This window comes from Leptodactylus fuscus, chromosome 7, assembly GCF_031893055.1.
Source record: "Leptodactylus fuscus isolate aLepFus1 chromosome 7, aLepFus1.hap2, whole genome shotgun sequence".
NCBI classification, from domain to species: Eukaryota; Metazoa; Chordata; class Amphibia; order Anura; family Leptodactylidae; genus Leptodactylus; species Leptodactylus fuscus.
In genome coordinates this window covers 70,905,505-71,049,683 of record NC_134271.1, presented here as the reverse complement: position 1 = coordinate 71,049,683, position 144,179 = coordinate 70,905,505, and the positions used below count along the sequence as shown (strand labels likewise).

The 144,179-nt window shown below is 41.6% G+C and overlaps 1 protein-coding gene across 1 annotated transcript; it reads left to right on the top strand.

Moving 5' to 3' along the window:
* The first annotated feature begins 37,411 nt into the window (after nt 1–37,411).
* On the top strand, nt 37,412–143,258 carry LOC142213672 (neural-cadherin-like). Its single transcript, XM_075282081.1, has 33 exons — nt 37,412–38,573; nt 71,054–71,251; nt 81,258–81,483; nt 84,117–84,321; nt 87,583–87,694; nt 91,207–91,456; nt 99,288–99,430; nt 99,722–99,894; nt 100,049–100,217; nt 101,670–101,840; nt 102,209–102,381; nt 103,340–103,507; nt 104,936–105,185; nt 105,273–105,400; nt 105,795–105,981; nt 113,979–114,122; nt 115,168–115,451; nt 115,667–117,278; nt 126,462–126,555; nt 127,593–127,777; nt 128,555–128,787; nt 130,511–130,788; nt 133,856–134,070; nt 135,463–135,590; nt 136,131–136,258; nt 137,226–137,340; nt 137,833–137,983; nt 138,187–138,353; nt 139,543–139,801; nt 140,060–140,240; nt 140,354–140,592; nt 140,740–140,894; nt 141,941–143,258. Exons 1-33 carry the CDS (start codon nt 37,493–37,495, stop codon nt 142,358–142,360), a joined length of 8,622 nt encoding a protein of 2,873 aa, XP_075138182.1. The 5' UTR covers nt 37,412–37,492; the 3' UTR covers nt 142,361–143,258.
* The last annotated feature ends 921 nt before the right edge of the window (nt 143,259–144,179 follow it).

Here is a 144,179-nt window from a genome sequence, read left to right as displayed (position 1 = left end):
CCAGCCTTCGGCCAATCAGCGCTGGCTCTGCCGGAGGAGGCGGAGTCTAAGGTCGGACCTGAATGGAGACTGGTGTGGAGCGATCTTAGGCTCCGCCTCCTCCAGCAGAGCCAGCGCTGATTGGTCGAGTTCCGTACTCTGGCCAATCAGCACTGGCCAATGCATTTCTATGGGGAAAAGTTAGCTTGCGAAAATTGCAAACTGACAGGGATTTCCATGAAATAAAGTGACTTTTATGCCCCCAGACATGCTTCCCCTGCTGTCCCAGTGTCATTCCAGGGTGTTGGTATCATTTCCTGGGGTGTCATAGTGGACTTGGTGACCCTCCAGACACAAATTTGGGTTTCCCCCTTAACGAGTTTATGTTCCCCATAGACTATAATGGGGTTCGAAACCCATTCGAACACTCGAACAGTGAGCGGCTGTTCGAATCGAATTTCGAACCTCGAACATTTTAGTGTTCGCTCATCTCTAATGATCAACGACTTCTGGTAGCCCGATGAAAACTGGAGCACTGGCCATATAGTCACACAAGTATTTGTTCACATGGAGCACCAAAGGAACTTTTGAACTTCCCTAACCCTTTTTACTAGGAGTCCAAGCAGTCAGACCCCCAGCGACATGACACTTATTCCCTATCCTGTGGAACTGGAAGGGTAATTTTTGGCACAATCAAGAATATATTCAGTTTCTACAAGCTCTGCTTAGACTTTCATTCAGAAGTTGTATCTTCCTAAAGTTTCCAAAATGACAATAAAGTTATCTGGAAAAAAGAAAGATGCTTAGCTAGTCCCAAGTTCTAGGAACATGAAGTCTAGCAACCCATTTGAAGCTGGATCATTCAATAATGCAAAGTAGGCAAGCTCATGTTCTGTATAGATGGATAGTGGGCTCATAATTATTTCCTCTGATGGTCTAACACAACTCATGTGCAGTTACTAAATTTTCATTATTATTATGGTTGAAGAGACAGAATCTGGAAACCAATGCCCAAGCAAATGAAGTAGAACTTTAACCTCTACGTCTAATGTAATGTCAATGAAGCAAACTCTGATGCAACACTGACATCTAGTGGCCTAATGAGAAATTAATTTGGTTATAACCCGGCATTATGCAGTAAAAACCTCTGGGAAAGTCGGGCATGATGTTCAGGGTGCTTCCCATAGAGGGCGGCATAACAGGGGCACTGTCTCCCTGTTTACATCTTGGGAGACAGATTTGCATATTCCTCTCCCATGTTCCCTTGCAGTGGAGCAACTATGGCTGTATAAGTCTACACACACCTGAAAAGGTGGTCTCTCCCTAAGGATGGACGTTATCCCCATAATAAAGTTTTCTACAACTTTATTGTTTCCATGATGATGTTGAGAGGCCTTATCTGCTTATTTAACAGGTGAAATTAATCTTTACATGGTGTCTATTGAAATACATGAATACCAATGTAAGCAGCCATCATCTAGAAAAAGACATTCATAGCAGCTCTATGGTCTGTCTTATTATGCAGAAATCTTTGCAATACAAAAATTGATCCTATTTAGAGATGAGCGAACAGTGAAATATTCGATATTCGTTTCGAATAGGCCCTCAATATTCGACTATTCGAACGAATATCGAACCCCATTATAGTCTATGGAGAAAAACTGTTCGTTTCAGGGGAAACCACAATTTGACTCAGGAGGGTCACCAAGTCCACTATGACACCTCAGCAAATGATGACAACACCTCTGGAATGCAACTGGGACAGCAGGGGAAGCATGTCTGGGGGCATCTAACATGTCCAAATCCCTGTATTACGCCACCAATAATGCAGGAGCTGACTTTTTCCCATAGGAATGCATTGACCAGCATTGATTGGCCGAATGTCATACAGTGTACAGCATTCGGCCAATCAACGCTGGTTCTGCCGGAGGCTCGTCTGTGAGGAGGTGGTATAGCAGAGTTGACAAAGCTCTGCTACATCTGAGATTGGACCACAATGGAGACTGCTGTGGACCGATCTTAGACTCCGCCTCCTCACAAACGAGCCTCTGGCAGAACCAGCGTTGATTGGCCGATTGCTGTACACTGTATGGTATTCGGCCAATCAACGCTGGTCAATGCATTCCTATGAGAAAAAGTCAGCTCCTGCATATCGCAAGCTGACAGGGATCCCGACTAGCATATAATAGGCTGCCACGAGATAGAGCCCCAAAGAGCTGTTTGAGTAACATTCCTACCTAAATAAAGCTAATTCCTAGCTATCCCTGCCTGTACATCTATCCCTGTCTCACAGTCACATAGTTCACAGTCTCATATGAACCAAATCTGAAATCCACCATTCTTATAAAGTGGAGGTCACCTGAATTATCCAGCCAATTACTTTTTCCGATTTTTTTGCGATGCCTACGTTTTCCTACTTTCTATCCCACCTCCCCTGCACAATTCGGAGGTGGGAGGGGATATGAATTTTTAGTGCGTTTACCGTGTGGTATTAGATTGGAATCGAATATCTCGAACAGCCTGATAGTCGATCGAATACCAATTCGATCGAATGCCGTTCGCTCATCTCTAATCCTATTCACCTGAACGTTTTTCCCCTGCAGCATGTGCATAGATTTCTGCAATACTGATTCTGTAGGGTCTAACACCACCCAAGCAGCTCAGACTGTCTTTTGTTGTGTTTTTGGTTTTTTTTGGTAAATGGCATAAATAAAAATGGTGTAATTGTTCTTTTCTATATTTGGCTAAATAGAGTCTAAAAAAAACTACAGTTCCATTCACAAAAACAAGCTTTCATATAGCAATGTTAATGTAAAGATAAGAGTTAGGGCTAGTTCACACGTGAACTGCCCGCGCGGGTTTTGACACAGAGAGCCGCAGCGAGCCGCGTCTCTTGTCAAAACCCGCCTGCCGCGACCATCGCTGTCGCGGCTTAACCCTCTGCTGTCGGCTCAAATGAATGAGCCGACATAGGAGGGAGCTGCTGGGGGCGGAAGCCGCGCGGCTGAGCCTGCGCGGCTTCCGCCTGAAGAAAGGACATGTCCTTTCTTTTCTCCGCTAGCAGCAGCTCGCCGCTAGCGGAGAACAGAAGCCCGGCGGTCTCCATAGACCACCATTATAAGGGGAGGGATTGGACGCGAAATCCGCTGTCAAAAACCTCCCCTTATACTCACGTGTGAACTAGCCCTTATGGTTCTTATAGCTGCTGGGAGGAAAAACAAAATTAGATCACCCATGTTTTCACCAGTAAAAGGATTAAAGCTTATGTATTGTATTAGATTTTTAGTATTGCATAGGGGGCTATTTGGTGAACATTTTTATAATATTGTACAAACTTTATTAACCTTCCATTTAGTAATAAACAGGCTGTATAATTTCCCCCAGCTAAGCACTGCCAGAGAGATCCAGCCCCATACACTCATACTTAAAGAGGACCTTTCACCGATTTGGGCACAGGCAGTTCCATATACTGCTGGAAAGCGGCCAGTGCGCTGAATTCAGCACACTGTTGGCTTTCCCGATCTGTGCCCGCTGTAAAGAGTTATCAGTACCTGGTCCCCTCCTAATAATACTTGTCTATGGACGAGCACTGTGAGCAGAGGGAGAGGGCGTTCCTCTCCACTCACACTGTACAGCGCTATAGGCACTGCTGTGGAGAAGGACATACCTGACTGACTGTCAGAAACGCCCTTCTGACTGTAAAGCGCTACGGTACCGGGACAATAGCGCTTTATCCGGGGAACAGATCGGGAAAACCGACAGTGCGCCGAATTCAGCGCACTGTCAGCTTTCCAGCAGTATATAGAACTGCCTGTGCCCAAATCAGTGAAAGGTTCTCTTTAATGGGGGAGATTTATGAAGATTTATGAACATTTTCAGTGCTGGTCTTCATATATCCTGCACCAGCAGAGGAGGCCTGCACCGGGTTATAGCTGGTGTAACTGAGGCATCATTTACATTAGTGGTGAATAAATCTGGTGGAGCGTTATGGCCTCATCCTAAGTATTCACTCATTACACCCCATTTTCTGAAAGTTATAACCCTTTGTTCACATCTGCGTATGGTAATCCGTTCGGGGAGTCCACATGAGGACCCCCTGAACGGACTACTGAATGCATTTGCAAGCACTGTGCAGTAAAAGCACATGGATCCCATAGACTATAGTGGAATTTGTGTGCTTGCCGTGAGATCTCCGCATAACTCATGTGGAGAGGAAAGTACATTGATGTTTTAAACACCTTCTTGCTTCCCACTGTTGAAAAGCAATTCGGGGATGGCGATTGCATCTTTCAACACGATCGAGCACCTGTTCATACTGCACGGCCTGTGGCGGAGTGGTTACATGACCTTAACATCTCTGTAATGGACTGGCTTGCACAGAGTCTTGACTTGAATCCTATAGAACACCTTTGGGATGTTGTGGAACGCTGACTTGGTGCCAGGCCTCACCGACCTACATCGATACCTCTCCTCAGTTCAGCACTCCGTGAAGAATGGGCTGCCATTCCCCAAGAAACCTTCCAGCACCTGATTGAACGTATGTCTGCGAGAGTGGAAAGTTGTCATCAAGGCTAAGGGTGGGCCGGCACCATACTGAATTCCAGCATTACCGATGGAGGGCGCCACCAACTTGTAAGTCATTTTCAGCCTCGTGTCCGGATACTTTTGATCACATAGTGTATCAGCATCTTCTTTAGGTCTCTTCTGGCTGACATTAGGCTTTTGATTGGGCCTCAGTGGTCACATGGGGTGCGCTGACATCAAAATGCCCGATCTTAAAATCGTGACATTGGTGTACCCACATGATCTGAATTGTTTTGCTCATCTTATTCACTGAAAACAAATATCTCGGGTTGTTATGGTGAGGGATTGATTTCTGATAATACAGCCCATTGCTCTTTATCCGTCATAAGGATAGGGGGTAAGTTGCATACCGGTTGTGAGTTTGACCACTGAGGCCCCCACCTTTCACATGAACAAGGCTGTTTTACTCCCATTCAGAATGGAGCCATAGTTGGGCCCGCATCCTTTCTCCATTCAAGTCGCTGGAATAAGTCAATCGTTGTACTTCGCTACTTTAATGAGATGCCATTTCCAGATCGTCTCCTAGACGCCATTTACAAAGAACAGACCACGTGTTGTCCATGGATTTCCTGGACCCATCGGGGCAGAATTATTATCATGTCTAACAGGAAAAATATCTTTATTGTCTATAACAACCAATCACCTTGCAGCTTTCATTTTGTATTTTTCCTTTGAAAACTAAAAGCTGTGCTGTGATTGGCTACCATGGCCAACAAAGATAGTCTTTATTTTAGACATGATAAATCTGCCCGTTGATTTGAAAGAGCAGGTTCTGTCTAAAAGATGGACAAAAGTAGTGTATGCTTCTTTTTATTCCATGGAAGAATGGCCGTCTGAAGAAAGACAGATTTATTAAAATTGTCTAAAAACAAAACTGTCTTAGTTTCTCATAGCCCCAGAATCGGTGGCAGATTCCGCCATGGTTCTGCCGTCCAGTTTCCAATGGGAGCCAGAGATCTCAACTGGACGCTGAAAATAGAAACGCCCTACTTGATTTTGCTGTGGATTCCATGGCTGCCATAGATGTAGAGTCCACGGCTCAAGACTCCACACGGAAAATGAAGAAGAGTACGAGGCAGATGTCGCTTCAGATTTCTCTTCTTTTTCTGACTATGATAGAAGTTGTGAATGGGGAGAAAAGTAGGGAAAAATAACATTTTCAGATCCAGCTCCATTTACCCTTCGTAAATAGAGCTAGTAGTCTTTTCTTATAATACAGTCTGCATCATTTCCATAATTTAAGCTAGTCCTTGACCTACGCTGCGCTTTAATCGGATTAATTATAAGATTATTGATTTTCATATTGATTTTTTTCTATAAACTATCTCATTATCGTATTTTCTTCCATTAGCAAAAGCGATTCTTGGTGAATGGGTTATCTAGATGTGGCTAATTCAGTAATACGCCATTTTACCTGTGGGTGGCAGTGTTGTATTAGATTTATACAAGACTTCTTGGCATCTATGGATTAGGTGCTAAATATTCTGGGGCGTCTATGTGCCCCAGTATCTTGTAAATGGGGCAGATTTATTAAACTGTTAAAAGACAAATGGTCATTGTTGTCCAATCACTGCACAGCTTTAGTTTTTTTATGATCAAATATGAAATGGAAGCTGCGCTCTGATTGGTGGCTGGGGAAACCAAGACATTTAGACTAGGTTCACACTAGCATTTGAGTTTTCGTTCTTTGGGTCCACTTGGAGACCTGAAAAATGGAAACCCATTCCACTTAAAAAGCAGTTACCTGCAGAAATCCACAGACCCCATAGACTATAGTGAGGTCCGCCAGGTTTCCACCTGAAAAATGCGGAGGGAAAAGTACTGCTTGCAGGATTTTTATCTCCGCATTTTTCAAGTAGAATGGGGAACGAAATCCCTGAATGTAGCGAGCACTAGTGTGAACCTAGCCTCAGTCTGTTTACAGCTTAATAAATCTTGCAAGTGAGTTTGTATGCCTTGCACACATGTCGATATAACTGGTCTGTTTCGTATAGACCTGTAATAGGGTTTATATTCCATACAAAAAAAAATGTATCATGTTCTCACATGGTATATAATGCTCCACACAGTATAATATATTCCACAGTACCCCATCCCCCCAGTATAATGCTCCACAGAGGCCCCACACAGTATAAAAAGCTCCCCACAGTGGTCCCACACAGCATAATGCCCCATATTGGCCCAATCCTACTAATATTATAAGTGTGAAAGTTTGTGTGTTTGGATGTTTGTGAGTTTGGATGTTTGTTCCTCAATCACGCTAAAACACCTGGATGGATTTGCGTGCAATTTTCCACAAACATAGTTTTCCCTTAGAATTGAGTCACAGGCTACTTTTGGTGCCACTAAACAACAAGGCTTCCTAGCAGGAGACTCACAAAAGCAGGACTCCTAGCCCCAGCTATAGACTCACACACACTGCCTGGCATTTCCTGCCTCAACCTGCCTGCACACTCCTTACTGTCACCTCAGGAGTAGCCCTCACTCTACTCACTCACATAACACATCACATTGTCTGTATCACGACATACACAATACAACACATCACATTGTCTGACACAATACAACACATCACAGTGTCTAACACAATACAACACATCACATTGTCTGTATCTCTACATACACAACTCATCACATTGTCTGTATCACTACATACACAACACATCACATTGTCTGTATCACTACATACACACTCACACACACTGCCTGGCATTTCCTGCCTCAACCTGCCTGCACACTCTTTACTGTCACCTCAGGAGTAGCCCTCACTCTACTCACTCACATTTTACACATAGCTTTCCACTATATAACACATCAGATTGTCTGTATCACAACATACACAATACAACACATCACATTGTCTGACACAATACAACACATCACATTGTCTGACACAATACAACACATCACATTGTCTGTATCACGACATACACAATACAACACATCACATTGTCTGACACAATACAACACATCACATTGTCTGTATCACGACATACACAATACAACACATCACATTGTCTGACACAATACAACACATCACATTGTCTGACAATACAACACATCACATTGTCTGTATCACGACATACACAATACAACACATCACATTGTCTGACACAATACAACACATCACATTGTCTGTATCACGACATACACAATACAACACATCACATTGTCTGTATCACGACATACACAATACAACACATCACATCACATTTGCTAGCCCACCAAACTTTTTACAGCACTTTTACAGTTTCACACGTCTGTGTCCGCCCAATTCTCAAATCACTGCAGACGAAGTCGCGGGTAAAAGCTAGTATAGTATAATATTTATATTAATATATGTGAAATATTTTTAATAAATTCCTTCCATTGTGTCTAGGTTTGCATATTCCATATGCACAGCACCCAGTAAAGCATGTATGGCAGCACACAGAAGCTAAACAAGAGTGTACTAGAAACCATACAGCCTCTTTGATTTTACACACTTACCTAAGTGCCAGACTTTTTACATCCACAACTTCAGGGTTTCCCTATTGGGGATAAAAACTGGCAACACGTGCGTGACCAAGGCTGAACCTAGCTGCCTGAGGTGAACTACACAAAGGCCCACTCCCAAAAAATATCGACTGACTAACTATCATCTTTAGTTGCGTCATGACGCTCCCCGTAACTAAAATTGTAGGACATGCTCCCATTTGCAGATTTGTAGGCTCCCCCTCACAGTATATTACCCCCTTGTTTGCCCTCTCCCCCCTTCCCCATAGCATACAGTACGATCACCTTTTATTATGGCTTACACACACAGTATATGAACCCTTCTTTTTTGGGACCCCACACAGTATATGACCCCTCCACCCTTTGTTTAGGCCCACATATAGAATATAACCGCCTTTTTTCTTGGGCCCTATAGCATGACATGTTCGGTTGCTAACATTGTATTATTGCAATAAGTAGTGGCTGATTCTTTACTCACCCACTTATGCTCTTGTCCAGGCCTACCTCTGCTGCCACCTCCAGGGTGCGCTGTATCCGACGCTGAAGAACACCAGGACTCTGGATGTAGCATCCTGGTGTTTTTCAGAATCATGATGTAAGTGCACAGCCTGGAGGTGGCAGCAGAGTAAATTATCGACTGCTACCTATGGCAATAATACAATAGGTAGCGTATGATTAAAAAGAAGAATGCTGCCCCCCAGTTTATGGAATACTAGCTGGTACCCGCGACTTCGTCTGTGGTGATTGTAGAAGTGGGTATATACAGGCACAGGTAAGGTTTTCGTACTGTGTATAAGGTATGGGATATGAAATGTAACTTTGTATCTTGTTTTTGCTGTAATTCAGAGAATACATGAGACTTTTGTGTTGAAGCTAATTTGTATTTCAGCTGCTATACAGTGTTGTGAGAAACTGTACATAGTGCCTTTGGGACAGAGGTATTTGAAGTTAATATACCTCGATATACGACATTGTATGCTTTGTTATTTTCTGCCAGTAGTGTGTTGACTTTTTTTTGTTTGTAAAAGTTGCCATATTCTGACAGCAGTCACTTTTTTATTTGTCTGTGTCGGGGGATGTTTTTTTTTTTTTTTGCGGGGCCGGGTGTAGTTTGTAGTTGTTGCATTTTCGGGAAATGCTATTGGTTTGATCACTTTTGATTGACTTTGTATGATAATGAAAATAGTGAAAAAACAGCGGTTTTGGACTTTTCAGTATGTTTGCCGCTACGGCGTTAAGCATCCAGGCAAAATATTTGTATAGCTTTGTAGAGCGGGCGATTTCGGACACAGGGATACCTAACATGTATGTGTTTCACAGTATTTAACTACTTATATGTGTTCTAGGGAAAGGGGGTTGATTTGAATTTGTAATACTTTTTATTTTTCATTTTATTTTTTTTTCCCTTTTTTGTTTTTGTTTTTGAATTTATTAGACTGCCTAGGGGTATTGACATGGGTGGGCGGTGTCGCGGATTGTCAGAGCGATGGAGGTCGGCAAACATGGCTGCTCGAGAGCGTTAAAGAGAACCTCCTGGAGTAGCGTTAAGGTGAGGGGCAAAGTGGTAAAATATATGTATATGAGATTGTGTGGGGTTAGGGGCTAAGCTGTAGAGGGCAATATGAATTTTGGGACCTACTATGGTCCAAAGTGTGTGAGATTGCAGAGATGGTGGTGTGAGTTTGGGGTTTGTGGGGGTCCTGGCACAAACGTATGTGTGCTATTGTGACGAAAAGTAGCCTATTGCGCAATCGAGTGTATTAACTATGTTTGTGGAAACTTTCAGCCAAATCGGTAGAGCGGGTTTTGCGTGATTGAGGAACAAACATCCAAACACACAAACTCACAAACTCTTAATATTAATAGGATGTGCACCTGTGTGACCTATATGACCTGCTCACTCTGCTCAAGAGAAGAAATCTAGTATCATTACCACAGACTTGTTACTAGACATTGTCTGGAATATATCTACACCATGTATTGTTGGAGCTATTCATGAAAATCTGTAACTCAATGAGAAACAGAGTCTAGCACTAGAATCCAGCATATCAACCAAGCCCTGCAGATAGATAGGTTAGGGTCACCTAAATCATAGGTTTGTACGAAGAACAGGACCTTTGAATCATTTCGTGGCTATAAAGAGGTAAACAGCAACGCCTTCGTTGCACAAAATAACTCATTTGTATATTGACAAAACAGTCATATCCGTCAACGGAGGACCCTATTGTATCTATCTGCAGGATTGGGTTCATATGCTGGCCCATAGTGACAGACTCCATTTGAAGAAAACCTTTCACATGAGTCTCTGATATAAACCATCAGCAGGTCCTTATGGATCAGTGCTTCAGTAGTATAATAATATCACTGTACGTGACTTTTTTTTTTAAAAGAAACTAAATACTTAGCTCTACTTAAGACGAGTTTGAAGTTGTAAATTACATGTTAGGTTTTTGGAGGCAGTTTTTGAAGCCAAAGCTAGGAGAGCATAAAGAAACAAAGTACCGTGTCTCCTTTACATAGCCTCTTCTTTCAAGGTCCACATTTAGTTTTCCTTAGGACACCATTAGAGGTGAATACAATGGTGGAGCAGGGCGCTGTAAGCTCCCTGTTCCACCATTCACCCCTCTGACTAATGCGGTCTGTGGTTTGGCGCAGACAGGCACAATAGGTTGATATAATCACGTCGGGAGCTGCACAGACCTGCAGGAGACATCATGTATGCAAACTAGTCTTGGCGAGTATTGCTTTTTTTAAAAATTTTTTTACAATGCTTCTGTTTGGGGGCTACTAAGGGGACTTTTTTTTACTGTGCGTGGAGCCACTAAGGGAGCATTATACTATACAAAGATGCTAAGGGGACATTATATTATTTGGGGGCCACTAAGGAGGCATTGTATTGTTGGGTCCAACTTACTTACTAGACCAATATAAAGCAATTAAATAGGTAGTATGAACCTAGAGAAGACATTGTACAGGTGCCCTGGATTTATCATCCAGCATCAGCCACTGCAATGCATTTTAAGAGTCCAGTTTATGTGTACATTGGCTAGAAATTAGACAGGATTACTAAATCTGTCCCAATGTATATATTACAAAGTTGCAAAACTTTTCTTTACAAAAATTAATGGGGGGGGGGGGGGCGTTTAACTTTGCTGAAAGGGCAAATCCCTTCTAAGGCCAGGGCCCAACGTTGCGAAATGTAGCGTTTTAGCAGTGGCAGAAACAGTAAAAATGCTGCATTTTACATTACCTGCAAAGTGGATGGAATTCTGGCTAATTTTAACCACACATTGCAGAAAAAAAATGGAAACGTGGTAAAGCTGTATTTTTGAAAATCTCAGCATGTCCATTGTACCTACAGAAACGCTGGTGTTTTCCATACAGGTATAATAGGGGCAGAAAGCCTGCAGAGAAAAACACTGCAAACTTTATGTGAAAAGCGCTGCGAAAAAAAATGGTGCGTTTTCAGTGTGGTCTTTTCTGCAGCGTTTTTTTGCCTGTGGATCACTACATGGGCTTAGCCAAAATAACTTTAGTGTTGCAGTCTGTAAACATTGCATATAATATACCGAACCATGATGCAGTTCTGAAATGTTAATATCCTGTTATAACGCCATATGGTATTGTTCTGGCACTGTCATTAAAAATATAAAACTCAATAAAAACAACTGTTTAAAAATCTCCCATTCTTTTTATTCCCATATGGGGGTGCCTAAGTGATTGTCACTTTTAAAGTCTCTTGCACTGTTACCCAGGCAACAACCCCTGATGCAGTTCATGTGATATGAGTAGACATATATTTGCTCATATTATCAGCAACCCCCATAAAAAGGCGCCTTGCATGTTTCGATTTCTGGTCTTTTAAATATTGTCCTATTTCCCATTTTCTCGGAGAGGAATGCCGCCGCTCTGCCGCTTCTTATGCTAAACATCCAAGCCAAGCTTGTTTTTCGAGTCCAGAATGCATTAAGACTTTCACAAGAATACATTTCATCAAATCTATTTAATTCAAGTGTCTCATACATTTTAATTCTTAGAAAATAAGCTTTTCAAATTAAAGATCTGAACAACTGTGACCGTCCTGGGAAATTAACCCAAGCTAGAAAATCAGAGGGAAAAGCCACCCGAAAGGGAATATGTAAAAAGCGCTCAAGTGACACTATGAATAAGTATATTAAGGATCCCACTGATCCCCCCTGCAACATTGACATAACCTACACATGATATGATTCTACTGCTGGCAGCAAGGGAAAACTAGTGAGTGAAATTTGCCAGCAGATGTAAGGACAGCTAACCCCTCCTCTTATATTAACAGCTATAGAGGGCCGTTGGTTAATTACATTGCCTGTGATGACATCATATTATAAAAAGCTCTATATATCCCATTATAATGCAAAAAACTTGTATAGAGACATGACTTGATCCAAAAAGATGACATGTGGGGTCATGAGTGTTTGATAGGAGTGGGAAATGGTTAGATAAAGCTCTGCTTTGTTTCTCAGAAAGAGCACCACACTTTGACATGGCTTTGCCTGGTATTATAGTCCAGCTCCATTCAATACTTTTGTGTTCTAATCAGAATTTTATATCCCTTTAATGTATCCAATTTATCCAATGTAATTCTAGGTATTAGAAACTTCCAGATTGACAATCTAAACAAAAATACAGTTAAGCCCCACAAGCTCAGATTTTTTGGTATACAGGTAGTCCTCAGGTTACAACGGTCTCGGGTTACGACGTTTCGTGGTTATGACTATGAGTGAGTAGGTCCCTGCTAGTCAGGAGTGTTGGCAGCTTGCATTTATGCGGGAGCTGACTTTTTCTCATAGGAATGCATTGGCCAGCGTTGATTGGCCAGTGTACAGCATTCGGCCAATCAAAGCTGGCCAGGAGGTGGAGTCTAATATTGGACCACAATGGAGACTGCTGTGGTCCGATCTTAGACTCCGCCTCCTTACAGACGAGTCTCCGGCAGAACCAGCGTTGATTGGCCGACTGCTGTACACTGGCCAATCAACGCTGGTCAATTCATTCCTATGAGAAAACGTAAGCTCCCTCGTAACAGCAAGCTGCCAGCTCTCCTGACTAGCAAAGATGAGCTTGTGGCAAATCAACGCTGGTTTTGCAGCAGGCTCGTCCTTGCTAGTCAGGAGAGCTGGCAGCTTGCTGTTACGAGGGAGCTTACTTTTTCTCATAGGAATGAATTGACCAGCATTGATTGGCCAGTGTACAGCATTCGGCCAATCAACGCTGGTTCTGCCGGAGGCTCGTCTGTGAGGAGGCGGAGTCTAAGATCGGACCACAATGGAGATTGCGGTGGTCCGATATTAGACTCCGCCTCCTCACAGATGAGCCTCCAGCAGAACCAGCGTTGATTGGCTGAATGCTGTACACTGGCCAATCAACGCTGGCCAATGCATTCCTATGAGAAAAAGTCAGCTCCTGCATAAACGCAAGCTGCCAGCTCTCCCTGTACAGTACGTGATTTAGTGTGCAGCGGCTCGGAACAGAGGAAGACTGTACTGTACTGTATATGGTACAGTCTTCCTCTGTTCCGAGCCGCTGCACACTAAATCACGTTGATCCGTTCCTACGCGGCATCGTATGGTATGTTTCCGACTTATGTCGAAATTCGGTTTATGACTCCGCGTAAGAACTGACCAACGTCGTAAGTCGAGGACTACCTGTATAGTATTGTATGTAATAGAGATGTTATGCCATTATATTATAGGCTTGATTACTGCTACTGTAAGGCCAGTGTTGAAACAGTTTGGACAGGCCCAAAAGACAATCTTTCTTGAGGCTTAAAAGAACACCTCCAGTTAGTAACAACTTTTCATAAATGAATAGTGCCTTTGAATATAAGAAACTTTGTAATATATCTTAGTAAGGAAATCTGTTTCCTTCTCTGCTTATTAAGTTGTTTTCCTGCTCCTTATCTTCAACCTGACTGCTTGTTTACCAGAGATTCTGTTTCTGTATTCAGCCTAACACACAGAACTGTAAGAAGCAGGAAGGGGTGGAGCGGTATTAAAAGAGAACAAAGTAACAGAGTGTAGCAGCAGCAATTATTTGGGTGTCTTTTCTAGCAGCCTGTTCCTTCCCCTCCACTCTCCATGGTCAGGTACATTAAATTGGTTTTCCTCTCGATCAGGATGTGCCATTAGTACTTGATAGGTGACAGACAAGGATGGGGGTCTTGAGACCCCTACTTAAATTCAATAAATGAAACATGACTGAAGATGATGCTGTTGGTTAGTCACAGAAGTAGAGATAACCAAGTTACTGTACCAGAAACTGAGCAGGTTTATACACATTATCCTTACAGCTTATCATGACATTGGTGGCACATGGCTGAAATTTTGATATGGGCTCAGAGACACTAGTACATACAATGAATGTGGAGTCATTGTTGTGTATGAGGCCCGTGGAAAGCTCCTGACCTGCAACAACCTGCAATATACATATGGAACATTATTATCCATCTTTTATACAGATAAGGTTATAAAGCTCCAGATATTATGTTCTTCTTATAGCACATTTCTTGACACAGTCTTTAAATTGAGAAAGTAAAGATTGTCATGACAACCGATGAGATTCATTACTAATAAAATATCTACCTTGTCTTTATGGGAACCAGATATAGCTCTGAGAGGATTGTGGATTTCAGTCTCTGTGCTATTTAGTAAAAGACTTGTACAACAAGAGCATCAACCCTATCCTCCTATACTTCTAATATCTAGATGTAATGGGAAATAGACCTAAGTCCACCATTGTACGAAAGTATAGTCAACTCTACAAAACACCTATAACACGCTGGATGTCTCCATTCTTTCTTTTCTCTAATGCACAAACAATATGAGCTCTAACAAAGAAATAATCTGGCAGGTAGACTAAAGTCCTTTATCATCCCACAGAGCTTCCTCAAGAGCTGCAAGATTGACATAAAATACCAAGAAATCTAAAATATAGAACAAGAACCTGCCTACCATCTCACTCTCCTTGTCAGCCATAAGCTTATGTAGGATGACAGTCTTTAATGTAAATGTAGCATTCTATTCATGAACCAGGAATACCATGATCAAGGCTATTGGTACCATTCAGACAGAGTGAATGTATATGTATAATGCATATGCGGCCTGCCTATCAGGCTGCTACCTGAATAGCTCATCAAGCTGGTAAGAAACCAACCATTATGGGGATGAGGCCCAAAGAAGACCATCCGGAGAATGACTACGCCCATAGCTTGAAGGGTGGATGATGGGTATGATCTGTGATGGTCCTGTGCAGAAGACAAACATGTTTGCAATGATAATGCATTAGAGATGAGCGAACACTAAAATGTTCGAGGTTCGAAATTCGATTCGAACAGCCGCTCAATGTTCGTGTGTTCGAACGGGTTTCGAACCCCATTATAGTCTATGGGGAACAGATACTCGTTAAGGGGGAAACCCAAATCCGTGTCTGGAGGGTCACCAAGTCCACTATGACACCCCAGGAAATGATGCCAACACCTCTGGAATGACACTGGGACAGCAGGGGAAGCATGTCTGGGGGCATCTAACACACCAAAGACCCTCTATTACCCCAACATCACAGCCTAACAACTACACACTTTACACACTCAATACCACCTCTCTGACAGTAGGAAAACACCTTGAAACATGTGTATTTGGCACTTGCAGTGAGGAGAGCTTGTCACCAGCAGTGAATTTGGCCCTTGTAGTAAGTTGAGGTTGGCACCAACATTTGTTTTGAAAATCAGGGTGGATTGAGCCTCTAACCAGCAGAGTTTGGGCAAATTCATGGTGGAGGGAGCCTCTAAAAACCCCAGTTTGGACCAATTCATGGTGGAGGGAGCCTCTAACCAGCCCAGTTTGGGCAAATTCATGGTGGAGGGAGCCTCTAAAAAACCCAGTTTGGACCAATTCATGGTGGAGGGAGCCTCTAACCAGCCCAGTTTGGGCAAATTCATGGTGGAGGGAGCCTCTAACCAGCCCAGTTTGGACCAATTAATGGTGGAGGGAGCCTCTAACCAGCCCAGTTTGGACCAATTAATGGTGGAGGGAGCCTCTAACCACCCCAGTTTGGACCAATTCATGGTGGAGGGAGCCTCTAAACAGCCCAGTTTGGGCAAATTCATGGTGGAGGGAGCCTCTAAAAAACCCAGTTTGGACCAATTCATGGTGGAGGGAGCCTCTAACCAGCCCAGTTTGGACCAATTAATGGTGGAGGGAGCCTCTAAACAGCCAAGTTTGGACCAATTCATGGTGGAGGGAGCCTCTAAAAACCCCAGTTTGGACCAATTCATGGTGGAGGGAGCCTCTAACCAGCCCAGTTTGGGCAAATTCATGGTGGAGGGAGCCTCTAAACAGCCCAGTTTGGGCAAATTCATGGTGGAGGGAGCCTCTAACCAGCCCAGTTTGGACCAATTAATGGTGGAGGGAGCCTCTAACCAGCCCAGTTTGGACCAATTAATGGTGGAGGGAGCCTCTAACCAGCCCAGTTTGGACCAATTAATGGTGGAGGGAGCCTCTAACCACCCCAGTTTGGACCAATTCATGGTGGAGGGAGCCTCTAACCAGCCCAGTTTGGACCAATTCATGGTGGAGGGAGCCTCTAAAAAACCCAGTTTGGACCAATTCATGGTGGAGGGAGCCTCTAAACAGCCCAGTTTGGGCAAATTCATGGTGGAGGGAGCCTCTAAAAAACCCAGTTTGGACCAATTCATGGTGGAGGGAGCCTCTAACCAGCCCAGTTTGGACCAATTAATGGTGGAGGGAGCCTCTAAACAGCCAAGTTTGGACCAATTCATGGTGGAGGGAGCCTCTAAAAACCCCAGTTTGGACCAATTCATGGTGGAGGGAGCCTCTAACCAGCCCAGTTTGGACCAATTAATGGTGGAGGGAGCCTCTAACCAGCCCAGTTTGGACCAATTAATGGTGGAGGGAGCCTCTAACCACCCCAGTTTGGACCAATTCATGGTGGAGGGAGCCTCTAAACAGCCAAGTTTGGACCAATTCATGGTGAAGGGAGCCTCTAAAAACCCGTTTGGACCAATTCATGGTGGAGGGAGCCTCTAACCAGCCCAGTTTGGGCAAATTCATGGTGGAGGGAGCCTCTAAACAGCCCAGTTTGGGCAAATTCATGGTGGAGGGAGCCTCTAACCAGCCCAGTTTGGACCAATTAATGGTGGAGGGAGCCTCTAACCAGCCCAGTTTGGACCAATTAATGGTGGAGGGAGCCTCTAACCACCCCAGTTTGGACCAATTCATGGTGGAGGGAGCCTCTAAACAGCCAAGTTTGGACCAATTCATGGTGGAGGGAGCCTCTAAAAACCCCAGTTTGGACCAATTCATGGTGGAGGGAGCCTCTAACCAGCCCAGTTTGGACCAATTAATGGTGGAGGGAGCCTCTAAACAGCCAAGTTTTGGGAAATTCATGGTGGAGGGAGCCTCTAACCAGCCCAGTTTGGACCAATTCATGGTGGAGGGAGCCTCTAAACAGCCCAGTTTGGGCAAATTCATGGTGGAGGGAGCCTCTAAAAAACCCAGTTTGGACCAATTCATGGTGGAGGGAGCCTCTAACCACCCCAGTTTGGACCAATTCATGGTGGAGGGAGCCTCTAACCAGCCCAGTTTGGACCAATTCATGGTGGAGGGAGCCTCTAAAAAACCAAGTTTGGACCAATTCATGGTGGAGGGAGCCTCTAAACAGCCCAGTTTGGGCAAATTCATGGTGGAGGGAGCCTCTAACCAGCCCAGTTTGGACCAATTAATGGTGGAGGGAGCCTCTAACCAGCCCAGTTTGGACCAATTAATGGTGGAGGGAGCCTCTAACCAGCCCAGTTTGGACCAATTCATGGTGGAGGGAGCCTCTAAACAGCCCAGTTTGGGCAAATTCATGGTGGAAGGAGCCTCTAACCAGCAGAGTTGTGGGAAAGCAGGGTGGAGGGAGCCTCTAACCAGCAGAGTTGGTGGAAATCAGGGTGGAGGGAGCCTCTAACCAGCAGAGTTGGGGGAAATCATGTTGGAGGGAGCCTAGTATTAGCAGAATTGTGCAACGCTTATGGTGGATGAGTATGAGGATGCGGAGGAATTGGAGAGGTTGAGTACAGACATGGAGTTTCATGTTGGGGTGCTTTACACAGGTGGGCACAAAAATGAAGGCTCTATCCAGTGGTGGTTCATTTTTATCAAAGTGAGCCGGTCGGCACTCTCAGCTGACAGACGGGTGCGCTTGTCAGTGATGATGCCACCGGCTGCACTGAACACCCTCTCAGATAGGACGCTGGCGGCAGGACAGGACAGCACCTCCAAGGCATATAGGGCAAGTTCAAGCCACAGGTCCAACTTCGACACCCAATACGTGTAGGGCGCAGAGGGGTCAGAGAGGACAGGGCTGTGGTCGGAAAGGTATTCCCGCAACATGCGCCTATACTTCTCACGCCTGGTGACACTAGGACCCTCCGTGGCGGCACTTTGGCGAGGGGGTGCCATCAAGGTGTCCCAGACCTTAGACAGTGTGCCCCTCGTTTGTGTGGACTGGTGAGAACTTGGTTGCCTACTGGAGGAACTGCCCTCCCTGCCGCCAACGTCACATGCTGGAAACATCTCCATCATATTCTGCACCAATTGCCTGTGGCAAGCATTGATGCGATTGGCCCTCCCCTCTACCGGAATAAAAGACGAGATGTTGTTTTTATACCGGGGGTCAAGGATAGCAAAGATCCAGTACTGGTTGTCCTCCATGATTTTGACAATACGCTTGTCGGTTGTAAAGCACCCCAACATGAACTCAGCCATGTCTGCCACAGTGTTAGTTGGCATGACTCCTCTGGCCCCACCGGAAAGTTCAATCTCCATTTCCTCCTCATCCTCCATGTCTACCCATCCGCGCTGCAACAATGGGACGATTCGAAGTTGCCCGGAAGCCTCCTGTATCACCATCACATCATCGGACAACTCTTCTTCCTCCTCCTCCTCCTCCTCCTCCTCCATTAAACGCAGTGAAGCGGACAGATGTGTGGACCTACTCTCCAGCTGTGACGGATCGGATGCTATCCCTAACTCCTCTGTGTGATCTGAGTTATCCCTGATGTCAATCAGGGATTCTCTCAGAACACACAAGAGCGGGATTGTAAGGCTCACCATCGCATCCTCAGAGCTCACCCTCCTTGTGGACTCCTCAAAGACCCGTAGGATGTCACAAAGGTCTCTCATCCATGGCCACTCATGGATGTGAAACTGAGGCAGCTGACTTTGTGGCACCCTAGGGTTTTGTAGCTGGTATTCCATCAAAGGTCTCTGCTGCTCAACCACTCTATTCAACATCTGAAACGTTGAGTTCCAGCGTGTGGGGACGTCACACAAAAGCCGGTGTTGTGGCACATGCAGGCGTTGCTGGAGAGATTTTAAGCTAGCAGCGGCTACTGTCGACTTGCGAAAGTGGGCACACATGCGCCGCACTTTCACCAGTAGCTCTGGAACATTGGGGTAGCTCTTTAGGAAACGTTGCACCACTAGGTTGAAGACGTGGGCCAGGCATGGAACATGTTGGAGTCCGGCAAGCTCCAGAGCTGCTACCAGGTTCCGGCCGTTATCACAAACGACCATGCCTGGGCCCAGGTGCAGCGGCTCAAACCATATTGCCGTCTCATCGAGGAGGGCATCCCTCACCTCGGAGGCAGTGTGCTGTCTGTCCCCCAAGCTGATCAGCTTCAGCACAGCCTGCTGACGTCTACCAACGCCAGTGCTGCAACGTTTCCAACTCGTAGCTGGGGTCAATCTAACAGCGGAGGAGGAGGCGGTGGCGGAGGAGGAGGCGGTGGCGGAGGAGGAGGCGGTAGAGGAGGAGGAGGAGGGGGGTGTTCTTCTCGTGTCCCTGCCAGGAATGTTAGGCGGGGAGACGAGGTACACCGGGCCAGTTTGGGAAGCAGTCCCAGCCTCAACTACATTCACCCAGTGTGCCGTCAGTGAAATGTAGCGTCCCTGTCCGCATGCACTTGTCCACGCGTCGGTGGTCAAGTGGACCTTTGTGCAAAGCGCGGAACTAAGGGCCCGCCTGATGTTGAGTGACACGTGCTGGTGCAAGGCGGGGACGGCACACCGGGAGAAGTAGTGACGGCTAGGGACGGCATAGCGAGGTGCCGCAGTTGCCATCAGGTCCAGGAAGGCGGGAGTTTCAACAAGCCGGAACGCCAACATCTCCTGGGCCAGCAGTTTAGCGATGTTGGCGTTCAAGGCTTGCGCGTGTGGGTGGTTAGCAGTGTATTTCTGCCGCCGCTCCAATGTCTGAGAGATGGTGGGTTGTTGTAAAGAAACGCCTGATGGTGCCTTTGATGGTGCAGGAGAAGGAGATAAGACAGGACCAGGGGAGGATGAGGTAGAAGTCAACAAAGTGGCGGAGGCAGATGAAGTGGTGTCCTGGCTCGTCCTCTGGAGTGCATCGCCAGCACAGTCAGCAGTGGCAGTGGCAGAGGCAGTGGCAGAGGCAGTGGCAGTGGCGTGAACGGCAGGCGGCCTTTGTCCTGCCGTTGCTGCCTGCCACTGATTCCAGTGCTTGGATTCCAAATGACGGCGCATTGAAGTGGTGGACAGGTTGCTCTTCTCAGAGCCCCTAATCAATTTCGAGAGGCAAATTGTGCAGACAACACTATATCTGTCCTCGGCGCATTCCTTGAAAAAACTCCACACCTTCGAGAAACGTGCCCTCGAGGTGGGAGTTTTTCGGGGCTGGGTACGAACTGGAACATCTTGGGAGATTCCGGGTGTGGCCTGGCTTCGCCTAAGCTGCTGACCTCTGCCTCTGCCTCTAGCTACCCTTTTTGGTGCTGCACCTGCCTCAACATCCACACTACTTTCCCCGCTTGACATCCCCCCTGTCCAGGTCGGGTCAGTGTCCTCATCATCCACCACTTCCTCTTCCAACTCCTGTCTCATCTCCTCCTCCCGCACAATGCGCCGGTCAACTGGATGCCCTGACGGCAACTGCGTCACATCATCGTCGATGAAGGTGGGTTGCTGGTCATCCACCACCAAATCGAACGGAGATGGAGGAGACTCTAGTGTTTGAGCATCTGGACACAGATGCTCCTCTGTTAGGTTCGTGGAATCGTGACGTGGAGAGGCAGGTTGAGGGACAATGAAAGGAGCGGAGAACAGCTCTGGGGAGCAGGGACAGTTTGGGTTATTGTTCTGTAAAGCTTCGGAATTTTGGGAGGAAGGAAGACAAGACTGTTGGGTAATAGGAGGAGAGGAGGCAGAGTCTGACTGGCTGCTGGACAATGTGCTGTAAGCGTTCTCTGACAGCCATTGCAAGACCTGTTCCTGGTTCTCGGGCCTACTAAGGTTTGTACCCTGCAGTTTAGTTAATGTGGCAAGCAACCCTGGCACTGTGGAGTGGCGCAATGCTTGCTGCCCCACAGGAGTAGGCACGGGACGCCCTGTGGCTTCACTGCTACCTTGCTCCCCAGAACCATTCCCCCGACCTCGCCCACGGCCTCGTCCACGTCCCTTTCCGGGAGCCTTGCGCATTTTGAATTCCTAGTTAGAAATTGGCACTGTATACCAGTAGTAAAAATTGTGGGTGCACGTAACCCCAATATATTCTTTGAATTCCCAGTCAGACACTGGCACTATATGGCAGTAGCAAGAAATGAGGGTATTTGTATTCCCAATATACTCTTTGAATTCCCAGTCAGACAATGGCACTGTATACCAGTAGTAAAAATTGTGGGTGCACGTAACCCCAATATATTCTTTGAATTACCAGTCAGAAACTGGCACTATATGGCAGTAGCAAGAAATGAGGGTATTTATAACCCCAATATATTCTTTGAATTCCCAGTCAGACAATGGCACTGTATACCAGTAGTAAAAATTGTGGGTGCACGTAACCCCAATATATTCTTTGAATTCCCAGTCAGAAACTGGCACTATATGGCAGTAGCAAGAAATGAGGGTATTTGTATTCCCAATATACTCTTTGAATTTCCAGTCAGACAATGGCACTGTATACCAGTAGTAAAAATTGTGGGTGCACGTAACCCCAATATATTCTTTGAATTACCAGTCAGAAACTGGCACTATATGGCAGTAGCAAGAAATGAGGGTATTTATAACCCCAATATATTCTTTGAATTCCCAGTCAGACAATGGCACTGTATACCAGTAGTAAAAATTGTGGGTGCACGTAACCCCAATATATTCTTTGAATTCCCAGTCAGAAACTGGCACTATATGGCAGTAGCAAGAAATGAGGGTATTTGTATTCCCAATATACTCTTTGAATTCCCAGTCAGACAATGGCACTGTATACCAGTAGTAAAAATTGTGGGTGCACGTAACCCCAATATATTCTTTGAATTACCAGTCAGAAACTGGCACTATATGGCAGTAGCAAGAAATGAGGGTATTTATAACCCCAATATATTCTTTGAATTCCCAGTCAGACAATGGCACTGTATACCAGTAGTAAAAATTGTGGGTGCACGTAACCCCAATATATTCTTTGAATTCCCAGTCAGAAACTGGCACTATATGGCAGTAGCAAGAAATGAGGGTATTTGTATTCCCAATATACTCTTTGAATTCCCAGTCAAACAATGGCACTGTATACCAGTAGTAAAAATTGTGGGTGCACGTAACCCCAATATATTCTTTGAATTACCAGTCAGAAACTGGCACTATATGGCAGTAGCAAGAAATGAGGGTATTTATAACCCCAATATATTCTTTGAATTCCCAGTCAGACAATGGCACTGTATACCAGTAGTAAAAATTGTGGGTGCACGTAACCCCAATATATTCTTTGAATTACCAGTCAGAAACTGGCACTATATGGCAGTAGCAAGAAATGAGGGTATTTGTATTCCCAATATACTCTTTGAATTCCCAGTCAGACAATGGCACTGTATACCAGTAGTAAAAATTGTGGGTGCACGTAACCCCAATATATTCTTTGAATTACCAGTCAGAAACTGGCACTATATGGCAGTAGCAAGAAATGAGGGTATTTATAACCCCAATATATTCTTTGAATTCCCAGTCAGACAATGGCACTGTATACCAGTAGTAAAAATTGTGGGTGCACGTAACCCCAATATATTCTTTGAATTCCCAGTCAGAAACTGGCACTATATGGCAGTAGCAAGAAATGAGGGTATTTGTATTCCCAATATACTCTTTGAATTCCCAGTCAAACAATGGCACTGTATACCAGTAGTAAAAATTGTGGGTGCACGTAACCCCAATATATTCTTTGAATTACCAGTCAGAAACTGGCACTATATGGCAGTAGCAAGAAATGAGGGTATTTATAACCCCAATATATTCTTTGAATTCCCAGTCAGACAATGGCACTGTATACCAGTAGTAAAAATTGTGGGTGCACGTAACCCCAATATATTCTTTGAATTACCAGTCAGAAACTGGCACTATATGGCAGTAGCAAGAAATGAGGGTATTTGTATTCCCAATATACTCTTTGAATTCCCAGTCAGACAATGGCACTGTATACCAGTAGTAAAAATTGTGGGTGCACGTAACCCCAATATATTCTTTGAATTACCAGTCAGAAACTGGCACTATATGGCAGTAGCAAGAAATGAGGGTATTTATAACCCCAATATATTCTTTGAATTCCCAGTCAGACAATGGCACTGTATACCAGTAGTAAAAATTGTGGGTGCACGTAACCCCAATATATTCTTTGAATTCCCAGTCAGAAACTGGCACTATATGGCAGTAGCAAGAAATGAGGGTATTTGTATTCCCAATATACTCTTTGAATTCCCAGTCAAACAATGGCACTGTATACCAGTAGTAAAAATTGTGGGTGCACGTAACCCCAATATATTCTTTGAATTACCAGTCAGAAACTGGCACTATATGGCAGTAGCAAGAAATGTGGGTATTTATAACCCCAATATATTCTTTGAATTCCCAGTCAGACAATGGCACTGTATACCAGTAGTAAAAATTGTGGGTGCACGTAACCCCAATATATTCTTTGAATTACCAGTCAGAAACTGGCACTATATGGCAGTAGCAAGAAATGAGGGTATTTGTATTCCCAATATACTCTTTGAATTCCCAGTCAGACAATGGCACTGTATACCAGTAGTAAAAATTGTGGGTGCACGTAACCCCAATATATTCTTTGAATTACCAGTCAGAAACTGGCACTATATGGCAGTAGCAAGAAATGAGGGTATTTATAACCCCAATATATTCTTTGAATTCCCAGTCAGACAATGGCACTGTATACCAGTAGTAAAAATTGTGGGTGCACGTAACCCCAATATATTCTTTGAATTCCCAGTCAGACACTGGCACTATATGGCAGTAGCAAGAAATGAGGGTATTTGTATTCCCAATATATTCTTTGAATTCCCAGTCAGACAATGGCACTGTATACCAGTAGTAAAAATTGTGGGTGCACGTAACCCCAATATATTCTTTGAATTACCAGTCAGACACTGGCACTATATGGCAGTAGCAAGAAATGAGGGTATTTGTATTCCCAATATATTCTTTGAATTCCCAGTCAGACAATGGCACTGTATACCAGTAGTAAAAATTGTGGGTGCACGTAACCCCAATATATTCTTTGAATTCCCAGTCAGACACTGGCACTATATGGCAGTAGCAAGAAATGAGGGTATTTATAACCCCAATATATTCTTTGAATTCCCAGTCAGACAATGGCACTGTATACCAGTAGTAAAAATTGTGGGTGCACGTAACCCCAATATATTCTTTGAATTCCCAGTCAGACACTGGCACTATATGGCAGTAGCAAGAAATGAGGGTATTTGTATTCCCAATATATTCTTTGAATTCCCAGTCAGACAATGGCAATGTATACCAGTAGTAAAAATTGTGGGTGCACGTAACCCCAATATGTTCTTTGAATTACCAGTCAGAAACTGGCACTATATGGCAGTAGCAAGAAATGAGGGTATTTGTATTCCCAATATATTCTTTGAATTCCCAGTCAGACAATGGCACTGTATACCAGTAGTAAAAATTGTGGGTGTATATAGCCCCAATTCTATTGCTAGGGGACTTGCAGGGTATTTCTGGGGTGAAGGTGGGGGGGCACACCGTTGGAACGGGTATCGGGGTATATATCGGGTATACGGGAATACACTGACAGTGTATTCCATTCAGGATCCTGGGAAAGCTGGGTTGCGGCGATTGAGCCCGTCAGTGCCACGTTACACTGACAAGCTTCTCCCTGGAATTTAGCTCTTACAAGAGCTGTTGGTTGTCTTCTCCTTCCTATCCTAGCCTGTCCCTGCCTACCCAGAATCTAAGCCCTAGCTAGCTGGACGGAAACCTCCGTCCTCGGTGAATTGCAAGCTCAGAATGACGCGAACCTGGGCGGCGCTGTTCTTTTAAATTAGAGGTCACATGTTTTCGGCAGCCAATGGGTTTTGCCTACTTTTTTCAACGTCACCGGTGTCGTAGTTCCTGTCCCACCTACCCTGCGCTGTTATTGGAGCAAAAAAGGCGCCAGGGAAGGTGGGAGGGGAATCGAGTAATGGCGCACTTTACCACGCGGTGTTCGATTCGATTCGAACATGCCGAACAGCCTAATATCCGATCGAACATGAGTTCGATAGAACACTGTTCGCTCATCTCTATAATGCATCAGTCTTTCATTGTTCATTTATTTTCCCCCATCTCTGGTTATTGCACAATTTGTCCTGCGTAGACACCGCACCGCTTGCTGTATACTAAACAGTTTATTAGCTATTTCTGCGGCCTCCAGAATGAGAAGGGGACATTAAACAGCAAGCTCCTTGTTCAGTGAGCAGAGAACACCACTGTCTGCCTTTATAAATACTCCTATAATTGTGATTAACGTCTCGGGCCTACGGCAGCATCCACAAACAAGTCGAGATCTCAGCTAAATATATTCCCATTCTAATATCTCTATCAATGTGAGATCAGCGGCGGCTCCTGTCAGGGGCTCTGTATTTACACACTTTGTACGGCATATAAAACAGGGCAATTATTTGTATTTCAAAGAATTGCAGTTCTTTATCTTTATCTTGCCATGATGGGATTTTAGCTGAGGATTTCCTGAAAACGTTGATTAAACTTCTAAAGGCGGCCGTAGAAGGGAGAGATTTATCGCGGCACTATTGTAAATGCAATGTTTTCATATAAATACAGTACAGAAAATTTACTTTGTGCTTTGGAGATGAAGAGTTTCCAAATTCAGGGTTTTTTTTTTTTTTTTATTAATCTAGATAAGCTGCGTTGTCTATAAGCGTAAAGATTGTAAATCAGCGATCGCGACGTCGCACTGCGTATAATGTTTCCATCCTATTATACAGACTATTCTCTGAGCTGCCAGGATGAATCTATTAAAGGCTTATTTTGTGTATGATGAGGCACATTTATAAAAAGTGTCATTCTGCCTGCATAATGGTGCAATTTGTTCTAAAATCCTTCTCCAGTGTACGTCTCTTCTGACCCTGGCATTTGGTGGTCAGTACTATTTTGTAGTAGAAAATGTTACATGTGGGGAAAAATTAAATCACAACTCTAAACGCAAAACTGTCAGCCATAAGAAGAACATGTAATAAATGGCAGCTAAGCATTATTAACATTTGGCGCATATTACGTCTATAGGGCTAATACAAGAAATACACTATGGCAATATAAATGTGACAAGGAAGTGTGGAAAGGACTGTGGTGGTCTAAAATCTACCTTCTAGGTACATGTAAGGAGGTATGGACCCACACCTCAAACTGTTTGGGTCCGTTCACACGATGTAAAGCGGCATTGATTCTGACACGTAAACTCATGTCAGAGTTAGTGGCGCGCTGCAAAACAGAATCCCATTGACTTCAATGGGTTCCGTTTAGCGTGTGTAACACATTGAAATCAATGGGAGGCTTTTTAATCCATTGATTTCAATGTGTTAAAAAGCCTCCCATTGATTTCAATGTTTTACACGCGCTAAGCGGAACCCATTGAAGTCAATGGGATTCTGTTTTGCAGCGCTGACTCTGACACGAGTTTACGTGTCAGGATCAATGCTGCGTTACATCGTGTGAACGGACCCTTTGGCTGTTTTCTTCTCTTCTCAGTGAGCATGAATTGTTGCATAGAGGGGCAGGGAGGAGTCCAGCCACTATTCACACTGTACTTGTGGCTTGGCAAGTGCATGGCTTGGTCACAGTGTGACACAGCTAATGGTTATCAAGTTTGGATTGTATGATTTGTTATATTTTCATATGTCAAAAAGTATAACTTGTACTGTAGGTTGTATTGATGACTACGTCACTTTAACTGGCACAGACGTTTGGAACTCTCTAGAATCCAGATCGCCGTATGGTTGTTGATAGGTGGAATTGTGTTGCGCCCCAGAGTGGAACCACTGAAGAAGGTGATTGTTGCTCTCCTGCAGTACAATTTACTGATGTCAGGGGTTACCCAGACTATCCTGGGTGGAAGGGGCATACTATTAAAAGGTCTGTTACTGCACTTGGAGGAGAGTGGGATTCTGGAGAGCTTGTGTGTTAAGAGCAGCAATTAATATCTTAAAGGTTTGCATTTGACACCTGGGGGTTTCTTGAGGAAGAAGACACTATTACACGGAGATGTCAACGGGTTCTTTAAATTGGGCGCCACTACAATCCTACACAGCAGTGATACAGGTTTGCAGGAGGCAGGCGTCTCCTCTCCAACGCCTCATTAGAATGTGTTGTGTCTTTAGTTGGGTCCCAGGGAACTGTCTACTGATTCTTCTTGCACATTTCAGCTTTTTGATGTTGTGAACTTGTCTGATGTTGTTAACAATTCAACACAGAATAGAACCCTGCAGTGAAGTTCCTGGTATCTGATGTGTTGCTTCATCCATTGGTGGGGAACTTTGGTAGGGGACCTGCCAGGGATGGGGTGACTGGGTGTTTGCTCTGACTGCTGTGGACTGGATCATTTACTATAGTCAAGTGAGTGGTGCTGGTGAAGTACCTATAGAGGGAGCAGAAGTAGCAGTCACATGTAGGCCTTGATATCTGAGGAGGCCTAAAGGCCCCTCTGCTATATAAGAAGGCCCAAGTATTATAACTACCACATGGTAGATGGAGGCCTTGTTACAGGTTTGCATTTAGGTCGCAGTTGTATTTCTGCTACGTCTAATCTCACACATTTAGGACGTCCTTCCACCAAGAATTAAAAAAGCCTTTTCTCCTCAAATGCTACCTATAACATGCTCTTTACCCTGTTTCCAACCTTTGTCAGAAAGAAGTATGACCTCTAGCTATCTCTTACAACTTTGGACAGTGTGGATGAAAAACTTTTGTTAGGTTTCCACCAACTATGAGGAACTAAATTGTATATAAAGGTAATATAGAGCCCTTCTTTTACACAGACTCCATAGAAGATACCTGGACATCCTCCTTTGTGTAAATTCTCCTGCTGTTGCCAAGTAACAGGTTCTGCAGTCAGTGGTGACTACCTTGGCTCCCCTAGCTCCTATGGAGTCATGAGGTGTCACCCATCAGCCAGCAAAGCCTGTGGCACGTATATTGTTGGTATAACGCATGTTGTCACCCAGCACTGCCAGACAAAGAAATTTAGGGAAAGTATTGCTTTTTATTATTTTTTTCATTGTGCAGTTTGGAGAAGACACATTGGGAACCAGTAGGGGAGATTTTTATTTCCCTTCTTTATCTATATAAATAACCTTCACAAAGAAAGCAGATTCTATGTTTTTTTTTTTTTTTTCCGTTTTGTTTTTATAATCCACTGTACGGTCTTGGAGAGCCTTCTCCATAGAGAGAAAAATGAAAGGACTGAGTACATTCAATATAATGTATTCTCCAGTCTGTGCAATTTTAATATTTTGCCTCATACCCAAGGAAAAAAAAGAAATTGCTATTAAATTATTCCTGAAAGCAGATGAGGTTCTATGGAAGTGGACAGCACTTTAATACAAACACAATGTATCAGGATATTTCCATAACACATCCGTCTCCTCCACACAAGGAGTACAGCATGTCCTGAGCTCTCACAAGGATTAGTATTAATGGTAGTAAATTTACATTAAAGTGTCCCTCTAGTAATAAAAGTCACTTTGCCGCAATGAGGCCTTGGGGAAGCCGCTGCCATTCTGCTCTCGGCTCCAAGGCTCTATTTGCATAGTGTAATAGTTAAAATTATTTTTATGTTCTCGCTTGCAATGATAATCAGTATCTTGCACATTATGAATGATCTCTTGTTTCGGAGACAATCTGTTGGCAATTGTCTGAGATTCATATAATGTCTTACAGAAGTTCCAGAATTGAGTCGTGATGTAGAGAGAGAGTCAGCTGGAAAAAAATGAATATTGAAAATATGATACATACATTATCCCGTGTGCACTTAGAGGGGAATTACTCAGCCATCTGCCTTTAAAGATATAGATTATGGTTTAATATACTCCACAAGTGCGATACATATTCTATTGCTAAAAGCACTGGAAAGATTATTTCACTCGCTGCTAACTTCTCTTCATCATGACAGGTGGCGTCAATCATAGAGGCTGAAGCGGGAACATCCTGCAGCTCCTGCAGAACCACTTTACAGGGTAGGATTAATAGAGCTTTTGTAACAAAATACTGTGTAGCATGTTTATTAATGGGGTTTTTGGGTCTATGATGTTGAAACCTATCAGGTGATTTTACAAGTTGTGGCATTTGGATAAGTGCTGTGGCCTCTTCCATACATACTAAGCACAGCGTTGTATATTGTATAGTGATTGCACTTGGTATTGCAACTCAACCCCTTTCATTTGAGGGTGCATTCACACGGAGGAAAATGGTGAGGAATTTGGAGTGGAATTTCAGCGCTGAAAAAAAAAAGCCTCCCATTGACTTCAATGGGTTCCTTTTTCTGCTAGCATGTGGAAGACATGAGGAAAATCAGACCCTCCCTATCCATTCACTGTGAGAAGAAAACAAGTCCCTACCCCCCTCCACTCACCTGGAAGACCTCTCACTTTTGAATGTAGTTAAAGGGTTATTCCCATCTAAGGAATCCTATCTATACTGCTATCCTATGTAAACTCAAGGGTTTTCCTAAATACATTTCTTTAGCAATGCTGCTTCATTTGCCTGATATGTTGGATTATTCTTCCATTGTTTACGCAGTGTTTACTTGGTCCCTGCCCTATATCTGATAACACAGATCAGAGGGATGACTCGCTGCTCTCTGGGGAGACTAAGTTCTCTAGCTGCTATGCAGTCAGGACAATTCGTTCAGCTAATTTCAGTTTGCTGATGGTCGGAGTGATCAGAGAGACCTGTTTGTTATGGCTCTTGCTTAGTTCTTGTGCGCATTTACTGTGCATATTATTTAAACTGCATTTATATTAGATTTCTAGTAATGATAATAAATGATCTCATGTTAAAGAGTGTCTATATCTAGTGAAGTACTTGAAATCTAGTAAAGTCCTGTACATCAGTCAAAGCCCGCCCACCTGCTTGTGAAAGAATACAGGAAGTGAGAAGAGACAGCAGGCAAAACTACTGAGAGAGGGAGATGGGAAAACCCCTTTAGGCTAAGGCCGCAGTAAAGCGCTGCGGGAACAACCACGGCATGAACGCATTGCGGTTCTTCCCGCAGTGCTTTGAACAGAAAGTTCATTAAATTTTACTCCGCAGACTTTCTGTTACAATTATATCTTTATATATTTTTCCGCTAAGTGGGCATGGGATTTGCATGAATCCCATCCACTTTTTAAAGTACTGTACTGCGCCGCGTTTCTGCTGCAGCAAAATCGTGGGGTTTTCCGGCCAGCGGGGCCCCGGACTTAAATATGTAACTTCTGGAGTGACAATGTGTGAACAGCAAATTAGCTAGAAGTGGAACACCTAGAAAGCTTTCAGACAGACAACAGCAACATTTATAAATAAAGTACATTACATTTTGGCCCAAAATCACACGCTCTATTAAATGTGACTAAACTATCTTAAAAGCTAGTGAACATTGAAATGGTCCCAATGAGACAACGGTGTTTCGTTTCATAGAGCATATTACATTGGACCAAAATGTAATGTACTTGCGGCTGGTTTTTGCCTGACAAACCTTTCTAAAGTTTCTGACACTGGGTATCTCCCTTTCAGCTAATTTATTGCTCATGGTTTTGTTACTAAGGAAGTCTGTCAATAGATACATTCCATTCGCTCTTGCTTATCTCAATGAATGTAGGGGGCTGTCCTTTTCTCTCTTTACATAGAGAATGGAGTAGGTGATTCTACTCATACCCTGCACAGACATGTCTGCAAACTGCTGGTGTGTGCAAAAGAATGAGGATCCTGCAAATCTCACAGTTTACCATGTAAGAAAAGTCTTATATGTACTTGTACCTACTTCTGGCTAGAACAGATTGCCCTTCAACTTTTCATGAATACTCAGGAATCCTTTAAGATTAGGTAATGAATATCAGTCTATTGCAGACTATTTTCTCCTGACAAGGCTGTCACACTATGGCATAATACATCTGAATGTATTAAAGGGGTCTAAACCTTTTAACAGTATAACTGTTTATTTGGGGAAGGGTGAGGGGCTTAGGCAGAGATGAACAAAAAGGAGCATTTCTAGCTGTCATGAATTCTCTTCGAAAGGGCTTAAATCTTCTAATTTTGAAGGTTAGGTGTTAGCCATAAAATAAGAAAAGAGGTCACTTTCTAATTCTAATTTGATTCTACATAATTCTAAAATCCCTTAAGTGTATCTAAGCAGATACAATAGGTATATGATGTGTTTGTGTACTTAATTCTGTTTCATCAACTCTACCCCCTGAGAATTCAGAAGAAAATTAAATAATACCAATGTCATTAAGAGATGATTTTGCAAACATTACTGAGATCTAGGGGAGCTGTATAAATCCCTAAGCTGTGAGCTCCCTCTAGTGGTTGCTGGAATCTTGTGGTATAAAAAAAAGGGAGTATGTCAGCAATTCTGATCCTGTGTAACTACTGACAACACTACAGTTTGTAGGAGCCCTAGAAAGCGGATTAAACATACTATGTGGCGTGTAGTATAACCAATACTTTCATTTACATTTTAATCCAGTGTAGAGCGCTCACAGGATTTCTCTGACTACACCAATCTTTGGATTAGCAAATATTTCTCCTTTTTTTTAATGTGACGGGTTCAATAGACAAGCAAAAGGTGAATTAAGAAACCAAACCAGTGGTGAAGTCAAGGCATCATTATGTCCCAGTACAAAACGATTGCAAAACTGTAATTTAGTGCATTGGTTCAATGTGCAATGTCTGGATAACATTCTTGCCAGGCTGATCCATATTAGCATAAGAGGAGCAGATTTACAGGTCAGTAAGCAGTCACCTCCAGCTACAATTGTTAAGCTTTCCTATGGGTGCAGTGTCTTCTAAGAGGTGCTAATCTGTAAGACGACTCAATATACAATCCTGCTGTGTATCACACACCAAAAAACAACTTGTACAAATTACACTATAAGCCGCTTAAGCCTTAGGAGTAATTAAGGATTCTTCTTGTTAATAAGTAGAACGGTCACAGATCCCACTAAGCTCATACACAAACAGATGGGAGATGTCAGTATGCTCATGGACTCCGCACATTGATAGAGTCATAATCTGGGTTCTACATAAATGTACACCAACCTCTACACTGCACAAGATTTTGTCCCCAGCCACCATGTATACCGGAGGTACATTTCAGCTTCATTGGCATGTTATGACACATTACTGAACTTCCATGTCCTATGCCAATGTTACATGGGAAATGTAGTACCACATGATGTCCAGTCAGACAGATAGCTTCATATGGAAGCTGCTTTTTATTAGTGACTTTCATTTCTAGCTCACAAGGAAGAGACAAGGACCCCCTCGACATGCCAAATGCCCCTAGAGGAAAAATGGACACAGTCTGTCCTGATCATAATCACTACTACTTGTCTTTTACAGTTGAAATCTTTTCAGAGTGTATGTTCATGTAAGGCTTCAGGACTCGGACTATAGGGAGCTACCTTCCAATAGGTGGTGTTAGGAACAAATTCCTCTGTCTCACCAATGAGGACTTATTTGCATATTCCTTACCTTGTAAGGCTTCATACACACGACTGAGTGAGCAATCTGAGTGTCTTCTAATGTTCTGCTCCATTCTGATATTTTGTAGAGCAGATCTTATTCAGATCTGTCAGATACAAGAACCCAGAAGATGCTTATAATTGGCTTGCAAAACAGCCATGTGCATTATACATAAATGAATATGTATTTTATAATGAAATGTTCTGCAATTTTCTAACATAATTTAATGTAATTTATAAGATAAGATAATCCTTTAATAGTCCCACAGTGGGGAAATTTCAGCATGTTACAGCAGCATAGTAATACAGATACAGGATAATACACAGTAATATATTACAGACGTAGGCACACATATGCTGAGAAGAGAAGATATACTAGGAGTCCATAGCAGCTAAGGAACAGAAGAAGAAAGAAGGAAGACTTCATAGTCATAATCATTAGTTCTCTGTGCGGAGAGATCTTCGCTTGGTCTGATGTAGATTATACAGCCTGGTCGCGGTTGGAAGGAAGGACCTGCGATAGCGCTTCTTCTCACACTTGGGGTGAAGCAGACGGGGTCTTACAGTGCTGCCAAGTCCCATCAAGGTCCCATACATGGGGTGGGATTTGTTCTACTGCATGGAGGTCACCACGGACAGTATCCTTCTGTCACCCACCACCTGTACTGGGTCCAGGGGGCTCCCCAGGACACAGCTGGCCCTTCTAATCAGCCTGTCATGTCTATTTCTGTCCCTGGTTGATATACTGCTCCCCCAGCAGGCCACACCAAAAAAGATGGCTGAAGCAACCACAGAGTTGAAGAAGGCCCTAAAAAGTGGCCCCTGGACTCCGAAGGCCCTCAGCCTCCTGAGCAGGTAGAGCCTTTCTGTGCAGCGCCTCCAGGTGATCAGCCCAGTCTAGTTTATTATTGAGGAGCACACCCAGGTACTTATAGGTCCTGACTATCTCAATACATGTCCCGTGGATCTCCACCGGGGTCGGTGCACTTGTCCATTTACTAAAGTCCACCACCATCTCCTTGGTCTTCCCAGCATTAATCCTGAGGTGGTTCTACTGGCACCATTCAACAAAATCCCAGTTTAAGTCCCTGTATTCCCTATCATCGCCATCAGTGATAAGGCCTACTATAGCAGAGTCATCAGAGTACTTCTGTAAGTAACAGCTGGATGAGTTGTGCCTAAAGTCAGCAGTGTACAGTGTGAAGAGAAATGGGGCAAGAACTGTACCTTGTGGTGCCCCCGTACTACAGATCACAGTGATCTCTACTTTATGCCATTGAATGGGAGCGTTCATGATAACCTGCGGAGGCTGAAGTCCCATGAAGATGTGATGTGGCTTGAGAAAGGTCCTGTACTTCTGGGACTGAAATGTTGCTATAGAATAAATTCTCACCTTTTTAAATTTCTTTTTGGAGTGCTGTTCATTTGTTGCATTAGCTATATGTGATCATATGTCTGATCACTTGGAACTTGCACCTACTGACCGGGTCAGGTCTTTTACTGGTGCTGCTCTGTACTACTTTTTTTGTCGCCATTTTTAATTTGCTACAATGTATGAGTGTAGGTGATATGTACTATTGTAGATTGTTTAGATTGCATAGACTGGATACAAAATATACAAACCTTCAGATAAGAGCATGTCTGTGGAGGTTCATTCTTTCGGAATGCTCCTAAGCATAGAATATGGCTATGGTAGGGAAGTGCCATTAACTTATATGGCTTAACTATCACTTTAACTCCAGGTCTGATGAACTATGGAAGCTCAGGGTGTTGTGCTCATATATGGTGCAAAAAAGAGAGAGAGAAAAAAAATCACCTATATTACACCTGTTTGAAAGCTTCCAGAGAAAAGCTGCAGAACAAATATGGATGTAGCAGATTTTAAAAGAACATTTGTTGCACCACCATGTTTGTGCTATGGCACATTAGGAAATAGCTGCTGTTATACAAAGTGCATAACAAATACTCATTTAAGGGCTGTTACATCTGTATAACCTGTGCAGCAGTGTCTATCATAGCAACAGCAGGCAAGTTCCCTGGTGATCAATCATACTGGATAATCCAACAATTTGCTCCTCACAGGAACTTGTAACAGAAGATTGTCTTAATTAGGTGTGTGTGTGTGTGTATATATATATATATATATATATATATATATATATATATATATATATATATATATATATATATATATATATATATGTGTGCCTCCCTTCCCCCCATGTTTCCTAACATATATATCACAGCCTCTCAACCCAAATGCAGAAAGTAACAGTTGGTGAATATACAAGTAAGCAGTAACTATTTACTCTGCTGAAGACCATTATTGCCATTATCCATCTGCTGTTCCCACATGCAAATCCTGATTGCTTGCAGCCCTATGCGTAAAGAACAACCAGAACTATATGATCCATTTTGGATTTTTTTTCATTAGAAGGCTCTTTATGTCTTTGCTCCATATCCTATAAACTTCAGTATATAAGATCATATTCTTTTACCGTACAAAAGGATGTGTGGATCTCAGTATATTACTTATTACACTACAAGCACTGCTGAGAGGCATGGCAGCCCTGCAGCTATATATATGTGTCCTGTAGCTCTGTGTCTCAGTTACCCTGCAGCTTCTTCCAAGCCACAAGCCATTTTATCTATAATGAGTAATCACAGTAGGCACCAGGGAGCAGGTCCAGGGCTGCTGCTGAGGGTCATGCCCTTTCAACTTTTGCAGGAAATGATATAGCAATATGAGTTTCACATGATGATGTATAGCAAAATAGGACAAAGTGTAGCTGAAGTAGAACAGGGCAGTTCTGTAGGAATAGACAACCATGAAAAAAGGACGTTAAAGGGCATTTTTATGTTCCATATAACTGGGCAAAATTGAACCAAAAATGCAGCTTCACTTTAAAATCATCAGGTACTGTAAAGTTGCTGGTCACTGTTGTCCTTATTCTCACTGTTGAGATCACTTTACTTGTATATATATATGTTATCATGATTTTAAATGTCATTGAATAATATTAAAAGTTTCAATAAAAATTAATAGGAAAATGACTCTCTGATAATTGGAGTAATAGGCGACCAGATTGGTGAGAAGTGGGGTGAAAGGACAGTGGCCCACTGACTTTGGAGTCATAGGAAATAGCCCACTGACTTTGGAATGATAGGACAATGACTCACAGACATTGGGGCAAAAGGACAACGACCCACTGATATGTGGGGGAGAAAGGACAGTGGCCCACTTATATGTGAGGGGCAAAAGGACAGCGACCCACTGATATGTGGGGGAGAAAGGACAGTGGCCCACTTATATGTGAGGGGCAAAAGGACAGTGACCCACTGATATGTGGGGGAGAAAGGACAGTGGCCCACTTATATGTGAGGGGCAAAAGGACAGTGACCCACTGATATGTGGGGGAGAAAGGACAGTGGCCCACTTATATGTGAGGGGCAAAAGGACAGTGACCCACTGATATGTGGGGGAGAAAGGACAGTGGCCCACTTATATGTGGGAGGGGGGGTGAAAGGACAGTGACCCACTGATATGTGGGGGTGAAAGGGCAGTGACCCACCGACTTTGAGGTAACATGACATTGGTCCACTGACTTTGGAGTGAAAAGGAGAGTGGCCCTCTAATATAAGGGGGTGAAAGGGCAATGGCACTCTAAATAGATGACCTCAACAGTCAAGGTGAAAAAAATGTGTCCAAAGTACTGAATCAAATCAGGAAAAAACAAAATGCAATAGAAACCCAATCCAAAATGCTGAAATCTCCCTCTTTGTTCACCAAGCAGTTGCTTCTTTGAAAGCAGATACAGCAATCACTTGCTTCATGTTAAAGACTTCAGCCTGTCGCCAAGGTGTGAATAGTGCTCTATTTACTAGACTATTTTTATTTGAAAGACAATAGACAGACTGGTACTTTTGGTAAATGACATGTGAACAGGGGCATGAAAAATATGAAGAGGAATGGAGAATACAAAGGCTACACTGTATACAAGGGTACTGTAGTTGCCTGCTAAGTAGCAGAGAGGGTATCTGCACCTGAAATGGGATGTGCACTATTACTTTACACAACACATTGGCAGGAGACTGACACATATAATCTAGTGTACAGAGCTCCTGCTGCTGCTTAAACACCATATTTATAAAGGAAAGCTCAGAGAAACAGTGTCTGTAATACAGAAACACACAGATGTTTTCAATGGGAGCTGCTTGGATTACTCTCCACCCAGAGGTGGGATCGCAAACTGCAAGCACTTGTGCGGATCGTCTACATTCTGCATCAATCTGCCTGCTTCTCAGAGTCGTCTCTCCTCAAGAAGGTACAATCTTCTGATGTCTGAGCCTCCCTAGATGACTGGAACTCTCACTTTCCTCACTACTGGGATGATGGGCATTGCCAGATTGTTGTGGGGCATCTCCAGAGCTTTACTTGTGGTTTTGGTAACATTTGCACTCACCCACAGTGAAGCAGCAAAGCACAAGAGACCTATTTTTTCAGGATCTGTCCAGGAGAACAGACCAATAGGGACAAAAGTCAATGGAATAAACATCCACTTAAACAGAATTAGCCCAGAGCCCTGGTGCTCCAAGGTGGCAGGAAGAAAGTGGCATCTTCAGCTCATTGGCGACAAGGGCTCTCACTTTGAGGTCTATTTCCACCACAGGTATGCTCAGATGTCCCTGAAAACTGCACAGATCCTGGACCGGGAAGAGAAGTCCAAGTACATCTTCAGACTGGGGTTATGCTGCAAACTTTGCCTCTCCCCCGAGCACATAGTAACAGAACTGGCACTGGTCACTGTCTATGTTCTGGACATGAATGACAATGCCCCCATGTTCTTCTCCAGCAATGAATCAAGAATCAGCCTGGATGAGACCACTGGCCTGAAGTCTGTAGTGTACAGTGTCCGAGCTGAGGATCCAGATCAGGGCACCAATGCAGACCTGGTTTATTTTGCTGACCCTGCGAGCTCCTACTTCTTTGTCATCCCCAAGACAGGACAGGTAGTGCTGGTTGAGTCGATACTAAACCTCAAGAAGGCCATCAACCTGACCCTATTTGCCAGGGATCATGGGCAGCCACCTCTGGTCAGTGCACCCTTACAAGTGGAGATCTGTCCAAGGGTCAAAAAGTTTTCTGTACCTGAAAAAGAAGAGTATGCTCTGGGACTGTACAGGCAAAAGAGGTCAGCAGAGCTGCCTGAATCTTTCACTGCTGTATCCATCCCTGAGGATACTTCTGTCGGCTCAGTCATCATTACTTTAGTGTCCAGAGATTTCCAGAATCCTTGGTATGAACTGGTGTCTCCTTCTACACAACAGTCTCCTATTGCAGTGAACGGGAAGAATGGGGAAGTGTCTGTGATCAGGACCCTGGACAGGGAACAAGCTGCTAACTATGAGTGTCTGATCAAAGTGCTGGACAGAGCTGGTAAGAAGCTGATGTGTGCCTGCTGGTGTGTGGATATTATGAATGTATGGATTCTGCTTATTTACTGCATGTATCGTTCAATATTAGAACAATGAGCAACAGATCCCAGTACTGCAATGTACACAGCACATATTATATACACTGTATAGAGATTTAAAGGAACAGGCTCTGCTTCTTACCATGGAATGGTTGTCTCTATTGAAGTCATTTTATGATCATTTCTGAGGTTTCAGTGCCCGAGTCCACTAGGCTTGTCAGCAAATATGGCTGCCATTACTTTTCCCACTAGGGTTCTCACCCAGCTTTCCTAGTTGCCTTGTATGTTCTGATATTGCAGCGCAAAAATACTATACTTGTGACTGAATGCTACTGATTCAACACATTATATAAAATGGATTACACCACTTTGACAGCTATAATCACAGACATATTGGTTTTCACTCAGCTTTCCTGAGAACTGACATCTTAAATCTAGATAAATGGAACAGCAAAACACTTAGTAGTATTCCAGATGTCAAGGTGCACTAGCTATACATGGAAAAGATGATAAACCCTTTGTTTGTGGGAGTTCAACCATTAAGATTACAACAAGGAAGCAAAGTGGCCAATCGTGTGCTGCCCTCTATACAAACTTTATGATAGATATGAAAAGAAATAAGTATGCTCACCCTATTATGGATCTGTTCACAAATGGCAGATTTGCTGCACAATTTCTGTAACTGTTTCATTCATCTTGACTTGAAGCCAAAACAACCCACTCAGATGAATGTAGCCTATTTTGAGGTGCAAATATTTCTGCAACAGATCTGCTGTGTGTGAATTAGCTCTAAGTCTTTTAGTTTTCAACCATTTCTATCTTTTTCTGGGAAAGTTGTGTGATATTCAGTATGTTACCATGCTAGCTGGCTTATGATTGTAACACAGTTATCTTAAATTTAGCACTTTAAAGCATATAGCTATATGGGGGGGGGGGGGGGATTTCTTTAAATATGCTTGTTACACCCAAGTGTAACTAAGTGTTTTTATCATATTGTACACTATACAGAAGGAGCTATTAGAATTTGATGAGACCTGTAGTACCTCAGGAGTTAACACTAAGCTTACTTAAACCTACAAGAGTTACAGCTGTACTGACAGTAATAGAAATACTATAGGGGGTAACATACATGATTTTGTATAGCATGTTCATTTTTATGCCTTTGTTGTTTACTGTACAACATTCAGTTATCATTGACTTTGCCTAGCAACAAAAGGGTTAACTCTTAGAAGGATCCCCACAGAAGCCACATTTGTACACAAAACAAGAAGTCATTCTGATTTCCTAATCCCACGTTACATTCATCTTTTGCTCATTACTTGGCATTACTGCTATAATCCCCCGTTATTTGCAGAGACCACCTAGCTGATTGAAAATGATGTGTAACTTTCCCCAGGACATTAAAATAGCAAATCTAGCTGAATCCCATCTACCCTAATACCTACATTATTCTCCCAGTATGTTGAAGGCTAAGTCTGGTTAATATGTAATACCAGGGGAAGCTCCTATCCTAAGAACCAGAAGTGCCTATACAATGCAACGAGTAGGAATAGTGACATATGGCATTTGGATGAACCATCCACTATAAATTTATCCCATAAATGTTCTTGCTGTTCAAGATTGTACATTTAGGTCTATACAAATCAGGGTTGTCACTGGTCCTGCCAAATTGTAGCTGGCTGAAAGGTGGTTTTCTGAATTTTTATGGGTGGCTATGCCATGGGGTCCTCCAGCAGATCCAGTTCTGCCAGATTCTATATAAATGTCTATGCCATGTAATTCCTAGTTTCTTCTGTAACAAAAGTTGATTTCATTGCTGGTATTACTTTGATCAGGGTACATTGTCATAAATGAACGACCATTTCAGGATTGGGCATGCCATTTGCTCTACCTTTGGACAGGGACCTAGGTGGTAGGGGGTTCACTATCCACCACAACCAGCATTCTACTGCACATTAAACTGCATGTAAAGGGCTAAGATAGTGGGTTACTTAGCTCACAATTAGTGATGCATTGTTAGAAAGACATAAGGAGAGTGATAATATTCTTGGACAGGGGCCTGCTGCCTTCTTCAGAGCTCAGTGTCATCGCTGGGCTGTGAGAAATGCCCCCTCTGACAGTACAGGGCTATGGACTAAAACTGTTGGGTTTGGGGGGGGGGGGGGCGTTCCTCACAGGCCATTGATGACGCTGTGAGGAATGCCCTTCTGACAGTGGGAAGATATTGGTGCCGAAATTAATGGCACCAATATCTCCAGCCCTGGGGCACATACTGGAAAAGCTGACAGTGCGCTGAATTCAGCACAGTATTGGCTTTCTAGTGGTACATAAAACCACATATTCATGAGAACATAAAAAGTACTCCATATTAGGCTAAAAGGGCTAATTCTATTATTTTTAGGGGGCGTTCACACTACTGTTATTAGTGTCCGTTGTTACCATCCATCAGAAAATGTTAAAAATGAACTGTCAAAAAGCCATTAAAAGCCATTAAAAATCCCATTGATTTCTATTGGTGTTTGTTTTCACCAAATTTGTCATGTCTGTTATTTTAGTGAACATAGGGCAGGGTGCAAGATTTTTGGGTCCATCCAAAATATTAGACTTATTAAATGGATCAGTTAAAAAAAAAAAAAAAAAAAAACAACTTACACGTTAATCTAAAAATTAACATCAGTTAGTGTGCGTTAATGTCTGTATGATAGGTGTCAAGGTTTTTTTTTTGGACCTTATCATAATGAACTTTCAAAAATAGTAAGAATGCCCTCTTAATCGGAATTCATCAGACATTAAGAGGTAAGCGGAGGTTTGACATCCAGGACCCTTACTGATCAGCAGTTTGAAGGGACTGCGACGTACATGTGAACATCATGATCCATTCAATGTTTACATCAAACAGCTTCTTCCCATTCGCTTTAATTACATTGCACAGGTGCTATAAAACTGACAGTATGCAATATAAACATGGGCGCATGGGCGACACTGTCCCCTCAAACAGATGATATAGGGGGTTCTGGATGTCAGACTCCCACTGATCTTTTATTGATGACCAAATCATCAGTTAAAAAGAACTAGATATTCCACTAACGTCCAACTACTGGAATATCAGGATTTCTAGAGTAAAATGGGTTTAAAAGCAGGGAGAGGGTTACATTCGATGCTGCTACCCACTTGCCTAAAATTCTAATATTGTGCAGGTCTCCCTTTAGAGCTGCCAAAGTAACTCTGACGTTCTGACTCCAGAACAAAACTGTAGGTGTCCCATGGTGTCTAGTACCACAAAAACATTAGTAGCAGATACTTGGGGGTTTTCAGGATAGAGAAAGGCCCAAATGAACAGATATGCATAATGAATGCTATGGTGCTATGGGGCAGGACATTAGGGGGCCTCCAGGTTCCCCCATCCCCCTCACACATGGCTTTTTTTTTTTTTTTTTTCTTTACCCACTGTACTATTCCAGTAGGAAACAGTCGATTTTCACTTATCTATTCCTGCTTGTGTCCACAGCCATCTCCACTTATATTATCATTAATAAAATATTCATGTATTAGCATATTATATTATTACATCTTGGACATCACATCCTGATGCTCTTTAGTGTCAGGACATAATATGCAGCGACCACTGGAGGCCTAAGTGGAGGTGGCTGTGAATAGGAGTGAGGATAGTTAATTGAAAATTGGTCATTGCCTGGAGTAATCCAGTAGGTAGCAGCCTAAAGTGCTTCTGTGGGAGCCTATATGAGGGGCACTTACTGTACAGGGGATCTGTACCAGAGGCCTTTACTGTACGAGAATCTTTACTGTATGGAGGCCTGGAATGGGGGCACTTACTGTACACTCATCCCAAAGGTGTTTGATAGGGTTGGAGTCAGAACTCTGTATGGTTTAGTCAAGTTCTTCCACACCAAACCCACCCAAGCATGCCTTTATGGAGAACAGTCATGTTGGAACAGAAAACATCCTTCTCAAAACTGTTCATACAAAGTTGGGAGCATACAATAGTCCAAAATTTCTTGTGCTCATGAGCGTTGTGGCATACGTTCTTCACAGGTGTTAAAATACACACACTTTGTGGTGTTTTTTTTTAACTGGTGTCAGGGACTGTGGTTGCTAGGTGGGGTGGCATAGACACACAAGTCCAGTTTCTTTAGTCCAAAACAAAGGTAGAGTTTTATTTTCACTCAAAAAGGTAGTGCAGCAACAAAAGGAAACAATACAAAAATAAACACCTGCCCGGCTAGGCGCTAACTAAACATAGAATAGGTTACCTCACCTAGAATAACAGAAATCAAAAAAGCCAGTTGAATCACTCAGGACACAGCTCCAAAAATTTGACCTCTTTCTTTGGCTCTCCAGCCAAGCTCTGCCCAAAGTCTGCTGCTGGAGCTGACTTCTTAAGCTCCCTTGACTAGGAGACTCAACAGCTGAGTCACTGCAGGAACAAACACAAAGTGTGGACTGGAGGGGGTGGAATGACAAGTCCCACTACCAACCTACCTGCCATTCCTAAAAAATCCAGCCCAATAAACAGAACTTTGAAATAACACTCAGCAGACTAAAGTATCTGCTGAGAACTAGAGATGAGAAAACAGTAAAATGTTAAAGATTCGATATTCGTTTCGAGTAGCCCCTCAATATTCAACTACTCGAATCGAATCCTATTATATTCTATGGGGGGAAAATGCTCTTTTCAGGTGTAGGCAACGTTCGACCAAATTACACTTACCAAATCCACGAGTGAGGGTCGGGCTGGATCCTCCGAGAAGTCTTCTCCGTGCAGCGTCCCCACGGCGTCTTCCGGCTCTGAATTCACTCTGCCAGGCATCGGGCCGGGGCAGAGCCGACTGCGCATGCCTGCACTACAAGCTAACGGCTGGAGGATGAATGCTGGAGCATCCAAGAAGAGGGAAAACTCATATGAAAAACTGCCATTATTGAAATTCTGGCATCCTTTATTAGCAGTGTACTGCACATAAGGTGATTGGTTATTTTTAATTGTGAATTACTTCCCATTTGCAAATAACACACTATATACCTGGAGGGGCCATAGCCACACCCTATCCCCGGTCGCCAGTGTTTTACTTCTGCTGTTACCACACAGTCTGTAATGATATACAGGTGACATTGATGGCAGACAGGACAGGAAGCGGCTATAGCCTCACCAGGTGCACCGTGTGTCACCATACTAAGTTTAGAAATTTTGACTACTTGGGTTTCCTAGGCTGAAGGTGGTCCAGGGACCAGAACTCTTTGCATCATAGCGATCTATAATGATGGGAGTCCCTAACTCCAAGGACTTGTAGTATTATAGATTACTCTGATTCAATGAGTTTTGGGTAGGGTTGAGCCGATCTTGACATTTTAGGATTGTTTTTAAAATCCGATTTCTGATCATTTTCCATCCAAACCCAATTTCAATCCTAATGCATGTTAATGGGATTTTTTAATGATCGAAAATCGGATTTTAAAAAAGATCCTATTCACTACACAGCGTGGAGTCCAAAAATTGAAGGCTTCAGTTATGAAGATTGCAGACTTTAGCTCAGGACCAGTACAGGGTAAGTAATGTAATGTTTGTACTCAGCGATTTCAGTAGCAAAATAGTGAGGGAATTTCTAGTGTGTAATATGGGCTGCAACTCAAGATCAGTACAGGATAATGATTTATTTGGATTATATCTACAGTATATGTTACAGTCAGTGCTGGACTGAGGTTCCCTTCGGAGTTAGACCATAGCAGCTTTCAAATTTGGAGGACTCCTCCTGAACCATCATTGTGTTAGAGTGTTTGCCCACCAGGATATTGCCAGGTACTCTGGTGGGCCAGTTCAACATTGCTACTGCTGCTGCCTAATGCAACTGTTAACAGTTAGTGTATCACTAGAGCCAGGTCCTTTATGACGTCATGGTTCTAACTGCCAGGGATCTGCACGGTGATGTACACATCAATCCATCTATGCAAATTAGCCTTACCATCTTATGAGGTCTGCCATCTTGATTTCAGTCTCTCATCAACAACTGCCATTGCAGCCGACAAGACAGAGACAACAACATGCACAGTCAGACTGAGTTCCCTTGAGTCCACCCTCCAACATACCCTTGGAAATAGGCCATAGTACCCTTAAAATTTTGGTATCTTCTGCAGGTCCATAATTGGTTGCAGTTTGGCCGCACCTCTAATGAGGCGATGTGAGGCAGTTTGGAAGGGGGCGGCAGCCACGGGACTTTTTTTTTTTTTTTTTACCTATACAGTATTAAAGTTAAAGGACCTTTGATGATGTCAGCGATAATGTCATCAAAGGTCCTTTTGCAATTCGGCATCTATCCAGGGTCCGCATTGGGGGGGGGGGAAGCAAACATCCTCAGGGGCCTCATACTTTCTCTTCCATCAGGACTAGTTTCCCTGCACACATGAGCTTGCTGTGCCACCCCTCCCCCTCAGCATCGGAGTGTGAAGGGAGAAGTCTCTTGCTATTTCACAACTTACTCCACTGCCAGGCATAGCTGCACAGGTGTTTCCTCCATGTCCTGTGCATCCAGCAATACACCTAAAGGTAAGTATATATTCTTGGGTAAAATATGTGTATATGGGTTTACATTATGTGTCTTATATACTGTGTGAGTCCTGTATGTGTGTAGATAGGTGTGTGCGTGTATGTTGTATATGACTGTATATGTGTGAGTAGATGGGTATATGTGTAAGTATATACAACTATCTCTCTACCTATTGTAAGGGGTTCAGCTCACACGGTTGGGAACGGCAATGACACCATGCAGACAGGTAGTAGAATAAACAAGTCCAGTGTTTTATTTGAGCATTCGGCATAAAACACGGTGCCAGCAAAGAAACAAAAACAACAAACAAAACCTAAGCCTTGTCCGGCTCTATCTATACAGCAGGTTACCTCTCTGACCTACAGCAGGTTGAGTCACCATATGAGCCAGTCAAAGTCCACAAGGTACCTGTTTTCCTCACACACTCCTTGTGTGTACCAGGCTCCTAACTGAGCTTCCTTCCCCAGTAAAATAGCCCTAAGGAAGCTCACCTGTGGATGCCCCAGACTCAGGGCAAAACCTGTGGTGGAGTAAGGGTGTGGACTGGAAGGCTCCCACTACCAACCTGCCCTCCAGTCCAGAAAAGCCAGCCCATAATAAGGAACAAGAGTTCCAGCAGACTATGCTCTGCTAGAACATTATTGCTCTGGCTTTCCTTTATCTCACCTGGCTGAGGAAACCAGGCGAGATATACACTCCGTCCACCACCTTACCGTACACTTTACCACACTATCTATTTATCTCCTATCTATCTATCTATCTATCTATCTATCTATCTATCTATCTATCTATCTATCTATCTATCTACCTCATATATCTCTCTCTCCTATCTATCTATCTATCTATCTATCTATCATCTATTGTCTCTACCTGTATTTGCTTCTATAAGTCTACCATTATACATACTAAAATTGTATTTTATAATGTGATGCTTAGGCCTGGTTCACATCTGCGTTCAGGTTTACGTTCGGGGATTCTGCTTGGAAACTCCCCAAACAGAAACCTATACGCACCCCCTTGCGTCATACCTTCAAACCGCCCTGTCTTGCTTGCGCTACAAAAATTCCTCTCTCTCCCTGTAACCGCCTCCAGCATCTCTCATCACCATTTCTTGCATGCTTTCTTCATCTGTCCACAAGAAAATGGTGCTCGAGCATGTGCAGTAGCGCTCAGAAGGGAGTGTTACTGCGCATGCCTGAGATTTCAATGTACAGGAGTGAGATGAGAGACACTGAAGGCGGTTACATTGGGAGAGGAGGAGGAATTTTTGGCGCACAAGCTAAAGAGGGGCCGGTTTCAAGGTATGACACAGGGGGGTGCACGGTGGCTTGGAGGAACGACCAAGGTGCACAGACAGGCTCATCTACATATCGGTTTTACTGGTATGTTATAAAAACTGGGGGGGGTCCTTTAAAAAAAGAAAAACAAGATGGCAGCCCCCTCAAAATGGTAAGGATAATTTGCATAGATGGAACACAATGCATGTAACGATGACGCTTTCTAGCAGCTATTCCACTGGTGCACCCAGTGGTGAACCTAGCCCCTCTGCTACCTGATGCGGACGATCAAAAGAAAAACCTAATCCCCAACCCCCCCCCCCTCCCGTCTTCAGTCCGCCTCAGGCAGCGAAGGAGCTAGGGTCACCACTGGGCGCACCAGTGGACCATTTCAACACAGCTCCTGAAATTTACTTGTGCTGCTGTAAAGATTGAATGAGTGTCATTGTTACATGAATAGTGTTCCATCTATGCAAACTATCCTTACCATTTTGAGGGGGCTGCCATCTTGTTTTCAGTTGCCTATTTGCTCTCATTAACAAGATATAAACCACAGCAGACGCTGTTCTGAACTGAGGTTCCTTGAGTCCAACTGATATGATTCTTGGGGCCACTCTCTGAAAAACCCTTGGAACTAGACCATAGCACCCTTTAAATCCATTACTGTGTTACAGTCTATGCCCACTAGAAAACTCTTTGGCACTCTGGGCCTGTCCAATACTCCTGCTGCTGCCCTGAGGAACAGTAAAGCTTGACTGAGCAATGAAACTGTCATAGCAGCTCCCAGAACCCGGGCCATTATGATGTCATGTTTCTGCTAGGGAGCTTCTTTGTGACATGCATAGCATTCCATCTATATAAATTAGCCTTACAATTTACTGGAGGCTGCTAACTTGGTTTTCAGTTACCAACTTGCTCACATCAACAGCTGCCATTTGCAGCCACAAGACAGAGCAACAGTATACAGAGTGTCAGACTGAGGTTCCGCCAGGTACACTGATTGAGCGCTCGCCCTCTAACAATCCTTGGAGATAGACCAAAGTTTACTTCGAATTTGGAGTTTTCTGATGGTCCGTTACTGTATTAGAACCTGACCCACCAGAAGATCCTCTGGAACTTAAAGGGAATGTCCAGGGAGCATTAAATCTCTTGACTAAATAAATAACATATGTCAGCTCACCCACAGATCTTCTGATTTAAAAAGAAAAAAATGTCCATTACCTTATGAAGAAAGGAAGGTGCTCGGAAAATTCGGCCTCTCAGCCCAAGGTGTAAGTACAAGCGTCCATGAATTGAAAAAATCCAGCATCTATTCCTTTGTATAAAACGTAACTTTTATTATGAAAAAGTTTTCCGGAGCATGAGCCGCTCCATAAAATCAAATACAAGTATGCATGATGGCAGAGATGAAATGACGTCTGACTGACGCGTTTCGGGGCGTTATTGTAGCCCCTTAATCATAGTCTCAGATGACTATGATTATTAAGGAATAGATGCTGGATTTTTTCAATTCATGGACGTTTGTACATTAAATCTCTTACCTAGTCCTGGGGATACTTTTGATGTTTCCGATGATGTCACAACTCCTGGGTCATATGATCCAAGCGAGAAGGGTAAATGTTCTCCCCTCACTCCTTCACCGATCTTACAAGTAATAGAATACCTGTAAGATTGAGGTAGGAGTAAGTGGAGCAACTCAAGGGGCGGAATGACCCAGGAAGCAAACTCTGCCTCAGATCTTATTACCCAGGGGTTGTCACATCACTGGAGCCATGGGGCCATTAGAAGCATCCCTGGGACCAAGTAAGAGATTTAATGCTCCTCAAACAACCTCTTTAAGAGGTCCAGTCTAACACTGGTTACAGCTGTGGCAAACTTGGCACTTGAAGTGTTAAATACAGTGATGCAGGTTAAAATAGCATTAAAAGGTGAAAATGACCTTTAAGTGCAAAACATTGTAACAATGCAAAAGAAAAAAATAGAATTAAAACATTGTGCATCACTGGAAATATTTAGAGTCATTCAGCTGATATGATTTTTTGGATCGATGGAAATTACTGCGCTCAGAGCTCCGGCTTCCTTGATTTAATGTGAACATTTACAGCTTGTTTGACCTTCAGACTAATAATAAAGCAGACTTGCCATGTTTTAATAAATGCATTGTCTCTTCATTTCAAGCTTTCCAATATATGAGTATAAAATATTTCTAAGTATGGATTGTGTGTTACTGGACAGTAAAATGGGGTAGGGCTTTTCCAAAGGGGCAGGGCTTAGTAATGGAAGTGTGGTTGCTACAGGGAAAATGGAGAATTATATGATGCTAGAGATAAATGGCAATGAAATAAATGAATAACTGCAGTTGGAAGAGTTGTTCTTTTTGTCTCATAGCAGAGGGTCTCACTTTGATGTCGACATGTGCTGATAGGTAGGGTTGAGCGATCGTGTTCAGAAAAGATCGGATTCCGATCGGCAATCGAGAAAATTTCACGATTGCCATCGGAATTCCGAACACGATCTTTTTTTTTTTTTTTTTTTTTAATGTAGATTGTGAGCCCCACATAGAGCTCACAATGTACATTTTTCCCTATCATTATGTCTTTTTTGGAATATGGGATGGAAATCCATGCAAACACGGGGAGAACATACAAACTCCTTGCAGATGGTTTTATGCCCTTGGCGGGATTTGAACACCAGGACTCCAGCGCTGCAAGGCTGCAGTGCTAACCACAGAGCCACCGTGTGGCCCCAAACGGACTCAAATTCCTGCTCTCAAAAACCCCTCATCATACTGTCCTGTGGTGAGGCGTTTTTTGGAGGAGGAATTTGAGTCAGTTTCCTGACCAAAAAAACTCTGTGTGAACGCAGCCTTGTTTGCACTACTTTTAATTTCTACTAATGCAGAGTTCCAGCATATGTTATATTTCAGGACTGTATTCGCAGCTCTGCTGGTTGTCATTGGAAACAATCAACAAGCAGCTGCTTAACAGCTTAATCGGAGTGAGACGCTTCGTCTTTGCACCAGCACTGTACAGTAATTTGATGTAGAAAATATTACAATTCTTATAACGTACTTCAGTAGGGCAAGCGTGCAGGTGTCAAACAAGCAGGGAATTCTTGGTATATCACAACGGGAGAGATTAATTATGCCTTGTACACCAGTTTTCTGGAAGAGAAAGCATTAAAAAAAAAAAAAAGTTGCAAATTTTAGGACCAACCAAGTTTTTATGCACAGATATGTGACTTCTCTCACTTTTGCGCTTCCCATGACACACTTCTGAAAGGGGGCATAGTGAGGGTATGGCACGGTGTATAACTGAACTGAGAAGAAGCCAATTGTTAGCAGTTACTTCTGTTTGCTTCCTACTAGTGAGTTATGTGAGCTCTGCTTATTGTTGTAGGTACCTACACAGTTCACCGTCTGGGTGCCAACCTCTGCCCATAGGAGTTCCAACAATGGAGGTCCGAGTGCAGGCTAATGCTACTGTTGCTCCTTATAATGGGTTTGGAATAGCCTAGTTAAGACATTAGCGCTTCATATTATTTTGGTAGGATCATATTGCTGTTAATCAATATTTGAACCCTCTTGCTCAGTACAAAAGCCTGTTGTGTTTTCTACACAATCTGATTGTATTGCCTATAATCTTGAGAATGGGCTCCTATTTTTTTATTTATTTATTTTTTTTTTTAGAGGGCTATTTTTTAAGCACTGGGTGGTGCATATTTAAAATAGAGAACTCTAATTCAACGCCATAGTGACTTCCATATAGGAGTTTAAGGGAATATATGACATCTTACAGTTCTTGTGGGCATTTCTTTAACTGTTTTCCAAGATTTACAAGGATTCAGTATCAGTCACCTATCAGGCTATCCCTGCCTATTTGGTTTTGTAACATCACTTTATGACATTTTTAGTAGCCAATAACAGTTACATTTTAAGATTAATGTCCCATTAGTATCTGCCTCTTTTCCCATTCCCTTTCCCTGGGTTCAACATTGCCTTTTCCTTGGAAGTTGGACATAATAGCAGTAAGGCCAATGCAACTCTATAAAAGTTCTAGTATGGTTTTGCACAAAACATTGCCATAACATGGTTGTGTACATTGGGCCTAAACTCAACCAAACTGTAGAGGGAGATTTATCAAAATTGGGGCACAGAAAAAAGTTGAGCAGTTGCCTATGGTGGGGTGAACATATTCCTGTGCAAATTGACCCATAGCGGAGGGGGGCTCTGCCAGAGATCATATCTAAACTATTTTGCACAGCTCTGGTTTGCTTTATTGTGTATACATTGTATTGGATGATGCATCGCCAGGGCTGCATACAAAACACAGCAGAAGCCCTGTCATTCCAACAAAGCTTCCTTATTCTGTAACATAGTCATATACTCTGTAGTCCAAAAAAAAAAAAAAACACACACACACACACACACACACACACAAACAACAGAGAAGGGAACGTGTTAGCAGACATTGCCAGCTAAGTGTAGAGCAACCGGGATGAGGCTAACCCCTGTGTAGTAAACATGACTACCTGCAGCCACCACTAGGGAGAGCTCAGTTCATTTGTGTTAATGCAGCTCATTGAACTCAAGTTAAAAATCTATTTGCTGTGAGCGGCATCTATTGGTGGGTGTACGAAAATATGGAGGAGATATTTCAGACAGCAACAAAAGGGTTTTGCTTACATGATAGGTACACCAACATGTACATGAATAAATAATGGGGCAGATGTATTATGCTTTCCATACCAGTTTTATAGTATACAAGGCATAAAAAGTGGTTTTGCGAAAAAAAAAATAAAAAAATTTACTTTTAAAAATCTGAATGCTTACTGTTTGGAGTTAGGAAATGCAGAGGGCTGAGGAAGAAATGTAAAATATTGTTTATTAGAATAGATTTTAAAAAGTTTTAAAAATAGAACCTAAAAATGAGCAGCAGGGTACAGGGGAGTATGTGGTATTGTGTAACCCACAGATCTAAGGCACATAGTGAGAGGAAATAGCAAAAATTATCGTCCGGCAATCAAATACTTAAAATGTAACTTTTACTTCATTGATATAAAAAACATAAACATGTTTCAGGAGCAAGAAAAAAAGGAACAGTTTACGCGTTTCAGGACATGGTGTTGAGTCCCTTAGTCATAGCATGAGGGGTGAGTAGTATAACAAACAATCAAAGGGGCCAATTTTGTGTTCCACGTGCCAATCTCCCACAAAGTATCTAGGTGTCAAAAATATGTATCATGTAGACTGGTAGAAGGAAGAGATCAGTGAACAGTATCGCGCCCCCCCCCCCCCCCCATTAAAGATAGGACGGAACATCATTTGACAGAGAAGCAGGATGGACTTTTGGTTGAATTGCTTACGATCTGGGCCGCTCTGCCCTAGTGGCTGGGAGCAATGGTTATGTCAGGGCACTGAGACAGATCAGAAGAGAGGATCACAAGCATGAGCAGCTCCAACAGTTTCTTTGTCCACCATCCAGACACAGTTTGCATTTTCATTACATACCCCAGTCTCTGTCCTTACTATTTCCAGATGTTTAGTAGAAGGAAATTTGGCATCAAAGCAACTGTTGCCTATCCTTTGCAGTGGTGTTATGAATTAGAAACCTGAACTGCTATGGACTGGAACTTATCTTATTTAGCAACAATACCAGGTCTTGTTTAGGATCTTACATTAGTCTTGTTTGAGTATGGAGGCTTCCTGGTGACCTCTACAATCCGGTCTTTTCTGTCGCACAACATACCGCCCCAACTGCTGGTGTGATCAACCGGCAAGCCATTTCATATAATAGTTGGTCAGTCGGCTCTATTAGTGATATGAGAGAAACTAACAGTGCAGCATTCTGTGCGGAATATGCTACAGCCAAAAGTGTTGACCTTTACAGCAAGGTTTCTAACTGGTATTTTTCAGCAAGATAATGCTTGCTTGCCCACACACACACACACACTCTCTAAGGGTTTACCATGAAGGTCTCCACCAGATTGCAACAATTCCTTTCCTGCCCAGTCTACAGATTTATTGTCAATTGAGAATGTATGAGACCAGCTGGGATGCCAGCTTTAGCAGCCTACTAGTGTGCAGTATCTACAGGTCCAACTGCAACATCTGTGGACAAATAGGCCACGGGATACCATATAGAACCTATCTGCCCAACCTGATTTCACCTAGTTTCCAGAATAGAGGGTGACCCCACAGGGAACTAGAGCCTCCACCAAATTGTACAGTTTTCTTAATAAACGCATCCTCCTAATGTTGTAATCACTCATATATATCATGATTGCATTGAAACAGAGAAAGTTTCATTCAATTCCAACAACTTCTTCTTGGTGCGTTTTTCTTTTTTTGTCAATAAGTATAATTAGGCAGAGCATAAAGGCTTAAAATTCTCCTTGGAATCCCTCTAGTGTCCATTCTTGAATGTTTGCTGGTATGAATATAACTTACAAATCAGCTTAACAGAAGATGATTTCTGTTTACTGCAGGTTTCTCTTTAAAACGAGTAGATTGTAAAGCGCGCTCCCTGTTCTCGCCCCACATTCAGCCCGGCACATACTGCGACTATGAATAAGACACATCAGTGATACATTGACTGTTGAATTGGGATAAAAAGTGTAATTACTTCTGAGTGTACGCTGGGATCTCTACAATTACAGCTGGCTTGTGTCTCTTCATCAATGTCTGTTGATGTGTACTAGGAGATTCACAATTATTCTTCAGCAAGTTTTAAAAAAGAAATCCACTTTCTGGAGACCACTAAGAACATTATAATTAGCAAATTATTGTTTGCAACTTTTTGTTGCCTTCTGGTAGGAAGGTAAACATAAATTTACAGTTATGGGACAATGATTTGAAATGGTAGATGAGGGTCAATTGCTAAGACCTCTCCGTCCTATTCCCAAGAATGTGTGGTCACTGGTCACCTACTTTAGAAGTCTACGGGAAATGCAGAATCAGTATGTGGTGTGTTCAGCTGTATTTATATCTTTAAATACAGATTTCAAACTGATCAGTGTCAGTAACCATCATAACAGAGGTCATGTAACTCTTCTACTGATTCCATACCACCCAAGTCTTCACATTTGACTTTAAAATGTCCCCATGCATTACAGGGGGTTGCTCACTTCCTAAAATATTTCCCAAATGACTTGAAACCACAGGCTATAATATAATCACAATAAACAGTACTGCTGCTTTTACTTTACTCCAGCAGGTCATCGCAAGGCCCCATCTTTGGGCTGAAGGAAGATGGTGGTCAGTGGTCATTTACATCCTTTTCTGCACAGACACTGGACATATTCCGTTGTTGTTCCACACAAGGGATTGAGACAAGTGAGAACAGGGGTATATAATGTGACAACCGCCATCTTGCTTCCTATGGATGGCAATGTTAAACCAAGGAATGGCAATTTAGAATCTGCTCAGTATAATGAATCTCAAGTACAGTTCTGTTCTTGTACATTACTAGTGAACAATGACTACTTCACCAGATATGACTAATTAGGAACAAGACTAGTTTAAGGAGATAATTTAGCAGATAATGATTTTTACCTTGAGCAATACCCCAAAAGGCGTGTAAGATACAAGGTAATTCACTCTGAGATACCCTATCCTCAGCCTGTTTATTACCTGCTAACACAGCGTCACAGTTCTCCCTTCCAAGACTAGCATTTATAATGGCTGCCGTTTCTGTCTTTAGCACTTCACTTTTGTATATCTATGAAGCTGTACACTGCCCGGTGTCTGACAATCTAGTCAGAAAACCTTTCCTTTTATATCCCTTTGCTTCACTTGTTGGTGACGCAATGCAGTTACGTCTTTGTATCCCTGTGCCTGTCTGGCATATAATAGCTTCTCACTACATCTTAAACTAGACCGAGTCTTCATAACTTCTGATCAACATGACCTGTAGCAGATCTACAGTAATAGTATAACATGTTAACATGTAAAAATCTGATTTCACATCACAGCTTATAAGCACTACCCTTAGGGAGAATTGGAGAATGAACACATAGAACAGGTGGACATATCACAATGGGAGCCTTCTACAATGTGCTGCGGGAAAATACAAGACTCTGTATGCCTGTATGCCAATAAGCAGTTTACAGACATTCTAGGAAGTGACCAACACCTTTAACTTGGTAGGGTTTTCCTGAAAGTGTACCTGTACCACCACCACCACCACATTTTAGTGGTAATGTGTAAATGGAAAAAATAATAAAAAGTGTATGGATATGCATTTAAAAATGGATCTCTCATCCAGAAATCATATTTCCCTCATTGTGTTCTGTCATTGTCCCCAAAGTCTTCTATAGATCTTTACCTCTGATGCGGTACTGATAGATGTACACATGGAAGCCATGTAACTATCACTGGTAGTAGGAATAAACTGCACCAGACAGACATAAATTATAGGTCCACAGAGTTCTATGGATTTCATATAGATTTAAATACATAATATTAGTCATACAATGGGCAGTATCGTCCAAAAGGGTTCATTGACATTAGTAAATTGTTGTGTTACCATATGGCACATTTTATAAGCCTGTTTTGTATTGTCCGTAAATGGCAAATTGCACCTTCAGACTTTATGCTGGTTAGATGACAGTTAATATACCATTCCTATATTGCTGTGTAAGTAGGAATGACTTGTGCTCTGGTTATCTAACAGGTACAATGATCTAAGTGCCTAAGAGCATCTAGTCTTTAAGCCAGGGGTTACCTCCTGTTCCCTCCGGACAGTGGAGAGGAGAGCTAGCTTTAGAAGAGTTCAGTTTAGTTTTTCACAGAGCACCTTCAGATCTACAGGCTGTCGAATATCATCATACCTAAGCTCTCAGAACCAAAACTACGTAGCCCGGTTGTATATGTGTAGAAACTAGGTATCCACAACTGGGACGTGCCCTGTATTTCCGCAGTACTGTTGGAAAGGAGATCTAGGTCCCAAGGGGTCACCCCTCTGATCACCATGGTGGAAAGGGTCAGAGGACTGAGGTAGGGGGTTATTGGTCTGTGTGTGAAAAGTAACATATGTGTAGAACCAGATACTGTAAGTGAACGTTGCCTCCATGTCCTCCATGTTGCTTTGTAACTGGATGAACATTACTAAGTAAATGGAGCCGTGAACTGTCACCCTGTATTCTGTGCTTCATTCATACTTAACACCAAGAGAACCCAAAACTCCATCACACGGGAGACAACTATCACAAAGTGCCCCATGAAACCCAACACCATCACTTTAATGCAACCCCTTCATCACAATGTCACCCACCGGAGCAGTGAGGCCACCATCTTGGGTCTACTCCTAACCATGGCATTTCCATACTGCTGCTCCCTGTGTAATGTCCTTAACATTGATAGGACACCAGCAGAATTGTGAATGCAGCTCTGTGTGTATCTAGTGTATACTTAAAGCATCTATAAAATGTTAACAGTAAACAATAAAAATGTTCTTTGAAGGCAGAAAATGCTTTATTATAACTTTTAAATCAATAGTTTTTTTTCCAGCATTGTCATTTCTCTATTTATTGTGTGGCATCTTCTTATGTATATTCATCTGTTATACATTATTTATACAGTGTATGAAAATAGTGCAGCTCTGTGCAGAGAATATGTTCATTTGCATCAGTCCTTGCCCCAGTGTTGTTTACTATCTAACTTCTCTAAACCGGGAAAACTGAAGAGGAAAACAATCATGGAAAGTCATGTAATTGGGAATCTACAGATCACTGAGCTGAAAAGTTACAAGCGCTTTGGTGCAAAATTCATTTAAAAGGTATAATCACCTTTGACCATCATTGTACAGTTAATATATAGAAGCCAACTTCAAGACAAATTGCATTTCTTAACAATGCTTCTGAATAACAACCTGGATTTCTTTTAGTATAAAGATATAAAACACTACAATAAAAGTAACATATGCAGCAATCTAAAGCAAATGCCCACTTTGTGGCAAAATCTGCAGTGCGGACACGCCACGATTTCCAAAGTCAGGGTGATTTTGGAAATCACAGCATGCAATTATACCTACAGAAACGCTGGTGGTTTCCCCATAGGTATAATTGTAGCAAAGTCCGCAGAGGAAAACTCAGCAAACTTTCTTTCCAAACTGCGGGAAGAACTGCAGTGCATTGCTGCTGTGGTTTTTTTCTCGCAGCGCTTTTTTGCTGTGGGATGTCCCGTGGGGCCTTAGCCTAACAAAGATAATTATAGTAACAAAACAAACCTAAATTTACCATCTGTTCCATAGCCACAAAATAATACCCATATCACGCATACATATGCAGACATTTTTAATCCCTTAAAGGCCAAGCCAATTTTCGATTTTACGTATCTGTTTTTTTTCCTCCCCATCTTCCAAGAGCCATAATTGTTAGTCACATGATGGCTTATTGTTTGAGAGACAAAATATACTTTGTAATGGCGTCATTCAATATCCTGTATAATGTACTGGGAAGCTAGAAAAATAATTCAGAATGATGTGGAATTGGAAAAAAAAAAAAAAAAACCACCATCATTTGCGTCAATTTCTCATAGATATAATTTTTACAGCATTATAATAAATTTAACTTTTAATAATAAATCATTAGAAAAAATATACAAAGGATGAACAAAAATTTTTAAAAAAATACCCCTAAAAAAAACGCTCTACACTTTTTTTTTCAGGAGGATTTTTTTTGTTTAATTTTTGTTCATCCTTTGTATATTTTTCTAATGATTTATTATTAAAAGTTAAATTTTACGATATTTTCCTTCGGAGAGTTGCCAGTTTTTCTGTTTTTTCAAACAATTATAATATGTTGCCTGTATTCTGTAGGTTAGTACAATCATGGCAATACCAAATTAATATAACATATGTAATGTTTTGATATCACTTAAAATGAAAAACTTTGCAAAATAGAAAAAATTAAATAAAATAAAATTAAATTTGTGTCATGTTCTGACAACTGTTCTTTTTTTCATATTTAAGTGTATGGAGCTGAGAAAGGCATTATGCAGGACAAGATGTAGTCTTTATTTATACTATTTAGAGGAAGTCTGATTCACTTTTTATTCAATTTTTTTTTGGAAGCAGTGTTGAAAAAAGAACCTCCATTTGGCTATTTTGATTCCCCCTGCACTATGACGTTCAATATGGGATAAAGATTTGCATATATTTAAAAGTTTGGGTATTTTTTGAGGATGGGGATCCCTAAAGTGTTTTTATTTATTTATTTATTTATTTATTTATTTATATTTCTTATATGTGATCTAGGGAAAGGGGATGATTAGAATTTTGGTATTTTTGTCTTTATTTTATTATTTTTAAGTTTTTAAAAAAATTACTTTTAGACCCCCTAGGGCCCTTGCACCCTGTATTACAGTGTATAGTAAAATCCATTGTCTTCTATTACACGCTGTCTATTACCTTCAATAGGCTCCCAGCTGTGATGGCAACCGATCACCACCCTCTGATGATCAGTAAAAGATGGCACTGCCCATGACGTATGTGTGTCATTGGTCATTAATACTATACAATAATCACAACAAATCAACAATACAAAAATAAAATAACTAGAGATGAGCGAACACTGTTCGGATCAGCCGATCCGAACAGCACGCTCCCATAGAAATGAATGGAAGCACCTGGCACGCAGACTTTACCGGCGGCCGGCCGCTTAACCACCCGCGTGCCGGCCGCTTCCATTCATTTCTATGGGAGCGTGCTGTTCGGAACGGCTGTTCCGAACAGTGTTTGCTCATCTCTAAAAATAACCCTTTAGCCCAATAAATACATAGTAAAGCCTGATCCCCATCATTGTTCTGTCACTGTCCGATGGACCAGGCTTGATAGAACAAATTACCAAGAGCATGAATAAAGAATATATTTTGTATAGAAGATTTTATATAAATACATTTGGATAACAAAACAAAACAAAAATCTACAAAAATTACACAGCAAATGAGTATCTTCTTCAAGTAGTCTTGGTTCTTCTTTGTGTGCCTGAATACTTACCTGTGCTAAGAGAGTCCATTAGTTAGCTAACAGGTAGTACCAGCAGCAGAATAGGATAGTATACCTTGTTCCACACCACACTTACTGGACTGCTCAGAGATAAAATTCTACTCACTCTAGTGCCACTAACTTGTGGGACCTGTGAGACGTAAATTAAATACAGAACTAAGGAAATGGTACTGTGCAGTTCACATGTTGTGGTAAAGTGTATGGTAAAGTGGTGGACGGGGTGTATATCTCACCTGGTTTCCTCAGCCAGGCGAGTTAAAGGAAACCCAGAAGGGTATTTGCTGCTCTAGCAGAACATAGTCTGCTAAGGCTCTTTTGTTTAAGTATCATGGGCTGGTTTTTCTGGATTGAAAGGCAAGTTGGTAGTGGGAGTCTTTCAGTCCACTTCCAGTCCCAAAATTAGGCCCTCAATATTATAAAGTGGATAACCCCTTTAATTTTCCTACACATCAATCACATTGAGTTCTGGTTAATATGGGGGTCACATCAACATCTTGAACTTTTGGTTATGTTTCCTTTAACCATTTTTGAACAATTTTTGCAGTGTAGAAAGACACATTATCCTGCTGAACTAGCCCACTGCACAAGAGAATATTGTTATCATGGGTGGGGTATAATTCCTTTGTACTCTGCTATAATGTCTACATAGGTGGTACATGTCAAAGTAACATCTGCATGAATGCCAGCAGCCAAAGTTTCCCATAATGCATTCTAGGGCCATCTTTTCCCCTGCTAAGTGACAGAGAAAAACATGGCCATCTACATGCTGAAAAGGGAACATGATTTTTCAAACCAAACTCCCTTCATCTGTAATTCTCCAGTTCTATTGCTCATATTCCCATTGTGGGCACTTTTAGCAGCAGGAAGTTGTCAGTTGGATTATTCTGACTGGTCTGCAGTTAATCTGAGACTGAGTGGCGATTGGCTCCTCGTACTGTAAGTACAAGAGTTGTACAGACTACATATGGAGGAACTTGGTAAGCATCTATTCACTTTTCAATATTCTTTTGTTTTCTCTGTTCTTTGTGAATTACAGCTTCGCAAAGCCAGAAAACCAATGCTTGGTAGGATTGGATCCTTGGTCCTATCTTTGGTGAGGACAGATCAATCTGGCTTTATGTGTGGCAAAGGCCCTGACATAAATTTGTGGAGACTACGGTATGCAGTAATCTTCAGATTAAACATGACAATGTGAATAGGAGGACAATAGCCTAATCGGATAATTAGAAGGTAACATGGATTTCATGTGGGCAGCACTACATTGTCTGGGAGTTTCTGGTAACTTTGTGGCTTTGTTTCCTGTATTTTCATCCTGTGGCATGTGTAAGAGTTAATAGCTACAACTATGAACCATTTCCACTTGGAATGGACACTAGGAGGGGTGCCCTTTGTCACTCCTTCTTTCGAGGCTTGGAGCACTTGGCCTCGAAGATAAATGACCATCACCTTATCACAGTATAATGTCGCTGGCATGAAGAGAAAACCTCCTCATGTGCCAGAAATATGTGGGTGTACTTGGCACAGGGAGCTCTTCGGAAGCTCTGCTGCATACTGTAGACAAATACAGATACTATTCTAGACTACAATTTAAAATACAGATACTATTCTAGACTACGATTTAATGTCTTCCGACATTTGCATTTTGGTTTTTGACACCCCCCCCTCCTCCCACAATGCCTAGTCGGCTTTGCCCTAGGCATAGAAGTTTGAAGCGAGTTTAAGTATTTTTATACTGTATGTGTTCTTGGGGAAAAAGGGGTGATTTGAACTTTTATTTTTTACTTAAATTTTTTTTTATGCATTTGTTAGACCCCCTAGGGATCGACCATGGGCATTAGCGCTGGGTGTCTACTGTATAAAACAGTAGATACCCAGTGTCTATAGTGGCCACTCGGCTCCCGAGCGGCCGCCATGTTTAAGCACTCGGCATCCACCGTACTAGTACGGCGGATGTCAGGAAGGGGTTAAACTAATGACATCTATATCTGCAATGGAGCAGATACTGTCAAAGCTGACAGAGAACTGAATTCACTGCACTGTCAACTTTCTAGAGGTATAAAATACTACTAATGTCAGTAGACTTGAAAGGTCTTCCTTAATTGGGGCACATCTGTGCAATGCTCTATTGACATAGTCAACCCAGTTCATATCTCTCCCAGCTCTTACCTTAAAGCAATGAAGCAATTTACTTAGGTGTACACTGTGATACACAGTGACATGGGATGGTTCTTGCTACTTAGTATCTCCTCTACTATTAACTGGCCTCCAAATTTAGGACTTGGTGCCCACTCTCTTGTCTGGGATCTATTAACGTTTTCAAAATGGTCCTTCTACCAAAGCTACTTTACTTATATTAAACTGCTCTGAAGGTTATTCCCCAAGCGTGTTTCATGGCCAGTGATAAACTTCTCCCTCCATGAGGAACAATAAGTCTCCCAAACTGGCTCAGGTTACCTTGAGGGATCTCTGTGACAAAGGGGACTTGCTCTCCCTAATTTATACTTCTGCTATACAACTATACAACTCTCTTACACAGCTTGGTGAATCTGAGGCAATTCCAACAACCCAGCCAAGGTAATTGAGGCAGCCTTCTGTGGGTCATATGTGGCTCTCACAAACCTGGTACAGATGCATCTCAATAAATTAGAATATGATCTAAAAAATTTTTTTTAGCAATTCAATTGAAAAAGTGAAACATTATATTTATATTATTACAAACATAACTTTTTGAAGTGTTTATTTATGTTAATGATGATTATGGCTTACAGCCAAGGAAAACCCAAAAGTCAATATCTCAGAAAATTTGAATAATTAACCCAAAATAGCTGAAAAGGCTTCCTAAGTTTTAGAAAGGTCCCTTAGTCTGGTTCAATAGGCAACACCATCATGGGGAAGACTGCTGGCTTGACAGACATCCAGAAGGAAGTCATTGACACACTCCACAAAGGGGGTAAGCCACAAAACATCATTGCTATAGAAGCTGGCTGTTTAAAGAGTGCTGTATCAAAGAGTAATAATTTGAGTGGAAGGAAGAAGTGTGTTAGAAAAAGGTGCACAAGCAACCGGGATAACTGTAACCTTAATAGGATTGTTAAGAAAAGGTCATTCAAAAGTTTGGGGGAGATTCACATGGAGTGGCCTACTGCTGGGGTCAGCCCTTCAAGAGCCATCACACACAGACATATCCAGGACATGAGCTACAAGTGTCACATTCCAGGTGTCAGGCAACTCATGACCAATAGACAAAGAGTCTTACTTGGGCGAAGGAGAAAGAACTGGACTGTTGCTCAGTGGTCAAAAGGTGTTTTCTGAAGAAAATAAATTTTGAATTTCATTTGGAAATCGAGGTCCCAGGGTCTGGAGAGGCTGCAAACAATCCAAGCTGCTTGAGGTCTTGTGTGAAGTTTCCACAATCAGTGATGGTTTGGGGAGCCATGTGATCTGCTGGTGTAGGTCCACTATGTTTTATCAAGACCAAAGTCAGCACAGCCATCTACCAGGAAATTCTAGAGCACTTCATGCTTCCCTCTGCCGACAAGATTTTTGGAGATGGAATTTTCATTTTGCAACAGGACTTGGCACCTGTCCACACTGCCAAAAGTACCAAGACCTGGTTTAATAACCACAGTATCACTGTACTTGATTGGCCAGCAAACTCACCTGACGTTAACCCCATAGAGAATCTATGGGGTATTGTCAAGAGGAAGATGAGACCCCAGACCCAACAATGCAGACGAGCTGAAGGCTGCCATCATACAACTTGGGCTTCCATAACACGAGCTCTGCAGTGCCACAGGCTGATCACTTTCATGCCACATTGCCGCATTGAAGCAGTCATTCATGCAAAAGGAGCCCCCACCAAGTATTGAGGGCATTTACTGGACAGACTTTTCATTTGGCTAACAATTCTGTGTTAAATTTCTTTTTACAGTTGGTCTTATATAATATTCTAATTTTCTGAGATAATGGCTTTTGGGTTTTCCTTGGCTGTAAGCCATAATCATCAACATTAACAGATAGAAACACTTGAAAAAGTTCACTCTGCTTGTAATGACTTAATATAATATACGGGGTTCACTTTTTCAATTGAATTACTAAAACCACCAACTTGTTGACGATATTCTAATTTATTGAGCTGCACCTGTATATGGGTGAATATGGCAGCCATGGTTGGCATATGGAACTCTTTGGGCATTTACAGGGGAAGTAGTGAGGCTTGGTTTCCATATCTTCCTTTCTGGTGAAATATTACCCTCTTGGAGGTTGAGCCAAAGGAGGAGATAACTAATATGGCTTACATGGCCTTTTCACTCCTTTGGCGGTTTGCAGTGGGAATTTCACCTTCCATGCACTAGTCACTGTAGATATCGCCAATTAGGCCAGTCCTGCTTGGCACTCTTTGGTAGGGGGCCCTTGTTACTAGTGTGTGGGTACCTGGAGCCAGTGGCAAGGTGGGAACCTCTTCAGAACCAAGTCTCCTGCTTTCATTAGGCAGCTCTGAAGTATAATACAGGATATATATAAACTGACTTCGAAGATCAACATGCGCTCTGAAATTAGAATGCTATGTTGAGATGTAACACTGTAGCAAATATCCCCTTTCCTTGTTATTTTGTTACATTTCTATATTTCTCCCCTTGACTTTGGTCAGTATACATGATATATAAAGCACATTTTGATTTTTTCCTCCTGCCGCAAAGACTGCCAGTTTTCCTGAAGGCAACCTTAGAGTTAATTCTAATTTTCGATATATTCGATATGTTGATATCTGCCGGCTCGTCTCCAGCACTGCTGAGATACGCACATTAAACAAACTTCAGGAAGACTGCTTTATACTTCCAGTCGTCAAGTTGCTTGTTAAAATCAAACAGATTTAGAGCATCTTGTGAGGGCCCATGAAAAGCTGTTCACATCTCCTCGCCTTCCTTTCAGCCGAGTAATTTGTGCAGTCATTGTGAAATAGGCTGAAGGAGCTGAGGATGAATCTGTTAATCTACTGGAAGCAGAAAATGACAGGACATATGTGCGAGTGCGTTATTAATGCAAGGCGGCTTCTTGGAGGCTCCGAGTCAGCATTCTATCAACAGCGCGGAGATATTTAAACCAGAAGCCATTACAATTCAGTGTCTATTGCTCTCTATTGTATAGATATAAATGATGTCCTGCTGTCCTCTCACAAGAATGTTAATTAAATCCTCTGAAATATAAGTAGCTCAGTATCTATGAGGTTATGGGGAGGTTAGTTTGTCAACCGGGAATAAAAACAAAAAAACGCATCTACCAGATTGCTCCATAAATATTATTCTAAAAATATGTATATGTCAAAAAAATAATGAGATGATTTGCAAGAATATTATATTGCTGTAAATTTGCCATGCTAACCTACATATTCATGATCTGACAGGTGGGGGTTAGTTTGTGGGAATTTAGATTGGGTGCCCTGGGCTCATACATACAGGGAACTTGACAGGTACCCATGTAGCCTACTCCTACTTCTGTCTGTGGCCACATTTTAAAAGAACAAACCCCTGCTTACCCAATGAAGAGCCCCATGAGCCACAGCAGACTCATCTCTGGTGCTCCTTACGCCTGCGTCCCTGAAACCATGGAAGTACACGCTGGCTTTACTGTGCAGTGCGCGCAAGGTCCAGGACAGGTGTATTACTCGGTCTTCAGTGAAGAACTGCACAGCTGTCAGGGGTACATGAGTTGGTTATGTATAACGTTTGTTGTGTTTTTATTTATCCCAACCACATACAGCATTAGCATAGTGCAATCACCATCCCATAGAGCCCAAATGGGTTTCCTTTAAAAGAAAGCGGCAGAGGGTCACTTGGAGTACAACGTATTTCAGCACAGATGTGACAAAGCCTATATAAAGCAGTGACCTGTCCATTCCTATGAGGATATTGAGAACAGGGCTACAATGTCATGATTTCAGTAAGGGAATAGAGACAAGTAGGTCATGGACGGAGATTTATACAATGGAATGAGCAAGGCTTTCCAGCAACACTTCGTATTTTAGGAATTTAGTGTGCTGACCATTTGGGAGATCACAGACCAAGAATAAGATAGTGGAAGGAACAGGGTCCTCAGCAGCCTAGAGGATTTCAGCAAATGAGTGAAGAAGATCTTGTGATAGTGATCTCTCTATTCATATAGTGAGGACCAGGCTGTATTGTACAACAACAGTTCCATGATGCCTGGAAGGTCACATTATAATGGTGGATGGAGTATAGTTCACAGCAGCAAAAAAAATCTCTATACATTGCAGAGAGCTAGGAAGAAATTGTCATTAAAGGGGTTGTCCCATCACAAGGATCCTATCTATACTGCTTGTTAATGTGGATGTAAGACTTTTCCTAAATACATTGCTTCAGCAAAACTGCTTTGTTTGTCCATTATCTTACTTTATTCAATTATTTGTGGCCACAGCCCTGACCTAGCTGCTCATGAGTCAAGTGATGTATCTGCTGCTCTCAGGGGGGAGGGAGGAGGGGCTAAGTGCACGGGAGCGAGCCTGTGTTTCTAGCTATTCCTGTGTCTACACCATGTGACCTAGCTCCCTGTTAGCAGATAGGGGAGAGGAGCTGCTTTCATTTCTTCTGTTCTCCCAGTTATCAGGCTAGCTAATTCAGTTGTGTTCATTATGGCAGAGACAGGCAGTGTCTGTATGTTACACAGAATGGAGTTGCTGGTGCCTGTACTTCATAGTCCAATATGGGTGGGCAGAGCTACACACAAATTTGGGGGTGGAGCTAAACGGCAGGTTGCATGTGAAACCCCGCCCACCAAATGATGCAAGAAACCAGGAAGAAAGAAGATTTTACAGCAGTAAAGACTGATGAGTATGTGAGGTGGGAATACCTCTTTATTCTCTAAGAAAGTTTAAGTGTATTTACATACTAATATATGAAACTCAACATAAGCACAAGCACCAGTTGCATGTGGCCATCCAACTAGTGATGGGATCATTGGTACGAACAATCCTACCATCAGTATTAACAAGACAACCAGCTGATCAGGGGTGCAGTTTAGCTGCTGAAAAAAAACAATATGCAATGAGTGTGCACAAACACTGATATTGTCAAACAGCTGTCTGAAAATGTAGCTGCCAATCTGTTTTGTCTTGCCATTGGTGTGCCGCAAATGATTGTCCGTGCCATCCTCATATCCAATGTGATGTGTGTGGCCAGCTCAAAGAGAGAACAGGGCAGTACAGTAGAGTCTAACTATTATTTGAAGCTTTGGTGACCTTCGGACTATACAATTGCTTCATAGATATTAAAATGGTTGCCAAGACATTCTGGCTCTTGGTTACAATTACAAATTCAGGAGCAGAACTTGGTTATATAAATAAGAAATCATAGCCCATAGTAACAGAGCAAGAAGAGTTTAGATTTTTGAGCAAAGATGAGCCTCAATGAAACTAAACTGAAAAAAAAGCAAAGACAGTAGAATTTCTGCTTGTTTAGCACCCGCAGTGTGTCCTCAGCAGAATTACAGCTGTAAAACGCAGCATGCTGTACACATTGTACAGAGTAATACATTACTAAATAATTCAAGTCTGGTCCTATAATACTGAATCACAACTCTGTCCCAAGTATCGAGATGAAGGGGATCTTGAACACTCTACATATTGCTTAGCAATAAAAAGAAGAAGGTTTTTATAGGAGGTATGCTGTAGATCTAGTCCACACTTGAGATGGAGAAAAGCTGTATTTTTTCTCTCATAGATAAGAGCTGGTAATGGGATAGGAGTCTGGATTCCCAGAAGCAGCGCCTCACCATCTCTTCCATGACAATTAGCTTATCGCTGATCAAGTAATATTATTATCAGTAATATTTATAATTATAGTAGTTACATTTGTGTGCATAGGGGACAATATTATAGTACTTATTTTTTGTACATAGGAGGCAATATTATAGCATTTATAGTCCTGTACATAGGAGGCAATATTATAGCATTTATAGTCTTCTACATAGGAGGCAATAGTATAGCATTTATAGCGTTGTACCCAACAGTTCTGAGACAACTGAAGATTAGAAATAGAACCTGCATAGGGGAAAACTGCAGTATACAAGTAATATAATGGTCAAACATACTGTAATGTTATGTCTCATGTACTAAACACTGTACGATTGATTTCTGCAAAGTTTTTTGAAATGGTATGTTATGTTTTAAACAGAGGTGCAAAAAATATCTTTAAAGCCCCACAGGCCGGAAACACTTCGATTTGGCCACGGCGGAAATGCTGTGGGAAAAATCGCGGCATTTTACAATACTGTAAAGTGGATATAATTCATGCAAATTCCATGCCCACTTTGTGGGGGGAAAAAAAATTGCAGTTTTTAAAATCGCAGCATGTCAATTATATCTACGGAAACGCCATCAGCTTTCCCATAGATATAATTGTAACAGAAAATCCGCGGAGGAAAGCTATGAACTTTCTGTTCAAAGCGCTGCGGGAAGAACCACAATGCGTTCATGCCGCGTTTGTTCCCAATGTACAAGAATATAATTACATATAGAAAAAAAAGAGTATAAAGTAGCTCACCCTTGTAGTCGTTCATGAAATGATGTTGGTGCACGACCCTTATTCTCCTTGACTCGGAGTAAATTAATAGAAGTATAATCTTGTCAAACCTGAAGTTCGATGTAAGGGTCCGCAACTCACAGCTTTTTTTAAAAAACTTCTTTTATTTCATCCTCTTAAAAATTCTGTTTGCCACCTTAGGCTGAAGTACACATTTATACACAAAAAAACATAGTGTAGACAAAATAGACACTAGACATTAGTGAATTTAAAAAAGGCTAGGAAAGTTGTAGCGTTGTACCCAGAGTTTTTTGGTCAGGAAACTGACTAAAATTCTTTCTCCAAAAAACACCTCACCATATAGTCCTAATTTAAAGAGTACCTTTCATCCCTACACCAACTCCAACTCATTGCATGCTTTAATAAGTGCCCTTCCATTGATTCTGAAGAAGTCAGAATTTTTTTCTCTAGTCCCCACCTTTCACAATAATTTCTGCTAATTTCAGCACAGTTTCCCATCTCAGTCTTTCAGCAGGCTGACTGCAGTGATTTCGTCTCACTTCCTGTATTTCTTTCCCCCATCCTCCCTCTTGCTGAATGGGACACAGAACACTTTTATGCAGATCAGATAATATGCAGATGCTTGTACAGAACAGACTCAATGTTATCTGTGTGTTTACATAGAGAGATAACAGACAGGGCTTTATCAGCAAAGTGAAATTAGCTGAATGATTGTCCTCCCGGCAAGAGCAGTGAGTGAGTGACGTCACTTGTCCTATAGGTCTGTGGTTATAGCAGTGCTGTGTAAACAATGGGAGGAATAAGGTCACATACCAGGCAAACAAAGCAGAATTTCTAAAGTAATATATTTAGGAAAAGGCTTCAATTTACATAAGCTACCAGTATAGATAGGATCCTTATGTACTTTAAGGCTCTCTACTGTCAGGGAAGTCCTGCACTAGAGCAGAATGACAGGGACCACCCACCTGACAGCAAAGAGCATAACTGTGCCAAAACTAACAGAAATTATTGCTCTGGAACAGTGGAGGCTACAGAAAAAATTCCAACTGTGCTTGAATCAGTGGAGCTAACATGGTGAATGATACAAAGACTTTGAGGTGGCAAGAGGTCCTCTTTAAGTAATACAATATACCTACATACGAGAAGTTAAGTAGCATAATACCACTTCCTATGTACAAGAATACAACAATTATAATACTGCCTCCCTTGGGCAAGATTATTGAACTAAATAGTACATGATACAATGCCTTCCAATACTTCATGGCCTCTACTGTTTTGGGACTTCATTTAGTAAATGGTGGTACCCGGTCTTGTCTCTTCATAATAGGAATAGCACCACTCAGAAGTATAGATTTGTTGTGTTTTCAAAGCAAAAGGCTCCTTTAAGAGCTTAAAAAAAAAAAAATGTATCAAAGGGTTAACCTTGAAATGTCAGTCACAAAACGCCTCTTTCTATCCTTCCCTGCAGGATTAAGATAAACAAATCACACTTATGTTGTTCCAAGTCCCCGTACGCTACTTGCATGTACAAAATATAGGAATGTCTGGGTTCTAGAAAATGACCCCAAAATGCCAAGGAATATCCTATCTCCTCACACACTGTTCCCTAATCATAATAATGCAGAGTATCCGCGGAGCGTGGGGTGGGGGGGAGCTGTTTAACACTTGTCAGGAGCTGTGCAGCCTTGTCTATTTGACTACGTTTTATATACAAAGCTGTCACTTTATGCTTCAGCTCCAATGTCACTTCTATCATTTCCAGCATGACAGCAAATCCTGCATCTGAAACACAATATCGATCATATGCAGACTCTGTGTCGATAAGACCCCAAATCCCATCTAATACTGGAATACACAAACATATTTTTCATGAATTTGACTGAATGATCGAATATCCATTCTAGTCAGTCAAGATTTTCAAAATCCTGCAGCTGTTTGATCAATGAGAATGATTTGTTTGCAATGGTCTTATTAAGGGCGCCTGTACAAAATGTGGCAGTGGGGCAAGTTACAGTAAAGGTTTTCATCATACACATTATGGCTGCATGGCTTATACAGTCCAGTTGAAACACATCAAAGCCTGAGAAGACTGCTCAAATATTATCACGTCCAAGATCTTTTTTTAACCACTTTTGAAATTCTGAATGTTCTCTGTACTATCAAAACCGTATGTACTTAGAAAACTACCATTAGGCCGGGGCCCCATGGGTCGGAAACGCCACAGGAAAAATTTCGGCGTTTTACAGTACTTGCAAAGTGGATGGGATTCATGCGAATCCCATGTCCACCTTGCAGTAAAAACCGCAGTGTGGACACGCTGCGATTTCCAAAACCGGCATCAATTATATCTATGGAAATGTCGACGGCTTCCCCATAAATACAATGATAACAGAAAGTACATGGAGGAAAACTCTGTGAACTTTCTGTTCAAAGCACTGTGGGAAGAACCGCGTCCTCGCCACGATTCTTCCCAAAGTGCTTTAGCGCTGCGAATAGTCCCGTGAGGCCTTAGCCTAAGATCTTTTTTGCGGAAACACAGCTTTTTTTTTTTTATTGCAGATTTTGTTGCGTTTTTATGAGCCAAAGCCAAGAATGGCTACAAAAGGAATAGGGAATCTATAAAAAGTTCTTATACCTCTAGCTTTTTCTCAATCAACTACTGGCTTTTGCTTAAAAAAAAAAAAAAATGCAGCAAAATCTGCAACAAAAAAAGCTACGTTTCTGCAACGTGGGGCCTCAGGCTAGGGGTCCATGTTGCAGAAACACAGCTTTTTTTGTTTGCAGATTTTGCTGTGGTTTTTCTTTGACCCAAAGCCAAGAATGACTATAAAAGGAATGGGAAATATCTAGGAAGTTTTTATACCTCTGTCTTCTGCTCAATCCACTCTGAGTTTAGTAAAAAAAAAAAAAAAAAAAATGCAGCAAAATCTGCAACAAAAAAAAGCTGCGTTTCCGCAACATGGGGTCTCAGCCTAATCCTGTTTCCTATATGCAACACTATAACTACTATAAGGGTGCATTCACACTACATAACGCCAGCATGTATCACAGCCGTACACGCCGGCGCTACAGCAGGGCTGCCGAACACTTCCCATTCATTTCTGTCAGCCGGCATGCAAGCGCTCCCCATAGAAATGAATGGAAAAAAGCAGTCCATTCATTTCTATGGGGAGCGCTCGCATGCCGGCTCCCATAGAAATGAATGGGAAGTGTTTGGCAGCCCTGCTGTAGCGCCGGCTTGTACGGCTGTGATACACGCTGGCGTTACGTAGTGTGAATGTACCCTTAAGGGCCCGCCTTACATTCCTCTTCCCTCATGTTTTTGGCATTGAATAGATCCAGATGAATGGATCTAATAATTTCAGGCCATAGATTCTTAAATCGGCCACAGAATCTTTGCAAGATCAAGCCGGATGTTTGTTTATTTATTTTTTAAATGTAGATTGTGAGCCCCATATAGGTATCACAATGTACATTTTTTGTTCCCCATCATTATGTCTTTGCAGAAAGGGAGGAAATCCACACATACATGGGGAGAACATACAAACTCCTTGCAGGTGTTGTTCCTGGCGGGATTCAAATCCAGGACTCCAGCGCTGCAAGGCTGCAGTGCTAACCACTGAGCCACCGTGTTGCCCCTACACCGGATGTTTACTTTTTAGCTTCTTTCTCCGATCTCTGCCTCAATTGGAGGCAGACTTTTCCACTGATTTTGGGGAGCAATCCTCCTCAAAATCAGCAGCAGATTTTGCCATTTGAACATAGCCTTACTGCCCATATATACATGGATATATCTACTATAACAGTACCTCTTGATAAAAGAATACAAAGTACTATTATATATTACTTTATGTATAATAGCATAACTATTATAATACTATTGCCTACGTTCACAAATATAACTAATCTAATTATAGATTTTAATTCTACATCCTCTGGACCAGAATGTATCTACTGTCCCCAAGAGATAAGCATATGCAAACTCTAATATTTTATATGTGATGTACTATTGCATTTATTTATAGAAATCCATTTATATTTTATAGGTAAAGGTTGGTATCTCATTCATCTACAACTGACTGTCACCGACATCAATGATGAATCCCCGCAGTGGACAATGCAGCCATATCCCTTCCTGGCAACTGTATCACCTATGGCCACAGCTGGAACATATGTATATAAATTACACGCCATAGATAAAGATGACGGCATCAATGGAGAAGTGGAATATTTTCTTTTGGAAGGTGAAGAATTTGCTATATTTATATATAATACAGTATATATACTGCTCAATAAGCTAAGGGAACACTTAAGCATCACAATATAACTCCAAGTCAGGGAACATCAATCTAGTTTGGGTTTACAATACAGTTCTGTTGCATCTGTGTTGCTTGTTTCACTGAAATGCATAGTAATAATAATGAGCGAGTCATTTCTGTAATTAAAAAAACAAAACATGCAGTTCTTAAGATGCTTTGAAGAAAAACACAGCTGCAACAAAAACACAACAGAAATGCACCATGTGAACTCATTCTTAGGAAACGTAAAGCTTGATTGTGAATCAATTTCACCTGCATTTTGTGCGAGTGAAAATGACAGCAGGTTCACTGCAGAGGCAACAGCAAGAGACCACCAAAATGGCAGTGATTATGCAGATGGTGGCCACAGACACTTACTCTCTCCATATCCTTCCTGAATGACTTGTCTCCAGTTTCGTATTTTGCATCCTTTTCACTACCGTAGCATGAGGCAGTATCTGTATTCAGATTGCACAGGCAGTCCAGCTTCTCCAGGATGAGCACATCAAGAACAATTTCAAGAGAATGGAAGAGACCCCAGGACATAGGCTGTTATATGAGGACACAAGGACAAGGCCATGAAAGGGCCACAACTAGCATCAAGACCAGTATTTGCTCCATTGTGCAAGGCCATCAGGAGTAGAACTGCCAGAGCTCTACTAAATAATCTTGAGCTACTGGTGGACATAGATATGTTTCTGACCAGACTGACACAAACAGAATCCGTAAGGGTGGCAGGAGGGCTTGATATCCTGTAGTGGGACTTGTGTTCACAGCCAGCTTGATTTTCATTTGCCCACATCCAGTCTGCAACTGAAGCTGTTCTCTTCACAAATGAGGGAAGGTTCACAGTGAGCACCTGTGATAGAAATGAAGGTCTGGAGATGCCATAGTGAACCTTATACTGCAACCTCGTCCAGCACAGTCAACTTGTCCTTGGGTCAGTGATGGTATGTGAAGAGATAGCCTTTGGGGGTCAGTTAAGTCGCCATTTCATAGCCAAGGGTACTGTGACTGCTTTTAGGTAGTGAAATGCAGACCTCCGAGCCTTTGTCAGACCTTATGATGGTGAAATGGGCCTTGGATTTTTCCTGGTGCAGGACAATGAAAGGAATGTCATTAACCGTTATATTTCCAGGCATGAATCGAACTGAAAACCTTTGGGACACAATAAATCAATGTAGCCAACACTTCCAAGCAGTGTCACAAACTGTCCAGGGTTTTCAATGAAATGGAAAGACGGCGCTCTCAGGTCACAACAGGATTTTATTCAAAAAGACAATGATGCACAACGCTAAAAAATCGCCACGTTTCGGGCACACCTGCCCTTTCTCAAGTGCGTAACTAATTAGAAAATAGATAAAACAAGTATTCACTTCAACGTTTTTTTGGCCAGAGAAGCACTTAGGCCTAAGTTAAAATATACAATGAATTCAAAAAATAATAATACATGATTTATAAAATAATAGTAAAACAAATCTCATATACCAACCTTATCATTTAAAATATAAAAAAATCTATATATACATAATAACAAGTAAATGTGCCAAATCATCTCAATCTCATGATAGAAAGCCATTGCATATCAAACACTGATCGTTAGCATGCATCATTGTGTTGTTATTTATATCAATGTGGCTACCAATAATCCCTAGTTTACAACTACAGCAAAAAAAGGGGGAGCATAGAGAGTCTTACCTTCACACAAAGCTCGGTCAGTCTGTAAGATGTATACAAATTGTATGCCGTGTGCTCCTAGGTTTAAATATAGTGGAGCTCGTTTGGCTCCCTACATTCCTTGGAGTGTTGCCAGATGGTGCGATTCAGGTTGGAGAACATATATGTCCACGCAAAATATTAAAGCTACACAACAATGTGCTCTAAGTTGTAGCGCATATGTGACTCACGCGTGCGTGGTATATTTAGCATTACTAAGCGCATAGCTAAGTGCTCATACGTGATATGCATATTCGTGGTATGATTACCATTACGGAGCACGTGACTGAGTGCTCATACATAATTCGCGCATGCGTGGTGTATTTAACATCGCGGGACACATGACTAAGCGCTCATATGGTAAATAAAAGGTATTGATGTTTTTTCGGATTTCTCCCTAATATTACAAATGAATTGGAGCAACTCATAATGAAAACAATTGTTCCAAAAAACAACAGATATAGTAAGAAAAAATATATATACATACATATAAACACATATATACACATATATACATACACACACACACACATATATATATACATATATATATATACATACATACACACATACATACATACATACATACACACATACATACACATACATACATGCTACAGACTGGGACTTATATATTTTCAGCACATATATAATGATTAAACAATGTAGACCTTATTACTATGTGATTACATTTGGGTAAGAAGTATTGATGGTCCTTAAAAGTGCAAAAGTAATAAAGAGCTAAATCTCCAACTATATTTTTGAATACATATTTGGGATAGGAGTAGATAAACTCTTTAGGTATTTGGAGGGAAAATACATTAAATACCTAAAATCAAACACATAGGGGACAAAAAGTAAGATATGGAGTTAGATTCAAGATTGGATTACATACATTTATTTATTTATTAACGTCTTCTGAAGCTATATTAAGACCAAAAGGATGTAATGTATTAAACTTAAATAACCAAAACATTTCTCTCTTATTTAATGTACCATGCCTATCTGTAATTCCAGGAGGGATCCAATCGATGGGTGTTACAGTGAAACCACTAAAGCTTTTGTTATGATGTTCAGCTGCGTGTCGTGAAACGCTATGTTTAGTATATCCGTTTAGAACATTCGAGCGATGTTTATTGAGACGTTCACTCAATTGTCGAGTAGTTCTACCAATATACTGGAGGCCACAAGGGCACTCCAGTAAATAAATAACAAAGGTAGATGTACAATCCAAATGATGTCTCAATTTAAAGACTTCGTTTGTGGTAAAGCTGCTAACTTCACCAATTCCATTCTTAATGGATTTACAGCATTTACACCTATTACGATTGCAGCAAAAGCTTCCTTTAGGCAATGTGTTTGTCGTCAGGACAGTTGGTTTTGAAGAACGTAGTTTACTAGGGGCTATTAAACTTTTCAAAGTTCTTGCCCTTCTAAATGTAAAACCTGGTTTTGCGGGAAGAACTTTCTTAAGAAAGGGATCGTTAGATAAGACTGGCCAATATTTACTAATTATATCCTTTATATGTTGCTGGGACGAGCTAAAAGCTGTAATAAAATTTATGTCATAGTTCTTAGAGGTTGAGGTACATTTTGGAACTAGACATTCTGTTTGTTTTAATTGACTGGCTCTAGAGCAAGCTGCTTTGATCAGTTTATTAGGGTAGCCTTTTTCTCTAAACCTATCAGAGAGAACCATACTCTGAGTCTGAAAATCTGCATCATTAGTACAATTCCGTCTGATGCGGCGGAATTGTCCAAAAGGAACATTTTCTTTCCACCTCCTATAATGGAGGCTACGAAAATCTAGCAGACTGTTACAGTCGACAGTTTTAAAAAAATCATCCAAACACTAAGTCCAGTCATCATAACTCGAAAATCTCCACTAATACATCTACGAAACAATCTATTAGTCATATTAGCATCAAACCCAGTAGACCAATCCCTCCCCCTCTGGTCTTAAATTCCAGTAAAAATACCTCAAAAAATCTAATAAAATTTAAATTTCCGGAAGCAAGGGAATCCACATCCCTGTCACTTCCAGCTACCACCTTTCAATCTCCCAAACCTAGTTCTCCTAACCTCTTTCACACACCAGCTGAATATCCGTCATCTAGTTATGTGTCTGTTACTCATAATTCACCTACGCATCTCCTCAAAATCTCCCCACCTCTTGATAACAGTCATACCTCTACCCCCTTGGAATTAGAAGATTCACTTATTTCTGTTCATGATAGTCCCATGCCTACCACTTCAGAAACAAATATCCAAGAGATATCTTATAATAACACCATCCAAGATATTTCCCATAATAACACTATCCATAATCACACCCTTACTAAGGTCTCTTTTTTAGCCCTACCTCGGGAACTCACTCCAACTGTTCCGCTAACCTCTTATCATGTACAAGAGAAACCTCTTCTAACAAAGATATCGGATTTTTTCACACCTACACAACAGAAACGAAAGTTAACGAACAGCAACGATTCACCACCACTAGAAAGAAAAGTAGACGGGGAACCAGAGGGAAGTGTAAGCACATCAGAACCCAATTTGATCAGCCCCAGCAGAAAAAAGAACAAAGGCTCCCTAGCTGTATATTTAACCTCTCCAAACATATCCTCAGTAGTGCAGAAATAGACCTTCTCTCCAAAGGCCTTTCCTTTTGCCCTACACAAAACCCAAATGAAGTGGATTTGTTTCTGGACCTCAATGCTTTTACTCGCAAACTTACCTTAAAGAGACATTTCTCGATAGTGAATATGGGGAGATCTGAAGGTCCAGATATAACCCATTTGAATAAAAACACTGAGGAATTACATTCGACCCTATCCACTAATGACATAAAATTGTCTGCCATCCATACCAATCTAAAACCTAAATCCAAATTTCATCCAATCCACCATCGTGGAAATAATATAGAAACATTCTATTCACTTGTTGCATCGGAGTTTAGGGAACTCAATAAAAGAGATCAGCCCTCTCGAAATAATCTGACATTTGCAGAAAGACAAGCCTGTAGAAGCCTGATGGAAAATAATGAAATAGTCATTCGCTCAGCGGACAAGGGAGGAGGAATAGTAGTACAAGACCGCCAAACGTACTTGAATGAAGCAGGTCGTATCGTGTCTGACAAAGAGTACTACTCCCCCCTCCCCTATGATCCTTCTACATTACATTATGAAGAGTATAAATCTCTCATTCAGAAAGCACATACACAAGGTATACTAACAGACAAAGAAAAAGCTTTTTTGGATATAAAGAATCCGACAGCTGCACTCTTCTATCACCTCCCCAAGGTGCATAAGAACAGAGATAATCCACCAGGGCGGCCTATCATATCAGGTCTCAATGCCCTAACTCGTAATCTTTCACACTATGTGGATGTATTGCTACAAAAATATGTAGTAAATCTGCCATCCTATCTAAAAGATTCAGCAATGCTAATACGTGAACTACTCCCTCTTGAATGGAAGAGTTCATATAGATGGGCAGTGTTAGACGTCACTAGCCTATACAGCAACATATCCCATGATTTAGGGCTTATGGCAATTGAAACTACTTTGAAATCTGATAACAAACTTCCGCCAGCACAAAGGGAATTTATCCTTAGAAGTATTGAATTTATTTTAAAACATAATATTTTTGAATTCAATGACCAACTTTTTATCCAGAATAAGGGAACGGCAATGGGGACCAGGATGGCCCCGAGTTATGCCAATCTCTTCATGGGCCAGTTTGAAAAGTTATGGATTTATGAGAATCATCAATGGGCCAATCACCTTATTTATTTTAGACGGTACATTGACGATTTAATTTTTATTTGGGACGGACCAGCAGCATCTTTTGAACTTTTTACAGATTATCTTAACTCTAACACCTGGGGGATTCATTTGACTGGAAAATCAGATCCCATCTCGATTGAATATCTAGATCTTATATTAACTAATGACCATGGAAAAATTTGCACAAAAACTTTTTTTAAAACTGTCGACTGTAACAGTCTGCTAGATTTTCGTAGCCTCCATTATAGGAGGTGGAAAGAAAATGTTCCTTTTGGACAATTCCGCCGCATCAGACGGAATTGTACTAATGATGCAGATTTTCAGACTCAGAGTATGGTTCTCTCTGATAGGTTTAGAGAAAAAGGCTACCCTAATAAACTGATCAAAGCAGCTTGCTCTAGAGCCAGTCAATTAAAACAAACAGAATGTCTAGTTCCAAAATGTACCTCAACCTCTAAGAACTATGACATAAATTTTATTACAGCTTTTAGCTCGTCCCAGCAACATATAAAGGATATAATTAGTAAATATTGGCCAGTCTTATCTAACGATCCCTTTCTTAAGAAAGTTCTTCCCGCAAAACCAGGTTTTACATTTAGAAGGGCAAGAACTTTGAAAAGTTTAATAGCCCCTAGTAAACTACGTTCTTCAAAACCAACTGTCCTGACGACAAACACATTGCCTAAAGGAAGCTTTTGCTGCAATCGTAATAGGTGTAAATGCTGTAAATCCATTAAGAATGGAATTGGTGAAGTTAGCAGCTTTACCACAAACGAAGTCTTTAAATTGAGACATCATTTGGATTGTACATCTACGTTTGTTATTTATTTACTGGAGTGCCCTTGTGGCCTCCAGTATATTGGTAGAACTACTCGACAATTGAGTGAACGTCTCAATAAACATCGCTCGAATGTTCTAAACGGATATACTAAACATAGCGTTTCACGACACGCAGCTGAACATCATAACAAAAGCTTTAGTGGTTTCACTGTAACACCCATCGATTGGATCCCTCCTGGAATTACAGATAGGCATGGTACATTAAATAAGAGAGAAATGTTTTGGTTATTTAAGTTTAATACATTACATCCTTTTGGTCTTAATATAGCTTCAGAAGACGTTAATAAATAAATAAATGTATGTAATCCAATCTTGAATCTAACTCCATATCTTACTTTTTGTCCCCTATGTGTTTGATTTTAGGTATTTAATGTATTTTCCCTCCAAATACCTAAAGAGTTTATCTACTCCTATCCCAAATATGTATTCAAAAATATAGTTGGAGATTTAGCTCTTTATTACTTTTGCACTTTTAAGGACCATCAATACTTCTTACCCAAATGTAATCACATAGTAATAAGGTCTACATTGTTTAATCATTATATATGTGCTGAAAATATATAAGTCCCAGTCTGTAGCATGTATGTATGTGTATGTATGTGTGTATGTATGTATGTATGTATGTATGTATGTATGTGTGTATGTATGTATATATATATATGTATATATATATGTGTGTGTGTGTGTATGTATATATGTGTATATATGTGTTTATATGTATGTATATATATTTTTTCTTACTATATCTGTTGTTTTTTGGAACAATTGTTTTCATTATGAGTTGCTCCAATTCATTTGTAATATTAGGGAGAAATCCGAAAAAACATCAATACCTTTTATTTACCATATGAGCGCTTAGTCATGTGTCCCGCGATGTTAAATACACCACGCATGCGCGAATTATGTATGAGCACTCAGTCACGTGCTCCGTAATGGTAATCATACCACGAATATGCATATCACGTATGAGCACTTAGCTATGCGCTTAGTAATGCTAAATATACCACGCACGCGTGAGTCACATATGCGCTACAACTTAGAGCACATTGTTGTGTAGCTTTAATATTTTGCGTGGACATATATGTTCTCCAACCTGAATCGCACCATCTGGCAACACTCCAAGGAATGTAGGGAGCCAAACGAGCTCCACTATATTTAAACCTAGGAGCACACGGCATACAATTTGTATACATCTTACAGACTGACCGAGCTTTGTGTGAAGGTAAGACTCTCTATGCTCCCCCTTTTTTTGCTGTAGTTGTAAACTAGGGATTATTGGTAGCCACATTGATATAAATAACAACACAATGATGCATGCTAACGATCAGTGTTTGATATGCAATGGCTTTCTATCATGAGATTGAGATGATTTGGCACATTTACTTGTTATTATGTATATATAGATTTTTTTATATTTTAAATGATAAGGTTGGTATATGAGATTTGTTTTACTATTATTTTATAAATCATGTATTATTATTTTTTGAATTCATTGTATATTTTAACTTAGGCCTAAGTGCTTCTCTGGCCAAAAAAACGTTGAAGTGAATACTTGTTTTATCTATTTTCTAATTAGTTACGCACTTGAGAAAGGGCAGGTGTGCCCGAAACGCGGCGATTTTTTAGCGTTGTGCATCATTGTCTTTTTGAATAAAATCCTGTTGTGACCTGAGAGCGCCGTCTTTCCATTTCATTGAAAACTCTATCTTCCCTGGCCTTGGCCGGTGTCCATCAGACGTGCTGCCTCCTCCACCTGACGGTAAACCCCAAACGTAGTTGTGAGCGATTGTCACAACCTCATCAGGTGAGAGGCCATTTGGTCCTTTTAAATCTTCTGGTTATTTCCACCAACATTTATCAGACATTCTACACTATATAGTGTGCTCGGTGTCTCTTTTGTTTTTTATTACAGACTGTCCAGGAGCTCGCTGATGCCCCTGATACAGGTCTAGAAGGAGATTCCCCAAGACACCGTCTGCTGTTTCTTCATTAGCATGCTTCACTCAGGGAATCCATACGATCAAATGGGAGCCATACACACTAAGGAGTCACATTATGCGTTACCATGATGGAACTGACACATATTGGATCCACCTGTGATTTACTTTGACTTTCTTTGTATCTGTCAATTTGGCAGTATCTGTAACACTAGTGTGAAAGTAGGCTGAAGAAGTTACAGAAGTTTGGAATATACAATATGTCAAGCTTCATTTTTATATAATTCGAAAACTCTTTAGGCTAAGGCCCCAAATAGCGAATCTCTGCGGAAAAGGCTATGGTGGAAATGTATAAAAAAAAAAAAAAAAAAAAAAATTGCAGTATTTTTCACAAAGTCTGCAGAGTTTTCATCTGCGGATTTTTTGTCTCTGTTATACCTATACGGAAAACGCCAGCATTTCTGTAGTTATGATTGATATACTGTTTTTGAAATTGCAGCATTTCCACAGTTTTTTTTTTTCTGCAATATGTGGATGGGATTAGCCAGAATCCTATCCGCTTTTCAAATACTGTAATGCGCAGTAATTTTTGCTGTTGCGTTTCCGAGCTGCATATGTGCAACGCAGGGCCACAGCCTAAGGCTGGGTTCAGACAGGGTTTTTTGGTCTGGAAACTGAGGCGGAGGCTGCCTCAGTTTCCGGACCAAAAAAATGGGTAGCTACGACTTGATGCTTTTGCAGTGCACCGGCATCCAGTCGCACATTCCGCTCCGGATTAGGCCCAATGAATGGGCCTTGTCGGGAGGAGGGAGTGTCCAGGCGAATCCACCTGAAGAAAGAGTATGTCACTTCTTTTTTCCGGGAGCCGTTTGTTGCAGCTCCCGGAAAAAAGTCTGACTGCCTCCCATTGATTTCAAGTCTTTTTGGTCAGGATTTTGCGTCAAATTCGGCCTCAAAATCCTGACTTAAAAACTACGTGTGAACTCAGCCTTAGGGGCCATTCACACGGTGGAAAATGGTGAGGAATTTGGTGTGAAATTTCAGCGCCAAAAAAAGCCTCCCATTGACTTCAATGGGTTCCTTTTTCTGCTAGCAATGGGAGGCATTTTTTCAGCACTGAAATTCCATACCAAATTCCTCACCATTTTCCTCCGTGTGAATGGATCCTTAAGGCCCCACATTACGGAAAAGCTACTTTTTTGTTGTTTTTTTAAGCCAAAGCCTGGAGAGAATTTAGCAGAAGGGAGATGTATATGTGGTTCCTATATATTTTGTTATAATATATATTGTTCTAATGGGCCTGAGCCTTAGGCTGGCACCCCACATGGCGTAAATGCAGCATTTTACGGTCATCTACACCTTGCAGAAAAATACGTGCAGCGGACACGCTGCGATTTCCAAGACAGTCACAGTTTTGGAAATTGCAACATGTCAATTATACTTCCAGAAATGCCTGCAGTTTCCCTATAGATATAATTGAAGCAAAAAGTCCAAGTTTCTGTGAAAAGTGCTGCGGGAACAACCACAATGTATTGCTGCCACGGTTTTCCTACAGTGCTTTTTTGCTGCAACCCGCTACATGGGGCCCTAGACTAAAGAAGTTTTTTTTCTATTCATACAGGCTTTACGTGAAGCCTATTAACATGATGATTTTTTTTTTTTTTTAAAATCCAGGTGGAGACACACGGTTTGAAGTGGACAGAAGTAGCGGCTGGATACTAACCACTGGTCAAGTCCTAGAGGAAGGGATAGAGTACCTACTCACTGTGCAAGCAGCTGATATACTTGGAAAGAAAAGCTCCCCTGTTTTGGTGTCGGTGATTGCTGGTGAAAGACCCCCACAGTTTAAAAATGTGTCTTATGTAGTCCTTGTACCAGAGAACACCCCTGCAGGACATGTGTGAGTCACCAAAGCAATACACTTCTTTGTTTTGTTTTTGTTTTTTATAGGACATCTCCTTACTCTTCTTGTTAAAACATGTAAAAATATATAATGCTTTTTATATGATTTGTCCAGAGAAGTAGTAAGTCGGAATTGACAACTGCTTTTATAACATTCCAGGAAAAAAATATAGTAGTTGTCATTTCAAGTCCTTCAGACTTGCTAATTCATTAGTACATTTTGAGCACAGGGGTATACTCAAGTGAAAATAAAACGTAGCTTTTAATAAATATGATTAAAAACAAAATTTCTGTGTATCTCGTCACTGCTATTGTGTTACAGTGTTAACAACAAGTATTGCACACTTGTATCCTTTTGTGGATAGGGCAAGGGGGTGGCCAGAGTCGGGGAAACCCACCCCACCAGCAATGGTCCAAAATATTTAGCAGCGCGGTGTGGTATACACCCACCCGTATGACCAATTCCCCCCTATATCTCCAAGGGCTAATGTCATTGCTCCTGTCACTATTTGTTAAAGTGGTGTCTAAACAGATATAGTCACTTGATAAAACAATAGTAACCCTCTTATCTAAATAAGTGCAGATATAGCAGACTGCCTCTAATAGGTCAAAAATAACAGGCTGCGCATACACTATTACAAGCTAATTGTTAGCACACAAGTAAACTGGAGTAGACTGAGCTAGTGGCATTATAAGCCCTATTCAAACACTCTCTACGCGTTTCGCAAGGCTCATCAGGAGAGTTAGAGATAAGAAAACAAAAAAGGTTGCGGTAATAACCACATTTCCTGAGTCCTGGATGGTAGGACTCAGTACATATAGCAGATCCGATATGTACTGAGTCCTACCATCCAGGACTCAGGAAATGTGGTTATTACCGCAACCTTTTTTGTTTTCTTATCTCTAACTCTCCTGATGAGCCTTGCGAAACGCGTAGAGAGTGTTTGAATAGGGCTTATAATGCCATTAGCTCAGTCTACTCCAGTTTACTTGTGTGCTAACAATTAGCTTGTAATAGTGTAAGCGCAGCCTGTTATATCCGACCTATTAGAGGCAGTCTGCTATATCTGCACTTATTTAGATAAGAGGGTTACTATTGTTTTATCTGTTTAGACACCACTTTAACAAATAGTGACAGGAGCAATGACATTAGCCCTTGGAGATATAGGGGGGAATTGGTCATACGGGTGGGTGTATACCACACCGCGCTGCTAACTATTTTGGACCATTGCTGGTGGGGTGGGTTTCCCCGACTCTGGCCACCCCCCTTGCCCTATCCACAAAAGGATACAAGTGTGCAATACTTGTTGTTAACACTGTAACACAATAGCAGTGACGAGATACACAGAAATTTCGTTTTTAATCATATTTATTAAAAGCTACGTTTTATTTTCACTTGAGTATACCCCTGTGCTGAAAAACTATTGATTTTGGATATACTAGCCCTTGGATACAATAATTCATTAGTACACCCTGAGTAACTACTACATTACTTCCTCTTTATACAAGAATATTACTACACTATACTGTATATGCACAATAATGTAAGTACAGTAATATTGCCTCCTATGTGCCAAAATTGAACTACTATAATACTGCTCATATAGCACTCTTCCTATGTACAAGAATGTAGCTACTATAATACTGCACTTATGTACTGTCAGGGTCTGGGGTTGCTAGGTGGGGTGGCATAGACACAAAAGTCGAGTTTCTTTAGTCCAAAACAAAGGTAGAGTTTATTTTCACTCAAAAAGGTAGTGCAGCAACAAAGGAAACAATACAAAAATAAATACCTGCCCGGCTAGGCTCTAACTAAACATAGAATAGGTTACCTCACCTAGAATAACAGAAATCAAACAGCCAGTAGTTTCATTCAGGGCACAGCTCCAGAAATATGACCTCTCTGGCTCTCCAGCCAAGCTTTGCCCAGAGTCTTGCTGCTAGAGCTGACCTTTTAAACCTCACTGATGAGGACAATTCACAAACATCCCCAAAGTGTGGACTGGAGGGGGGTGGAATGACAGGTCCCACTACCAACCTACCTGCCATTCCTAAAAATCCAGCCAAATACTGAACATTTACCAAAATACTCAGCAGACGAAAGTTGTTTGCTGAGAACAAACATCCCTTCTCGAGTTTTCTCATCTCACCCACCTTAGTAGTCTGGGTGACATGTACACCCCCTCCATTACCTGACCAGCCATCGGCTTACAGTACATACAAGAATATATCTATTGTAATACTGTCCCTATGTGCAAGGCTATAACTACAATAATACTGTCCTCTATGTATAACAATATACTTAGTATAATACTGCACATATGTGCAAGGCTATAACTCCTAATATTGTTTGATATATACAGTAACTATTATTAGTTACAACATAACTATTATAATAACACTGTTTCTTGAACAAAAATATAACTGCTATAATATGATACTAATACTGCATGAGCAGAAAGGTTCATTTTTACATCTGAATAGAATTGTCTGTATAGATTTTCTTGCACTGGTTAGGTTCTGCAGATTGTTATTATGTACTTTACTATAAGTAGACAGTGAACAGATTTTCTTTATGTTGTTTATATATCTCATTACAGTAATTTTTCTGGTACGTTTTCTATGTTTCAGGCTGTTAACCGTGTCAGCAATGTCCCACCAGAATCGACCTTTAAGCTACAGCTTGGTCAACAACCCACGCAATTTATTTAGTATTCACCATCTTGGTGGGCACATCACGTTGACCAGGACTGTGGACTTTGAGACCGAACCCAACCAGTATCTTTTACTGGTGAGAGCAAGTGAAGACTCCCGGCCGCTGAGCAGCTCAGTGGAGGTAAACTTTCATGATATGTTGATGCTGGCCGGAGCTCTTGATATTACTTGATATAGAATCCCAACATAAAAAGGAGCTCATCCCAAAATATCACAAACTACATACATTTTATTCAATACAAAAGAATACATATACTTAAAAACATGGGGACAACAGCAGTTTTTTGGCCACAGCCCCAGAACATACAAATAATACAGTGTATAGTGCACATAACAAACCAAAAGATGACTAATAGTAAGTATAATTAACAATCACAAAATCTGTGAATAATAAGTACGGTAATCTCAAAGCCAACCATGAGAAACATAGATCACATTTTCTTATCAAATATAAAGCGAAATCTTCGCTCTGTGATGGCGCCAGCCCAATGTGGGTTGGACACATCCCAGTTGTGGTAATCCTACATAGTACACCCATCCAATAACAAAAGGCCTTATCAGACGATCATAAATATCATGTAATTTGCCTAAGAAGAATAAGAAAACAAGAGAAAAGAGTGGCCATCATGGAAGAACTATGCAGCATGTGTGTTACATACATATTTCTCATAATGTACTGTAATATCATATCTGTAACGTCTTCAGTGTGACACATCAGGGCACACAGAAAGTGCCTTTTTGGGGGGTTCTGTAATTTTGGATGCATCACCCAACATGGTAGTCTGATTATATAATAAGCCAATATTTACTTTTGGTATTCACTGTTTACCATTAGAAAAATATGTTGTTTTTTTGTAGCTATAGAAGGACTGACAGATCAAACCCTGTCATTTTCTTATACTGTATTCACGCAAATGCATTTTGCGGACATGTGATGTCTCTGCTATTCACAGACAGTATCCCATTCTACTTATTTTGCGAACTAAAATAGTTTTTCCTTTAGACCATTTTAATAAATCTGCCCCAATGTGTTTACAAATGGTTATTGATGTGTAAGTGTAGATTAATTGCAGCACATTAACTGTCTAAGGCTAAGGCCCCATGGGATGACAAGCAGTGGCGGGAACGCATGGCGGTTCTTCCCGCAGCGCTTTAAACAAAAAGTTCACAGAGTTTTCCTCCGCAGACTTTCTGTTACCATTATATCTATACGGCATTTCCGTAGATATAATTGACATGCTGCGATTTCCAAAACCGCGCTGGTCTGGGAAATTGGTTTTAAACACAAAGTGGGCATGGGATTTGCATGAATCCCATCCACTTTGCAGTTACTGTAAAACACCGCGATTTTTCCCGTAGCATTTAGGCCCCGACCTAAAAGAAAAACTTTGTTGCCCATAACAACCAACAACAGCTTTCATTTCGTATGTAGAGCTTTGAAAATGAAAACAGCTCTGTGATTGGTTGCCATTGGCAACAAAGATTGTTTTGACTTTTAGGCTAATGTCCATATAATGAACTGCTGCAAAAAAAAAAAAAAAAAACACTGCAGAAAAAAATGTGGAAGAAATGCATTGTATTTTTGCACAGTTTTCCTCTGCAGACTTCCTGCCTTTATTATATCTAGAAAACTCCCAAGAGTCCAGCGAAATCCTCCTTGATTAAAATTTCTTTCTTTATTTGTTTAATTCATATTTAAAATGATACCCATACAATAGGGTATATAAACAAGTACATGGACAGACCTGGCTGACCAGCTGACGCGTTTCGAAACCTTGGTGTTTCTTAGTCCTTTATTATATCTATGTGGAAAACGCCAATGTTACCACTTGTATAATTGACACGCTGCGATTTTCATAAGCACAAGTGGTTTTGAAAACGAAGCATTTCTGCTGTAAATTTATTTCTGCAATGTGTGGTTGAGATTAGCCAGAATTCCATCCACTTTGCAAGTACATTATTCAACATCCATCATCAACATTTCGAGCTGTGGCATTTTCAAAACATAGGGCTTCAGCCTTAGACCAGATTTATAAAAAAAAAAAAACTATTATGTATGAAACTTTGTTCCGAGGTTGACCTGTACTTTCAAGGGATAAAGGACACATCTCTCCTATTCCATTGAAAGAGGACCCCATGGTGAAGTTCATATTAGTATTCTACATGCAAAATGGTTCTACTCAGCTAGTGGTTTTGGTTTTGTCATTTTGTGGATCAAGGAAGCAAGCTAATTCATTCACTAGAGTGCTGGACAATAATGCGAACTGGGTCTGAAAGGATACACCAAAAAAACATTGTAAATCCACAGCCAACTGTTAATGCATGAAAAGACTCAGGAGTGCACGGACTAGCCCCCCGGACTTGGGCGAAATATGGAAATCACAAAGAAAAAACTAAGTCCAGCACAGCCCAGATATTCAAAATGCTAAAACATAGTTTTTGATAAAGTCAACAAATATTAAAAAAAACCATTCACAAAGAGTCCAATGTGCAGGAAATATCATAAAAAATTGGATGACCTACCAAACAAAACACAAAAGAAAAAGACGAGATCTACATTACATATTGAAGCCGCTGACGCGTTTCAAGGCGTGAGCCTCTTAGTCAGACTAAGTCTATAGTCAGACTATATCAGGCTTTATCAGTATTAAAGAGTCAGACTAAGACGCCTTGAAACGCCTCAGTGGCTTCAATATGTAATGTAGGTCTCGTCTTTTTTCTTTTGTGTTTTTTTGTTTGGTATGTCATCCAATTTTTTATGATATTTCCTGCACATTGGTGTCTTTGTGAATGTTTTTTTAAAATATTTTTTGACTTTATTAAAAGCTATGTTTTAGCATTTTGAATATCTGGGCTGTGCTGGACTGTTTTTCTTTGTGATTTCTGAAAGGATACTGCTGCTTTGTCTCCTTTTTACCATTGAATGAAAGCCATTGTTGACGCTTACCTGTAATGCCATTTAGAATGAGACCTATCAGGATGTCCAGTGAAACCAACAAATATCCAGAAATCTTTCCAGATGTGTGAGTAAACCACTGGCTTTATAGCTGTTGCGACTTTTTGGGAGTTGTAGTTCACCACTTATTGGACACCGCTGGTATAAAGAATATTAGCAACTTGTTTGAAACAAGTCCATCTTATAAGATACAGCGTTTGGGTAGAACTTGGGAATTGTCTCTGGGTATAGGCACTGGCATGTACTGTACATGTATTAAAAGGGCAAGTTTATGACCCAAGCATAATGCTGATATGTGGAAGGAGATTTTATGACTCTAAGCACAAGAGGCGGGAGTACACTGAATCATTTTTATATCAAGATATTAGTGTCCATTTTATTGCACTCTGCTGAAACTCTTACGTGGTTAATGGAAATGTCTTGCAGGTTGTGGTGGTGATTATAGACATAAATGATTGCAACCCAGAATTTCAGCAGACAATCTATAGCAGAGACGGCGTCCCTGAGACTGTGCCCGTGGCAACCTCTCTCCTGCAAGGTTAGTATATCCTCGTTATAGGGCTGAAGTGTAATAAATTCTGCTTTATACCTGGCTGGAGAGGCGGAACTACTGCCATTTACTCAGTGCAGTCAGTCCAGGCTGGAGCCGGGCAGCAAAGCTTGGGATGCATGATGCTAAAATTCTGTTAAAACTGGAAATTAAGGACAAATATTGGATCAACAAGTGCTTTAGATGTGTCAGTCATATAGAGGATGAAGAACCATAGGCTTACTGTTGAGTTATGTAAAAGAAGAATGTGTTGTGTTTTGCATACTCTATTACCACTATATCAGGCGTTATCAGTATTAAAGAGGACCGTTCATGTCCTTAGGCACATGCAGTTTTATATACTGCTAGAAGCCAACAGAATGCCCCTTGTCTGTACTCGTCCATAGACTAGTACTGGGGGCGTTCGTCACAGCTCAGCATCATCACTGGGCGGTAAGGAACAACCCCTCTGACAGTACAGAGCTATGGATGAGTACAGTCAGGAGGGGCGTTCCTCACAGCCCAGCTAATCTATCAGGAATGCCCTTCTGACAGTAGGCAGAGATTGGTAACAGCACGGATACCTCCAGCCCCGGGGTACATAACGGGAAAGCCATTAACGCGGTGAATTCAGTGCACTGTCGATTTCTAGTGGTATATAAAATCACATGTGCCTGAGGACATGAAAGGTCCTCTTTAAGGACTGCTAGGCTATCTGTGCTGTTACATCCCCAACAAAGTTACAACTCTCTGACGACTGGTGAGTCATTTCAGACTGTGGACAGATGAATCTTGGGTCCTGATTAGAGATGAGCGAACAGTGTTCTATCGAACACATGTTCGATCGGATATCAGGGTGTTCGCCATGTTCGAATCGAATCGAACACCGCGTGGTAAAGTGCGCCAAAATTCGATTCCCCTCCCACCTTCCCTGGCGCCTTTTTTGCACCAATAACAGCGCAGGGGAGGTGGGACAGGAACTACGACACCGGGGGCATTGAAAAAAATTGGAAAAAGTCATTGGCTGCCGAAATCAGGTGACCTCCATTTTAGACGAATAGTGGATTTCAAATCCGGGTCATATGAGAATGTGAACTTTGTGACTATGAGACAGGGATAGCTGTACAGGCAGGGATAGCTAGGGATAACCTTTATTTAGGGGGGAATGTTATTAAAAATAACTTTTTGGGGCTCTATCGGGTGTGTAATTGTGATTTTTGTGAGATAAACTTTTTCCCATAGGGATGCATTGGCCAGCGCTGATTGGCCGAATTCCGTACTCTGGCCAATCAGTGCTGGCCAATGCATTCTATTAGCTTGATGAAGCAGAGTGTGCACAAGGGTTCAAGCGCACCCTCGGCTCTGATGTAGCAGAGCCGAGGCTGCACAAGGGTTCAAGCGCACCCTCGGCTCTGATGTAGGAGAGCCGAGGGTGCACTTGAACCCTTGTGCACCCTCAGCTCTGCTACATCAGAGCCGAGGGTGCGCTTGAACCCTTGTGCACACTCTGCTTCATCAAGCTAATAGAATGCATTGGCCAGCGCTGATTGGCCAATGTATTCTATTAGCCTGATGAAGTAGAGCTGAATGTGTGTGCTAAGCACACACATTCAGCTCTACTTCATCGGGCTAATAGAATGCATTGGCCAGCGCTGATTGGCCAGAGTACGGAACTCGACCAATCAGCGCTGGCTCTGCTGGAGGAGGCGGAGTCTAAGATCGCTCCACACCAGTCTCCATTCAGGTCCGACCTTAGACTCCGCCTCCTCCAGCAGAGCCAGCGCTGATTGGCCGAATTCCGTACTCTGGCCAATCAGCACTGGCTAATGCATTGTATTGGCGTGATGAAGCAGTGCTGAATGTGTGTGCTTAGCACACACATTCAGCTCTACTTCATCGGGCTAATAGAATGCATTGGCCAGCGCTGATTGGCCGAATTCCGTACTCTGGCCAATCAGCACTGGCTAATGCATTGTATTGGCGTGATGAAGCAGTGCTGAATGTGTGTGCTTAACACACACATTCAGCTCTACTTCATCGGGCTAATAGAATGCATTGGCCAATCAGCGCTGGCCAATGCATTCTATTAGCGTGAACTGAGTTTGCACAGGGGTTCTAGTGCACCCTCGGCTCTGCTACATCAGATTGCTACATCTGATGTAGCAGTGCCGAGTGTGCATCAGATGTGTAGTTGAGAAAAACTGACTCAGCACTGCTAAGTCTCTGCATTCGCATAGGAATGCATTGGCCAGCCTTAGGCCAATCAGCGCTGGCTCTGCCGGAGGAGGCGGAGTCTAAGGTCGGACCTGAATGGAGACTGGTGTGGAGCGATCTTAGACTCCGCCTCCTCCAGCAGAGCCAGCGCTGATTGGTCGAGTTCCGTACTCTGGCCAATCAGCACTGGCCAATGCATTTCTATGGGGAAAAGTTAGCTTGCGAAAATCGCAAACTGACAGGGATTTCCATGAAATAAAGTGACTTTTATGCCCCCAGACATGCTTCCCCTGCTGTCCCAGTGTCATTCCAGGGTGTTGGTATCATTTCCTGGGGTGTCATAGTGGACTTGGTGACCCTCCAGACACGAATTTGGGTTTCCCCCTTAACGAGTTTATGTTCCCCATAGACTATAATGGGGTTTGAAACCCATTCGAACACTCGAACAGTGAGCGGCTGTTCGAATCGAATTTCGAACCTCGAACATTTTAGTGTTCGCTCATCTCTAGTCCTGATGCCAGAGAAGAGCCCAAAAATCTTTCACATAAACACAAATACGTCAATTTTGAGGGGCCTAGATATAAACCTTCTGTGACGAATTATGTATATATTGTAGTGTGTAGCTATGTTATATAGATATATTAACCAGACCCGCTAACCGGTAAAGAAAGGTAGCAAATATTCTGGGAGTAGGCTTATGTCTAAAAGGGGAAAATTCAGTTTATACACAATATAATCCAAATAACTGAGACCCAGCATTCAAAGAATGTACCCATAGATTTTACATGGTTATCTGTATCAGAGTAAGGGAATGTAGGGAGTGTTGACCGTTTAGGCAGCAGTTTATCTTGTTGTGTCCCCTTGGGTTTCCACCCATACCCAAGTTAACTTTAACAAAATGGCATTTTTTCCTATGAAATTAGTCCCAGAATATGCGTAACATAGGGAGCGACATTAAGAGGTGAGCTCCTTAGTATAGACACCTGCTCACTTGCACAACTTGGGTTGGTTGTTACATAGAATGTGGTAAAACACTGAAATACAGGGCCCATAAAAAAAAGAAGAAAAAAATCATCTTTTGAGCCTTTTGAAGTCCTAAAACGTCGACTAGCAATAACTCAGAACAAAGGCGTGAAATGATGTGACTACAGGCATCGCGTATGTTCTCAATAACAACGGCATAATTATCTTGGCTTTAAACTAGCGCTCCTTTTCTCCCTTTAATAACACGGTGTATTGATGTATCAATTGTGCTAATTGTCCTCCTGTATAAGCAATTATTTTCTTTTTTTTTTCTATCTCATCAGTGACAGCCACTGACTGTGACTCTGGTGTGAACGGGGAGTTTTCATACTTCACTCTAAGCCCTGATTTCAACATATCCGCACAGGGCACCATTAGCCCAGCAAGGCGCTTGGATTATGAGAGACCCAGTCATCTGTATGAGTTTGTCATCTTGGCAATAGACCACGGGGAATCGCCAAACACAGGGACCGCCACAGTCAGAATCCGGGTCACCAACGTGAATGACGAAGCCCCAGAATTTTCCCAAACCATGTTAGTACTTTTTTTTTTTTTTTTGTCTTCTACATTTATTTTTGAGGGGGGTGATGTAATTTAACCAGTAGGGGTTATCTTTATCTATAATGCCCATCTGCTTACAAATTAAGCCTTATTCTTCTATGCGTTCAGCATTATTTACCAATTTATTCGCCAACATATTGCACGTTTTTTCACCTTCTTTTTTTAAGAGTTGATGGAAAATCAGTTCTTTCGGTTTCATTAGGTACAAAGGAGTTGTATTGTTTTTGTATTGTACAAAACTTATTGGGCACTGTGTAAAGCATCACATCACATGTCCTGCAGTGGCAATTTTCTCCTGTTGATATACTTTCCAGTGATGTCAATGTACGTGGTAATAGCAGAGTGGGGGTCTTTGTTATCACTCACAAGTCACTCCCTTTGTTGCTAAGCCACAGCTCGATAAAATAGCCACAAAGGCAGACTAGACTTTCCAGGATATTTCTTTTATCTCCTAGTTTCTGAAATTGGGTTGATAAAAGGGATGGATTCAGAAAGGAAAACTTGACTTTCTATTTTCAGAAAAAGTCACACCTGTCCATAGGTTATGTGCCGCATAGCAGCCAGCCCCAACCACTCTTATCAAGGTATAGTACAATACCAGACACAACCTATGCCCAGGTGTGGTGCTGTTCTTGAAAGACAACAGCGTTTTTGTCAATCCCTGTAACTCCTTTGCACTCAAAGTGAACCTGTCAGAAGGAAAATTCAGTACAATCTGCAGGCAGCATGTTATTAAGCAGGTGTAGCTAAGCAGATTGATAAACCTTGGAAAAACTGCACAAGGCTAAAGCTCTCACAGGACGATCCACAGCTATAAAGCGGTGCGGGAAAAACCGCAGTGGGAACACATCACAGTTCTTCCCATAGCTCTTTGAACAGAAAGTTTGCAGAGTTTTCCTCCGTGGACTTTCTGTTACAATTATATCTACGGGAAAGCGGTCAGCGTTTCCATAGATATAATTGACATGCTGCGATTTCCACGCCAGTTTAGGAAATCATAGTGGGTTCACATGAATCCCATCCATTTTGCAGTTACTGTAAAACGTGTTTCCGCCATGAGCAAATTGCGGTGTTTCCAGGTCGTGGGGCCCCGGCCTCAAGGACTGCTTCCCGCTGGTCTGTTTTAAATCCATGCATGTCCGACTTTGTGTTCATTAAAAAAAAAAAAAACTGTTTCACCGCTGCATATGGATACCGCCAGTTTGCTTTAAAAACCAATTCAAATGCATGGGTTTTTAAAATGACTGCCAGCCATCCGTCCACTATGCAGTTTTTCGGGGATTAGGATGGAAACCGAAAGGACAGACAATGGCACAAGTGTGAAAGCCGCATAAGTATGTTAAAAACAGATGACGCAGATATCGTCTATTTTTTTTAGAATCTTGTTTAATTATATTCCATGTCTGGAATTGTACTGAACATGTGACTACACCCCACGTTCTGTGATAACCACCGTGAAGGAGGGTGTGCTACAGAATAAAATGAAATGTAATCGTCAGAATACTGATTGCTGCAATTTCAGTCGCATGCTCACACTACTGGAGATTACCCTATAGCTCAGGTTTTAGGATTGGTTTATATAGAATATCCCTAATGACTGGCTTCTACATGGATGCAGATTACGTCCCTCTATGAATGTGCTCTATGTGGAAGTGCTCTGTAAATCACAATTGTGCTGTATAAATGCGGGAATAATTGGCCTGTTCAGGTATTGATTATGGGATTTTCATTCTTCACTTCTTCTGTAAAGTATTGATCAGAGTCATTGCCTTTGTCAAACACTTGTCCTGGAAATAGACAATGGATGGAGACTACAATCTTAAAGCATAGAAATCTAAAAGAGAGTCTCAATAGAAACTATAAGCTGAAATAAAGCGCTACAATGTATTGATGGGGGGCAGGGAAGAAAATTGATCCAAAACATTTGCAGTAAATAATAGGTTGAACTTTATGAACCTTGCTTTTTTCATCTTAGCAAATATGTTATTATTGCAATGTTGGGTCCAAATAATGGGATGTTCACCATTTTTAAAGAAGAATTGATTGAACCAAAGGTTGAATAGCTTTGTAAATGCATTATTGTACTGATCCTGTATTATACGCCATGTATTCACTGTTCTTCCAGTGGAGTCACCTGGTACATACTTTATTTATGCTGAGTTATATCCTGTATTAGGCCGGGGCCCCATGGGCTGGATGGGATTCATGCGAATCCATGCAAATCCCATCCCCAGGTTGATCAAGTGCAACTCCGACACAGTTGCTAATACAATCTCTAGTGCAAGGTATTTTTGTATGTAGGAGCTTTCTACACCAAACACTAGAATTGTCTTAAACTGTAGACAATACCTATGTCAAGTAATTTTTTTATCTTTCACTCAAGGGTGCAAAAGTTTATATACCTTTTAACTAAAACGTTATTCAAAATTGGTGTTTTCATCCAAAGATCTTCAGTATGTAGATATGAAGTCCCCACCTCATCAAATGTGCAATAGTTTGCAGCACAGCACTTAGCCTTAAAGGGACACTAAATAGTCCATATCAGTTCTGTCCGCAGGATTAGCAGTTTTTAGCAGACGCTACTTCCTTTCTCAGTAGGTGATGTTACCTCCTGTAACTGTTACACTACATACACACAACAGCGATTAATGACTTTGTGACATCCGTTTTTGTAACTGATTGCACATGGCAGTATTAAATTCAATGTCTGTGAATGAGCGCTATTCACAGTATGGGCACTATATAAAACACGTTAGTTTGACTGTTTGTTGTTATGTCCTATTTTTGTCAATTTTCACGGAACCCTCCATACACTCAAATGTATGTGGGATCTGTGAAAACAGGTGCCCCTTGGGTGCAAGATGGCAAAGAAAAATTGTTGTTTTGCACCAAGGTTGTCTGAACATAGCCTTAGTATGAGACACCACCTGCTTTGTCCAGGTCAAACCAGATGGGTTAAGATTAGGGTTACATTTCAAAGTTAACTTCTACTTGGACCATGCTGCACCCAAAAATGCCTAGGTGGACAAATCCTCCAACTGGATCCATGCCACTCCTTATTTCAACCACCCCATTCTAGACACAATGCTCCCTGTAGCATCCATTTTCAACTGGATACAAGGATTGGACATGGATTATCACATCAGAGGAAGTCTGGGGTATAGGTCATATTCACTGCAATGCTATAATTGAGTGCTCCTAAATGTAATAGAAATAGTGTATCACAGGAACATGAACTACACCAGAGAGAAGTGACAATTACATATTTCCTTTTTTCATTTACTGTTTGCAAATCATCCAAATTTCCCAGAATCCTAAAAGGTAAAGTTAGCGAGCTGTGATATAATTTACAAAGCAGTTTTTGTAGGTTGATTTTGAGTGAGCAATATGTATTACAGTGCATTCTGGGATGTTAACCAGCTTTGCTTGGATCCTGAAAGGTACACACGGGGTTTTTTGGACAGGATTTTAAGGCCGTATCCAGAGCGGAGTGCGCGACTGGATGCCGGTGCAGTGCCCTGGCTTTGAGTCGCAGCTACCCGTTTTTAGGTCTGGAACCTGAGGCCACCTCTGCCTCAGGTTCCGGACCAAAAAACCCAGTGTGAACTTACCCTTACAGATCTAGGAGGGATGTTTTCTCTGGCAGATTTAGTACCCCTAGTCCCTATGACAGCATGCAAATCTGACATGGCATGGCACAATTACAGAATAAGGGTGCATTCACACGGAGGAAAATGGTGCTGAATTTGGTGTGGAGTCCATGTCATATTCAGCGCTGAAAAAAATGCCTCCCATAAGGAGGGGATTTCTTTATGTAGATTTTGATTGAGCAGTCTCTATTATATCTACCATGGCATTTTACCCAGCTTTGGCATGGCATGTTATTGCACAATCCTGGAGTTAGGAGAAGGATTTATTTAGGTATATTTAATACTCATCAGTATTATAGCATTATCTGATATGTCACTCAGCTTTCCTGGGAGCTTTAAAGGCAAATCTAGCAAGGTATGGCCCAATCATGGAGATGTGAGTGGGATTTATTTAGATGGATATATTATTACAGTACTAGAGTATTACAGTACTATTATCAGTGGGGGATTCCTTCCAAAAATGTGTCTACACACACTGTATAGACAAAAACTTCCTGGCTAAGGTGCACTAGCATTATGGGGAAAGAAAACCTGGCTGATGCTACATAGAAGAATATATTGCTTTTCTATTTTATGCTCTGTAATTATAATGTAAGAGAAAAGAAGAGCAAGAAAACTCATGAGATGATGTGAGGAGTCTTATAGGGAATTATTTACTCTTTATTTGTTTGGATTTGGGGTTGAGTGCTCCTTTAAGGACTACCTAAATTCCGTTTGACCTATGGCAGGCTCCTGGGTACATAACACTTTCACAAGTGCAGGTTCCAGTAGTCTAGGATAATTACCATCATACTGGTCCCAAGCATGTCAGATAATTAGAATTTTACAATATTGCTTAGCTCTGTAATGAACACTACCCTGTCCTCCTTAAGCACTGAGTAGCTTAAGATCTTCTGTTTTGTGCCTTTAAGTTCTTACTTTTCTCCTCGATTAACGCACAGATTTCTGTATTTTTCATTCCACACCCCTCCACCCCCTTCCCATCACCCCTGCAGCTTTCTGTCAGCGGAACTGTACACTGTTTGCTATAGATACGATGGTGGCCTATTTTTTCTTAAAATTCTTCTGCGTCTTCAGAGACCTTTCCGTGTAATGTTCAAACCTCCCATCTCTCTGTTCTTCTTCGTTTTACGGCTTTAAAACTGTCAGAGCTGGAATCGATTTGCTCGTTAGACTCTAGGCTAAGACAGTGGCCTCAGGGCTGTAATTTATTGTTGAGTGGCTGAACAAAATCACAGTGTTCCCATCCCCTAATCTAGAGCATTAAATGAGACTCTCACAAATAAATATATATATATTTCCCAGTCTCTTTCGATTTGCAGCGGTACGACGCAGACAGAGCGGACATCTACTTACCATGACCGTTGGTAAAGTTCTTGATTCCTACAAGCTTTCATGTCATTTGCAGTTTAATTCTTTTTTTTGCAATATATTTTTATATTCATCAACTGAAATATTCAAGGGGAAACTGAATTCCATTTTTTTATTGAAACAGACATAAATGTGACATGAGGAAAAAGAAAATAATTTCTCAAGACTTGATGAGAACAGAGGCCTTTTGTATATTCAGAGGCCGTAAAATATATTCTTTGCTGGATTGGCATGTACTTTACATTACAATTATGTTTTATTATTAGCTCCTTCCAAGCAATATTATCATTTTCAATTTAAATGGAACTATCCAGAATTTTATCACTTTTCTGAACTCGAGCTTGGCTCACAAGTTTGGTACTGGTTTCTAAGATTTGAAATGGGATGTCTGCTTTAGAAAACCCAATTTCAAATATCCTGTTAGGATATTTGGGGTTAATAAATGGGGTTCCTCAGTTTTTAGCCATAGCACCTATCAGTTTAGTCAGCACATTAAACTAGATCTGTACAATGCTTTATATTTCCTGGGTTATGTTGCTAACTAATCATCACGATGTAGAGCTGCGGTCCTGGAGCCCCAGAGAGCCATGGACCCTTCAACTTGAATGCTACTCCAACTGGACATCAGCTAACTGTATTAGAGAAGTGTCAGTATTAGAGAACGCCATGCATGGCAGGTGAAGCGTGTCCCCATGTTGGACAGAAGCACAGTCTAGGTAGAAGCGGCAGTGGTTGTTGCAGTCAGTAAAAAGAGAGGGAAAAAAAGACTCCATGTTGCAGAGTTGCAGCATGTACAGAATGATGTTCCCTCTCCTTGGGTAATCCCTGAACCATGGCACATTAGCACTGAATAAAGCACGAATTCGCCAGCCAGGGATGCACAATGAAGAAGTTGGAGTCTCAGTCACTCAGCAATGGTTGCAGAAAGTTGACAACTACAAAGCAAGTGTGAGAAGAGTCTCGCTCCCCACATATCTATGTTGGCGTCAGAAATGTACTACTGCCGAGCAGTGAAAATTACACTGAAGACCAGGCCAGAGATGACTTCCATACAGACCTGAACAGCACAACTGTTATCCAGGCTGACAGACCAGGCCAGGCAATTCAACAAATGACCAGGCATAAGGCAGAGAACTGGTATAAGACCTCTTGCAGATGACTGTGTGCACAGTCAGTGTGCTATTCGTACTCTTCTGGGATAGCACAATGACCCATTCATTTCTATGGACCTGTACACATGATTGTGAATTACATGGTCATATATACCGGCTAACAGTTCGGCCCTCAAAATATAGAACAGGTTCTATTACTGTCCTATTTTCCGTGGTTCCTATTCATTTAATGAAAGGGGTCACAGAAGCATGGCTGGTGCACGGGCGGCACACATATGACATTCACATATCCCTCGTGCCTTTAATTCACAGCCAGCTGGAAGCACATGGTCATGTGCAATCGGCCTAAGGCGGAAACCACACCTACACCTAAGAACCTCAACAAGAGTAAATATGTTGACAGTTGCCATGTAAATATGTAAGGTAAAGTTTTTATGAGCTACAACTACAACTTGTCTCTGCCTTATTCTGTGCCATTCTCTGCTCTATCTTACAAAGATGTCCTTCTAATAAAAACAGATCAACTATGGAATGCCTTGTTTGTCATATATGAACTGTTGTACATGTGTATTATATATAAAAAAAACTAACTCATGAACATGTAAATATTAAAAAAAATGATCTCCAGAGAATGTAGAAAGTTGACCTTAGGCTAAGGCTCCATGTAGTAGAAACGCAAGGTTTTTTTTTTTTTTGTTGCAGATTTTTACTGCATTTTTTGACCCAAATTCAGGAGTGAGCTGCACAAGAAAAAAAAATTGTCAGTCAGTGACTAGAGATGAGCGAGTAGTGTTTGATCAAGTAGGTGTTCGATCACATACTACGGTATTCGAAATACTCGTACTCGATCGAACACTACTAGCTAATCGAAGTTTAAGGTTCGATGCAGAACCAGCATTGATTGGCCGAATGCTATACATCCGCTTTTATCTTTCATGTGAATAAGCCCTTAGGGAAAACTGTGAGTGGTTTATTTGTACTATGTTAACAAGGAAATACATAGCTCTGTTTAGGTGCTGTATACTCAAAACGGTATGTTATAGCATGAAAATTATTTGCCAGGCTTATTCATGTTTTAATTTTGGGTGCATGGGTGTAAAATCATACAATTCCTTTAACTGAGCTGTCAAACAAAGAGTTCAATTGTAAAAAAAACTCCAACATGAAGAGAAGTCTCCATTATAATGAACAAAGATCGAACATATTCAGACAGTTGGCATTGGGCAGCATTGCATTTAGTCTGAAGGACTCTCTAAATCCCTTTGTAAGGGCAGTTTATAGTAAAATATTGCCAAAGAGAGTATAGAAAAAAGTATATTTTCAGTGGAGAATATAAAGACTAGCCTCTTCTCAATAAACTATAGTAACATCTTGTAATGGACACAAAAAGAGCAACTACTGCCTGCAGATTCCCACCAGCAGGCGGTATAACAGAAGGATTCAGCTGTCAGGATGCAAGTATCTCCAGTCTTTCACCTGTGCAGACAATTCCTTATCTGAACAACTGCATTTTTATATTTATCTTCTAGTATATAACCAACATAGGAATTTGCCATCTGTATGTGTTAATCCAATCAGGTTTCTATAATTAAAGATATTTGTGTGCATATAGCTGGCCAAAAAGCATAATAATATAGTAATATACTGCATGCTTTATGATCTCTCTTCCAGATATCGAACATTTGTATCTGAAGATGCAGCCCCAAATACTCTGGTTGCCACAGTGCAAGCGTTCGATCCAGATGGAGACCAAGTCACGTATGAAATATCAGGAGGAAATGGAGAGGGAAACTTTCTTATTGATCCTCAGAAAGGTAATCATGGCTTCCAGAGTCAGACACTACAGTGTTTACAGCCTGAGATTGTGTGAACCGAGCTACTGAACATACTTATTGATTGAACCCACCATCATCTGCCTAAAATCAATCAGTGTCATAGAGAGCAGGGTGGCAGCTGTCAAGGACGTGTGTTTTTGTTATTATGGGAAGACCATTGTCCTCATTATAAGTGTTTGGTTTCTAGACCATATTAAAAATCAGAAAGATGAATCTCTTTGAATACTGAGTATAATATAAATTGTTATATAGTTATAATTATCTCATCAGGTCTTATCCGCCTGGGCTCAACCCCGCTTCCTCGACTTCATGGGACAGAGTATGTGCTATATGTGACAGCCACAGATGATAATTCTTCTGGGGGTCTTCAAAGCCTCACTAGCACCACCACAGTCATGGTTCGAGTGGATGATATTAATAACAATAAGCCCATTTTTTATCAGGTGTGTCATAATGTATGTTATAGAAACCTTGTTACTGTTACCTGCATGGTGTAGTGCCAAACTTTTTGTAGTCTTTCATGGTGTAATGATGGGATCAGAATTTGAGGGGTGCAGGTCAAATCTTTCCTATTAAGACAACTCTTATCTTATTCAGTGTGCAGATTATAGTAAAAATGCCTCTGTCCTGGAAAACCAGCCCCCAGGAACATTTGTTCTTCAAATTGAAGCCAAAGATGCCGACTCTGGGGTGAATGGAAAAGTGAAATATGGCATTGTTCACAGAGAAGGCTCCCTGCCTGCATTTACCATCCATCCAGACACAGGTAATCAATATCCCTCATTTAACAAACAGAGATATATAGGCCTACAGCAGAGCATTGCGCACACAGTCTGAATAGTACACGTATTGCTATATGGACTTCTTTGTACAGTATCCTATTGCTGAGACATTATTCTCTTGGAGAAGTTCTTCCAGGAAAGAATACCTCCTTAATATGGCATCTGATGGAACATTTTCATGCCTCAGTTGCTTTTTTTCTGTTGGACGCCATATGAATTGGACAGGAAACAAACTGTGATGGTATTTGAATCTTGAAGCATATGAAGATACAATGACCCAACAGTCAAGCTCCGAGTTGCACAAAAGTTATAATAGAACCAGACACTTTGCATTAGGCTAATTGTGACAGAAGCCAAATAAAGGGAATCTCCGATAAGGCTCCAGTTTCCAATTGTACTAATTTATTAAATATTTCTCTATACTTGTGCACTGTTGTTAAAAGTAGAGAATGTGGGAAGAACCTGAAAGGTGTTTTTTTCACAACAAATGTTGACCTCTGCTATAATGCCCATCATTAAGCTTTCTGTTCCTGAATTGTCAAGCTATAAGATTGTCATATGCAAATTTATCTAAATTAGTCATGGAGGTTGGGAGTAGCTTCATCTAGTCATTGCAATAAATCATATCAGTCACGCCACACAGGGTGTGATTTAGAGCAATGACTGCGTGACTCCATGAGATTCCCCCTGCCCGTGTGACTAGTTAACGGAGATTTGCCTATGACAAAGGTTTTAAAAGCTTATAATGACTTTTTGGCCACAAGAAGCCTATTGAGGGGCATCATAGGAAAGGTCAATACTCAAGATGCTACATATGCTGGGGTCAATTTAGGATGAAAAAAAACATCTAACAGGATCCCTTTAAGCTTTTACCGTGCCCTTAGATTAATAGGAAATTGCTCTGGCCAGATTCAAAGCCATTTTCCTAGTACTGCCGGCATACAGTACTAATCATAGTGCCCCTTAAAAATACAAAGAATGCTAGAAACATTAAAAAATATAAGTAAACAGTTCTCTTTAAGGGCCAAAAAGCTGCAAGCGTAGGTTTCTTTTCTTCCTCCTCATTGATATACAGATCCACGTGCAGCTCAGATTGTGCCCTTTAAAATGCTGTAACGTCAAACATTTCAGCACAAACAGGTAAAAATTCTACCAGTCCACAAAGGAGCCCAAACATTTTACAACAAAGCTGGAGATCCTATTTTAAAGTGTCCAAAAGTATTGTTTCTCCTGAGCGCAGAAAGGCATATGACGCTATATAGTTGGATTGAATATGGTGCTGTCCATGGTGCTAGAATCATCTGTTAGGAATACTGGTCTACTCAGTATTGGCTATATTTAATACTATAAACCTGTAGCAATGTATACTATGTAACATATGGTAAAAATGGAGCTAATGGCCTATTGAGTGTTATGAGGTAAATTTTTCTCTGTAGGCGTCATAACTACACTGCAGAGTTTTGATCGTGAAAGAGAGAAGGAATATCCATTGACTATAAAAGCCACTGACCAAGCAACCGACCCGCTCATGGGACTCTGTCAGATTAATATAGCCATCCTGGACCAGAATGACAATGACCCAAGCTTTGAAAATAACCGCTATGAATGTAAGTGAAGATTTGTAAGGCAGTATCTTATATGGCTTAGTTTTCAAGGTCATAACCCTGTTACACCCCTAAGGTGATGCCAAACCATAACAAAGAAACCACATAGAGGTATGCATATACTGTATATAAAGAAGTGGATATACTATATAGAAGCAGTTGTCACCACATCCAATTTATAACAACCTCTAGCTAGCCGGAAATGGGTTGGTTGCTATATGTATGTCTTTCAGATCATGTCCATTTTTGTTACCAAAAGCCCGATTTTGTATAAGTCAATTCCACAACTTATGACCTATGTGACTGCTATATTTCCTGTAACCATCAAGGTGTGTTAAAGCTAGACAGTGGAGAGTGTCATTTCCTCCTAGATTTCCTAAAGGAGGACACACTTGTGGGCAGCAGTTTTCTGCGTATTGCAGCACATGATGAAGATTATGGCATGAACGCAGCACTTTCTTACTCTGTGGCGGGTGATGAATCGCCTGTGTTTCAAATCAACAGCACAACAGGATGGCTATATGTCAACCAACCTTTGCCAAGGGTATGTGGCCATTCTTAGGTAACAGTAATGTTTTTCTTCTTTTAACCAGTGCTGCAGATTTTGACAACCTATGCATGTAAACAGAGGTGTAACTTGAAGCTAAATGGGCTCCCTGGTATTCTGGGAATTTTCTGGTGGACCTTCTTTGCATGATACTGACAGTTTATTGTTGCGGCAAATTCCCCAGTCTCAGCTTGGGTACCCAGTGTGGTCATACATGACTCTTTTGGTAAATGGACTGAAGAGCCAGCTTTACGACAACAATGCTGATTCTTGTTTATTTAGGCAAATACTTTAAAGAAGTACAAACCCTATATAAATTCATCTGTTAGTAGAAGGAAACTTCCAGTAAATTGCAATAGGCAGATAAGCATATTTCTAGATAAGAACTATAGCCTAAGGTTTGTATGTTCTTTGTTTATTCTGTATGCTTTTTTGGAAATTCCTTGGATGCATAAGATGACCAGTAGCTCTTGTGACAGATGAAGACACAACTTGAGAACACACCATACAGAGAAGATACTCTATTCCTGCAACTGATGCATTTGTTACAAGTATAGGGGACATTTTAAGATCTCACAGCTGGTGGCCTGGACACCACATGACTTGGGATTTGTAGATAGTCAGGAGGCTCTATTAATCTGTCATGTTCATTTTTCCTATGATCCAGCATTTGTACAGCTAGACAGGAACATCTGGAGTTGAAGTTTGCATTGTAGAAGAAAGTGAGAGTCTAGAAATGTGAATTCTAAAACCTATAGCACAAGTGGAGGAATTCTGGGATTCACCATTTCTTCTTCAGCTGTGAGACCAACCAATATGACCTGTAAATACCAGAGGGCTTCAGAATTCATAAATGTGGTTTATTCTGTGTTGTGCAATTCAAGGAGCAATGAGTTTGGTAGAACTCCTGTTATCTCTACTAAAGTCTTTTTTATATATATATTTAACCCTTTAGAAGTCCTTAATAACCCAAGAAGTAATTGTGACAGATGGTGGAAACAGGAGCACGCGGGTTGAGGTAGCAGTTCGAGTCACAGATGCTCAAAATCAGCCACCAATATGGGAAAAGGACAGATATGAAATTGTCATCCCTGAGAACACATTGAGAGATACACCTATTGTGGTATGATATGTGATCTGTCTTTGAGTTACATGTATAAGTAATGGTGTCATGAGCTCACCGTGGTGCCTAAGATAGTATAATCTCTATCAGGGGTGGACTGATAGAAAAGTCTTTTTGCCAGCTTTGGATTGAACTGAGAACTTGCTAGAATCACTAACTTTACTGGAACATGTGACAAATTGGACCAGCTTCCTCAAAGGATTCAGCAAGAAAGGACAGTGCTCGCCCAGAATGATTGGAACACCTTTAATAGCACAACGCCTTTCAGGCCAATAAAGACCCTTTCTCAAGTGCAAATTCTCCTCCACGGTGTGCCAGGAGTGTGACACCGTACACTCCACAGAATGTCACACTCCTGGCACACCATGGAAGAGAATTTGCAATTGATAGAGGGTCTTTATTGGCCCGAAATTTGTTGTGCTATTAAAGGTGTTCCAGTCATTCTGGGCAAGCGCTAACCTTTCTTTCTGAATCCTTTGAGGAAGCTGGTCCAATTTGTCACATGTTTCTGATGTCCCAGTGACGTACTCCCAGCAGCTGCCCGGTACACTCACAGTTGCAGTGAGCATACATGCTAAAAGGGTTGTTATGACACACTCACAACCCAGCCAGGTGAGAAGCCAATTGTGTTTCACTTATTGCTCTTACCAGAGGTAATACAAGAGGATCCGCTTGGTGCCGTCTCTTTCTTGTGTTAACTTTACTGGAAGTCCATCTTAAATTAAATAGGATGTACTAGTTATATTTACACAGAGCTGGGATGTCATTTGCCAGGCCAAACATTGGACCAAGTCTATAAATGACGTGTAGACAAAAACATAAATTACACTCAACAGTAGAAAATGAGATTGGTAACTGTATTCTAGTCTTACTTTTTTTTATTCTGTTATTTTGCATATTACCAAACAACAAATTGCATAAAGGCAGAAGACTAGGCAACCACACAGTCCTACAAACCACAGGACCTGAGTATACCCCTGCTGTTCATGGATGATGTTCTAAAAACAGAATTTTCATCTCTGAATGGAGATTTCATTTACTTGCTCATAAATCAAAATGTTCACTGCACAATATGTGTCACTAAATTCACACCTCTCTGAGAGCGCACATTTTATGTGTCCTTTAATGCATGAGAAACACAGCAGGAATATAACAAATGACTTAAATGTTGTTCACAAATCTGGCTTGCAGGCTGCTAATGTTACATTTAACATTTTATTTTGCATTATGCTTTTTTATTTCCTTCTAAAATAAGCTGGACTGCATGACTTGTATATAGAGTTCCTATTTCTGTGCAATGCTGACATCTATTGCTTCCTGTTATCAGCCATTTCAGGACAGTCTGGTGGTTTTTGCACTGGTTGACTGCTATTAAATCTAATGTTTTTTGATGTTCCTGATATTCCAGTAAATGTCATTTCTATACAGACAGTTAAAGCCACATCCCTTCTTGGAGACCCCCGAGTGACATATAATTTGGAGGAAGGACTGGTCCCTGAAAGCAACATGCCTGTGCGCTTTTATCTGACTGTGAATCGAGAAGAAGGTTCTGCTTCTGTACTGGTGGCAGAGAACTTGGACTATGAAACAACCAAGAATTTTGTCCTGAAAGTCCGAGCTCAGAATGTTGCTCCTGTCCCTTTAGCCGCATTCACTACAGTGTATATTAATGTTACAGGTAAGATTGTGGAACGTGAGTCCAGTAATTGGATATTGGATATCACAGCTAATGGCTGGGCATTGACCTAATCTGTTGAACTTCCAGATGTGAATGACAATGTCCCATTCTTCAGCTCATCTATATATGAGGCATCAGTAACCGAAGGACTTGATCTGGGAACCTTTGTCCTTCAGGTGTCTGCATCAGACCAAGACTTGGGTCTTAATGGAAAGGTAAGTTGTTCCAGCGAATGTCATCAGTACCTCATTGTGGACAGGATCCACTGAAGTCCTACTAATGGGGACAAGGGGATTAGCTACTTGCATATAAGTATTTATTTTTCTGCTTGGACTGGTGGTTGACAACAAAAACAATCCTGGTGTAGACTATCAGCATGTCAATAGTGGCAGGATCCAATGATCCCATTCTGAAAGGGATCAGTATATTTGCTGAAAAATACCCTTTTCATGTCCAAGACATATTCCAAATACCAAGCAGCACAGGACACGAAGAAGTCCTTGGTGCTAGTGTCACCAGAGTACAACAAAGATCATTTTGGGGGGTTAATGATAAAGATTTCTGCATAATAAAGATATTCAATTTCAGCTTTCTATACTTATCCTCTAGATCGCCTATTCTATCTTAGAAGATCGGAGTGGAGACCATGATCTTTTCCACATAGACCCCCAAACAGGCAGCATCTATACCGCTACAGTGTTTGACAGAGAGGAGAAGACTTCATACTTGCTAGAGGTGAAATCATCTGATGGATCGGAGTCTGCAAGACCTGGAAAACATGGGCAGCCCAATTCTGGTAAGGAAAACTGTAGTTTAGCTAAAGAGACCCTGGTGCCAGGATAAATTATGGTGAATGATTAGACACCTATTATTGTGTTTTGCAGACGGGCAACCTAAACATTTCCTAGAGCATATATATTTGTAACTGAAATATAAGTGTTACACTGAAGCTGTCCCTTTCATTAATATTTGTGATATAGTCAACAAATGGAAATCGTCAACAAATTGATGCTAATGAATCTGGTTATTTTTGCTCAATATATCAATCTATATGCAATAAGTGCTCAGGGTGTTGTCCTATGAATAAGCTATGGGTCTTCAAGATTCACAAAAAGAAAAGTATAGGTGTACTTGTAAGACTTTCCACTTCTTGGTATAGTAGCTGGTTGCATCACCATTTTCCCCACTAAAAAAATTTCCTTTAGCTCATGTTTGTTCATCCAATATTCTGTAGTGGTGAATTGTTTTGTATCTTTATAGTGTTTGTATAACATTGAGATTTTTTATATTTGCAGCCACCACAAGTGGGAGCTTACTGAATATTGTGTTTATTCTTGAGTTCAACATCCAAACTGTATGCAGTAAGGTCTTAAGGTTAAGCCCCCATGTTGTTGAAACTCATCATTTTTGACTCTTGTGGAAACACAGCAGAAGAGAAAGCTGCATTTTACAATATCAGCAAAAAGGATAGGTGATGGAAAGAATCACCTCCCACTTCATGGGATGGCACAAGTAAGAGATGGTAGGGATCTCAGTGACAAGGACAGTGCTCCAAGGAGCTGAAGACCCATCCTCAGTGTACCAACCAGACATTATCCCTACAGATGCCTCAGTCAAATGTGACCCAGACAAACATTTGCAGCTAGTTGGCTAAGATCACCACCCACCTTGATGAGATCTGTTGCCCAGGCAGCTGAGAGCCTAGGCAACTGTTGTACCGAAAATCCTGAACCACAAGCTTTTATACAAATATTTTTCCCATCCACTGAATACTGTAGCAGAAAAAAAAAATCAAAAGACCTCAAGTGCCGTTTTTTCACCATTTTTCACCACTTCCCCAAAAAAATTGAATAAAAAGCAATCAAAACATCAGAATTCTCAAAAATGGTAAAAAAAAGTACATCTGGCTCTATGAAAAAGTTTACAATTTATTTAAGCTGTGTGGGTAATCGCTCAGGTAGTTGCTTGGTAGCAGTGCAGGAAACAGGGACACAGAGACTGAATTACACTCAAGTTCAGCGTTTATTTCACTTGAGGTGCATAAACTGCCTTTGCAAAGGTGCAAACAAACAAAACAAAAGCCTTCTTGGCTGAGAACTAACTAAACATGAGAAACTGTTCCCTGACTATACAGGAGCTTGGCTGCTAGACTCTCACTATGGAAACTTCAAAGGGGTGGCACAGTACCTGGTTTGTAGGTCCAGTTCACACAGGACCTCTCAGATTTGTCAGTGTGGTGCCACAGCTCATAGGGCTTACACACAACCTAATATCAGGCCTTGATTAGTCAGCTGACCTCCCTGGTGTGGGTCTTTACCAAACACCCTTTAGCTGCCTGGCTGGAACATACCTGTCCTCCCACACCGCACCCTTTACTTTCTCTGTTAAATCCTAACCAAAACTATAAAAATTTGATATTGCTGTAATCACGCCAACCCGCAGAACTTGTAATTTTGGCCACCCTAATAACAATACCCGTAAGAAAATGGCACAAATGCAATTCCACTCAATTCTGAATTTTTTTCCAGATTCTCAGTATTGCAAAGTACAATTTGTGCAGCAAAAATTAAGCCCTCACACAACTCTACAAATGGAAAAATAAGAGTTATGGCTTTTGGAAGGAAAATTGAATATTACAAAGGTTATCTTCACATGAACTATGGATTTATGAAAAAATAAAAGTTTAGTTATGCTCACTATTAGAGATGAGCGAGTAGTATTCGATCAAGTAGGTATTCGATTGAATACTACGGTATTCAAAATATTTGTACTCGATCGAATACTACTAGCTATTCGCAGTAAATATTCGATTCAGAACCAGCGTTGATTGGCCGAATGCTATACAGTGTATAGCATTCAGCAAATCAACGCTGGTTCTGCAGCAGGCTCGTCATTGCTAGTCGGGAGAGCTGGCAGCTTGCTGTTACAATGGAGCTGACTTTTTCTCATGGGAATGAATTGACCAACGTTGATTGGCCAGTGTACAGCATTCAGCCAATCAACGCTGGTTCTGCAGGAGGCTTGTCTGTGAGGAGGCGGAGTCTAAGATCAGACCACAGCAGTCTCCATTGTGGTCCGATTTTAGATTCCGCCTCCTCACAGACAAGCCTCCGGCAGAGCCAGCGTTGATTGGCTGAATGCTGTACACTGGCCAATCAATACTGGTCAATTCATTCCTATGAGAAAAAGTCATCTCCCTCGTAACAGCAAGCTGCCAGCTCTCTTCCGACTAGCAAGGACGAGCCTGCTGCAGAACCAGTGTTGATTTGCTGCAGGCTCGTCTTTGCTAGTCAGGAGAGCTGGCAGCTTGCGGTTACGAGGGAGCTTACTTTTTATCAGCGCAACTGCACGTAGACTATAATGGGATCCGTGCGCTTTAAATGCACATCGCGCCTCCTAAACACTCTCCTTCTGCTATTTGTGGATTTGGTGACTCTCCTTTAGTCAAATAGTGGTTTCCCCTGAAATGAGCATTTTTTCCCATAGACTATAATGGGATTCGATATTCGATCGAGTAGTTGAATATTGAGGCTGTACTCGAAACGAATATTGAATCTCGAATATTTCACTGTTTGCTCATCTCTACTTACTATTAGCTGAACAATGTAATGGAGCACTCAAATGTCTTCAGCTACAAGCTACCACCACAACAATAAAGTGAGCTCTTACAAAGTGAGCTAGGAAGATTAAGAATGGGCACGCCAAATCTCATACGGCATACTTACTAGATCTGCAGGGGAACAAAATGATTGACCCTAGATGAATTTATCAGCAGTTCAGAGCTTAATAGGAAGCCCTATGCAATATAAAAAATCACCCCTCTACATATCAACCCACTGATTCCGATATTAGTCACTTTCTCAGTTCTATACCTTTGTCTGAACATTCATCTACTCAACTACAAACACACTCAGCTTCCTTTGAGATGGGGGAAATTATTACTGCAATCTCATGTTTGAAACCTCATAAGGCCCCTGGCACTGATGGATTTTATAATACTTGTTACAAACTTTTCTCTGATATTTTGTCTTCATATCTCGCCTGCTCCTTTCAAAAGGCAAGTATTGATGTTCTCGGCTGAAATGCTAGAAGTGACGTTAGGAAACTAGGAAAGGACCCTACTGCCCCCTCTATATCTCTATTAAATGGAGATATCAAAATTTATACCAAGTTTGAGGGTGTGAACCTACAGGGCGCTGTAGAGCGACCTAAAACAGGGTTGTTACTGGTTACCTGCAGGAGCAGGTGCTCTTTGGACCAGTTGGAAACAGACAGGAGGTCTGTCCCAAGAAGACTGCATGCCAGAAGGAGCCCAACTCCAGAGAGGTAGTGCTGCTGGAGACCTGCAGGAACAGGTGGATCTTGAACCAGTTAGAGACAGACAGGAGGTCTGTCCCAAGAGAACTGGTATCCAGAAATGACTTGGTTAAGCTTAGTGTGAGCCAAGCTGGTGAGAAGAAACTTCAGAGTATCTTGCCCTCAATAGATTAGTCAGGGTTCAAGAAGTGAGGTATTACCCTGTGTGTGGACTAGGTTTTGTTATTTTTTGCTCCTGTTATGAGCTGAATAAGGCCACTTATTTCGTTGATAAGGATTCGTTGCCAGGTGACAACCTCCTATTGGTACATGGAGGTTTATAAATCTTATTCAGTGTGCAGAGACCTAATGGACCCCGTCTCTGCTTCTTGCTTTGGATGCAGAGACTGCATTCAATATGGTTTCACTGGGGGTACCTCACAGGCATACTGAATGCATTTGGCCTGTGTGGACAAATTCACTCGGCAGTTCTAACTATATATTCTGCTCCTTCTACACAAGTGCTCTCTTCTGGTTTTCTGTCTGACCCTTTGAGTATTAACAATGGCACCCAACAAGGATGTCCTTTATAAAGTCTCTAGTCCCTAGTCTCTAGTTCGCCCGAGGCGAACTACAGAAAGCCCCCCCCCCCCCCCCGGAAGATGGGGCGGAGCGAAGGGGCGTGGGCGAGCGAAGGGGCGTGGTGAAGTGAAGGGGGCGGGGCTTAGCACCGTTCGCAGGCAGAGAGCAGGCACGGAGATGACCTGCTCTCTGCCTGAGCGTGAGGGGAGGCTGCTGGAGCAGCGCTGCTCCAGTGGCCTCCCCAAACCACCGCTCGGTGCTAAGCCAGTCCAGGACAGCTTGTCCTGGACTGGCTTAGGTAATCAAAAATGCCGCCCTCCCTGGGGTCCTGACATAGCGCCGCCTGAAGCGCTCGCTTCAGGTCGCCTCATGGGAGGTGTGGCGCTGCTCTTACGGAACTTAATAGATGCTAACACATCTAATCGGGACTTGTGGTGTGATTTCTTGACCCCCAAAATCTACTTTGTGTTTTCCCCCTCTTACTCTGTATCTAAATACATATAAATGGCTTGAAAACTAGCACCAGATCACATTCCCGATTGCCTCCCCTAGCTACACTGCTACTGGAAGGCTGGACTAATATAGTATTAAGTACCTTCACCTGATGCTATAGTGCCATGGCCAATCATATAAGTAGAAGTGAACCGTCACACTATACAAGAATATGAACTGGACATAAACTGTATCAATAACCGTTAAAGGCACAGTAATAAATCACCTCATATTTACAGGTTGCTATAAAACAACCAAACTTACCCTCCACATCAAACATGTAACAGAAGAAAAACACATAAAGCACAGTTCACATTTCGAAAATAGCCATCAAATGCAGCTTTAGATATATTTAAAGAGGACCTTTCACCAAATGGGGCACATGTGATGTAATACATCGCTAGAAAGCCGACAGTGCGCTGATTTCAGCTTTCCTGTTCTGTGCCCCCGGTGAAGAGCTATCGGTGCCGGCACCCTAGCTCTTCAGCGTCAGAAGGCCATTTCTGATAATGTCAGAAACGTCCTTCCTCACAGTAGTGTATATATCGCTGTACTGTGAGAGGAGGTGTTGCTTACCACCAAGCAATGATGCTGAGTGTTGAGGAACGCCCCCCTAGTACTCGTCTATGGACAAGTACTATCAGGAGGGGAGGGAGGAGTTCCTCCCCGCTCTCACAGTACAGCGCTATAGGAGCTACTGTGAGGAAGGGCATTCTTGACTGCCTGGAAAGTCGATAGTGCGCTGAACTCGGCTTTCCAGCGGTCTATAAAACCGCATGTGCCCCAGATGGTTAAAGGTCCTCTTTAAAGGATCAATTCTGTTTGCACTCTGGATGGGTTCTTCTGCACACTTTAATGACTTTTCACCACCTCTACTAGCTCCAGTTTTTTTTGCACCCTTTAATAGATTATATTCCATAGATTCCAGTGCAGTTGGAATTTCTTCTCTAGCCCCCACCAGTGCTGATCAATCAGTGCAGTTAATTTTGGAGACTAATATGATTTAGACTTCTACTGTCAGGCGGACAGTCTGAAGCAGGAGCAGTCCAACCAGAGATGGGCAATGTCACAGAGTTCAGGCTTAACCTTGCTTGCCTGTTCCTGTCTGGGGTCCGGGTTCAAATTCAACCAATGGCATAATCTGCATGGAGGTTGTATGTTCTTGCCGTTTTTGCATGGTTTTCCTCCGTGTACTCTGGTTTACTCCCATATCCCAAAAATATACTGATAGCTAAATTGGCTTCCTGTAAAACAACTGATCCTTGGGGTGTTGGGGATGAGCCCTTGTATAGCAGCACTAACTCTCCTACTTCACATCCCTGCTCTTTGAGTTCCTGTGAGAAAAGGTCATTATTTTATTGTCATTATCATTCCAGCCTCCGTTGTAGGAATGATGGGGCCTAGAGAGAAAATTCAAATAACAATGAAATCAGTGGAGCGATGCCTATTAGACGATGCAAAGAACTGGAATTGGTGGAGGTGGAGAAAGGTCCACTTCAAATATCTCTCGTTTAGTTGGTGTCATTCTCCAAACCAGCAGAAACTCTCATAAGGCTTCAGACGTAGAACATTATGTTGACTTTTATAAACACATTGTATTGTTTTTTTAAGGTGCAATAATACTCCATATCAATTTAGAAATCTTGGTGGATTGGGGACAGGTACAGGAGATCCCTGCTGTTCCTCATATGGCCTATTTGACTGTCGTAGTCCGATGAGCCCGAAATAACATGGTGTCCACTATTACAGCAGTATAGTACTCTAAGAACTTCAAATCCTCAATGATGTGGCGTGAAGCTATTGCTACGATAGATAGTAATCAGATCACAGAGTACACCACAGCTGGCACAGTATTAGGTCACATAGTACCATATCAGACCAGTTAGTTAGAGTGCCCATGCTGGTTCCTGTCCAATGCTGAAACTGCTTAAAAGGGCACAAAGTTTTAGAACTGAACCATGGAACAATAAAGGATGATGGCCTAGTCTGATATATAATGGTAATTTTTACCTTACTGGCTGCAATGTAGGAAACAAATTACTTAAAAACGCATTGTCAGGGTCTGGGGTTGCTAGGTGGGGTGGCATAGACACACAAGTCCAGTTTCTTTAGTCCAAAACAAAAGTAAAGTTTATTTTCACTCACAAAGGTAGTGCAGTAACAAAAGGAAACAATACAAAAATAAATACCTGCCCAGCTAGGCTCTAACTGAACATAGAATAGGTTACCTCACCTAGAAATCCAAAAGCCAGTAGAATCATTCAGGACACAGCTCCAAAAATATGACCTCTCTGTCAGCTCTCCAGCCAAGCTCTGCCAAAGTGTTGCTGCTGGAGCAACTTCTTAAGCCTCCTTGACAAGGAGACTCTCTGCAGCTGAGTCGCTGCAGGAACATCCCCAAAGTGTGGTCTGGAGAGGGGTGGAATGACAGGTCCCACTACCAATCCTACCTGCCATTCCTAAAACTCCAGCCCAGTAACTGGAACTTTGAAATAACCCTCAGCAGACAATAGTTATCTGCTGAGAAATGTTCTTTCTGGAGTTTTCTCATCTCACCCACCTTAGTAGTCTGGGTGAGATGTACACCCCCTCCATTACCTGACCAGCCATTGGCTTACAGCATGTCAAAAATATCTGAATATATTTAAAGAAAAAACAAAACACTGAAAAAAAACTTGTATAAATAAAAATCATAGTGTTTTTTTTAGAAGCCAAAAGTGCCACAAAATAAATAGGTGTGTTTGAAGGAAGCCTTAATGCTCCTTTACTTAAAATAGGGGGAAATTGTTGTCTTTTGTATGTGCATGCAACTCATGTTCTAATGGTTATGTGCAGTTAGTGCACAGAATAAGAGCGGGCTCTGTAATTTTATAGCCTCAGGCAGCAAGATAGCAAAGCAATTCCCTGCAAATAACACTTAATGCATGCTATACTATAAAAAAGATCCATTAAAATAGTATGTATGGCAAATTGTATTCCTATAATAACAAACCTAATAAGTGAATATATATGTGCAGACAGCAGAGTAAATGTGGACCATGCAGAGCTGCGGGCTATACAAACAGTGTGAATATATAATGAATGATGTTGTGATGAATCTGCCTGTCTGTAATGGCTGAAAGAAGAGATGCTACTAACTAAATGGTCTCATTGGGGGATGAGACCCAAAATATCAACGCCAGTGACATCAGAAATCAATTATTCCCGTGTTATCTGTTGAGGAGAATTGATGCTGACGTTCATTTCATCTTCAAGAGATTTGGAATAATGTGCTTGTATAAATTGTTGCCAGCCCCGGGGGTTGGTTCCTGTATCGTCTGCATATTAGTTTTCATTTAATGCTTGCCCCGACAGGCTAAGGAATTGTAGCTGACAGAAATGGCTCATTCAAGCATTTTAATTTCCTGCTTCTTGTCTCTCTAGACACTGCCTACGTGCGCATTTTTATCACCGATGTCAATGATAACCAGCCGACGTTCACTCAACGCGCCTACTTTGTAAGTGTGGAGGAAGATCAGGATGTCGGATCTGTGGTGGTCACCATCAGTGCCAATGACCCAGATGAAGGTAGGGGACAAGGTTATTTCTAGAGTAACTCTACTTGAACCCCATGACCTCCTTGTAGCCTTGTCATGCCACAAACATTAGCAGCATGCCACTGCCCAACCTTGCACCTCTTAAATAACTCATATATAGCCCTGTATTACTCCACCTAAAACCTTCCCCTTGATTGAAGTGACTGGCCCCAACATGTAAATTGAGTCATATCCCACCATTTTAGAGGGCCATAAATTAGCCCAACTCCTATGTTCATGCCAAAACATAAAAATATTGAAGCTATGATCAGGGATAGGGATTCTAACAAATCAGGATTTCCAATAAAAAAGTTTTGTTTGCTGCCATGACAAAATGGGAAGATCCACTAATACTGTCTAAGTAAGTAAAAAAAGAAGTAAGAAAGTGTAAACTTAGTCTAGACAGTCTTAAACAGTGCTAGATTTATCAGTGGTTGGTTTTAGTTGCTTGTTTTGTTGTATTTTTTGCACATATTAAGTAGGTTTAACAGTAATGGTGGGCACAGAGGTAGGTTCCCAAACCATAGATAATTGAAGAACCCTGCACTCCTTGTAATGAAAGTTGTAGTGTTATTTATTAATCAGCGTTTTGGTCTTGCATCCTTTGTCAGACACAGAATGGAACTTCTAGAGGTGTGTGATGGTGCAAGTAGGGATATGTGGCTATGCTGCTAGAGGTATGAGCCTTTCTCCATTTTGTGTCTGACGAAGGTCACAAGACCAAAACATCATGTTGATGCTGCTTAATAAATATATACATAAGTTGGCCAAAGAACAGTGGTTTGTTAGCACCCTTTTAGCGTCCATTGGAGATGCCAAGCCAGCCCCCTCCTTAGCTATAACCTAAATAAAAGATTTGTGGTGCATTGTAGTGCTCACTAGCCTCTTTGTTGGAGAAATCATTGTGGCCCATGCTCATATATATAGGTGGGAAATAATAAAATAATGTTATATTGAGATCTCTGGATTAGTTTATGTAACTATATGAATCTCTTAGCTGTGAGTGAATATGAATATTGTTGTACATGCTTTCCTAGGAATGAATGCCAACATCCGATATCAAATCACAGCTGGGAACATTGGTGGAGTACTAGATCTGAATCCAGAAACTGGAGCTATTTTAATTGTCCACCCTTTGGATTATGAAGAAATCAAGGTATACGTGCTCACCCTACTGGCATCAGATGGTAAATGGGAAGATTTTGCCACAGTAACCATCAATGTATTGAACAAAAATGATGAACCACCAGTCTTCTCATTAAATGAGTACAGAGGAAGTGTGACCGAAGAGTTGGCTGACTTACCAGTATTTGTTCTGCAGGTAAGTGCATGCATCTTCCCTACAAAATGGGTCATTCACCAAAATGTGGTCACCAGTGGTTAAAATGGGATGAAATCAAATCAGAGTACTCAAGCTTATAAAGACACCCTGCAAGCCCCATTACTAACCATTGACTTAGTCATACAATTGCACCAATGCAGCCTCTGGTAGCGGGGAAGTTTCTTTAAAACACTAATTTTCATAATTTTTTTCAGGTTTCAGCCACTGATCCAGATGATGAACAGTCAGGAGGTTTGAAGTATTCTTTACATGGAAGTGGTGCTGAGGACATATTTACCATCGATGAGAAAACAGGAAGTGTCTTTGCCATGAAGCCACTGGATCGTGAAGAACACGCCATTTGGAGATTTGTGGTACTGGCCACGGATGACGAAGGTGATGGACTCACTGGATTCACAGATGTCATCATTTATGTGCAGGATATAAATGACAACACTCCCCAGTTCATCTGTTCTTTTAGCCTATGCAACGCTAGTGTAGTAGAACATGCACCTCCAAATACTTCGGTTATGGAAATGTCTGCCACAGATTTAGATGATAAAAATGATGGTCTAAATGCTGTTTTGACCTATTCACTATTGTCAAATCCTTTGGATGTGTCAGGCCTTGAAATGTTTAACATAAACCATAATACTGGAACCATTTACACATCCAAAGGTAATCTTGATAGGGAAAAGAAAGATTCTTTCTTAATTTTGGTTGAAGTTAAAGATGGTGGTGGATTGTCATCTACAGCCACAGCCACCATTACAATATTAGACATCAATGACCATGCACCAAAATTTACTCAAGAAACTTGGAATGCTACGGTCTTGGAGACTAGTGAAGTTAACTCAATTGTCCTTCAAGTCTTTGCAATTGATGAAGATATTGGTGACAATGCTTTGCTAACCTTTAGTATCATTGGAGGAGATCCAGATCAGAAATTTTCCATTGAAAATCCAAGAAAAAAAAAACAGGCAGAAATCACACTTAAGAAGAAATTAGATTATGAGAATCCTCTAGAGCGTTCCTTTAATCTGCGCATTAAAGTAGAAGATAAAGAATTTTTCAGCATCTCCAACTGTATGATAGAGCTCCAAGATGCAAATGACAATTGCCCAACCTTTAGTCCATCACTGTTGAAGGTGGATCCTTTCTATGAAAACATAACAATTGGTACCATCATTGCCAACGTCACTGCAACTGATGCAGATTCCGGAAAAAACGGTCAAATTATTTACAGTATTGTACCAGAATCTGATGTTTTTGGGAATTTTTTTGTTGACCAAGCCGGGTATATAATTGTATCAAAGTCATTGGACAGGGAAGTCCTTTCTACATATACTCTTGTCATTTTGGCTACAGATGAAGGTTCTCCAGAACAAACTGGTACAATGACTGTTCTCCTCAACCTGTTGGATGTAAATGACAACGGCCCCATATTTGATGGAATATACATGCCAGTGGTTTGGGAAAATACTGCCCTCTCTCAGACTTTACAATTCAATGACGGCTCTTATTTATTGCAAGCTGTTGACCTAGACTCTCCAGAGAATGGTGCACCCTTTCATTTCTCTCTGCCTGCTGAGCAGCAAAATTCTACCAACTTCCTGTTGGTTGATCATGGTAATAACACTGCATCGATACAGACTTTGAGAGTATTTGATAGAGAGCAAGAAAAGGAATTTCATCTCCATGTGATCATTACAGATAGTGGATGGCCCCCAATGAGTGTAACCAATACACTGACTATAACCATCGGTGACCAGAATGATCATGGTCACCAAGCAGGACACAAAGAAGTTTACATTTATATCCATGGAGGTAAGGGAATTATGATACTGCATTATAGCGTTATATTCTCACTGGTGACCACATTCTGCTGCATAATTGTTGAAGATTTGAATGACTTTTTTGAGATTAAATCTGTGGATTTACAGGTTATTTATGACCTCTTCTTGAGGCATAACACATGATCAGTGACTCCAACTTAGTTGCATTGCCTATTGGAGCCTGATTGGAACCTACAGAGGCAGTATACTCCAGCACATGGAGACACCCATAATCTACAGAGGCACTATACTCCAGAACATGGAGACACCCATAACCTACAGAGGCACTATACTCCAGAACATGGAGACACCCATAACCTACAGAGGCACTATACTCCAGAACATGGAGACACCCATAACCTACAGAGGCACTATACTCCAGAACATGGAGACACCCATAACCTACAGAGGCACTATACTCCAGAACATGGAGACACCCATAACCTACAGAGGCACTATACTACAGAACATGGAGACACCCATAACCTACAGAGGCACTATACTCCAGAACATGGAGACACCCATAACCTACAGATGCACTTTACTCCAGCACATGGAGACACACACAACTTACAGGGGCACTATACTCCAGCACATGGAGACACCCATAACCTACAGATGCACTTTATTCCAGAACATGGAGAGACCCATAACCTACAGAAGCACTATACTCCAGCACATGGAGACACCCATAACCTACAGATGCACTTTATTCCAGAACATGGAGACACCCATAACCTACAGAGGCACTATACTCCAGCACAAGGAGAGACCCATAACCTACAGATGCACTATACTCCAGAACATGGAGACACCCATAACCTACAGAGGCACTTTACTCCAGCACAAGGAGAGACCCATAACCTACAGATGCACTATACTCCAGAACATGGAGACACCCATAACCTACAGATGCACTTTACTCCAGCACAAGGAGAGACCCATAACCTACAGATGCACTATACTCCAGAACATGGAGACACCCTTAACCTACAGAGGCACTATACTCCAGCACATGGAGACACCCATAACCTACAGATGCACTTTATTCCAGAACATGGAGACACCCATAACCTACAGAAGCACTATACTCCAGCACATGGAGACACCCATAACCTACAGATGCACTTTATTCCAGCACATGGAGACACCCATAACCTGCAGATGCACTTTATTCCAGAACATGGAGACACCCATAACCTACAGAGGCACTATACTCCAGCACAAGGAGAGACCCATAACCTACAGATGCACTATACTCCAGAACATGGAGACACCCATAACCTACAGAGGCACTATACTCCAGAACATGGAGACACCCATAACCTACAGAGGCACTATACTCCAGAACATGGAGACACCCATAACCTACAGATGCACTTTACTCCAGCACATGGAGACACACACAACTTACAGGGGCACTATACTCCAGCACATGGAGACACCCATAACCTACAGATGCACTTTATTCCAGAACATGGAGAGACCCATAACCTACAGAAGCACTATACTCCAGCACATGGAGACACCCATAACCTACAGATGCACTTTATTCCAGAACATGGAGACACCCATAACCTACAGAGGCACTATACTCCAGCACAAGGAGAGCCCCATAACCTACAGATGTACTTTACTCCAGAACATGGAGACACCCATAACCTACAGAGGCACTATACTCCAGCACAAGGAGAGACCCATAACCTACAGATGCACTATACTCCAGAACATGGAGACACCCATAACCTACAGAGGCACTATACTCCAGCACAAGGAGAGACCCATAACCTACAGATGCACTATACTCCAGAACATGGAGACACCCATAACCTACAGAGGCACTTTACTCCAGCACAAGGAGAGACCCATAACCTACAGATGCACTATACTCCAGAACATGGAGACACCCATAACCTACAGATGCACTTTACTCCAGCACAAGGAGAGACCCATAACCTACAGATGCACTATACTCCAGAACATGGAGACACCCTTAACCTACAGAGGCACTATACTCCAGCACATGGAGACACCCATAACCTACAGATGCACTATACTCCAGAACATGGAGACACCCATAACCTACAGAGGCACTATACTCCAGCACAAGGAGAGCCCCATAACCTACAGATGTACTTTACTCCAGAACATGGAGACACCCATAACCTACAGAGGCACTATACTCCAGCACAAGGAGAGACCCATAACCTACAGAGGCACTTTACTCCAGCACAAGGAGAGACCCATAACCTACAGATGCACTATACTCCAGAACATGGAGACACCCTTAACCTACAGAGGCACTATATTCCAGCACATGGAGACACCCATAACCTACAGATGCACTATACTCCAGAACATGGAGACACCCATAACCTACAGAGGCACTATACTCCAGCACAAGGAGAGCCCCATAACCTACAGATGTACTTTACTCCAGAACATGGAGACACCCATAACCTACAGAGGCACTATACTCCAGCACAAGGAGAGACCCATAACCTGCAGATGCACTTTATTCCAGAACATGGAGACACCCATAACCTACAGAGGCACTATACTCCAGCACAAGGAGAGACCCATAACCTACAGATGCACTATACTCCAGAACATGGAGACACCCATAACCTACAGAGGCACTTTACTCCAGCACAAGGAGAGACCCATAACCTACAGATGCACTATACTCCAGAACATGGAGACACCCATAACCTACAGATGCACTTTACTCCAGCACAAGGAGAGACCCATAACCTACAGATGCACTATACTCCAGAACATGGAGACACCCTTAACCTACAGAGGCACTATACTGCAGCACATGGAGACACCCATAACCTACAGATGCACTATACTCCAGCACAAGGAGAGACCCATAACCTACAGATGTACTTTACTCCAGAACATGGAGACACCCATAACCTACAGAGGCACTATACTCCAGCACAAGGAGAGACCCATAACCTACAGATGCACTTTACTCCAGCACATGGAGACACCCATAACCTACAGAGGCACTATACTCCAGCACATGGAGACACCCATAACCTACAGATGCACTTTATTCCAGAACATGGAGACACCCATAACCTACAGAGGCACTATACTCCAGCACAAGGAGAGACCCATAACCTACAGATGCACTATACTCCAGAACATGGAGACACCCATAACCTACAGATGCACTTTACTCCAGCACATGGAGACACCCGTAACCTACAGAGGCACTATACTCCAGCACATGGAGACACCCGTAACCTACAGAGGCACTATACTCCAGAACATGGAGACACCCATAACCTACAGAGGCACTTTACTCCAGCACACGGAGACACACATAACCTACAGGGGCACTATACTCCAGCACACGGAGACACACATAACCTACAGGGGCACTATACTCCAGCACACGGAGACACACATAACCTACAGAGGCACTATACTCCAGCACAAGGAGAGACCCATAACCTACAGAGGCACTATACTCCAGAACATGGAGACACCCATAACCTACAGAAGCACTATACTCCAGCACATGGAGACACCCTTAACCTACAGATGCACTTTACTCCAGCACATGGAGACACACATAACTTACAGGGGCACTATACTCCAGCACACGGAGACACACATAACCTACAGGGGCACTATACTCCAGCACACGGAGACACACATAACCTACAGGGGCACTATACTCCAGCACACGGAGACACACATAACCTACAGAGGCACTATACTCCAGCACAAGGAGAGACCCATAACCTACAGAGGCACTATACTCCAGAACATGGAGACACCCATAACCTACAGAAGCACTATACTCCAGCACATGGAGTGCTTCTAGATAAGTTATATGATATGCAACAGGATCAATGCATGTGACATTGTCATTTACTTGAGCCCTAAAAGGAGTTCTCCAATAATTAACACTTAGGCCTGTTCACATCTGCGTTCGGGTTTCCTTCTGGGGAGTCCACTTGGGGACCCTCTGAACTGAAACCTATAAGCATTAAAAAGCGGTTACCTAAGGAAACCATATGGACACCATAGACTATAATGGGGTCCGTGTGGTTTCCGCTCGCTTTCTGCATGAATCATGCAGAGAGAAAAGTGCTGCTTGCAGGATCTCTTTAAGGGTAAGTTCACACGGCAGAAACCTTTTCCACCGTGTGACTTTTCCTCGCGGCTAGCCACAGTGGGATTCTGATGCATTGCAATGGCATCCCGCTCCTAATTAGGCCCAAATGAATGGGCCTAATCAGGAGTGAGTCTTGAGCCGTGGATGCTGTGGCTGACTCAGCCGCGTAATCCACGGGAGTTAGGGTATGTCGCTTCTTTTTCCTGCTAGCTGAAAAAAATCGCTAGTGGGAGAAAAAAAACGAGCGACTCCCATTGAAATGAATGAGAGACGTTTTTACAAACAGATCTTGAGGTGGATTCTGCCTCAAAATCTGCCTGCAAAAAACTCTGGGAGCCTTCACACACAGTTTATGCTCCGCTCATTCAGACACGTAAACATGTGTCAAAGTGACCGCTGTAAAACACAATCCAATAGACTTTAATGTGTGCCTGTCTTACGCACGCTACACATTGAAATCAATGGGTTTAAAAGCCTCCCATTGATTTCAATGTGTAGCACACGTAAGACCGGCACACAATGAAGTCTATGGGATTGTGTCTTACAGCGGTCACTTTGACACGTGTTTACGTGTCTGAATGAGCGGAACGTAAACTCCGTGTGAAGGCTCCCTCTGTGTGAACATGCCCTAAGATTGTGAGGGAGTGCAGAACTACTACCCTGTTTCCCCAACAATAAGGCAGTGTCTTATATTAAATTCTCTTCCGAAATATATGACCTGTCTTATTTTCGGGGGATGTCTTGTGGAGCGGGGGACAATCGGCAGTCATGCTGGCGCTTCCTTAACGGAGTGCCGGCATGACTGCCGGTTGTAGGTGGTGCAAGAGGTGGTGGTGGTGGGGGGAGGTGTGCTGGTTACCTTCCCCATATTCATAGCAGCGCTGGTGCTGCTGTTGGTCACGGTTGTGGAAGTGATTGGTGGGGCTTAGCAGAGATTAGCGAGGCTTCCGGTGGTTGTGCCGGAGAGCCTCACTTAGTGGGCATTGCAGCCGGCTGAACGATGTGCTCCGTGTACACAGGAAAGCTGGCTGCCTCCTCTGCTGTGATACCACTGTTCCGGCTGCTGTGGGATGAGCTGGGAGAGTGGACTCCCCGCAGCATACGATGCTTTCCCAGCTCATCTTACAGCAGCAGGAACAGTGGTATCACAGCAGAGGCAGCAGCCGGCATACCTGTGCACACGGAACATCGTGCACAGTGTTCTGCCGGCTGCAGTGTTTTTTGGGGATGTCTTATTTTCGGGGGGGGGGGGGGGGGGGGTGCCTTATATTAGGCAATTTAACAAAACCTCCCCCCATGCCTTACTTTTGGGGGATGTCTTATTTTCGGGGAAACAGGGTAGTACAGGATAAACAGGAACATGGGAACTCATTCTTGTGATTAGTAGAGAGAGTATGAGGTTTACTCTTGCATTCAACCAAGTCTTAAGTAGGCGTTCCATGTAGAAGGTTCAAGTGCCAGATTTTGCCAACTCCTGCCTCACCACTGTCATTACATTTACAAAGTGGGAAAAGTTCTATCCTTTTCACTACCATATATGAGCTAAAACATGGAGGTGATCCTCATATTCCCTTTCTGTTTACATGCCCGACTGAAATTAGTTCCGACAGGTTTTTTTTCTTTTGTGTTTATTTAGAGATTTCTTTGGATTTTACGAGGTAAATAAGTCAGTTTTGTCTCCCTTACATTTTTCTTTAAAATATATAATAAGATAATAAATGAGCATTCGGTTCCTTCTAGAATACAACCAGACGCTTTGATTCCTCATTCCATACAGCGTACATCCACCTGGCATTTCAAATTATATGGGTTTTTCTTGCCTTTTAAATCACCTAAAATAATGACTCCCTCATCCCATTCCTCTCCGGCTGTTGCTCTACATGTCAGTAAAATGCCATTAATCCCATGTTCTGTCTCCAGTTTTGTGTCCCAAATGCATTATTTTGCATTTATTGGCATTCAAATGTAGCGGTCAACCTTTTGCTCATTTCTCTAATTTACTGAAACCATTAATCTTGATGTTTTGCTCCCCTGGAACGTCAGCCCTGCTCGATGGATATATACTTACTCTAATAGCTGGAGACTGCTGTAATGTTATGCAGTTTTGTGTCGCGTACTTGCAGTTGATTATACAGAGCGCTAACGCAGCACGGTGACAACATTTACTCTTAAAATAAAGGTCAGCTCATAAACGTGTTTGTTTTGTGAAATCCAAGACACAAGAGACGCAAATGGAACCATTCACATACAGTAAATATATATTTTAGGCACAAGCAATGACAGAGTTAGGGGAAAGGCAACAATTGCTGTGTCATGTGCTTGAATTTGTTGTCTTGTCAAGCACGTTTCAGGTTGCAATGTTCTAAAGGGGTTGGTAGAAAGGATCATAAACCTGTTCTCTTGAGCAAAATTTGTAAGTAAAGTCTTTAGGTCACTGGTGTCCAAAGAATTGCTATCCTGCATTTAAGAAACCACTCCCAGGATCCTCTGACATACTGCATGATTGTACTTTAACAACAGCTAAAAAGTTGGAGTCTACTATCATAGGCTTTAGAGCTTAAAAAGGTCAGTGGATGGTTTGACATCACCATTCTATTGCCTATACTGGTTTTACAAGGCCACATTTGCCATCATAGGTTCATTACGTTTTCCCTATAACTTCAGTGGGCATGCTATACATTGTAATCTACCTGTGCACTTTAACTAACTAACGTAGCACCAAAGGACTTTGACTATGAGCCCAGAGAGGAACAGCTTGAAGATCCTGGGCACCAGATATCATATGCTATGTATAGTATTGCTTAATTGGCAGAGGTAAATATAGAATCTGCAGATGACCCTATACCTAAACCTTTAAAATTTGGTCTACATTAAAAACACCACTAAAATTTGCAGTCAATGAAGAATGCAACATTTTTATTTTTATGTGATCCGTTTTCTCAGTAGGACTTCAATGCCCAGGATCGGGCATCACATATTAGAATCATGTGTACAGCCATATGCTACAGCTATAGACATTTACCTACAGAGCTAGGAGTAATCATTTTCATCCACCCCCTAAAACTGTGCCATAGTCTCCAGAATAGAACTTCAAGCACATTGGTTCTGCAATTCTCCACATCTACAGTTTGTAAATGAGCACTGTGTGGTTTTTTTTACGTTAAGTCATTTGCAGCGCTAATTGAATCATTTTTATGTAGGTTAATGACATGTAAAATACACAAGCTAATGTGCATTAGATCACTATAAATCTACAGAGCCTTCGCACAAACACGGATTGATCATGGCAGGTCTGGCCAGAAGTGAAGCCATGTCTCTGCTTGGCATTGATAGGAATTAATATTCTAGAATAATTCACGCTGCTTTCATGCTTTGCTGTGCTGCAAATTTGGTAAGAAGATTTGTTGTAACAGTGCCACAGTATTCCTATAATGCCCAAATGTTCTGTAAATAACTGAATAAAAAAATGTAATCATATCAGCCAATGTTAACTATGGATTATCATAGCCTATTTTATGAGATCACAGTAACAGTAGGCGAATATACTGATCTTGTAGGAGGAAGCGACTTGTCCCATGTATGATAATGAAAATCAGGGCGTAGCTGTATGATGAAGATCAGAGACAAGTAATCTAGAGACACATTAGAAGAACAGGTTCCGTAGCAGCAGAAGTGGATTATGTTGATCTGGAGGGTGGAAGTGATCTGTCCATTAATGTGATGATGTCAGGATAGGATTGCATGTCACGTTGTCTATTCAGGAACAGAATGGAAAGATCAAAGCATTGCACAGTGACAAACATAGGGTCCCCTATCAGCACATATTATTTCAGAAGAGGAGAGGAGGACAAACAATGGGAATTACATGTAGGAATAAGCAGGGCCGCTTAGCAGCACATGGTAGGAGATGAATTATTGTTTTTATGATAGTTTTCTGGCGTATAAATTCGCAGACCTCGATTTTGTGAGTTTTTGATATGCCATTTGCAATAAAAATTGTCCAAACTAGTTGTTTTTATGTTTTTATCCGAATGGAGGGAGTGGTGAGAAGTGCTGAGGGAGGGGCCATCAGCACCATCTGATTTATTATGGATTATGTAAGAAAACTTGCATAAGTGATGCTTGAAATATATGGCATGAAATCTAGGGTCATGAGCTGAAGTAGATTTCAGTGCAAGCTCTCGGCCCAGTGCAGGGTGCACCTGAATTATAAGGGACATTCACATGGCGTAACCCGGCGCTGATTCTGACACGATAGCTCGCGTAAGAATCAGCGCTGCAAAACAGAATCTGATTGACTTCAATGGGTTCCATTTTACACGCGGTACACATTGAAATCAATGGGCAAAAAAGTATCCCATTGATTTCAATGTGTACCGCGAGTAAAAGGGAACCCATTGAAGTCAATGGGATTCTGTTTTGCAGCGCTGATTCTTACGCGAGTTATTGTACCAGATTCAGTGCCGTGTTACTCCGTATGAATGCTACCTTAGGTGTCATGTATCTCCTCCTAAACCAGGTGCACCCTGGCCATCACAGACCGGTGTTGAAAAGTTGATTGAATGTAGTCTGTGACTTGCTTGGTAGTGAGAGAGAACTACTATAAGATGATCTAATGGAAGTGTATAGACACAATTTTCCATAATGGAAGAGGCATAGTCCTGCCAACAGCACAAAGTGTTGCAGGGAAAAATAATTCTGTACTTTAGGGAAAGGAATCATGACCGGACTTTTATATTTTCCAACCTTTTAGTATTTTAATATTGAGTAGCACTACAATGGCCCGCGCTGTATATTTATAATGGATGAATAGTGGATATATAGCATGAAACATGTTTCCTGACTACAAATATTAATTTTATCCTTTACTGTATATAACCGTAATAAGCGCCATTCTTTAACTGCATATATACAACATGGTTCATATGTCTATATGGTAGCTTTTATATTTTGCTCTGTGCATAGACTCTTGTTGTTCTGGCCCAGTCTTATTTGGAGATGATTCATCACATTATTCTTGCTTTGTCCCCTGAACAGCATCTTGGTCTCCGGTTGATGTTGGGAAGGTCTTCGCTCCAGATGAAGATGACTGGGATAATAAAACATTCACCGCCATCTCAGAAATACCATCGTAAGCTCAGCACAGCAAATCATAGACTAACCAAACAACGGGTGTATTTTATTAGGACAGATGTCTCGCACATCACTGTCACAGGCTACGTGTACACTATCTCAATGATGGCCACACTTTAAAGGGCCATTAAACCTAATGTGGCAGCTTTTAAAAGCACAGCAGCGTTATAACACATATGGATTGAAATGTCTCTGGAGGGCCTCAGCACTGGAGATATGTCACATAAAGTAGTGATCATGGCATAGTAAGGGAAGGGGGGGGCAAGTGAGTTTCTGTATTTTGCTCATCCTACTAAGGACCACTACACTTTACCTTTCTTTATAGTCATCTGGCCTACCAAGTACCTGTAACAACCTGAAATGGCTATCAGGGAGTAATAGATTGTACAGTACTTATATTCCTTATAAAATGGCAATTGTGGAATGTCTTTTCTTTGAACCCCATGGTGTGCCATTGCTCTGTCCTCCTAGAAATGTATGAATAATATATATCTAGACTTGTCACATAGTCAAGGGTATCTCAGAACTAAAATATCCTTAGCTACTGATAACGGTGCATGTCATCACAGGTGCCCATATAACATTGCATACCCTTCACAAGTCCCGCCATAACAGTGCATGCTAGGCACAGGTACCCCACAACATTTATGGGCACTGTTTTTGTTCCCACGATCAGATTATATGCAGGCTTCATCACATGATGAGTGGTCTCTTCCCCCCTTCCTTTCTTCAACATACCCTTATCGTATAATGTTACATCATGGTGTAGTATTTCTTTGATGTTGTATGCTGTGGTATTTTTCTATCAATTGTGAGAGGCTCCAAACCGATCCTCATTTTGGTCACATTTTTATGTAATCACTGCATTGGAAGTATCTCAGTTGTGACTTTTTTCCACTAGGGGTTCTTCACTCGAAAAGGTTGGGAAACACTGGTTTAGGGCACCAATCTTGGTATTTGGGGCACAGGCTTTGATATTCACCCCTTCACTGGGCAACTGTTATTAACCACTTCTTCCTCTTCTCTGTTGCTTAGGCACTTTCATTTGGATAACAATACAGGAACGCTAAAACTTATGGAGAAATGTGACCAAGGAATTTACAATCTGAAGGTGAAAGTTTCTGACGGTGTATGGCCAGATGTTGTATCCACTATAAGAATTCATGTAAAGGAGATCAAGAGTGACGCCATCTACAATTCTGTATCTCTGATATTAACAAGTATGTTTATAACTACCATATAGCCTTATTAAAGTCCTTGACCCCATCCCCCATCAGTCAAATTGGTAAATCTTCTGTTCAGCTTTCTGTTATATTTGTCTCTAGGAAAGTTGTGTGACAAGCAATATGACTTTTATTATAGCCTTGATATAGACTAACTAGGCATATCTGCCAGTAATGCAGAGATTCTACCCTTCCTATATGGCTGCATAACTACACAGCTTTGCTAGTTATGTAGCGTTGGAAAGCTGGGTAAAGCCACTATGGCTGCTGTACTGGCAGCTATACTTGTAAAAAGGCCTTATTCACACTACAGTTCCAGTTTTCACAGCCCTAACATCAGTTTAAAGTGGTTGTATCAGACTATTGAAGCCCATTGGGGTTTATTCACATGGCTGTGAAATGGCCATTTTTGGAATGGCCCTCGCATGGTTGTTTTAAAACTCATGAATGTCTATGGGTCTATTCACAGCTATATCTATAGTATGTCCGTTTTTTTGTATTTCTTTTTTAAACCAGTTCACTATAAAAACAGCCAAGTGAATAGACCCACAGAAATATCTGGTTTTAAAAATGGTGGTACGATGGATGTTTTTCACTGTTGTGTGAATAAGGATTTATTCAGCTTCCCCTAAAACAAATATCACAAAAAAATAATTGAATGGGATGGGGGAGGGGGGCTTAATAGCCTTGTTTACAGAAGATTTTATATTTTCTTCCAATATTGCACAAATTACTGAAAATGTAAATTTCTTTTTTTTTTTTTTTTTTTTGTAGATGTCACAGCAGAAGAGTTTATAGTAAAGGATGATCTAGGAGTAAGCCAAGAAGACCATCTCAGGAGAGTCCTGTCCGAAGTAATACCCACCAGACCAGATAACATACAGATTTTTAGCCTGAGGGGTGAAGAGAGAGTGACAGAAGTGAGGCTGGCTGTTCTGGGCTCCTCTTCTTCTTCTCATCAAAAAGCTGAGAAATTGCAAAGTGTGATTGTCACCCATAAGGATGAAGTGAGTATTCTCCGGGCACTTTCCATACTTTGCTTGTTCTGTGTAACAGTTCAGTGTTTCATCCCTAGCCAGTTCTAATGCCTTGTCGTTAGCTGGCATGGAATTCAAAGCCGGAAAATCTGGTAATAGTATAGTGTTTTAATGTGTTTTATACAATAAAATCAGAAATTGAATATGAGAAGATACTTTCAATAACTAGACATTGCTGTAAGCAAAGCCTTTCCATTGTGGTCGTCTAGATGGTACGTCATTTTCTGCCACTCATCTAGGTAAAGGTGTAAAGGTCCAGGTTCTGCTAAGTTCTAGGAAAAGCATATTGGGGGATACTTATTACTTATAACTTGTGGGAGGCATGGCCGAGTTATTCAGAGGTGCCCGTCTCTTAATAAATCAGACACACTCTCAAGCGCCAAAATGGAAATCTACCCCAATCCCCCCATCCAGCATGCCTTGTTCTCACTCCACCAACATTTGCAGAAAGTGGCAAGTGAGGTGCAGAACGGAGGTTGTGGGGTGTATTTGGTACAAGAAGAAGCCATGCACCACAGTAACTCCCATTTCCGCCAGAAAGCTGGCATAGATGGGTTGATAAATCCCCCCCCCAGGGCACTTCCTAAAGGTCTTCAGCCTTTCTGAGCCATGTGATGTTTGGAAAGGCCCTTGGTGATAGTTGCAGGTAGTGACTCAGGAGACGAAGGATTGCAAAAGAGGTTTGAGCTTCACTAAGAAGCAGTGCAAATAAAACCCAGCGACTTCCACAAAGATATAGAGATGCATATTTTTACAGTTCCGCTGTGGGCATGGGGTGAGCTTGGTGATGGTTTATTCAGTGGTCAGTACCCAAAATAGTATGCAAGTGTGTCAGTCTCTCTCTGGCTCTCTGTATCTCTGTAAACTCAGGGTAGCCCTGTTAATCCTGTGGCACAACAAGGTCTGTACTTTAAGGACTGAGCTTAGTTTAGATTGCACTCCAGAACGGCGCACCTTGACTTGAATCTCTTTGCAGTAGATATTAGCAGATCTAGTAGAGCTATAGGTTGGACTTGACGGACTTCTGTCTTGATCCAACCTTACCAATTATGTTGCTATGTAGTTTTAGACCACAGCTGGCATATTGCAGTTGTACCGACAGTGAGCTGTTCAGCAATATAAACATTAGGGACTGCTGTACTCTATTCTGAATAAATTCTGATTTTTCACTTCAAATCCAGTTGCTGGTACATATGCCATAGCAGAACCCCTATTTTCTTATAAGTTTGCTTTCTGCACTGCAGCAGTGTAGAGTTACACAAGTATGCTACCATTGTGTGTTTATGCATTAAATGCTCTTTAAAAAATCATGTTGCCCCTCAGAATTTATTGAATTGTAAGGAAGCTTTGGGACTGTGAAAATCTTTTTAAAGGCTTCATCTTTCCCCCCAGGCTACAAGTTGCACATCTATGTAACTAGTGATTGAGAGAAGGGTAATCCTGTGTGATGGGTCCATAGTACCTGGAAGTGAAGTTTACATGTAAAATAACAAAAGACACCACAATGTGTGCACTCAGACTAGACCAAGGAAAAGTTGATGAATGCAGAACTTCTCCTTGTCACATGAATAATGGATCTAATCCTACATAGATGTACACTGCAATACCATTTGTCTGCTGACATAAAATCTATCTCTTCACTCTAATGGCTGACTTCCTCCTTTCAACATCCTTTTTTCGGTTTTTCTTTCAGATCCAGGCAGCTGTGAAGACGGAAATATTCCCCGGAGAGGCAGATTTCTGCCTGAGAGCTATATGTTTGAGAGGCGCAGGGCGCTCTTGCCACAGGGCAGTCCCAGACTGGCCAATCCTTGTGGACGGTGGCAGTGTCTCCTTTGTTTCAGTGATCCACAACTTGAGTGTGGCATGTAGGTGTCTACAGTCAGGCAGATCCCGCCATTCCTGCTTTACTTTGCCCCAAAATCCCTGTCTAAATGGTGGGACTTGTGTGGATACAGCAATGGGATACAGGTAAGAGGTTTTCTTATTATTTAGTTTCATATGATGTTAACTGGACGGTCACATACACATGCACACTCAGTTTGTCTGAGTTAGGGCTATATTGCAACATACGTCACACAACAGAAAGACAGACAGAAGTTGCACTACTAAAATAGTTGTGTGACTTGTATTGCTGTTGCACAACTGTTATAGGTCTGTGATTTGGGCCGGCGTTATACCAGGACTTTCTGCAGTGTTACTACTTGTTTTTAACTATTGGATGACACCCTAACCTGAAAAAACTACAAAAATACTCTTAATTTCAAGATCCCTAAATTAAATATATGAGAGTCAGACATGGGTCAGACGCACAAGATAATAATCATATATCAATGTATTTTTATAGCGCCCAGATTCTAATTGTCTCAGAGGTTAATTCCTTTTACTTTCTGGGATTGTGATAATGTTATTTCCCTATGCGTTTCAACTATCCTATTAGATCAAAGCATCATCAAGGGCAGAATTATTGTAACCATAGGGCATTAATTCAGACCATATCTAACTGTCAGCATGGCAGAATGGTGACATAATCCACCATAAATGCTACCATGCCACCATGCGGCTGAACTAATGCCCTATAGTTACAATAATTCTGCCCTTGATGAAGCGTTGATCTAATAGTACACTTCAAACATGTTATTACATTATACGGGGCAGGCATCAGGATTGACAATCCCAGAGAGTAAAAGAAATTAACCTCCAAGATAATTAGAAATTGGGCGCTATAACAACCCACTGATACAGGATTACTGGCTTGTGTGCCTGACTGGCTAGTATTGGGCTGTTGACAATTTTATGTTTTAGTGATTTTGAAATAATCATCTTTCCTGGTCACAGTGGCCACTTTAGGCATGGACGTATACAATATTATTTACTTGTCAGCAGAATTTTGTTAACTGTTGGGTGATATCTGCAACCATATGATTGCATACAGCTCAATATTTTAATTTGGGCTATAGGTGTAGTTCGATAGTTAAAAATTGATAGTGCTACAAAAAGACCAGAAAATGTAGCTCAGGCCTAAACTGTAAAAATATAGTCAAGTCACAAACATGTCACATGCGAATCGCAGTTGTATGCTACTTCCGTTGAAGTGTATAGCAAAAAACAGAGGCGTAACTAGAAGCTGCTTTCATTGCTTCTTATGTTGTATAGAGCTTATTGGGACCCCTAATGATCCAGGTCATGGTAGGGATTGCAACCCCTGCACTTCAAGTAGTTATGCCCCTGGTAAAATACTTGCATGCAGCTTGTGACCTGTGACCAAAATCTATCACAGTCACATGATGTTGCATGTCACAAAATGGGACACCATAGAGATACTATATGAATGAATAAAATAATTTCAAGAGGTGTAGGGTCCCGATAAACATATCTCCCAACCATCCCAGATTCAGTGAAATGTCAGGAGGATGCAGATGTGTTGAATACAGCGATGAATAAGGAGCCATCTGCTCCCTGCTTCACCACTGTGCCCCTGTGTACGCCGGCCCTGGGAGCTGTAGGCGCAATGTGATAATGTCACACACATCCCGCCTGCAGCTCCCTGAACACTGCAGGAGCAGAGACAGCTGACAGAGCAGCAAGGGAGCGAGGAGAGGTGAGTAATTTTTTATGTTAAAGTTTGGGGGCAGATAAAAGGTGGGCATTAAACTGAGGGCAGATGGAGGGGGGCAGTTTACTGTCACCCTCCAGCTGCCTCATAGTTTAATGTCCCTCTCTAATTTTCCCTAGGGCACCAGGAGAGGGACTCTATTCTTTGGGGGCATATAATGTTAGGGTGACTGTAGGAGTATTATACTGTGTGGGGGCACAAAGAGAAATGAATGGGAATGGGCAGAGTCAATGTAGCAGTCGGTGGAGCTAAATTTTCTGTGGGGCACTATAGGCACCTTGTTTCCTTCTTTCTGTCCTTTGAATGTTGGGATGTATGCTGTAAGCACTATATCACCCATTAAAAGATTCTAAGTTAAAAAGCTCTCCTTAATCTCAGTAAGCAAGTATCATTAAAAGGGTGGTACAGTATTAGATAAGCATGGCTGCTTTCCTCATACAACACCTCAACTATTTATGGATTACATCTGGTGTTGCAACTTAATCCACTGAAGTAAATGGGACTGAGCTTCAATATCACATACGTCTTATGCATATGGTGCTGTTTTTTGCTAATTCTTTACAGCTTCTTTAGGTTGAGGCCCCATGTTGTGGAAATGCAGCGATTTGTGTTGCAGATTTTGATGTTTTTTGAGCCAAAGCCAGGAGTGGATTGAGCAGAAGGGAGAAGTATAAGAACTTCCTATATATTTCCTATTCCTTTCATAGCCATTCTTGACTTTGGAGCTCCGGATCAGTAATGTAATGTATGTACACAGGGACTCCCCCAGCAGGATAGAGAGAACAGCTCTGGGGTATAAGACTGTATTGCAGGTATAGCTATGTTTACCTAGGTTCGCTTATTTGTCTTGTGACTGAGATTTTGGTAGAATCCTAATGCGTTACTGCCACCAGTTAGAACTAAAATGTTCAGTTTATCTTTACCCTTTCTCACTGCATTCCCTGTAGTGCCTACCGGATGGATTAAAGCCCATGTCTTATCACACGGACTCATAATATTCTTAGTTCCTCTTTTAAATAATTTTCCACGGACGCTTTTGTTTATTTTTAGCAAACCGCTCTGCCGTGCAAGACTTGGAGATATGTTTTATTGAAATCTGAGGCAAAAAAGGATTAGAGGGAAACTGACAGATGGAAGAGTAATTTGTATTTATTAAATGCCGCGTTACAAGAAAAGATGCTTGTGTAACGTATGCAGTGATGGTATTTATATAATCCTGCCATAAATCTGATTGCAACAGCGTAACAAGTTGCTCACGGGAAATAGAATTCCGTTAAATCTCTTTTAGCATATTTGGATGTAAAAGCTTGTCTAGAAATACGTGGGGGGAACGGGCAAATAAAAGCCAAGGAAATATTTCAGCGGCTGCACATTTTATGTGTTAGAAATATGTTTTTTTTATCAGTTTTACTTTGTCTCTAGGTGTCGCTGTGCATCCCAGTTCCATGGACCCCTGTGTCAGCTGAATCAGCGCAGTTTCCACGGTGAAGGATACACCTTTTTTCCACCAATCCGATTGTGCGCAGAAAACCACCTGTCTGTAGAATTTACAAGTAATGAACAGGATGGAATTGTGTTATATAATGGACCTCTGTCTAGTTCACCCCCTGGAAATTCTGATTATTTTATATCCATTGGTAGGTGATCCTATTATTTCCTATTCTTGTGTCTCTATATGTATGAACTAAAAAAAAAAAATGGAAACGAGACAACAAACTGGTTATGTGAGGGCACGTACACAGCAAAAAGACTCTGGATGGTCCAGGGCACCACCAATAGAGAGGACAAGCACAAGAGGCTTCCAAAGTTTCCTTGCCCATAATCCAGACAGAGGTGATGCTTTCATTACACATCCCTGTCTTGTCCCAGACCATTTCCAAGTGCTTAGTACAAGGAAATTTGGTGTCATGGCAGCCATTATGTTTCCTGCTATTGACAGCTAGCCACCATCACCTCCATTAGCAGTGGTGTTATAAATGACAAAATCTATATGGCTATGAACTGGAACCATATCTTATTCAGTGACAGATTCAGGTTTTGTGTGGGATCCAACAACAGCGGAGGCCTTGTGGTGTGTACTTCAATCCTACCTTTGCTGTGGAGTGACACACTGCCCCAACTGCTGGTACAATGATCTGGGGAGCCATTGAATATGACTGCAACACTTCCTTGACCTGCCCAGTCACCAGATTTATTGCCACTTAGGCTTTTATGGCATAATCTGAGACTTTGGCATCCTACAATACCTAGCTGTAACATTTGTGGGCAGATGTGTTGTAAGACACCATACAAATCCTTTATACCTCCATACCCAACCTTATCTCATCTTCAATTCAGGCTATAGGCTGCCTAACAACCTACTAGAGTTTTCTTTCAATTGTACCATTTTCCCCAATATACTAATAATCACTTACATATATCAGAATTCCATTCAGACATATAAAGTTTCATACGATTCCAAGAATTCCATCTTGGTGAGTTATTTAAGGTATATACAGTAGTTTTGTCAATGAGTGGATTTACTAATAATGAATCTGATTCTGTGTGTAATTCTCCAGGTGAATTATATTTGGAATTTAAAGGGAACCTCTCACATAGAAAATACAATGTAATCTCCAGGCAGCATGCTATAGAGCAGAAAGAGCTGAGCAGATTGATATTTAGTTTCATAAAAATTCAGTATAACTTGCCATTTATCTATTGAAATCTCTGCTCTTTCTATAATGAGAAGTCCAGGAAGTGGTCGTATAAGTGATTGACAGCTATCTCTGTATGTAAGTCTATACGTAATAGAGAGGAGGTTGTCAATCATGAATAGGACCTACTTCTCATTTTAGAAAGAGCAACGATTTCAGTGGATAAATGATAGGTTAATACTGTAAATGTTTTCCCACAAGTCTATACATCAATCTACTCAGCTCGACCTGCTCTATAACATGCTTCCTACAGATGACTACATTGTTCATGTGGCAGGTTTCCTTTAAGGCAGTATTTTCTTTTCTTTGATTGTGTGCCTGTGTATTTTAAAGCTATAGAACAGGGTGTCCCCAGCCTGAAGATTGGACAAGTGTATGATCCCCTACATTTACAGCTTCCTTATTATGTGAATGCAAGCGATGGAAAGTGGCATCGGATTGACGTGAGAGTAAAGAAAAAAGTCAGTATCTTATTCACTATGTCCTGTATTTGTATCTGGTATTGTATTATGTATGTGACTTCTTCAACCTTGGTTGACATTCTAGTGTTGCTTGTGCTATTGTACATTGTTTGTACAGAGCAATGGTCTCCATTCTGTGGCTCTACCGCTATTGTAAAACTACAACTCTCAACATGCCCAGAAAGCCACTTTTGTAGAGTATTAAACTGTGTGATACTAACACCTCTGGAGACCAGATGACTTCAGGTAATGGTTCCTTACATGTGTTAAAGAAGAACACCAGATTATTGAAATCTATTTTTATTCTGTCCTTGATGGAAATCCGCTCTCTATGTATTGTATTTTGCTTGTACACAACTGGCCTTATTAACAAGCATGGCTGCAGTGTAAAGCATGAGAGAGAACAGAGCCTGGGAGGGAACATCAGTCAGAGACTAACCTTTATAATAATGTAATTCAATTAGCATTTTCAGCTTTGTAAAATTCCCCTTAAGTACATATTTTCATATTAGTCCTGAAATATTTTGTACATTTTTCCAGGAGGTAACCTTTACACTGGACCACTGCAGTTCAGCCATTATAATTGAGAAGGAAGGAGTTGGAAAGAGGTTACTATGGGAGGATCGGGCAGGATGTGAAGCTGGAGGAGTCATGGCCAAGGAGTGGAGGTAATATGGGGCTGTGGTGGATATTATACTTTACCTGCTATATTAAATTCAGCATTCTAGAGTGGTTGAGAAAGAACAGCCTGTGGTCAATGAGATTGAGGAAATATTCTCTGTAGAATATTCTCAGTAGATATCCTATTAGATTACAGTGGTCTCTGTAATCTAATAGGATATCATAGCAGCAGTTTTGAGGTCTCATCCCCCTTCCCCATTGGTGGGGGGGGGTATAAGATTATAACTCTTCAGTCTTATGTAAATTACACTTTGGCAGACAAAGGATGGGGAACTGGAAACCTTCAAAGCTATGAGAGTTTGAAGTACATATGGGAGGTGCAGAAGAAGCAGTCGCAGCCCAATCCTGAGGCCTGAGGGATCCCATAAACCTCTCAGCCACTTATAGAGCACCTTTCATTACCTCCACCAACTCCAAGCCTCTTTCAATAGGAGATGCTCAACTGTTCCAGCAAAGTTGGATTTTTTTTCTCTAACCCCCGCTCTTCCTGAGCAATTTATACTGGTATTGTCTGCACCCAATATGGGAATTGGTGTCTGTCAGGTGAGTGGTCCTGGGCTGGAGCAGATACACAGGGACTGTCCATCTGACAATACAGAGACTATAGAGCATATTGGGTGCTGAAAATAGCAGCACAGATTTATCAAGATTATTGGGGCTACAGAAAAAAAAATCCAAATGTATCAGAATCTTGAAGTATGCAAAGAATTATAGTTGGTAAAGGTGGTGAAAGGTTCTCTTTAAGAAAAAAAAACATATCATAAATGGGATATGGCAGGTGAACAGACTTTGCATTGTAGCACAGATGTTTCTAGTTAGACTGTCTACATTGCTGTTTTAGGACAGATGATAACAGTTGACTGGGGGCAACATCACTGACACTGTGAAGATATGAGAGTAGATCTTATGCTGCAACATGCATTAAACAACAGTTTCCTATGTTTGTATCTAAAGAATCTGGAATCCTCACCATGTTCTCCAGTTGGGAGGGATGAAAGCATCGCCTACTTTGGACTCCACACAGATCCATTTTAAAGGATGTCTCCGTAATCTAATAGTTAATAAGGAGGTCAGTGATAACCCCATTATCTGTATGTACAATATCTAGATTATGGATATGTTAAATAGTCATGGGGAAGATTTATGAAGACTGGTGTTATTAATGCCAGTCTTCAGAACCCCTGAGTGGGCAGAGGGTGTGCCTTATATGTAGGTGCAAGCCTCCTCACAAGTTCATAGATTATGTACATTTCCTACAATATTTACTCCATATTGCTACTGTAAATTATGATAAATCCATTGGGCCAATGGCCCTGCCTATCGTCCTATTTAGGGAAAGTGGTAAGGACTATGCAGAAATGAAAAAATTAAAAATGGATAATAAATCTTCTCCAATGTTTGCTTGTATTACTATGTAAAATCCTACATAATCTACATGATTTGGAAAGGTGCCAAATGACACACTCAGTTCTGCTTCTGCTGTCCTTATCAATGGGAGCTGGTGCATTGACAGCCATTCATACATTACTTCTGTTTCTCATCTGGATTTCCCCCTATCTAGATGTACGATCTTGGAGTCCCTACAGAGTCTGTTGGCAGCTCTCCGGGCTGTGCAGCTTGTGATGCCATTATTTCTGCTTCAGCCCTGTGTGAGACTAAATCACCATGCAATGGAGAATTTGGCGCCTCCGGTTCTAAGGAATGTGAGAAAGGTACTATCAGATGCCTCTAAATCAGACATGTTGCCGTAAAATTTCACCAAAATAGCAACTTCCTATCTATCTATCTATCTATCTATCTATCTATCTATCTATCTATCTATCTATCTATCTATATCCTGTGAAATATACCTAAGTGTATCTAATGCATACGGTATAACCACATTTTCTTATTTTCCATTATCATTTTCTCCTAGACATTGCAGAATACTTCTTCCAGTCTGGGAGCTTTATCCAGTATAAATTTCCCCATGCATTTCATGCACAAAGGACACATTTCCAGACCATGGTGAGAACGCGTCAGTCCAACAGCATTATCCTGAGTGTGTCCTCCCAAGACCAAACCGAGTACATTATCCTGCAGGTAGGAAGGGGTCTAAGCGATTGTGATCAGAAGCTTACTTACTTTTGCTAGGCTAGCTGACAGTGTTACATTGCATAAGGCCCCTTGCACACGACAATAAAAAAAGGACATTTTTTTTAAATTCCATTTTTAGTACAGTGGGAGTCATTGGACACTTACGAATGTCCATTTTTAATAGGACATGTCCTCTCTTTATATGTTTTAATATGCATTTTGACCGTGTGAACATGGCCCAGACCGTGATGGAGTCACCTCCTGCCTGGACACGTCCCTGTTGGCATGCAGGATCCATGGCTTCATGGGGCATACGCCACACTCTCATACGTCCATCAGCTCTGTACAACTGGAACCGTGATTCATTAGACCATGCCACATACCGCCACTGTTCCATGGTCCAATGATGATAGTCGCGGGCCCATACCTGCCTTCAAACTCTGTGTTGTGGTGTCAGCATAGGGACACGGATCAGGCATCGACTGTTGAAGCCTATGCGGTTTGACCCACAGTAGACCGTCGAGAGCCCCGTATGACTGCGGATGTGACGTCCATTCATTGAACACTCATGGTCAACTGGTGCGCTGGTTTATGTGGCTGCCAATGTTGTCTCTGCGATATTGCAGGTCCATCCGAGACACTGTCGACCTCAGAAACCCAAATTCCCGGGTAACCTCCAAAATGCTATGCTCCATGTGTCTTGCACCGATTATCATCTCACGTTCAAAATCACTTAACTGGGGACATGCTGCCATGTTCACGAGACACCTATCTGCATCAGACTGCTCAAATATCCTGGTGATATTAGCGCCATAGGCCGCATCGCGTCACACAGTTTGAGCGTCATATCCGACACAGCCGGCACTGAGACACACCTTCTCGTGACTTTTGGCCACTGAGTATAAAAGTAAACGACCAAAATAAAACCCATTAGGAATCCCTCTGTCCATGCCTGAACTACACACTTTTTTAAAAATATTTTTTTTTTCATATGGTGAACATAGTAGGAGGAAAAATTAAAAGAGCATAGCTGCTCCCTAAAAATGTTTAATGAAAAGACATTCTCTTGTGTTTTGGAAGACAAGGCAGTAAAATTAAAAATTTTTTTTAAAAAAAGGCTGCAGTGAGGAGGGGTTAAAACTACTAGACCAGTGTCTCCATGAGGTTGATATTTCCTTCTTACCTTCTCCCTCAGATAACACATGGGATGCTTGCAGTGTCCTATAATATCGGTGATGGCGATTTTACAGTCCGACTTCCCAGTCACAGAGTTGATACTGGAGAGTGGCAGGAAGTCACTATGGAGAGGATGCAGAATGAATTCTCTTTACGTGTAAATGGAGGGGGTGAACAGAGAGAGATCACAGCGGCACATGGAACCTACAAAGAAATTAAAGTGGATCCTAGCAGCATTGTTCTTGGGAGTGGCAATCTTCAAGCCCTCAGCTTTCAAGGTAAACTGCACAAAGGATTTAACCATCAATTGTTCCCATTGTGGTTGTGAAGCTTTTTGATTCTCTGAAGCACCATCAATAACCAGCAATTCACAGAAAGTCACATCTCTTAGCTAACTAGATGTAACACAAAAAGTGACAATTTAGGGGTACTTCATTAGCCAATTTCCCCTTCCCCATTGGCACTTTAATCACATTAAATGCCTTGTTGCTTTGACATGTATAATCTAATGCTGTATTTCTTCTCAATATCAATAGGCTGCATAAAGGATGCATGGCTGAATAACTACAAACTACCCATGGGAAACCAGTCCAGCACTCCAGTATCTATTGTCAGGAAACATGGTGTAAATAAAGGCTGTGTTTCTGATGTTTGTAAAAGTCATCCATGTGATCGAGGATTTGTTTGTACAGACCTGTGGATGGTTCATGAATGCAGGTAAAATATTATAGGACTATTAAATACCCCCAGAAAGATTAGTACATAGCAAACGCCATGCTAATCGACAGCAAAATGTTAACCTCTGTCCTACCCTTTTTTGCTTTGTATAGCTGCCCCCCAGGATACCTGTTAATGGAGAATAACACTGGCCAGTGGTGCCTCTACACTGTGTGTATGCAGAGTCCTTGCAAACATGGAACCTGTATTCCACAAACACCAGCTGAGTTCACCTGCCTGTGTCCTCATGGATATGGCGGCAATAAATGCAATGTCCTTCTTCATGGTCTGGATCCCGGATTAGGACTCAGCACCTTCCTTATCATCTGTATATGTTCAACTGCACTGATAGGTAATTTGTGTACCATATTCTTGGTGTAAAATTGGCGGAATATATACAGAAGTATGCCAGTCACAATGTAACAAAAATGTTTATATGCTGGCCATATAACAACTGGAGGGATTTGTGAAGCCTCAACAGGGTTCCTATCTCTTGCAGCACTCATTGCTGGCGCCATCCTGTTCTCTCACTGCAACAAGAAGAGGCGCTTAAATGAAGGTGTCTATCACGTGTCCGCATACAAGGATGAGCCTGAAGACACCCGGCAAAATATCTTCCATTATAATGAGGAAGGAGGAGGCGAGGAAGACCAGGTAAGATATTGTGTCTTTAGTTTGTTAATACAAAGATGAATTGTGCAGCACTGCGTTCTGCTCCACTTGAGGAAAGTGGGGGACTGTTAGAAATGTCACTCTAAACTCATGTCTGAAGTTTGGTTAGTGTTCCCCCACAAATTTTTATCTCACCCAGTGAACTTCATGGTGACGAGAGATGAGTTGAGATACATAGAGGAAGAAGACATGTGCCTCTAGACCTTTTGCAGCCTCTGGAAAGATCAATACTAGCCATTATAATAAAACGGTATGAAAGATTAGCATCTTAGCAATGATTAGTTAATTATGATCCCACAACTAGAGCATTGCATATGAAACTGTTGAACACTGCTGTGACCCCCAAACATCTATAATAATCTGTCAGAAATAGCCAAGTGTTCATTTCCCTGCAGGGCCATCACAGCTAAATTCTACAGTTCCCATGAATCAGTGACATGCATGGCCATTCCCATAGAGAGATGCTTTTTGTAAGTGTCCCCCCCCCCCCTCCTTTGGCTAATAGGAAACTCCCTCAGGTCTTTGTAAACTTGGCAATGTCTTGGCTGAGGCCCCATGCTGAGGCAAAAAAAACCCGCTGCATTTTACGGTTTCATAGTGGATTGGATTGTAACTAATCCCACACACACGTTGTGGAAAAAAATCTGCAGCGAAAAATCGCAGCATGTCAATTATATCTGTGGAAACACTGACGTTTTCTATATAGGTATAATAGGGGTGGAAGTCTGTGGACTTTCTGTGAAAAGCGCTGTGGAAAAAAACGTGATGTGCTTCCACCATGGATTTTGCTGAGGCTCTCCATGTGGGGTCTTAGCCTTAATTAGGAAATCTACCATATGAATTAGTGAGTCTGATTTTATTACAGGTGAATTTTTATTATTTTTAGTTTTGCACCAAAAAATGAGTTAACATTGTTTCTAGATCTGAAGGGTTAACAGAAGTTGTATTCGCTGTTGCTGTCTTTTACATTCACAGTAAAACTATGTGACTTGCCAATCAGTTTTAATTATAATAACTGTTTACGGCAGGATGCATTCAGCATGACAGATCTCCAGCTGTCCCTTCAGAGCAGCCCGGCGCAGTCTCTCTGCAGGAGGATGAGAGAGCAGCATATAAATGGCCCCTTAAGCTGCGATTACGATATGTCTGACAGCCAGAAGGTAACGTCACAAGTGCCAGCGCCAAAGACACTGAACTGTTCTTTTACCGGTGGAGATTTTGAGCAATATTTCTACGACGTCTGCCAAGACGCTGCTTACATGCGCGCATCATGTGACAGCTTAAAGGTGTATGACACCGAGGGGACGGGGTCTCTTGCTGGAAGCCTCAGTACGCTGGCCTCGTCTGGACTTGACTCAGACTTGGAGTATGAAGAATTGAGAACATGGGGGCCAAAATTTAGCTATCTCTGTAAACTGTACTCCTACACGGAGGATGATGATTCATAGTGATGTGTAAGGAATGATGTTATGGAAAGGCGTCTTGTCAAGTACATGAATTGCTGGGTCTGCACTGAACAGATATCACTACTGGATCTTGTATGATTTCACCCTCATTAGGTATACAGCGGGACAGAGCTGAAAGAAACGCTCACACTCGTGTGCCAGTGCAATGTATACCGCCACCACACAAACCACTGTGAAGCTCGCTAGGAATTTTGTAAAGTATCACAAACCCCTCCCATGGACTTAATTCACCCCCTTTTCTAGTGATGATTTTTATGCACCCCTGATTTGACTTGCCTGTTAGATGTGGTCAAGGCCATTTAATATAAATGTATTTGAAAGTTTTGTGAGGAGCCAGTCTAAAAGCAATATACTAATGCACCGCCTCATATCTGAGAAATAGAAGAAACGATACTATGGCACAACTCTTACTGCCCCCAAATCCGTTCTCTGTAATGATATTGAATCTTACTACATGGGATTTACAGGATAGAGCTCCCCTCCTTTTGTAATATTAAAATCCCTTTTATTTATGAAGCTCCAAACCCTCCTGACAATAATCACATTAAAGGGACACCACAGGCTAGAATAAAGTCTGCTACCTGTACTCCCGCCTCCCCATTTTCTCCACCGATAGAAGCTGGCAATGAATACATTTTGGCTTTGATCTCGAAAATATGCAGAAAAAATTGTGTTCCTTGTCTACTTCTGAGACTTCCCTTGACTTATCAAGAACTTTTTTTTGTATGTAAATGTGCCTTACTTTGTGCATGCTCAACCCAGTGCCAACCATTCCTTAACTTTTTGCATTGAACAATTTTATAAATTTCCTATTGACTGCATCTGAACACTGATATGAATTGGGGATACTGTTTAGAAAAAAATGCAATAAAAAAAATCTGGAGATAAAGTGTCATATGTTTCTGTGTTCTTTTTATTAACCCATTTATACACTGTGGTACAGCAGTAGCTGAGGTGTGTGCTGCACCCAAGAGTCTGTATAAAACAAAGAAAACGCATTGCTGTCTTTTCCACTGTCCACCCATTCCAACAATGCCACTGCCATCTCTGCTGTGGCCTCACCATGCGGTCCAGACAGTGAAGTCCTGTCCATTGATCCTGTTACTATCGCAACCACTACTTACTGGCCATGGGGGGTAAAAAGGGCAGGAATGGTGATGCTGGAATAGCAGGACGGACATTCATATGGTGAGTAATATTTTTCTATACACTTTCCTGCCTTTAGTCAATGCTTAAAAATCTCGGACAGCCCTTCATTAGATAGTATGCCAACATAAGTCCAGAAGTCATGCGTATCTTAAAGTGAACCTATACTTTTCAAGCAACATTTGAGAAATCAATCAAAGGATTTTCAGTATTTATTATTTATTAAGGTCGCAAATGCTGCCAGAAAATGAAAAATTGTTTGTAAGTGAAAGTATGCAACCCTCATAAAATGGAGCTTTGTTAAACTCCAGCAGGTGACTAAAAATGTTAGGTTGACCCTAGCTGCCACTATTATTGCACAAGACCTGGAACAGCCTATTATGGTGGGACTATTAAAGGATTATCTTCTTTTATCTCTTATGATCCTATTAAGATTAGATGAAAAGAAGGCTCTTGATAAGGTATCACTGCCCTTCTTGCATTGCAACCCTGGACCAATGAGAATTTGGGCATGTTTTAGGGATTCCCTTTATTGCACCAGAATTACAGGGAATAGTTGAAACACTCCACAGCTAGACATCTTTCAGGGCACATGCCATGTACGTCTCCTTTCACCCTTACTCTTTAACTTGTCCCTTGATCACTTTCTTTATCA

Coding starts and splice junctions, on each gene's coding strand:
- LOC142213672 (XM_075282081.1), top strand. CDS start 37,493: ATGACTGGAACTCTCACTTTCCTCACTACTGGGATGATGGGCATTGCC. Junction 105,401..105,794: donor ACTTGGGTCTTAATGGAAAG/GTAAGTTGTTCC, acceptor CTTATCCTCTAG/ATCGCCTATTCTATCTTAGA. Junction 117,279..126,461: donor TTACATTTATATCCATGGAG/GTAAGGGAATTA, acceptor TCCCCTGAACAG/CATCTTGGTCTCCGGTTGAT.